The sequence below is a fragment of the Oryctolagus cuniculus genome, chromosome X, assembly GCF_964237555.1.
Source record: "Oryctolagus cuniculus chromosome X, mOryCun1.1, whole genome shotgun sequence".
NCBI classification, from domain to species: domain Eukaryota; kingdom Metazoa; phylum Chordata; class Mammalia; order Lagomorpha; family Leporidae; genus Oryctolagus; species Oryctolagus cuniculus.
The window spans coordinates 74,677,689-74,821,867 of NC_091453.1; the positions used below are offsets into that span (position 1 = coordinate 74,677,689).

The 144,179-nt window shown below is 39.5% G+C and overlaps 1 protein-coding gene, 1 non-coding gene and 1 pseudogene across 2 annotated transcripts; 1 reads left to right on the forward strand and 2 right to left on the reverse strand.

Moving 5' to 3' along the window:
• Positions 1-3,821: 3,821 nt before the first annotated feature.
• Positions 3,822-5,032, forward strand: LOC100351537 (methionine aminopeptidase 1 pseudogene; annotated as a pseudogene).
• Positions 5,033-12,454: 7,422 nt separating this feature from the next.
• WDR44 (WD repeat domain 44) lies at positions 12,455-110,284 on the reverse strand. The gene is made up of 20 exons (XM_002720254.5): positions 109,775-110,284; positions 77,927-77,960; positions 70,962-71,036; positions 65,063-65,693; positions 64,427-64,557; positions 63,289-63,384; positions 61,544-61,680; positions 60,042-60,125; positions 55,657-55,763; positions 54,425-54,576; positions 51,406-51,544; positions 50,088-50,152; positions 33,314-33,427; positions 26,133-26,255; positions 20,370-20,561; positions 20,079-20,180; positions 19,746-19,861; positions 17,846-17,973; positions 17,230-17,364; positions 12,455-13,524 (listed from the first exon to the last, which is right to left on the reverse strand). The coding sequence occupies exons 1-20, from the start codon at positions 109,849-109,851 to the stop codon at positions 13,430-13,432; spliced, it is 2,733 nt and encodes a 910-aa protein (XP_002720300.1). The 5' UTR covers positions 109,852-110,284; the 3' UTR covers positions 12,455-13,429.
• MIR1277 (microRNA mir-1277) lies at positions 71,572-71,629 on the reverse strand. The gene has a single exon (NR_162714.1). It is a non-coding gene; the product is annotated as a microRNA mir-1277 (primary transcript).
• Positions 110,285-144,179: the final 33,895 nt, after the last annotated feature.

The window sequence follows — 144,179 nt, forward strand, 5'->3', positions numbered from 1 at the left end:
AATGGGTGAATTTTCTGGTATATAATTCCTATCTCAAGATGTACACACACACACACACACACACAAATCCAAAGAGGAGAGTGTTTGTCTCACTGGTTAAGACACCAGTTAGGACTTTCACTTCCCAAATCAGAGTGCCAGGGTTAACTCCCAGTTCCTGCTGTTGATTTTAGCTTCCTGGCTCAAATAGATGGGTTCCTGCCATCCACATAGGAGACCTGAACTGAGTTCCCAGTTTCAGCCCAGGGCCCTTGTGGGCATTTGGGGAAGGACCTGTAGGTAACAGTGCGCTCTCTTTTCTTTTCAAATAAGTAAATTGCAAAGGTTTTATATAGTGCATGTGAAAGAATTAATTTCAACATTTATTTATATTTATTTGAAAGGCACAGAGAGAGACAGAGATATCCTCCATCCAGTGATTCACTGGTCACAACAGCCAGAACCACTCCACCTGGGTCTCTCATGTGGGTGGCAAGGACTCAAGTATTTAAGCCATCATCTGCTACTTCCTAGGGTGCAATTTAGCAGGAAGCTGGATCAGAAGCAGAAGTGGGACTGGATCCCAGGTGCTCAGATACAGGATGCGGGTATATATATATATATATTTTTTTTTTTGACAGGCAGAGTGGACAGTGAGAGAGAGAGAGAGACAGAGAGAAAGGTCTTCCTTTTGCCATTGGTTCACCCTCCAATGGCCACCGCGGCCGGCGCGCTGCGGCCGGCACACTGCGCTGATCCGAAGGCAGGAGCCAGGTGCTTCTCCTGGTCTTCCATGGGGTGCAGGGCCCAAGTACTTGGGCCATCCTCCACTGCACTCCCTGGCAACAGCAGAGAGCTGGCCTGGAAGAGGGGCAACTGGGACAGGATCCGGCGCCCCGACCGGGACTAGAACCCGGTGTGCTGGCGCCGCAAGGCGGAGGATTAGCCTAGTGAGCTGCAGCGCCGGCCAGGATGCGGGCATTTTAAGCAGTGGGATTAACCTGTTGTGCTACAGTGCCCACATCTGGATTTTGATTTTAGGCATTTATTTTAGTATTTGGGTATGTCCAAACTTAGATGCTTATCAGCTCCTCAATAAACCCTGACATCCTAAGTCGTTAGTCTGCTTCGTCCTTGAGCTTCTTTGTCTCATTTAGATGAATTTCATGTGCAACCCTAAACACTGGGCTTAAGAAACTGGCCATAGGGGCTGGTGTTATAGCATAGCAGGTAAAACCACTGCCTGTGACACCAGCATCCCATTTGGGGGTCAGTTCATGTTCCAGCTGCTCCACTTCTGATCCAGCTCTCTGCTAATGGCCTGGGAAAGCAGCAGAAGATGGTCCAAGTGTTTGGGCCCCTGTCACCCATGTGGAAGACCCAGGTGAGGCTCCTGGCATCTGGCTTCGGCCTGGCTCAGTGCTGGCTGTTGCAGCCATCCGAGGAATAAACCAGAGGATGGAAGCTCTCTCTCTGTCTTTTTAGCTCTCTGTAACTCTTTCAAAATAAATAAATAAACAAATCTTAAAAAAAAAAATCCTCCAGCCATAAGGTTATTAATTTTACTATTTCTTTGTTTCCCATTGACACAATAATATTATTACAAATTTTATTTTAGGGGCCGGCGCTGTAGCACAGCTGTTTAGGCTACTGCCTGTAATGCTGGCATTCCATATGGGTGCCGGTTTGAGTCCCGGCTGCTCCATTTCCAATCCAGCTCTCTGCGAATGTGCCTGGGAAAGCAGTGGAAGATGGCTCCAGTCCCTGGGCCCCTGCACCCACGTGAGAGACCTGGAAGAAGCTCCTGGCTCCTGGCTTTAGCCTGGCCCACCTGGGTCATTGCAGCCATTTGGGGAGTCAATCAGCAGATGGAAGATCTCTCTGTATCTCTCTGTCTCTGCTTGTCTCTCTCTCTGTAACTCTACCTTTCAAATAAATAAATAAATCTTTCAAAAATTTATTTTAAATGACATAACTGCTTGGGGACAGAGTGTTATGAATTGAATTGTGTTCCCTCAAAATTCTATGTTGAAACCCTGACTCTAGTACCTCAAAATGTGATTGTAACACAAGACATGCCTTTAAATGAGTAAGTTAAAATGAGTTTGTTAGGATGGCCCCTACTCCAATCTGACTGGTGATCTCATAATAAGGGGAGATTAGGACATAAAAAAAACTACCAGGGGCACATGTGCACAGCAGAATGACCAAGTAAAGAAGCAGCAAGAGGTGTAGCCATGTACAAGCCATGGAGAGAGATCTCAGAAGAACCCATACCTGCTGACGTCTCTTGATCCTGAGACTGCTACTAGAACTGAGAAAATTACTTTCTGTTGTTTAAGCCACATAAGTTGTGATATTTTGTTAGGCAGTCCTAGCCTCATACAGTGGACTCCAAGTATGGATCTGTCAGACTTCCTTCTATAAATGTCCACAGCTGAGGCAGACATTTGGCACAGCAGTTAAGCTGCATCTTGGGTTGCCCATGTTCCATATCAGAGTGCCCTGGTTCAAGTCTACACTCTGCTCCTGATCCCAGCTTCCTGCTAATGTGCACCATGTTAAGCAGTGGTCATAGCCCAAATACAAATAACAATAAATAAACCAGACAATTCAATGTTTACAAAAGCATATAAAATCTATTAATTCGCTATTAAAATAAAGAGGTTCACAGCATACCAATGACCATGTACTCAACTTTCAGAGTGTCCTATTTTCTAATTCTTGCATGATTAATTAGAAAATTGGGTTTCTTTTTTTTTTTAATAGACCATTAAGCAGTCATTTAGAGACTTTAGCATTTTTTTTAAGATTTATTTACGGCCGGCTGTGACATAGTGGATGAAGCCACTGCCTGCAGTGTTGGCATCCCATGTGGGCACCCAGTTTGAGTCCCAGCTGATCCACTTTTGATCCAGCTCTCTGCTGTGGCCTGGGGAAGCAGTGGAGGATGGCCCAGGTCCTTGGGCCCCTGCACCTATTAGGGAGACCTGGAGGAAGTTCCTGGCTTCTGGCTTCAGATCTGCCCAGCTCTGGCAGTTGTGGCCATTTGGGGAGTGAACCAAAACCTCTCTCTCTCTCTCTCTCTCTCTCTCTCTCTCTGCCTCTGCCTCTCTGTAACTCTGCCTTTCAAATAAATAAATCTTTTAAAAAATTAAAAAAAGATTTATTTACTTAATTGAAATTGAAAGGCACAGATACAGAGAGAGAGAGAAAAGAGAGAATCTTCCATTCACTGGTTCACTCCTCAAATGACTGCAAAGGCCAAGACTGGCCCAAGCCAAAGCTGGGATCCAGAAGTTTCTTTTGGGTCTCTCACGTGGGTGCAGAGGCCCAAGGACTTGGGCCATCTTCCATTGCTTTCCCTGGCACATTAGCGGAGAACTGGATTGGAAGTGAAGCAGCCAAGACTTGAACTGGTGCCCATATGGGATGCTAGCACTGCAAGCGGAGGCTTAACCTACTGTGCCACAATGCTGGCACCAAAAAACTAGGTTTCTATTTAACTAAAAGCAGAAAGTGCAAAGCCATGCCATTTACATCCTTTGAGAAGTTCACGGCTTCCTGCCTAATGCACACCTTGGAAAGTAGCTGATGGCTCAAGTGCTTAGGTCCTTGCCACATACATGGGAGAGTAGGTTTGACTTTCCAGCTTCTAGCTTTGCCCCCCCCCCCCAGTCCTGGCAATTCCAGGCATTTGGGAAATGAACCAGTTGATGGAAGATCCCTTTCTCTCTGTCTCTGCTTTTCAAGTATACAAAAATAAATGAATAGGCTGCTTCTCCAGCCTCTGAGGGTCTGGGGAGCTCTGGGAGCCTCGCTGCTCGGGACCCACACTGGGGTGGGGGCATAGTCTCTCTCGACCACATGGGGAGGCAGAAGTGGACTTGCCCCAGGCTGCCCCAGGCTGCCCTAGGCTGCCCCAGGGCCCCGAGTTAAGGACCAGTTCTCACCGCACATTCTCCACATGGGTGGAGGCTGCCAGGAATATTTTAAAGGAAGCTGGGCTACTCACAAGTTACTACATAAGAAAGAAAAGGATGAAAAGGCAAAGCAAGAAGTGTCTTCCCGGTCTGTAGAGGGTGATAGTAACATTGACCCATAGGCAAGTTATTGATATACTGTAAACTCAGACCACACTACCTGTTGATGCCAACAAGGCCAGAACCAAGTTATATTCAAAGGCCAGACTATGCTGATTATCCCCTAGGAATGTCTGAATCTGAACAGGCTCTTAAAGGTACTTCTCAAATAAAATGGCATGTATGTAGACTAGTATGTATGCTAGAGAAGTTTTGGACATTGCTGCAGGGATGATCAAACCAGGTGTAACTACTGAAGAAATGCTGTACATTTAGTATGCACTGTAAGAAGTTGCTATCCTTCTCTGAATTATTATAATTTCCCAAAGTCTTATTGTAGCTCAGTGAAGTCATCTGCCATGGAATTCTAGGCAGACGGCCCTTGCAAGAAGGTGCTATTGCTAATGTGGACATTGCTCTGTATCGTAATTGTTATCAATCACGGGGACCTGAATGAGACGTTTTTTGTTGGCGAAGTGGATGAGGGAGCACGGAAACTTGTTCAGATCACGTATGAGTGTCTCATGTAAGCTATCCATGCAGAGAAACCTGGTGTTCATTACAGAGAATTGGGAAACATTATTCAGAAACATGCCCATGCAAACAGGTTGTCAGTTGTTCGAAGCAATTGTGGGCATGGGCTCCATAAGCTTTTCCCACCCAGTTCCCAATGTCCCTCATAATGCCAAAAATAAAGCAGTTGGAGTAATGAAGTCAGAACATGTATTTACAATTGAGCCAGTGATTTGTGAAGGTGAGTGGCAGGATGAAACCTGGCCAGGTGGTTGGACCGTGGTGATGAGAGATGGAAAACGGTCTGCTCAGTTCGAGCACACGCTGCTGGTCACGGACACTGGCTTGTCATTTCCTGACCCAGCGGCTCGACAGTGCACACCTCACTTCATGTCCCAATTCTAGCTTTCTCCTGCGATGAGACGGCGTCTCTATAATTTCTTATCGTACTGTGTATTTTGTTGAGAATATGGAAGGAAGAGGAAATTTTTTTGATTAGTTTTGTTTTGATGGTAGATAAGACTACAGCATTCGATATGTGTCCTCAAGAACTTGTCTTGAGTCTGAACAGGCCGAGAAGAATAGAGAGAACCTTGCTCAACTCAATCCCTGTCCCCATCTCTGCACAGCTGTTTTCTCATTTGCCCTTTTAATACTTTTACTTAAACCTGCTTCTAGTTGCTTTTGTCACTGCTGCAAACCAGCCATCAAGAGCCAGTTGTTTTCCAGGTGAGTGCTGAAGATGAGAATCCTTGGAACTTTAGCAATCAATGTCTGTTTAGATTTTTTTGTATTTTATATATATGGATACATTTTGAATTCTATAAACATAATTATGGAACACTATGTGACCTGGGGTTTGTGCTGATTCTACTGACATGGTTACTTGCGGTCATCAATGGACCTGTTCTTAGCAGTGATCTAATTCCTACTTGGGAATTGCCCGCCCCTCTCTCATGCTAATTACTTATGCATAATTGTGCATTGGGAAGCACTCAGTGAGACCTTCTCACCAGTGTGTAATGTGTGTGTCAGTACAGGAATATGGGAAAAGTCATTTTGGAAGAAGGTTTATCAGGCTTTTTAGAGTCTAGTGCATGGCAGAAGTTAGCCATGTGGCTGCACAACATGAGGATTTTGTAATACACTGATATTTCTGACCTCTATTTCATCAGAAATGGGAGGGAAAAGGCCCTCTTTCCCTCTCCATTTTATTTCAGGGGTATGCCTTGGAGATATTGAGAAGAGGGTGGTGTTTGTACTGTGGAGGATGCTGAGGAGAGAGATCTGACATCTCTCCAGCTGTGAGCACAGTGAGTCAGCTGAGCTCTTCGATTCTAACCTTTAGTGAACCTGGTAGTGATGAGAAAGGAGCATCTCTGAGTACTGTAATGTTGCAGTAGGGATGCAGCAGTATTCGGTGTGCTAAAAACACACCTCACCTTTGCATAGATGAGAACTTCATTTAGAAAGAGCCCCAGCTGCCTAATATCTATGTTCCTTTCAACAGTTGTCCAAATAGGATTATATGTAGTGAACATACCAGATCATAAAGTCATTGTCATTACACTGTACTTTATTACTGGTCTCTGATGACTGTCTTGTAATATAATTTGACTGACACATTATACTTGTAAGAGAACATCTTTCCCAGAGTGCTTCAGACCTTATTGCTTTAAAGAATTATGATAATGTTTTCATTACTTTTATTATTTTAATGATTTAGTGAAGTGACAATCTGGTAGACTTTGGGGGTATGTGCGTGATATTTTTTATCAAACTGTACTATTTGTGAATGGACTGCCTTGCAATATGAATGTTAATGTAATATGTAAAGAGAGATTAAAGAGTTTGATTATCAAAAAAATAAATGAACAAAAGAAAGGAAAAGGTAATGCAGGTGGACGAAAATGGTGCATTACATGAGAAATGGCATAGCATGAAGAAGCAAGAAAATCAGAAGACCACTTTAATCACATAAACACACAATTTGGACAGTGTTTTTCCCCATTAGACTCCATCAAGGACTTGACACAGACTAAAATCTTGACATTTGCTGAAAGAGTGAAACTTCAGTGCAGCAACAAATAATGGCAAGTACCTGAAAGCAAGGCAGGAAGCTGTCTAGAGAAGAATTTAGTAAGTACTGCTTTTTTACTAAACAGTATGGCTGGGTAAATCACCAAGTCTCACTAGCTTTTGTTAGAGGGAAAGATAATTTAAAACAATCTAATATTAAACAGGTAATGTATGTGTGTGTGTGTGTGTGTGTGTGTGTGTGTGTGTGTGTTGGGGGGCTGAGGTGGGCACTTGGTACAGCCATTATAGTGCTTGGATTCCAGAGCCAGCTCTGTTTCTGATTCCAGCTTCATGCTAATGTGCATGAGGCAGCAGGTGATAGCTCAAGCACTTGGGTCCCTGCCACTCACATGGGCAACTCATATGGACATCAAGGATCCTGGTTTAAACACTACTCTGGCACTGGTGTTGTGGTGCATGAGGTTAACCTGCTGCTTGTGACTGTGGCATCCCACATCAGAGCACCATTTCCAGTCTACGCTGCTCAGCTTCTAGTCCAGTATCCTGCTAATGTGCCTGGGAAGGTAGCAGATGATGGCCCAAATATTTGGGGCCCTGCCACCCATGTGGGAGACCAAATGAAGCTCCTGGCTTCTGGCTTCAGCCTGGCCCAGCCCCAGCCGTTGGGGCCTTTATGGGAGTGAGTTAGCAGATGGAAGATCTCTCTCTCTCTCTGTCTCTCCCTTTCTCTGTTACTCTGCCTTTCAAATAAATAAATAAATCTTTTTAAGAAAACACACTATACTTTGGTTGGTAATGTTGTTTGTCATAGGATACAGGTTAGCAATTCTAAAACTGCTTAATTTGTTGTGCTGGAGTTGAACAAATATGCAAATACATGGTAAATGGTGGGAATCAGGTTTTTCACTACTGGAGAAGGAAGCTACAGATAATCAGAAAAAGGATACTACAGTACTCATCTGTTAAGTCACAGACATCAGTACAAATGCATATTTAACTTAATAGAGATCATTACATAGAAATATTTGTAGATATGTGAATATAAGATTAGTATATGCATGTTTCTTTGCTCTGTCAGCTTGGAGAGCCTAAGAAAAACAACACTTTAGTATCAACAAGCCCACCTACCATACAGTTTTTAGCTCCTAATGCCATTCTCTAATAAGAGTCAATTCACTCTTGATAAATCTCCTTGGACAGGAGTTAGCATTGTGGCACAGCAGGTTAAACTGCTGCTTGTCATGCTGGCATCCCATATTCCCACATGGAGTACAGGTTCAAGTCCTGGCTGCTCTGCTTCCAATCCGGTTCCCTGCTAATACACCTTGGAAGGCAGTGGAAGATGGATGACATGCTTGTGGCCCTACCACTTGCTTGCACCCCTACCACTTGAGGGAAACCTGGATGGAGTCCTGGTCTCCTGGTTTTGGTGTGGACCAGCCCCGGCCATTGGAGCCATTTAGAGAGCAAACCAGCAGATGGAAGCTAGATACTTGCCTCTCAAAGGGTGGGGTGGGAGTACAAGACTTTAATCTGAACTTGGGCCATGCTAAATGATTCACTTCCAAAGATTAGAATATGGAAAGAGAAAAAAGTTACTTTATAGTGGAGAAACCTGACAAATGCTACTTCAGCCAAGTGATATTATTACATTGAAGTGATGCAATTAAAAGAATAATTTCTGGGTCCAGTGCTGTGGCATAGTAGGCTAAACTTCTGCCTGCAGGGCTCGCATCCCATATGGATACTGGTTCGTGTCCCGGCTGTTCCACTACCAATCCAGCTCTCTGCTATGGCCTGGGAAAGCAGTAGAAGATAGCCCAAGTCCTTGGGCCCCTACACCTATGTGGGAGACCCAGAAGAAGCTCCTGGCTCCTGGCTTCGCTGATTCGTGCAACTCCAGCAGTTGTGGCCAATTTGGGAGTGAACCAGTGGATGGAAGACATCTCTCTTTCTCTTTCTCTCTGCCTCTCCTTCTCTCCCTGTGTAACTCTTTCAAGTAAAATAAATAAATCTTAAAAAAAAAGCATAATGTGTTTAAATGTAACGTGGTATCCTGAATTGGCTGCTGGAACAGAAAAAGGACCTTTTTAGTTTTTCTTTTTAAAAATATTTATTTATTTGAAAGTCAGAGTTAAGAGAGAAAGGGAGAGACAAAGATCTTTTGGTTTACTTCCCAAATGGCCACAAAAGCCAGGACTGGGCCAGGCCAAAGCCACAAACCAAGAGCTTCATCCAGGTCTCCCGTGTGGATGGCAGGGGCCCCAGAACTTGGGCCATCCTTTGCTGCTTTCCCAGGCACATTAGCAGGAAGCTGGGTTAGAAGTGGAGCAGCAGGGATCAAACTAGCACCCATATGGGATGCCAGCACTGTAGACAATGGCTTAACACACTGTGCCACAGTGCTGCTCCCACTAGCATTGATTTCTTAGCTGTGATGAATATAACATGGTAATGTACAATGCAATATTAGGGGTACAGTAGATGGGAACTCTATTTTCTTTGCAACTTTTTTGTATCTTTAAAGTTATTCCAAAGCAAAAAGTCTCTCTCTCTCTCTCTCTCTAGAATGTGATGCAAGGTAGCTTAATGTATGAGCAAAATCTATCTGCTTGGACCACCCTAGATTACCTACAGGATGACATTTGATTTATTTGGGACTACATGGTGGATTTCTGTTATCTTCATATGCATCTTCAATGCTGGCAATGTTGAGCCAACCTGAAAGTATTTCAGGTGCATGTATCTATGGCAGAAAAGTGGCTATGGGAAACAAGGGAAGCCTGGGTTCCTTAGGATACCAGATGAGCCAAATCTAGAGATGAAAAGAAAAATGGACAAACTTTAAAATGGAAGGGAATAAGAGAGCAGCTGGGGGAAACAGGGGTCTGTTAATCAAGTAGTTAGCTCAAAACAGACAAGATTTTTCAGGATGTAAGACAATGATTCTCAGCTGGGAGAGGGAGAAGCCCAGAGGCCAAGGACAATATAGACACGGTGGGTATTCCATTTGGTTTGTCATACCTATGGTTTGCTCATAAACTTTTACCCGTATTATCTTTGCTGATTGTAATATTAGATTGACAATTTAATATGGTCTGAGAAGCAAATGGCTGCCATGAGTTACCAGGAAGGATAGAACAGCTAGGGTCAGAAGGGTATATTTCTAGGGCCACAGTCACAAGACAGTTCCATGTCCCTTACTTGCTTCAGTGGCCATCTTCTCCACCATACTCTGAGCTCTTCTAGCATAGGCAGACTGCCTATTCTTTTCTAGGCCCAGCAGTGCTGTGTATAGAATAGGTGCTCAATACACAACAGCTTAATGAATAAGTAAGGCAGGAAACTAGAAGCCAGTGCAACTTATAAAGTTTTTCTTTTGAAAGCAAATAAAACATTCAATTCCAAACATTTCTTCCCCTTTAATACCCATAATAATTAAGGCAATTAAAAATTTTAGTAATTCAATTTTTCATTTTAGTGGGGACAGCTGACCTATATACTTGCAAAATGATACAACTAATATTGAAATTTTTTTTAAAAGTTTTTTTTTTTTATTTACAGAGAGAGGGAGAGACTGGGAGAAAGGTCTTCCAACTGCTAACGGTTCACTCCCCAAATGGTTGCAATGGCCGGAGCTGGGCTGACCTGAGGCCAGGAGTTTCTTCCCCATGTCCTATGTGGGTGCAGGGGCCCAAGCACTTGGGCCATCTTCTACTACTTTCCCAGGCCATAAGCAGAGAGCTGGATGGGAAGACGAACAGCCAGGACTAGAACCGGCGCCCATATGGGATGCCAGCACAGCAGGCGGAGGCTTAGCCTACTACACCACAGCGCCAGCCTGTGGTATTGAAATTTGAAGGCCGGCGCTGCAGCTCAATAGGCTAATCCTCCACCTAGCAGCGCCGGCACACCGGGTTCTAGTCCTGGTCGGGGCGCCGGATTCTGTCCCGGTTGCTCCTCTTCCAGGCCAGCTCTCTGCTGTGGTCAGGGAGTGCAGTGGAGGATGGCCCAAGTACTTGGGCCCTGCACTCCATGGGAGACCAGGAGAAGCACCTGGCTCCTGCCTTTGGATCAGCGCGGTGCGCCGGCTGCAGCGCACCAGCCGTGGCGGCCATTGGAGGGTGAACCAACGGCAAAAAGGAAGACCTTTCTGTCTCTCTCTCTCTATCCACTCTGCCTGTCAAAAAAAAAAATTTTTTTTGTAATCCATAAGCCATACTTTGGAAATTTATATTCATTAAATAAAAGTTTAAAAAAAGGAATTTGAGAGATGGACATAAGCAAACATTTCAAAAGGTGATGGAAAATGGATTTAAAAGACAGGTGCAAAAATATTGAAATCCATGCAAAGAAAAGATTAAATTTGTTCATCTAGCACAGTGGAAGGGAATATAATTACTTTTTTCAACAGCTAGGTTTACTCACATAATAGACTATTTGTTGCTCTAAGATTATAAGACTGTTCAACCTTTTTTTTAGTATTAAAATGTTCTTCCTTTTGTGAAGAGGGGATAGCAAATGATGACAGCTAAAAAAATTTCTTTAGTTGGTTAAAAAATAGTGTTGTATGTGAATCCCTAAAATGCTATGCATCCACAAAATCCCTATATGTATAAAGACTTTCTAATACTCATTTTAGGGAAGAAGAGCATTCAACATTTTTTTTGTATACATCTTGATGATACCTTTTCAAACTCTTTTTCTGACTTGTAATAGGATATTTACATAGTGATGCTAAGTCTCAGTATCATGCTCTGAAGCTTGCATCTGAACTATTTTTGGCTTTTTTTGTTCAACCTATCAGGAAATATTCATATGGCAACATTATCTTCAGTTGAAAGAACCATGCCCCAAGAGACTATAAGTGCTCAGTCAGAAGTCAGTAAAAGGGGTAGATGTTTGGTACAGTGGGTAAGGCACTGCTGGGGATGCCCACATCTTATACTGGAGTGCCTACATTTGGGTCCCATTCCAGCTTCCTACTAATGTGCACCCTGGGAAGCAACAGGTGATGGCTCTATTACATGGGCTACCACCATCCACGTGGAAGATCTGGATGGAGTTCTGGGCTCCTGGATTCAGCTTTTCCCAATCCCAGCTGTGTGGGCATTTGGGGAGTGAACCAGTGGATGGAAAATCTCTGTTTTTCTCTCTTTTAAATAATGTGAAAATAATGGGGAAAAAAACCCCAAGAAGTCAGCAAAAGCCAAGCTGCCTCAAAGAGTTGATATCCAGTTCAGAAAACAAACAATGGACCAGTCACACTGGCACCCAGACCTTAAGATGAAGAAACTGTGACTGGTTATAAAGCCAGTGGCTAACAACTCATTCTGTCAGGTAGAACATAGAAGAGTGAAAAAGTCAAAGTAAAGTGCAGGATTCGGCTGAGGGGAGAGGTATGTAGACGGATGTAGAGGGTTGGGGCAGAAGGGGAGAGAGGAAGGAAGGAAGAGTGGATGTAGAGAACACAGAACTGACAAGAAGAAAAAGATGATAGCATAGGAGTGAAGCAAGGCAAACGATGGGTAGGTAATTAACCAGAAAGCCCAGAATATTCCAAGACCATGATGGATTAACAAGGATATGACTATGGCTTCCCAGCTTCTTACTTACATGTTGAAAACAAATGCAGTAGAGAATGTATAAACACATATAGATGAACTCTCAGCAGTGTTCATTTTAGAACTCAAAAACATTTTAAAGGCATATGACTGGTGCATTATAATTTAGTGGTCTAAAATCTTGTTTTTTGTTTGCTATAAAATCAAATCATTTAACAAGAGTCTATTTTTTTGCATTCCTCGATTTACTGAAACCATACAAAAAATAAAGCCATATTTAACAAGTGTTGGTGACCAACTTTTAATAATACATATTTAATTTTCAGAAACATATGCTAACCATCAACAACATGATCAGGGTATCATTGCCCCAGATGTTATTTCATTGGTACATTATATTGATATTTACAAAGTTTTTCAAATTCAACAACACAAAACAAAACAGCTTAATTTTTAAAAACTACAATGCTTTAAAAAAATGTAAACAGTTTATTTTTACATTATTGTAAAAAAGAAGACTCACTCCTTAATGTGGCTTAATTTTAACTGAGCAAAGCCTGGTGCTCATGGATAAAGAAGGAAAAGAATTCTTTACATAGAAACATTGTGCTCCAGTGTGGCAAAGAAAAAAAAATTATATATACACATACAAAGAAAAGAATCTTAAGTCCACAATTTAGACCACAAAAAAATCTTGTCCCCAAATTGAGAAATTTATAAAAACCATTTACACATGGTTATTGACCTATTGAAAACCTATATAATATTTTTAAAACAATAACTCAGTCAAAAGATACCACTTTTCTTAAAAAATGAAATTTTGTGCAAAAGAAATTGTTTAAGCTAGAAATAAGACTATCCCCCTTAGTAAGAGGCCAAAAGAGCCACTGAAATAATTTAACTCTGTTAGACTTAGTGCATGTAACCAAAAGGCACACACATGTGATTAATATATTAATATCTTTTCATGCAGAAAACTGTGCATGTTTATAATTATATAATAAAAACACAAATATAACAAAACATAAAGCCTACTGTTTGGCAATGTTAATCTAGACACAATCCTTTCTAGTCTAGCAGTCCAGAGTCTCCTAGATCAGTAACACTGCCTCTCAAAAAAAATATATTATATTTGAACAATTTTCAATAAAAATTCAAAAAAGGATGTTAGTCTGAAACACTATATTATTTTTTCCTGGTTCTGATACATATAGAAACTTACTGATATGTTTATGTAAATCTCATTTCAAATTAAGATACATTTTTCCTTTTGTTAATAAACACTTTGATTGCTCCAGTGAAGTCAGCAGAGAGAAGAACTTCTGTGTTATCTGTCTTCATAGTACCTTAAAAACATTTACAAAAATAGATTTAATTAATTTTAAAGGAGTATGAAGCCTGCTGCCACAAATGCCAGATGCCCATGACCCTCTAGCTTGGGGAGGTAGATCATGTCACCATCTTTTCAGGTTCTTTTCCAGTTCACTCCCATAACCTTTTCATCCTGCAGGACCTCTCCTCTCTGAGCTCACTTTCACTTACCTTGAGTAAGCTGCTTTTTCCTTGCCTTGAGGGAACAACAGTCCCTTGGGGCCTGGATGTCTGGGTTGACGCTCAGGCAGCCTAGGTCTCTAAGTCATCTAATGCTTCATTTCATGGCAAGAGGCTAGCGTGTTATTCAGCCCCAGGACTGGAATGCTGGCAGAATGGGATCAGCTGGCTAAGTCCATTGCTAACAGGGTTCTCTAACGAGGTTGACAGCAAGGTTCATTGTACAGCAGACATACTGAAACTGCCATGAAATAAAGTTATACAGGTTTACTCTCTGAATGCTGACAGCACCTTTCTGGTCCATATTGAAGAGCTATCTATGTAGCTATGGTAAATGGCAAAAAATGCTCACTTCTTACATTCGCCAGTTATGTGAAAACATTTAACAAATTCAATGTTAAGCCGGCGCCGTGGCTCAATAGGCTAATCCTCCACCTTGCGGCGCCGGCACACCGGGTTCTAGTCCCGGTCGGGGCGCCGGATTCTGTCCCGGTTGCCCCTCTTCCAGGCCAGCTCTCTGCTATGGCCAGGGAGTGCAGTGGAGGATGGCCCAGGTGCTTGGGCCCTGCACCCCATGGGAGACCAGGAAAAAGCACCTGGATCCTGGCTCCTGCCATCGGATCAGCGCGGTGCGCCGGCTGCAGCGGCGGCCATTGGAGGGTGAACCAACGGCAAGGGAAGACCTTTCTCTCTCTGTCTCTCTCTCTCACTGTCCACTCTGCCTATCAAAAATAAAAAAAAATAAAATAAAAAAAAATTCAATGTTAATTAACTTTACTATACATAGGTAAAAGTGTAGATTTAAGGACTGATTAATATGGAAGAGATTAAGCTAAACCTCAGCTGGAAAGTTTTGTACAGAATGAGACAGGCAAAACAGTTTTACTTAGATGTGGTAAAAACATCTTCTAAGCCTTTGAATATTCCTCACCATCATTTATCTCAAAGTAGTGCTGTGTGGCAGTAATGGAAGCAAAGGACATCAAAATATGAGAAAGGCTTTATAACATACAATAAAGAATACGATAATGATGTCTACTACATGTCAGCCATTTTGCTAGACATTTTATACATGTTATCTTTAATTCTCAGTCCAACTCTGTAAATTGGGTTATCATTATTTTACACATGACAAAAATTGAGGCTTAAATTGTCAAATATGTCAGGAACAAAGAGAGAAGGCAATTGGTGATATTTTATGATCCCATACCCTGGATCTATAAGTTTATTCTTAGGTTACACCTACATAATGACAAAAATCTGAGCATAATCCATTAAAATATGTGCCTCTTAAAAAAGGACTCAGTGAATTAACTGAACCTTGTACTTTTTTGAGAAGCTAAAAACAACATGCATTGCACTTTTTACTTCTCAAATTATTTCAAAAGCTAGAATTTCCTTTGGAATATGTAGGATAAGTACATAGAGGATATAAAGGTATGACTAGTAAGAAGATAGAAATTCTAAGCTGGATTTGATTCTGAGAAGAAAAAGAAAGCAAAAACCAATATATCCAACTAGGTATTCAGTAAAATTTTTATGATTCTGACTTGGTTTATTTTTTAATATTTTTAAAAAAGATTTATTTATTTGAAAGGCAGAGTTACAGAGTCAGAGTGATCTTCCATCTGCTGGTTCACTCCCCATACAGCTGCAATGGCCAGAGCTGAGCCGATCCAAAGCCAGGGGCCAGGAGTTTCTTCTGGGTCTCCCATGTGGGTTGCAGGGGCCCAAGCACTTGGGCCATCTTCTACTGCTTTCCCAGGCCATAAGCAGAGAGCTGGGACAGAAGTGGAGCAGCTGGGTCTTGAACCAGTGCCCATATGGGATGCTGGCACTGCAGGTGGAGGCTTTACCTGCTGTGCCACAGCACCAGCCCCTACTTTATAATCTTGTAATTAAAAATGCTAGACTAGGGGCTGGTGCTGTGGCATAGTAGGTTAAGCATCCTCCTGTGGCACTGGCATCCCATATGGGATCTGGTTTGAGTCCTGCCTGCTCCACTTCCGATCCAGCTCCCTGCTGATGGCCTGGGAAAGCAGTGGAAAATGGCCCAAGTGCTTGGGCCCCTGCAACCCACATGGGAGACCCAGAAGAAGCTCCTGGCTTCAGGTTGGCCCAGCTCTGGCCATTCTGGCCATATGGGGAGTAAACCAGCAAATGGAAGACCTCTATGTTTCTCTCTCTCTGTTTGTTATTCTGCCTCTCAAGTTAATAAATACAACTTTAAAAAAAGTGCTAGGATGAAGTTCATCCTCATTATCAAAACTTTTCTTCACAGACAGAAGGAACAGTATATCCTGAGGAGGGGATATTATAAATACTACTGCAAGGGGAAATACCCGAGATTCAATTAAAGTACTTGAGAACTTGATTCAATTTTTTAAATTTGCACCCTTTGTACACTGTAGCTAGTGTGACTTTATGACCCCCTAAAAGGCCTGGTGGTGGTCTGCAGGGTTAGAACATATATTAAGTAAGCTATTCTGCAACTGATTTTTAATAATACAAACTTATTGTCACTGACAACTGGTTCAAATTTGTGTCTTGGGGCTGGCACTGTGGTATAGTAGGCTAAGCCACTGCCTGTAATTCCAGCATCCTTTATGAGTGCTGGTTCATGTCCTGACTAGTCTTCTTCTGATCCAGCTCTCTGCTATGGCCTGGGAAAGCAGTAGAAGATGGCCCAAGTGTTTGGGCCCCAGCACCCGTGAGGGAGACACGGAAGAAGCTCCTGGCTTCAGATGGGCCCAGCTCCAGCCACTGCAGCCATTTGGGGAATGAACCAGCAGATGGAAGACCTTTCTGTCTCTCCCTCTCTCTGTTACTCTACCTCTCAAATAAATAAATAAATAAATAAAACTTTAAAAAAATTGCATCTTACCACTTTCAAGGATTAAAAGGTACCATTTTTATGTTAATTGATTGGAAGTCAACACTACTCTTTTTCCAGTTTCTTTTCACTACTTAATATAAGCATTTTATGTAACTCAAATTACACTTCATTCTGAAAGCATATGCTACAAATGGCAAGAAGTCACAGAATCATAGTTAGCTATCTAGAGAAGTTATAAATCTGTGTCAAATAGAAAAAAACTCTGCTTTCAATTGGGTTTAATTCATTTAGTCACCAAATGATTAAGTAAACAAGCACTGTGCTAGGCACTGGCAATATAACAGGAAGTCCTCCTAGAGATTATAGTCTAGTAGGAGAAACAGATAAAGAAGTTTGTATTTGTATATCTTGTTTGCATTTCCTTAAAGAGAATGACTGCCCATGAAAAATTATGACCTTCCAAGTTCTAGGTGAATTTAAGAGAGGTAAAATTTGCAAAAACATATGTAACTGATTTGTTCAGAAATGGGTATCTGACAATCATTATGTTGCAAATAAATATTCTTTATACTCCCGTGGAAGCCTCAGCATACTCAATACCAGGTTAATGAGGCTACTAAGTAATGACTAGAAAAAGTGTAAGACAAATTAAATGAATACCTACCAGAGGATGTGGTATCCAAACCTTCAGAATCTTCACCTTTATTGTTTCCTTCTGATTTTTCAGATTGCACATCCAAAGATAACATCAGACTTGGGTTTGGAGCAAAGATGGCTGATGTCACAACTGCATTATGTGCTGGGAAAAAAAATTTACTTCAGGATAATTGAAAAATCTGATGCTGGGACTGGCGCAATGGGTTTAGCCGCTAACTGCATGGGTGCCAGTTTGTGTCCTGGCTGCTCCACTTCAGATCCAACTCCCTGTTAATTAATGTGCCTGGGAGAGCCAAGGAGGAGGGTACAAGTGTTTGGGCCCCTGCACACATGTGGGAGACCTGGAAGAAGCTCTGGGTTTCTGGCTTTGGCCTGGCCCAGCCCCAGCCATTGTGGCCATTTGGGAAGTGAACCACTGGATGGAAGGTCTCTATCTCTCCCTCACCCTCTCCCTCTCCTTCTGTAACTCTGCCTTTCAAATAAACAAAGCCAAATACAAAGCTAAAGTGGTTATAACTGCTAAACTACGTCTCTAAAATAATGCTAATGCATGTTTACTCTAGTACATCTCTACTTTAACTTTATTCACTTGTAAGACACAAAAAAACAAGGCATTTACTTACCTTTAATACCTTCCCAGAAATCATTTCGATCTCTTCTGACTGAAGTGAATTTGCTTAGGTCATGGTAAGTACTCCAGATATAAACATACTTATCTTCTGAACCGCTAACAAGGTAAGTGAAATCATGGCTAAATTTAAGGAAGAGATGAAATAAAAATGAAAACTTTTATTTTTTTCTTAGGTTTCTTGTTCTCAGTGCTTCCTACTTTAAAATACCTAAAACAACACCTGAGGGAACTTGTTGACATGTAGACTCCCAATCTCATTCTAGAGGTTCTGAATGTGGTAGGTTTGATGTGGGACCCAGGCATTCATAGTATTTTCATATGAACTGGAGGTAACTGTGATTGATGCAGGTCAATCCACACTTAAACAAACCAAGGCTTAAAGAATGAAAGAGAGAAGTGGAGTACTTTACCAATTGAATTACTAGTTAATTAAAGGATAATTCAAATTCAATCCCATCAAGGTGGCATGTACCAATGCCATCTCACTAGTCCCAGTGATCAATTTCTGTTCACAATTGATCATAATGATAGGACTAAGAACCAAAGGGATCACATAAACAAGACTAGTGTCTGCAAATACTAGCTGATAGAATAAAAAAGGGAGAGAACGATCCAACATGGCAAGTGAGATACACAGCAGACCCATAGAATGGCAGATGTCCTAAACAGCACTCTGGCCTCAGAATCAGCCCTTAAGGCATGCGGATCCGGCTGAAAAGCCCATGAGAGTATTTCAGGCATGGAAAGCCAAGACACTCTGGGGAAAAAAAAAAAAAACCTAAATGAAAGATCTCCACGAGTGAGATCCCAGTGGAAAGAACAGGTCATCAAAGAAGGAGGTACCTTTCTCTGAAGGGAGGAGAGAACTTCCACTTTGACCATGGCCTTGTCTAACAATTATCAGAGTCAGTGAACTCAGGGGGCTTCCATAGCCTTGGCAGCTCATGACAAGAGCCTCGGGTGATTACTGAGGCCATAAACAAGAGTGTCAATTTGTTAAGTCAGCAACAGGAGTCACTGTGCACTTACTCCTCATGTAGGATCTTTGTCCTTAGTGTGCTGTACATTGAGATTTAATGCTATAACTAGTACTCAAACAGTATTTTTCACTTTATGTTTCTGTGTGGGAGCAAACTGTTGAAATCTTTACTTAATGTATGCTAAACTGATCTTCTATATATAAAGAGAATTGAAAATGAATCCTCATGTGAATGGAAGGGGAGAGGGAGTGGGAAAGGGGAGGGTTGCGGGTGGGAGGGACGTTATGGGGGGGAAGCCATTGTAATCCATAAGCTGTACTTTGGAAATTTATATTCATTAAATAAAAGTTAAAAAAAAAACAAAAAGAATGGATAAGAAAAGAGCTAAAAGGACAAGGACTAGAAAAAAATGAAGACAGGCAGGTAACCCTATTTCAGGAAATCCTACGGACTCCAGATTTTAAAAGTTCAAGTAATAATGATATGTAAAGGTGTGAATACCATAGACTTTCCTTAGCATGTCAAAATATTTTCTTAGTTCAGATACCTAAAATGATCAAGACAATGTGTGGAGGGGTAGGTAAGCTTCCTCTCTTAAAAGTTGACAATAAATGTACAAAAGCAAAAATTATGGAGCTTAGAGTCTTTTAAACCTGGCTCTGTAACCATGATTTGTCAATCCCTTAATTGTTTCAGTCTTGGTTCTTCATCTACAGAACAGGGGTAATGCTAAATCTATTTCCTGTACAGGTGGGCAAGTTAAGTACTGCATGATGATGAGGTGAGATGCTGGTTATAACAGTACAAAGAAACTAAAACCTCATATAAATGTAAGTTATAGTTCAATGTAAAAACAGGAGTACAGGAGAAATGTTCCGATCTCTTTTTGGGACTTTCTCATGGCTAATTTACCTGAAACTTGCTTTGATCTGGCTGCTGCTGTTGACATAACCCTTGTACTTCATGGAAAGTGATAAATCTCTCAGATCATATAATCTGATTCTGGAGTCATTTGAGGTTACCAGTATCTAAAAATAAATAAAAGTTAAAAATACCTTTTAATCTAAATTAAGGTATAATCAAGAAAGGGTGTTACACACACACACACACACAAATCTACTTTAAAACTAGAAAACGCAATATTGCATAGGAAAGGGAATGCATTATTTGCCAAGATATTAAAACTTACTTTTCAGAGTCTACACATAATGTAGAGGAGAGAGATGGTTTTGAAAACTTTAGTACCTTATTTTCTCCAGGTAAAGGTTCAATGCCAGTAATTTTTCTTCCAACCTTGTTGCGCCCTCTAGTAGATCGAACATGTATTTGTGTATGGTATTTCAAATGCTAAAAAGAAACCATAAATCCAAGATATCAGAATCAGAAGAAACTTCAAATATCATCTAATCCAACACTGAGAGACATACCATTTGTCCCAATGTACAGATAAGGAGAGGGAATAAATGACTTATCTGAAACCACAAAAGTGTTTTTATTAAGGATTCAAGTACATACTTACATAAGACAATCATTTACCTCTGTATCATAGAAAATACATCTACCATCGTATGTCCCAATCACTGCATATTTGCCATTCTGACAGAAATTTGCAGCTGTGATCAATTTTGTCTGACCATCTACTTCATTCCACAAAGCCACTTTTTTGTCAGGTATGTTCCAAAGGCGGAGCTTTCCATCTAATGATCCACTGAGAAAATATCTATCATCCTAGAAAGGTGGCAAAAGAGAAAGTGCTCTTTTACCACATCAAGAAAAACTCATTTGCAAAGTAAAACATTAAATGTATTCAAAATAATGTTTTAAAATGTAGATTTCATCTTATAAACATTATACTTCAAGTAAGCCTTATTTTATGCACTAAAAACCAGTACAACAACTTGAAACCTCAAGCATATTTTGGGGGGGGGGGGGAGAAAAGGATGTTCTAGTCACTTTATCATATCCTTAAACTGGTTTTCCCAAGGAATGGATATTAACAGATAATGTGTTTCAGTGTACATGGCATGAAAAAATGACCTAAATGAAAGATCTCTATGAGTGAGATCCCAGTGGAAAGAAGGGGCCATCAAAGAAAGAGGTACCTTCCTCTGAAGGGAGGAGAGAACTTCCACTTTGATTATGGCCTTGTCTAAATAAGTGGGGTTTGTGAACTCAGGGGGCTTCCATAGCCTTGGCAGCTCATGACAAGAGCCTCGGGTGATTACTGACGTCATAAATAAGAGTGTCAATTGTTAAATCAACAACGGGAGTCACTGTGCACTTGCTCCCCATGTAGGACCTCTGTCCTTAATGAGTTGTACTATGAGAATTAACAGTAAAACTACTACTCAAACAGTACTTCATACTTTGTGCGTCTCTGTGGGTGCAAACTGTTGAAATCTTTACTTAGTATAGAGTTGATCTTCTGTATATAAAGATAATTAAAATGAATCTTTTTTTAAAGATTTATTTTTTATTTATTTGAAAGAGTTACAGAGAGAGGCAGAGACAGAGAGAGAGGTCTTCCATCCACTGGTTCACTCCCCAAATGGCCGCAATGGCTGGACCTGCACCAATCCAAAGCCAGGAGCCAGGAGCTTCTATAAGGTCTCCCACATGGGTGCAGGGGCCCAAGGACTTGGGCCATCTTCTACTGCTTTCCCAGGGCATAGCAGAGAGCTGGATCGGAAGAGGAGCAGCCAGGACTAGAACCAGTACCCATATGGTATGCCGGTGCTTCAGACCAGGCCTTTAACCCACTGCGCCACAGCGCCGGCCTCTAAAAATGAATCTCAATGAAGAATGGGATGGGAGAGGGAGTAGGAGATGGGATGGTTTGTGGGTGGGAGGGTGGTTATGGGAGTAAGAACTGCTATAATCCAAAAGTTGTACTTTTGGCCAGCGCCGCAGCTTACTAGGCTAATCCTCCACCTGTGGCGTGAGCACCCTGGGTTCTAGTCCCGGTTGGGGCGCCAGATTCTGTCCCGGTTGCCCCTCTTCCAGGCCAGCTCTCTGCTGTGGCCCGGGAAGGCAGTGGAGGATGGCCCAAGTGCTTGGGCCATGCACCCACATGGGAGACCAGGAGGAGGCACCTGGCTCCTGGCTTCGGATCAGTTCAGCGCGCCGTCTGTAGTGGCCATTTGGGGGGGTGAACCAACAGAAGGAAGATCTTTCTGTGTCTCTCTCTCTCTCTCACTGTCTAACTTTGCCTGTCAAAAAAAAAAGTTGTACTTTCAAAATTTTATATTTATTAAATAAAAGTCTTCTCTTAAAAAAAAAAAACAGTGTATATGGCATGGAAAAAGGTTCTGTGATCAAACAAGTTTGAGAAATTCTGGGTAACATAAAATGACACCGGATTCTCAGTTAACCTGCATGCTGAACCCACAAAAGGGGGGAAAATTAGGTAGTGTTTTCCAACTCATTTAACTACGAACTTTTTTGATACAAGATAGGTAAGGAGTCTGATAGGAACATCTTAACAAGGCTGACAACTTCAAGGAACATGCTCTGGGAAACACTCTGCTATATTTAACATACCTTCCTCTAGGATACATGTAACACTTGCATAAAAGAGTAACACCATTTAGTAGGCCTACAGAACAGTCATTTTTCTGAAACTCTAGCACCAGGTTAGCAAGGAATCCCCTCACTATTCAGTATCATTCAGAGATACTCAATCTTGTGCAACTTGGCCCCACAAGGGACATCTTGCAATGTTTGCTGATATTTTTGGCTGTCAGAACTGAGGACCGGATGGGATGCTGGCAGCATCTAGTGGGTAGAGGCCATGCATGCTGCTAAATGCCCTCTAAAGCCTAGCAGAGGCTTCACTCCCCCTAAAACAAAGTATGTAGTGTCCCAAAGTCTGCTTTAAACTAAACCAGTCCTACTATAAGCTAGTCTACATTTTGGCAACAAAAGAATTAAGGATGAAACAACTGGGACACAGAAACAAGAAAGAGATTTTCTTTGCTGCTCAATAGTGTTATTCCTAGTCTGAAGGCTGTTAAGGACAATCAATAAGTGAAGGGCCTTTTTAGGGCTATCACACTCTACTCAGTGTCTATGAGGGGACGTCCAAAAGTTTGCTGAAAATGCATGTTATGAAAAAAACTACATGGATTCTGAAATTTTTTGCAGAAAAACAAACATCTTTTATCTCATTTTCCCATGAAATTTTTGAAGTATTCTCATATCAGCAGAACAGCTGAACAAGTACAAAATAGTTTGTCTTAGTCTCCTAACTTGGAATTTTATTTATATGCATAGATACATTCCTCTCTCTCTCTCTGTGTGTATGTGTGTGTGTGTGTTCATGTCTACAAATGTATTTCCTTTGTTATTTCTTTTATATCTTTGCTACCACCCTTCCAGGTAACATAAGAAAGCCATGCTGCAATGAAAATATCAATACCACCCCATCTTTCCCTTGCCCCTCTCAAAAACTCTCCAGGACAGTAGAGCTTTTAGAAGTAGGGCTTTTCAGTATCCAAAATAAAATCAAATAAAAGTATAAAAACTAGTGATTGAAGAGAAACCTTAATAATAAAATACTACTTAGTTAACTATTATAACCAAGTATCTTCTATTGTGATACGTTATGGCTAGAATAGGTGTGGAGAGAGGGACTCTGTTCACAGCTGCTGACAGGAGTAAACCCACCCATTTGCTGCATCTATGGAGGACAGGATGGAGTTGTTATTCAGAAAGAAGTCTCTCACAGCTTTATGGTCAAAACTGTTAGGCATTAACACAGATCAACGATTTCTAATTTTCAAAAGTTCTTAATCAAGTCTTCTGCAAATTTAAGATTACTACTGCCTGCCTAGGGAGGGAAATTCTATTGAGGGGAAAAATTAGTCTTCTCTGTTAATTTTGGGGAAAAGAGGAACAGAGGAATAAATGTGAATATGAGTGAAAATGTTGCCTTAAAAAACAATGGGTGTTAAACATAGGGACGAGGATATAATAAGAAATGTTATCACACACTAATATAGGTTCAGTTTGAGTCTGGCTTATTTTAATATAACCAACATGTGCTTTCCCTTGTGTTTACAGTAGCAAAAAACTAAAATTAATTTAGCTTTAAGCACTTGCTAAAGCCAGAAGCCTGAAGCTTCTTCCAGGTCTCCCACGTGGATGCAGGGGCCCAAGGACTTGGGCCATCCTTCGCTGCTTTCCCAGGCCATAGCAGGGAGCTGGATTGGAAGAGGAGCAGCCGGGACTTGAACCAGCACCCATATGGAATGCTGGTACCGCAGGTGGTGGCTTTACCTGCTACACCATACTGCTGGCATCAGCTTTAAGCATTTGGTGGCTTTATCCTATAGAAGCACATGATAGGTCTCCCATTCCATAACAGTAGACTTTTCTCCTTTGGTTGAAATCATATGCAGGGGCTGGCGCTGTGGCATAGTGGGTTAAGCCACTACCTGCAGTACTGGCAGCCCATATGGGCACTGGTTTGAGACCCGGCTGCTCCACTTCCAATCCAGCTCTCTGCTATGGCCTGGGAAAGCAGCGGAGGATGGCCCAAGTCCTTGGGTCCCCAGAACCAGTGTGGGAGACCTGGAAGAACCTCCTGACTCGGGATTGGCACAGCTCTGGCCGTTGCGGCCACTTGGGGAGTGAACCAGCACTTGGAAAACCTCTCTCTCTGCCTCTCCTTCTCTCTAACTCTGACTTTCAAATAAATAAATAAAATATTTAAAAAAATCATATGGAATGCTTTCTGTCCAGGGAAAAGATATTAAAGAATTTTCTATACTAAAAATATATATAAGAGGAGATATCAATGCTTATTAACAATGTTTCCAGACATTAAGTTATAAATTTACTATTGGGGTGCTTCAAAAAGCTCATAGAAAATTTGAAGCTCCTTTGTGTATCTTATAATGAATTGCTTCTTTTTTTGAAAGTAAGTAGACTTTTTTGTGTAAGTAGACTTACACAGAGACAGACAGAGATTTGCTATGAACTAGTTCACTCTCCAAGTGGCAACAAAGGCTGGGCCAGGCCAAAGCCAGGAGGCTGGAATTCCATTGACATCTCCCAAATAGATGGCAGGGGCCCAACCACTTGAGCCATCTTCTGCTGCCTTCCCAGGCACATTAGCAGGGAGCTGGATTAGAAGTGGAGCAGCCAGTACTCAAACCAGCACTCATACAGCACTCATATGGGACGAGTGGTGGCTTAAGCCACTGTGCTACCACAACACTGGCCCTTCTTTTCCTCTTTTAATCTCTTCCTCCTTGTCTTTTCATTCCTCAACTCTCACACAAATCCTGGTATATGTTTCCCCTTTTTCATTTATCTACCTGCTGTTTGCTCCTCTTCCTCCTCCTCTAATATTTCATATTTTTAATGATTATTTCTTTATACTTTGCATGTCTTATTGAAGATTTGGGATGATTCTTTACTGTTTTATTTATTTATTTTAATTTTTTATTTATTTGACAGGTAGGGTTATAGACAGCGAGAGAAAGAGACAGAGAGAAAGGTTTTCCTTCCGTTGGTTCACTCCCCAAATGGCCGCTATGGCTGCTGTGCCGATCCAAAGCCAGGAGCCAGGTGCTTCCTCCTGGTCTCCCATGGGGTGCAGGGGCCCAAGCACTTGGGCCATCCTCCACTGCCCTCCTGGGCCACAGCAGAGAGCTGGACTGGAAGAGGAGCAACCGAGACTAGAACCCGGCGCCCATATGGAATGCCAGTGCTGCAAGGTAGAGGATTAACCAAGTGAGCCACGGCGCCAGCCCCTATTTATTTTAATTTGACAGGCAGAGTTAGACAGTGAGAGTGAGAGACAGAGAGAAAGGTCTTTCTTCCATTGGTTCACCCCCCCCCCCCCAAATGGCCGCTACGGCTGGTGCTGTGCCGATCCAAAGCCAGGAGCCAGGTGCTTCCTCCTGGTCTCCCATGCGGGTGCAGGGGCCCAAGCACTTGGGCCATCCTCCACTGTCTTCCCGGGCCACAGCAGAGAGTTGGACTGGAAGAGGAGCAACCGGGACTAGAACCCGGTGCCCATATGGGATGCTGGCACCGCAGGCAGAGGGTTAACCAAGTGAAACACAGAGCTGGCCCTTACTGTTATATTTAGAATATAACATTCCCAATTCTTCTAATGCAGATTAGCAAGATATTTATTTCATTTTTAAAGCAAAATGGAATACTAAATTAAGTTGCTTTTAACTGTGTGGCTATTAATAAATTTTTGCCTGTAGTCCAATGGTCCTCCAGAGAAAAAAAGGTAACCCCAAGCTTCCTTTTAGCATAACAAGAAAATGTATAGTTACTTACTCTGGGATGGAAAGCTATGGCAGTGACAAAATCTATGTGTTGGAAGCAGCAAAGGCATTCTCTTCTAGAAATGTGCCATAACCTGACTGTTTTATCCATTGAAGAGGAAAGCAGAAAGTAGTTCTGTGGATAAAATTACATTGGTTACTTTGTTACCATATGAACACAAAACTACTTACACAGCAAAAGTGAACTGAGTTTTGTGAACTTCAACAGTTTTGTTGTTACACGCAGCATCAAAAAGAACAAAAGATTATCCAATCACTTGGATGATCCCATTTTTTCCAAACAGTTAAATACCATCTTTCATTAATCCTAAGACCTTTCACATTACCTGTTTTGAAATTCAGATGAATCTTATGATCCTTGTCCAAATAAATCTGCCAGGGTTCAACAGAGGACTAAGGTGCACTTTAGTTATTGTAGCCTGTACATGTTGGAACTTAGTTATGAATAGGAAGCACCTATTCATTTGATTGTCATTTCAGTTCAGCTACTTTTCACATTGATAACACTGGTGAATATTAACTCACATAATCCTAATTGTTACTTAAAATGTCTTCAAAAAGATCACCATAAAATGCAGCATGGAAATGAAAATTATTGTGCACCTGTCACAACCATGGCAAGAAAATTATTAGAATAGAAACAGGCAAATCTCTCAGAACAAAGCATAGAATTTTCAAAGAGTGTAGTGTAATTGATTTAGGCATTGTGATTACCCCATTACCCAGGAACCAAACATTTATCTGTCAAAAGCTTCCAGCTGGCATAAGCTTATTAATTTCTTAACACAACCTAGTTAAGGGGGAGAACTATGAGTTAAACTGAATGAGGAAACTCAAATGGGACTGCAGTATTCTTTGGTATGTCTGAAGGTGCTAAAAAATCAAAATAATGATGGCATTTATTGAGTACTTCCAACATACTAAGCATTGTTCTTAACATTAGATAGAAATCCTATAAGGTAGGTATATTGCTATCCCCTTTGACCAATGTGCACAGTGAAGCACAGAGGTTAAATAACTTGCCTATGATTCTACAGCTCATTAGTGGCAGAGGTAGGATTCAAAGCCAGGCAGTTTGGCTTTAGCTCCAGACTCTAACCACTACACTGTTCTGTAGAATGCTTAAGTAGAACATATGCTATGAAAAGCAACAAGATGCTTTTTCTTTTGCTAAAAGTGACTAAAAACCTTTACTTTTTGATTATAAGAAGATTAAGCACAAAGACTGATCTGGGTATATAACTGTACTGATATATAGTACACATATGTGCTATTTTGGGTTATTCAAAAAAGTATACATTTTATGTAGTATACCTGTTTTAAAACAGTCTACTTTAAAAAGAATCTAATAAAAATGATTTTTATTTTCAAGATCCACTTAGTTCCAGAAAAGTTTTAAAGAATACATGTGGTTTGCTTCCATGTTAGTAACTATATAAAAATTAAACATATGGCCTACTGTTCATGAAAACTACCTTTCTTCAGTTCTTGCTTTAAGCATATGAAAGAGATATGAAGATATCCCTAAAACATTAAGTGAAGGTGCTGAAGACATATTAAGACTTTTCCTATTATGTCAAGCAGTTTCTGTTTAATAAGCACTTACTAAATAAATGAAATTAAATACCTTTCTTAAACTAAGCATTGATCTTGGAAGTTAAAAGAAATTAGATTCAAATCTAAGTTCTACTCATAATGAGTTTTGTGATTTTAGAAGGGACATAGAGCCCAGTCTCTTTATCAATACAATAAAAGATCATCTACCTCATGGGTCTGTTACTGTAATAATTACCAAAGTAATTCTTGTTACCTGGCACAAAATATGTTTTCACAAATAGAAAATCTGCCATAAACACTGATGGTGCTAGATGCTGAAGAGAAATAATAGTAAAATAATATATATTTGGTATATGTGAGGGGCTTAGAATCTTGCTGCATACAGGATCTAGAAATGTACATAGGTAAAGTCAAGTAAAAATGAAAACCTTAAAAAAGTATATAGATACATAGGTGATAAAGAATTTCAGTGAAACATCAATATATGCTTTAGTTGTCAGATATGACCTTATCAAGTTGATAGGATACTAGAAACACAAAAAAAGGAATACTTTTTGTTTAGGTATAGAAGAGAGTTGAAAGCACTCTACATGTGGGGCTGGAACACCTAAATGTTATTGCCTCCTTTTGGCTGGGGTGAGGTGTTGGGGATGTGAGGATAAGCCCTTAGGGACCATTCGTATTTAGGGCATAATCCCATTCAAATAACTCAATTAGACTGGTACTTTTCAAAACTACTTGTGGTGAACAATTGTTTTTGTTTTTAAGAATTTTCCAGTGAGTCATGGGCTGGAACTATTATAAAATATAGGAAACAATCATTAGAAAAAATGAGGTGAAAAATAAAAGGCATTTAAAGTAGCATCCTCATTTGTATTATTATATAAAACACAAGTCCAGGTTTTAAAAAGATTAGAAAAAAATAGGCATTTAATTACTCTGAAAAACTTCCATAAACATTTCTAAATGGTTTACTCCTGGTTTTTGTATTTATCTCTTCACAGACTGGTATTTATATGGTCAGAGTCTAGAAAGACCCAGTTTATAAACTGGCACTTATCCTTAAAAATGCCTATTACTCCCTTGAGACAATTATATAGCAGGATTGATACTAAATAATACTACTGTCTAAGAGGTCTGGAAAGAATGCCAGGAAGGCATGTATGTAAGAATTTTATGATTTCTTTTTATAAAAGATTTATTTATTTATCTGAAAGTCAGAGTTAGAGAGAGTTGGGGAGACAGACCTTCCATCTGCTGGTTTACTCCACAGATGTCCACAATGAAGACAGGAGCCAGGAGCTTCCTCTAGGACTCCCACATAGGTGGCAGGGGTGGAAGCACTTGGACCATCATCTGCTGCCCTTCCCAGGCCATTAGCAGGGAGCTGGATTGGAAGTGGAGCAGCTGGAATGTGAACCGGCACCCATATGGTGCAGGTGCAGGTGGTGGCTTTACCTGCTGTAGCTCCTGTGATCTCTCTCTCTCTCTAAAAGATTTATTAATTTACTTGAGAAGCAGAGTTACAGAGAGAGGGAGAGATGGAAAGAGAGGACTTCCACCTGCTGGTTCACTCCCCAAATGAGCCAAACTGAAGCCAGGAGTAGGAGCTTCTCCTGGGTTTCCTGTGTGGCTATAGGGGCCCAAGGACTTGCGCCTTCCTCTGCTGCTTTCCCAGGAGCATTAGCAGGGAGCTGGATCTGAAGTGGAGCAGCCGGGATACAAACCAGTGCCCATATGGGATGCTAGTGCCACAGGCAGATGCTTAACTTACTATGCCACAGCATCAGCCCCAATTTCTTTCTTTTTAAACAAATATACTTAATTTATTTTCATTTTATTTGAAAAGCATAGAGAAAAGACAGAAAGAGATCTTCCATCTGCTGGTACACTTCCTAACCTAGGGTTGTGCCAGGCTGAAGCCAGGAGCCTGGAATTCCATTTGGGTCTACCTTGTGGGTGGCAGGGATCCAAACACTTGAGCCATCACCTGCTGGCTTCCAGGGTGTGCATTAGCGGGAAGTAGGTCAGAAGCAGTGGCAGGACTCAAGCTTAGGCACTGATATGGTATGTAGGCATCCTAACTGGCATCTTACATACTGTGCCAAATGCCTGCCCCTAGAATTTTATAATTTCTTAAATCTTTGCAGTGGGTGCATTATTTTTGTAATTCTGCTTCCTTATAGTGATTAGCTGTTATGAAATAGGAATGAGTTAGAAGTAATGCTTCAAAGTCATGGGATTTGAATCTCAACTTCTTTACTGTATGACTTTAGGCATGTTCCTTGATAAGGAAACATTAATGATGTCATAATTTGAGGGTACAAATAAAGAAACACATACAGTACTTATTTTTTTTAAAGGGATAGAAATATTTTTTTACAGACAGGTGTTTTCTACAGTAAAATAAAATTTGGCATTAAGATTATTTTCCCCCCAGAATCCTCTTATTTCAGGTATATAAACTTCATACATTTCATAAATACAACTTTAGGAACATAGTGATTCTTCCTAGTACTTAAATTTTGATCATCATATTATCATAATAGGTAATGATAATTGAATATTGACTGTGTTCTAGGCAAGTGCTTTCTATTTGCTAGCTCAGCTAATCTCCTGTAACTCTAAAGGAAGCTGCTTTTATTATGCCTGTTTTGTAGATGAGACTTGGTGAGATCAAGTAACTTGCTCAAGATCAGACAACTACTAAGTGGCAGATTAGGCAGGATATGAACCTTGGGAGTCTGGTTCCACAACACATGTTCTTAACCAGGTGGTAAAGTTCTCAACGAATATGTTTTAAATGAATGAAAAGTACTTGGTATATAGCAGGTACACTTGCATAGGCTTTCAAAAAGTTATTTTTACCATTTATTCCATGAAAGAAATAAGGAAATAAGTCACTGAGACAGGAAGGGAATCATGAAAGTATTTTGGGGTTGGCACTGTGGCATAGCAGGTAGAGCCACTGCCTGCAGTGCCAGCATCCCATGTTCAAGTCCCACTGCTCCATTTCTGATCCAGCTCTCTGCCTTTCAAATAAATAAATAAATCTTTTTATAAAAAAGAAAGTATTTTAAGAAAGATCAACAGCATCAAATCAACAAATGCTCAAATGCTGGAGATAGGTTAAGGAGAATGAGTTCAAAAACAGGTATTAACTATGAGAAGTAGGGAGTTATGATGGGTAATTTCATGTGCTAAGTTGGCTAGGCTATTGTACCTAGTTATTTAACCAAACACCTAATTATTGATGTTAAAGTATTTCACAGATGTAGTAAACATCTACTACCAGTTGACTTTAAGAGATCACTCTTAATGGTGTGGGTGGATCTCATCCAATCAGTTGAAGGCCTTAAGAACAAAAACTGACCACGGCTCACTAGGCTAATGCTCCGCCTGTGGCGCCGGCACCCCGGGTTCTAGTCCCAGTCGAGGTGCCGGATTCTGTCCCGGTTGCTCCTCTTCCAGTCCAGCTCTCTGCTGTGGCCCGGGAGTGCAGTGGAGGATGGCCCAAGTCCTTGGGCCCTGCACCTGCATGGGAGACCAGGAGGAAGCACCTGGCTCCTGACTTCGGATCGGCGCAGCGTGCCGGCCACAACGCGCTGGCCGTAGCGGCCACTTTGGGGGTGAACCAACGGAAAAAAGGAAGACCTTTCTCTCTGTCTCTTTCTCTCTCACTAACTCTGCCTGTCAAAAAAAAAAAAAAAAAAAAAAACCAACTGAGTTTTCTCAAAGAAATTCTGCCTTAAGACTGCAGCATCAACTCTTGCTGAGTTTCCAGCCTGCTGGCCTGTCCTACAGACTTCAGAGTTGCCTGCCCCATAACTACAAGGGCCAGTTCCCTAAGAAAAATCTCTTTAGGGGCTGGCGTTGTGGTGTAGTAGGTTAAGTCTCTGCTTGCAGTACAGGCATCCCATTTGGGCACTGGTTCAAGTCCTGGCTGCTCCTCTTCTAACCCAGCTCTCTGCTAATGGCCTGGGAAAGCAGTGGAAGATGACTCAAGTCCTAGGGCCCCTGCAGTTGCATGGGAGATCCCGAAGAGTCTCCTGACTCCTGGCTTCAGATAAGCTCAGCTCTGGCTGTTGCAGTCATTTGAGGAGTGAACCAATGGATGGAAGACCTTTCTCTCTGTTTCCCCTTCTCTGTCTGTGACTATACCTCTCAAACAAATAAATATAAAAGAAATTAAAAAAAATCTCTTTAGGGTACAACAATAAATACGAGAGGCTAGAGAGAGTACAGGGCAGGAGGATAGCGGCTGGTTGGAAAATGGATACAGTTCAGAGGAATGTGATCTAGTGTTCTGTGGCATAGTAGGTGACTATAATTCACAATAATTTATTAAATTTATTATATGTTTTATAAAGAAAAGTGTTCAAAGGCTCCCAACACAAAGAAATGATAGTGTTTAAGGAGAAATGGTAATTACTATGATTTGATCATTACATATTATATATACTGAATTATCACACTGTACCTTGTAAATATGTACAGCCATGTGTCAATTAATTTTTAAAATTAAGAATAAAATTATTTATATACATAAATATGTTTCTCTGGAGAATCCTGAACTGATGAATGGTCAAGGAAGATTTAATCTCTTCCAGTTAGTGTTACATTTCAGAAAAAAAAAATTGGGTTTCTTTAAGAAAGTGTGAGGTTCTGACTTACTTGTTTTGTATTCTTATTCCAGATGAATATTATTATCAGATAAAGGATACTTCATATTTCAATCTCTGACAACTCAAGGGGCAAAGATGGGGAAGAAGTACAAAGACACAATTAGGATTCAGTTTAAAATCCAGACTATCAGGTTGGGCCAGTGTTGTGGCAAAGCGGGTAAAGCCACCGCCTACAGTGTCAGCATCCCATATGGGCACCAGTTCAAGTCCTGGCTGCTCCACTTCTGATCCAGCTCTCTGCTATGGCCTGAGAAAGCAGTAGAAGATCGCCCTAGTCCTTGGGCCCCTGTACCCACATGGGAGACTTGGAAGAAGCTCCTGGCTATGGGCTTCATAATGGCCCAGCTCCGGCCATTGTTGCAGCCATTTGGGGAGTGAACCAGCAGATGGAAGACCTCTCGTTCTGTCTCTGCCTCTCTGTAACTCTTTCAAATAAATAAATATTTAAAAAAAATCCAGACTATCAGGTGAGACCCAAATAGAGCTATTATGACAAATGGGTTATGAAAAACATCTAGAACATCTAAAAAGGCATAACAGGAGCAGTAATTCATAAATGGAGTGATTCAAAGCTCAGGGAAAGCCTGACTCACCAATACCAACACTATCTTTATGATATGTAAGGTTCTTCTGAAAGTTAAAATATATGGGCACCATTGGTCTCTCCAATATTATTTCATTAACTCAGTTCATTTTTCTGAGTGCTTCATGCTTGAAATACCTTATATAAAATTTAAAGTATTTCTTCAAATTTTCATAAAGCTGCCATGATATCTGATGCTTCTGGAATAATTTTGCTTAAGAAAAAAATTATAAAATGAACTGTTAAGACATATGAACATGCAAATACTTGACAGTGTGACAATCATACAAATAAAACATTTGTTATTATTACAAAGAATTAATGCACAATAAAGTAAGAAGTTCTTACTTTAGACCATGAAAGATCAAGGAGATCAGCAGTATGTCCTTTGTATTTGCAAAATGGTCGTTGCCTAAAGGGTGCATTTTTATCATCAGTGTCTTCCTCAGTTCCACTGCATACCTGTGTAGACATAAAGATCAACTTTAAAACTGAGATGCAAAACTAGTAAAACAAAAGCTTTATACTTTTACCATACCAACTATTCTTTAATCAGTTTGCATAATGCCTGACTGAAATCTTAAGCTACAAAAAGTAAACTCCCCTTTAGGCTGATGCTACTTAACACATCTTTTCATCTCTTTGTCCTAACAAACCAGAACCATACCTGAAGATACTGTGCCATTACAATCTTTTCTCTCTCTAACAGAGCCCCCACTTGTTCTCTTCTAAGTATCTGTTCCTTCAGGAGAGGTAGGGGCCAGAACTAGAGTGAATCATGATGGGTGTAAGCTAATTAAGATTAGCTCATTCGATATCCCAGTGATGACTGGTTCAGGCATGGGCATGTGCTACAATTTGTGTCAATTAGAGATGAGGGAAAGAAAAGTTCATGAGGGTGGAGAACATAAGAGAAGATTTCCAGAGAGATTTCCTCACTCTTAAAAAGGAGCCATCAGGGGACAGTGCTGTGGCTCAGTGGGTTAAAGCCCCGGCAGAGGGTGCCAGCATCCCATATGGGCACCAGTTAGAATCCCGGCTGCTCCACTTCCGATCCAGCTCCCAGCTGATAGCCTGGGACAGCAGTAGAAGATGGCCCAAGTCCTTGGGCCCCTGCACCCATGTGGGAGACCTTGTAGAAGCTCCTGGCTCCTGGCTTCGGATTGGTGCAGCTCCAGCCGTTGCAGCCATCTGGGGAGTGAACCAGCAGATGGAAGACTTTCTCTCTCTGCCTGCCTCTGCTTAATAAAATAAATAAATCCTTAATAAAAAAAAAAAGGAGCCAGTAGATGGAAGATCTCTCTGTCTTTCCCTCTCTGTCACTCTGCCTTTCAAGTCAATCTTTTAATCTTTTAAAATAAAGAAGGCTGGGGGCTGGCGTCATGGCTCACTTGGTTAATCCTCCGCCTATAGCGCCAGCATCCCATGTGGGTGCCGGTTTCTAGTCTCAGTTGCCCCTCTTTCAGTCCAGCTCTCTGCTGTGGCCCAGGGATGCAGTGGAGGATGGCCCAAGTGCTCGGGTCCCTGCACCCACATGGGAGACCAGGAGGAAGCACCTGGCTCCTGGCTTCGGATCGGCGCAGCTCCGGCCATAGCGGCCATTTGGGGGTGAACCAATGGAAGGAAGACCCTTCTCTCTGTCTCTCTCTCTCACTAACTAACTCTGCCTGTCAAATGAAAAAAAAAAAAAGAAAAAAAGAAGGCTGGGAGCTGGTGATGTGGCACAGAGGGTTAAGCCATGGCCTGAAGTACTGGCATCCCATATGGGCGCCAGTTTCAGTCCCAGCTGTTCCACTTCTGATCCAGCTTACTGCTAAGGCACCTAGAAAAGTAGCGGAGGATGTCCCAAGTCCTTGGGCCCCTGAACACACATAGGAGATCAGGAAGAAGCTCCTGGCTCCTGGTTTTGGCCTGGGCCATTCCTGGTCATTCTGTCCACTTGTGGAGTGAAGCAGCAGATGGAAGATCTCTCTGTCTCTCCTTCTCTCTGTAACTGACTTTCAAATAAATAAATAAATCCTTAAAAAAAAGAAGGCCACTAAAGGGAACAATTTTGTCTGAATATGACAACTAATACTATAGCATCCATCTTAGGATCATGAGGGGAACAGGCCCAAGAAAATAAACAACAGAGTACAAACCAGGAAGATTGTAGGATTCTGGGTCCCTGTTGACACTACTGAACCACTGAATTAACCAACCCTGCAACTGTCTTACCTCCAGACTTGCTTCCTCATTGTTAAAGCCATTTTTTAAAATTGTGTTTCTGCTATTTGAAGTCAAAAGCATCCCGAAGAGGTAGGTAGAAAATAATGTGTGCCATGCATTTAGTTACAACATGCTTAGCTGTTATCTGAATGAATTCTAAGAACTCTTTGTGGTAGGTATTAACATTATGAAGATGAAGAAATCATGATGCTTACAGAGGTTACATATTGAAGATGATATAGCTAATTGTTAAGTCCAGAGTTTATCCCTCAAATGTTTTAGAGGATGTACAATAAAAAAAATATGAACTGCCAGCTAAGACTTGCATATTTAGGGAAGGATACATAGGATGGTGAGGGTGAAGACAAAGAGATATACTAGGGGTTTAGGATAGAAATGAACTTTGAGATCATAATTAAACCTCAAATTTGTGGCTTAAAAATTCAGACAATTTAAGGCAATGGAGAGCCAACACATGTTTCCGAAAAGGAAAAAAGAAAATAACATAGTCTGACTAGTGCTTTAGAATGAGAACTCTGGATAAGAATGTGAAAATATTGTTTGGAGAGAGAGAATAGAGGCAGGAAGAATAGTCAGTAAGTTTAAGAAAGAATAATGAGGGCTATAACTAAGATGGTGGCCATGGGGATAAGATCAAAAAGTATCACTATAATTTGTCTATAATCTTCAGTTTATAAAAACATCTTTATGTCAACTGTGGAGGTAGACAAGCAATGCAGACACCCAGATGTTTTGCCAAGCACTCTTAATCCTAGATGACTGATTATACTTCTTTCCCTAATTTTGCTGCCAGACTAGTGAGCACTGCAGGGAGATATAAAACTAAATAGGTTTGTCTCACTACGTAAAAGTCAACTTTTATGTATAATAATTTATTTTTTATTAACTCCTCAGGGCATTTCCTCTGGCAGTGATTCCAGGCCTCCTTTCCTTTAAACATCCATTTTCTTCTTCTGTAATCTACCTTCTTTCAAAATATTTAAATAAATGATTTTTTAACATAAAGTAATATGTGATCTGTATAGAGAATTCAGAAAATATGTGAAAGTAAAAAACTAAAATCACTAATAATCTGCTAACATTTTGATCACTGATTTTTAATTTTTATTTTTTTTATTTTTTTATTTTTTTGACAGGCAGAGTGGACAGTGAGAGAGAGAGACAGAGAGAAAGGTCTTCCTTTGCCGTTGGTTCACGCTCCAATGGCCGCCGCGGCCGGCGTGCTGCGGCCGGCGCACCGCGCTGATCCGATGGCAGGAGCCAGGAGCCAGGTGCTTTTCCTGGTCTCCCATGGGGTGCAGGGCCCAAGCACCTGGGCCATCCTCCACTGCACTCCCTGGCCACAGCAGAGGGCTGGCCTGGAAGAGGGGCAACCGGGACAGAATCCGGCGCCCCGACCGGGACTAGAACCCCGTGTGCCGGCGCCGCTAGGCGGAGGATTAGCCTAGTGAGCCGCGGCGCCGGCCCGATTTTTAATTTTTAAAAAACATAACTGCAATCAAACTGTACACACAATTAACTATCTTCCTTTTTATTGCACCATGAATGTTTTCTGTATTTCACACTTTGACAGCATTTATTGGCTGCATAATATGGATGTACTATAATGGAATCATTCTCCACTTTTTGGTCACTTATACATTTCCGATTTTGTTGCTATAAGAAATAGCAATTCAGGGGCTGGCGCTGTGGTTTAGCGGGTAAAGCCGCCACCTGCAGTGCTGGCATCCCTTATGGGCACGGGGTTTGAATCTCAGATACTCCACTTCCGATCCCGCTCTCTGCTATGGCCTAGGAAAGCAGTGGAAGATGGCCCAAGTGCTTGGGCCCCTGCACTCATGTGGGAGACCCGGAAAAAGCTCCTGGCTCCTGGCTTTGGATCTGCGCAGCTCCAGCCATTGCGGACAACTGGGGACTGAACTAGCAGAAAGAAGACCTCTCTCTCTCTGTGCCTCTGCCTCTCTATTTTTCAAATAAATAAATAAATAAATAAATCTTTTTAAATAAAGAAATAGCAATTCAGTGAATATCCTAGAACATGGATCTTTACCCATATTTGACTATTTCTTTTTTTTTAAGATCTTAATTATTTATTTTAAAGGCAGAGTTAGAGAGAGAAATAAAGATAAAGCTAGATCTTCCATTCGATGGTTCACGCCTCAAATGACTGCAATGGCCAGGATTGGGCCAGGCCAAAGCCAGGAGCTTTTTTCGGGTCTCTCAAGTGCAGGCAGGGGACCAAGGACTTGGACCCTACTCTGCTGCTTTCATAGGCACATTAGCAGGGAGCTGGATTGGTGGTCGAGCAGCAGAGACTCAAATTGGCACCCATATGGGATGCCAGCACTGCAGATGGTGGCTTAAAACACTGCGCCACAATGCCAGCCCCTGGCTATTTCTTTATATAAGGTGTATTACTGGGTTAAAAGGTTTAAACCTAACACTTTAATAGTTTCTTCCATTTGTTTAATGAAAGTAGATAAATTCATTAAAGAAAATTTTAGAAATACCAAAAAATATACAGAATCAAATAAATGACTTAAAATCCTATTACCTATAGATGTTATTAATAATTAAGTTTATTTCCTTTAAGTCTTTTACCTATAACTATTTACAGATATTTTTAGAAGTTGATATAATATGGCATTCAATTTTCCATTCTGCTTTTTTAATTTTATATTTTATTGCAAACATTTTTTATATCATTAAACATTCTTTGAGAACAACTTAAGGACTGCATAGTATTCTACTGCATGAATTATTTCATAATTTTTATTTTCAAACTGTTAGAAATCTAAACTCTTCAAATTTTAGCTATTATGAGAACCATAAGATGAAAATCTTTTTTACTGATATCTTTGGATATACCTAATTATTTCCTTATAATTAAAAGCAGAATTACAAGTAAAATGTTATGTCTTTTCTTTCTCCAGCAGGGTTGGGGGGAGGATGATGGGAGATACAGAGGTGAAGAGATAGAGAGAGAGAAATTTTCAAGATTATCTGTAATATATATATTACTGACAGTTCAATATATGTAAAAGTAGATAGAGCAGTATTAATGACTCCCATATCATAATATAATGAACCTATGCAACTATTACCTGTCTTATGAAAGATCAACATTTCATTCATCAAGTTTGATCAATCCCATTGGTTTGTTTTTGTTGAACCACTTAAAGATCTAGAAATTAATGATTTTTACCTTTTTTTAAGATTTTATTTTTTTATTTGAGAGGTACAGTTACAGACAAAGAAAAGGAGAGACAGAAAGGTCTTCTTCACTCCCCAAATGGCCACAACAGCCGAAGCTAAGCCCATGTGAAGCCACAAGCCAGAGGCTTCTTCTGGGTCTCCCACGTGGGTGCAGGGGCCTAAGCACTTGGGCCATCTTCCACTGCTTTCCCAGGCCAGAAGCAGAGAGCTGGATGGGAAGAGGAGCAGCTAGGACACAAACCAGTGCCCATATGGGATGCTGGTGCCACAGAGGGGAGGCTTAGCCTACTATACTATAGAGCTGGCCCCATGATTTTATCTTTAAATACTTCTACATGTACCTCCAACTGAAAGTTCTTTTTAAAACATAACCAGCAAGTTATCACACTTAAAAATATGATTTGTATCATTTTAAATATCCAATCCATACTGAACATCCTAATTATCTTAAAATGGCATTTTTTAAAAAAGATTTATTTATTTGAAAGTCAGAGTTACACAGAGAGATGGAGAGGGAGAGGAAGAAGGAGAGAGAGGGAAAGAGAAAGAGATCTACCATCTGCTGGTTTATGCCTCAGATGGTTGCAATGGCTGGGAGTGGGCCAGGCCAAAGCCAGAAGCCAGGAGACTCTTCTGGATCTCCCACGTGGGTTCAGGGGCCCAAGCACTTGGGCCATCTTCTGCTGATTTTCCCAGGTCATTAGGAGAGAGCTGGATCTGAAGTGGAGCAGTTGGGAAGTGAATGGAGCCCATGTGAGATGCCAGCATTGCAGGTGGTGGCTTTACCTGCTATACCACAACACTGGTCCCATTAAAACAACATTTTAAAGGTGGATTGCTATGAAAAACCCTAAGGCTTCTGATATTTATTAGCTCTTAACTATAAACCAGGTACTGTGTTGGTTATTTGAGATATCAAAATGAATGACATATTATTCTCCTATAGTCTATTCTCAGTATAGAAGCCAGAATGAACCTTTTAAGATGTCAATATTGTGTCATTCTCTGAAAACCCTCCACTGGCTTCCATCTTTATCAGAGAAAAAAATCAGTCTTTGCACTGGCCAACACATTCTGATCCCCTTCTCCCCCTTTCATGCCTCTGACTTCATTTTCTGCTCTCTGTTTTGCTCACTGGCTCCATCTACCCAGATCTTGCTGCTGGTTCTTGAACATACCAGAACTCCTTTCTTAGAGCAGTTTCTCTTGCCATTTCCTTCTACCTGGAATGTTCTCTTTCAGATATCCACATGATTACTTCACATTTCCTTCAGATTTTGCTCATATGACCACCTCTCAGAGAAGCTTTACATATTCCCCTTACTTACCTCCTGCCACACTACATCACACCATCTGCTTTCCTTTTATTTTTCTTTTAAAGATTTATTTTACTTATTTGAAAGGCAGAGAGAGAGAGAGAGAGAGAGAGAGAGAGAGAGAGAGAAACAGAACTTCCATCTGCTTATTCACTCTGCAAATGGCCACAATGGCTGGGGCTGGGTCAGGCCAAAGCCAGGAGCTCCATTTGAGTCTCGTGTGGATGGTAGGGACTCAAGCATTTGGGCCATCTTCCATTGCTTTCCCAGGCACGTTAGCAGAGAGTTGGATCAGAAATGGAGCAACTGGGGCTCAAACTGGCACTGTGATATGGGATGCCAGCATCGTGAGTGGCAGTTTAACCCACTGTGCCACAATGTTGGCTCCTCTGGTTTTTTTTTTCTCCATGAAACTTATTACCTTTGGATATCCACATGTAAAAAATAAAACAGGACATACACACAAACCAACTAAAATGGATTAAAAATTTAAGTGTAAATCCTGTAGCATAAAACTCCTTGGGGAAAAAGCTTGACAATGATTTCTTTGATTTGAAGCCAAAAACACAGGCAGCAAAAGCAAAAATATACAAGTGGTATTTCATCAAACTAAAACATTTCTGCATAACAAAGGAAATAACCAACAAAACGAAAAGGCAGCCTATGGAATAAGAGAAAATAAAATAATTGTAAACCCAATATTTGATAAAGGACTAATATCTGAAATTTATAAAGAACTGCAACAAACAAAAACAAAAATAAACTAAATAACACAATTTAAAAATGGGCAAAGGAACTAAACAGACATTTCTCAAAAGAAAACACACAGATGACCAACAGGTATTTGTAATGGTCCTTTTAACATCACTAATCATCCATGTGATTTGATTTTCATCAATGGCAATCAAAACCACATCATATATATCACATCACACCTGTCAGGATGACTATTATAAAAAAATCTGCAATGAAAGATAACAACTGTTGGTATGGATGTGGAGAAAAGGGAACCCTTGTACATTGTGAATGGGAATGTAAACTGGTACAGACACTATGTAAAGCAGTATGGTGGTTCCTCAAAAAATAAAAATTTGAAGTACCATATGACCCAGCAATCTCACATCTTAGTATGTATCCAAATGAAATGAAATCAGGGTCTCAAAAGAGATATCTGAACTCTCATAGTCACTGCAGCATTAGTCACGACAGCCAAAAACATGTAAGTAATCTAAATATTCATTAATGGATTAAAAATAGAGAGAAAATGTTAGCTCCAGAGTTACCATGATTTGACTTACAATATGTCAACTTTAAGACAGTACAGGCCGGCGCCATTGTTCACTAGGCTAATCCTCCACCTTGTGGCGCCAGCACACCAGGTTCTAGTCCCAGTTGGGGCGCCGGATCCTGTCCCGGTTGCCCCTCTTCCAGGTCAGCTCTCTGCTGTGGCCCGGGAGTGCAGTGGAGGATGGCCCAAGTGCTTGGGCCCTGCACCCCATGGGAGACCAGGAGAAGTACCTGGCTCCTGGCTTTGGATCAGCGCGGTGCGCTGGCCGCAGCGCACCGGCTGCGGCGGCCATTGGAGGGTGAACCAACGGCAAAAAGGAAGACCTTTCTCTCTGTCTCTCTCTCTCACTGTCCACTCTGCCTGTCCAAAAAAAAAAAAAGACAGTACAAAAATGTCTTTTATATTTCAGCAGAAATCATAGTTTGAATATAGATCTTCAGCTTGCCTAGTAACATGTGATGCTAGGCAGCAGGAGCAAGCCACAGCTCCCAGTTAGCCATAGCTCATGAGGGGCAAACAACTACTGCTGTACCCTACTGTTCACTGAATTCAGTAAATGACATGATGGGCATTTGGCCTAGTGGATAAAACGCTAGTTAAGATGCTTGCATCTCACATTGGAGTGCCTGGGTTTAACTCCTGGCTTTGGCTCCTGATTCCAGCTTTCTGCAAAGGCAGACCCTGGGAGGCAGCACTGATGACTCCAGCAGTTAGTTTTCTGCCACTTACCTAGGAGACCTGCATTATGTTTGTAGTTCCCTCCTTCAGCCCCTGGCCATTGTGCGCATTTGGGGCAGTAAACCAGAGAATGGGAGCTCTGGCTCTCAAATAAATTGAAAATTAAAACAAAATTATGTGAGATATTCAACATTTTATCATAAAACAGGCTTTGTGTTAGATTATTTTGCCCACCTGTGGACTAATGTAAGTGTTCTGAGTAGATTTAAGTAGGATAGGCTAAACTACCATGCTCGGTAGGTTAGATACATTAAATGCACTTTTGACATAGGATATTTTCATCAGGTTATAACTCCATTGTAATTTAAGCAGCATTTGTATATACAGTGGAATGTTATTTAGCCTTAAAAAAGGAAATTCAGTAATTTATGATAATATGAACAAACCTGGATATGAAATGAGATAGACATAGGACAAACACTATGTGGTATCATATATATTATGAATCTATTTTAAAACAGTACAACTCATAGAAGCAAAGAGTAGAATGGTGGTTGCCAGGGGTTAGAGTAGGGGCCAATGAGGCAGTGTTAGTCAAAATGTACAAAGTGTCAGTTGCACAAAATGAGTAAGTCCTACAGTTCTACTATGTTCTACGAAGATAGTACCTGAAATTATTAATACTGTATTATATAATTAAAATTTGCTAAGAGAGCTGATTTTATTGAGTGTTCTTATCACCAAAAATAACAAATAAGAGGGTAGGAAAAAATTTTGGAGGTGACAGGTTTATGGGGTTGATAGGTTTATGGCAAGATTATGGTGACAGTTTTCTGGTTGTATACTTATCTCCAAACTCATCAAGTTGTGTACATTAAATATGTATTACTTTTTGTCTGTCAATCATATATCAATAAAGTGCTTTAAAATGTCAACTTCTAATATATTACAAAATGTACTTATTTTATTTCTGTCTTCCTCCACCAGAATGTAAGCTCCATAGCAACAGATATCTTTGTTCACTCTCTATATCTCTAGTTCCCATGGCAGTGTTTAATATATATAGAGGGCACTCATTAAATATTTGTAGACTGAATAAAGCCATAACCCCAAACCTCAAGATGTCAAAAACTAGTGGAGCATAATGATTAACAGCACAAGCTCTAGAGACAAACTAGGGCTGATTTCTAATTCTGATGTTATAGTTTCTGATGTTATATCTACCAATGTGACAACACCTAACATCTCTAAGCCTTCTTTTCTTCATCTGTAAAATGCAGTTACTGATGCACCATTTGATACAATGTTACATAACTACATTTCATAAAAATTATCTATTACTACTTCACAATTAACTTCTGGGGCTAGTGGTGTGGTGTAGTGGATAAAGCTGCTGCCTGCAGTGCCGGCATCCCATATAGGCGCCAGTTCGAGTCCCGGCTGCTCCACTTCCAATCTAGCTCTCTGCTATGGCCTGGGAAAGCAGTGGAAGATGGCCCAAGTCCTTGAGCCCCTGAACCCAAGTAGGAGACCTGGAGAATCTCCTGGCTCCTGCCTTCGGATCAGCATGGCTCCAGCCACTGTGGTCAATTGGGGTGTGAACCAACAGATGGAGGACCTCTCTCCCTCAGCCTCTCCTCTCTCTGTGTAACTCTGATTTTCAAATAAATAAATAAATCAAGAGAGGGAGGAGATATATAGGTTGGCACATGCTCACTCGGACTTACCTCCAATGGTGGAACTAGAAATGTGCCAGGGGATTTCAGCTCAATTTTACCAAGGAGGCAGGTACCAATGCCAGTGCACTTGGTAAAGTGTTAAGTATAAATACACAACCGATCAAAAAGATAGGGTATGTGTCGATGAGATTTAACAAATAAGACCAGTGTAAGCAAATAATGAAGGACAGAATTAAAAGGGAGAGAATGATCCTGTGGGGGAAACAGGACACACAGCAGACTCATAGAATGGCAGCACTCCTGCCTCAGAATCAACCCTTGGGACATTCGGATCTGGTTAAAAGGTCCATGAGAGTCTCACAGGCATGGAAAGCCATGACACGGTGGCAGAAAACAATCTAAGTGAAAGATCCTGGTGAACAAGACCCCAGCAGAAGGATCAGGCCATCAAGGAGAGAGGCGCCTTTCTCTGAAGGGAGGAAGGAACCTCCACTGTGATACGGCCTTGACTAAACAAGTTCAGAGTCAGTGAACTCAAGGGCTTCCATAGCCTAGACAGCTCATACCAAGAATCTAGGGTGATTGCTGACATCATAAATAAGAGTGCCAATTGTTAAATCAACAACGGGAGTCATTGGGTACATGCTCCCCACGTAGGATCTCTGTCCTTAATGTGTTCTACTATGAAACTTAAAAACAACACTACTAGTCGAACAATACCCTATACCTTGTGCGGTTGTGTGAGTGCAGCCTGTTGAAATCCTTGCTTAGTACATACTAAGTTGATCTTCAGTATATGAAAGTAATTGAAAATGAAACTTGATGAAGGGAGGGATGGGAGAGGGAGTGGGAGAGGGGAAGACCACAGGAGGGAGGGAGGTTGGGGGGGGGGAGCCACAACAATACAAAAGTTGCACTTTGTAAATTCACATTTATTAAATAAAAAATAACTATATAACAAACAAACAACAACAACAACAAAACAACTTCCTTCTCTCAAGTTCTACATTCTAAAAATCTGCTCTCGAATTTTTTTTTTCTTTTTTGACAGGCAGAGTGGACAGTGAGAGAGCGAGAGAGACAGAGAGAAAGGTCTTCCTTTTGCCGTTGGTTCACCCTCCAATGGCTGCCGCGGCCGGTGCGCTGCAGCCGGCGCAGCGCGCTGATCTAAAGCCAGGAGCCAGGTGCTTCTCCTGGTCTCCCATGCGGGTGCAGGGCCCAAGGACTTGGGCTATCCTCCACTGCACTCCCGGGCCATAGCAGAGAGCTGGCCTGGAAAAGGGGCAACCGGGACAGAATCTGGCGCCCCGACCAGGACTAGAACCCAGTGTGCCGGTGCCGCAAGGCAGAGGATTAGCCTATTGAGCCACGGCGCCGGCCTCAAATTTTTTAAGTAGTCCACTAATCAACCATGCTAAACATAAATGTACCCAAGAAGATAATTAATTTCTTTTTTATTTGTATGTATCTCATAAATATAACATTAGGAACATAGTAATTCTTCCCACCATACGTGCCCTCCCCCCACTCTACCCCACTTTCTCCTCCCTCTCCTGTTCAGTCTAAGAAGAAAAAAGAAATAGAAAGAAAGAAAAAAAAGATTGCAATAAAAAAAACTAAGAGAACTGTTTTTCAACAGTCTAGACAAGGGCTGTTCTATGTTATTGCTTCTTGAAGGTGATTTCTTTTTCCCCTCTTTCCTCTCTCCCCTTCTTTCCTTTTATAAACTTAATTATTTTTAAAGAAGAACCCAAGGGTGATACATCTTTTGTGACCTTTTAGACATAACTATAACTTATGAGATATAATAATATCCTCCATTTAATACACTAAAAGGAAGTGATTCTTGAGAACAAGTTTTACTATTAAGTTGCATGATACAACTCTTTGGGAACAGAGGTCCTGCATGGGAAGTTAGTGCACAGTGACTCTTGTTGTTTAACAAATAATACTGTTACATATGACATCAGTGATCACCCAAGGCTCTTGACATGAGCTGCCTTGGCTATGAAAGCCTTTTGGATCCACTAGCTTGACAAGGCCATAAGCAAAGTGGGAATTCTCTCCCCCCTTCAGAGAAAAGTACATTCTTCTTTGGTAGCTGCTTCTTTCCACTGGGGTCTCACCCACAGGGATCCTTTATGAAGGACATTTTTTTTCCAGAGTGTCTTGGCTTTCCATGCCTGAAGTGCCAACCCCCTGCCCCCCCCGCCCCAGGCTTTTCAGCCAGACTGGAATGCAATGCCTTAAAGGCTGATTCTAGGTTGGAGTGTTAAAGTGATTGTCATTCTATGAGTCTGCTGTATGGACTGCTTCCCATGTTGGAGACTTCACTCCTTTTTAATTCTATTATTGTTTCCAAACACTTAGTCCTATATATATAATCACTTTTACACTGGATCCTATCTATATGGTCATTTTACCACTTATTCCTATCCATTTAATCTTTAAAACACAAGCTGCTATTTTTATCAGGTAGCTTAAGGGATTTTGGGGTTCTATGTTAGTTGTTAAGCTGTACCCTTAGAAGTAAGTCCACAGGAATGTATGTAGGACTATACTGCTTTGCAGTTGCGAACTTCATTTCACAGTTACAACTTTAGGATCTTGGTTATTCTTCCCACTGTTCCCATACTCCCACCCGCACTCCCACCACCTTTCCTCCTCCTTTTCTTATTCTTACTCTTATTCTTTACTAAGATCTATTTTCAATTAACTTTATACATATGTGATTAACTCTATGTTAAGTATAGCATTCAATGAATCATATGAAAGAGAAAAAGATAAGGAAAATATTATGAAGGAAAATATAAACAAAAATATAGAATAAAAAACTGTTCCTCAACAATCAAGAGAAGGGCTGTTCAAAATCATTGCTTCTCAAAGTGTCAATTTCATTTCTACATGCTGTTTTTTAGGTGCTCTATTAGTTATCACAGGTCATGGAGATCATATAAAATTTGTCTCTTTGCGACTGGGAAAAGCATTAATTTCTAGGTAAAAAGTATACTCACCACTTCTAATGTCAAAAAATTTACGCTTATTAAAATAGAGAATATTCACATTTGCAATTTGACCCAATCACAGATTCTTAGAAACAATGGGTCTAATAGTTTATGCTAAGGCCAAATGTAAAAAAAAATCCCCATCTTAAAAGTCTTCAGCATAATGGAGCAAACTAAGCATGTACCTACCTATTCTGTTCTTTCTTACATTTATTGAGCTATTCTTGGACAGAAACAGCATAATACCCAGAATTTTAGGTGTGGCATTACCAATGTGTAGGTGAGTGATCCTGGGTGTATACCAGGGTAGTTAAAAAAAAAATTCAAGGAAATGTTAGTATTAATATCCCTGTTTTCAATAAAAAATAGTATATATGGATATGTATATAATACCTACATATGAAGTAAATAAGGCAAATGGTTAAAAATTGCTAAATCTTAAAACAAAAAACCTATAAAATTCAAAAAAAGTGGAATTAAAAGACATTGATGGTTTCCAAGAACTTTTTTTTTTTTTGACAGGCAGAGTAGACAGTGAGAGAGAGAGAGAGACAGAGAGAAAGGTCTTCCTTTGCCATTGGTTCACCCTCCAGTGGCTGCCGCGGCCGGTGCGCTGCAGCCGGCGCAGCACGCTGATCCGATGGCAGGAGCCAGGTACTTCTCCTGGTCTCCCATGGGGTGCAGGGCCCAAGGACTTTGGGTCATCCTCCACTTCACTCCTGGGCCACAGCAGAGAGCTGGCCTGGAAGAGGGGCAACCGGGACAGAATCTGGCGCCCCGACCGGGACTAGAACCCCGTGTGCCGGCGCTGCAAGGCGGAGGATTAGCCTAGTGAGCCACGGCGCCGGCTGTTTCCAAGAACTTTTTGAAGATCCCGCGTATCACCTGTACGCTCAACTGTGTGGTCAGTGCTTTACATGGATGCTAAGATGACAATCTCTCTCTCTCTCTAACTCTGTAACTCTGCCTTTCAAATAAATAATTCTTTTAAAAAAAACGTGGGTAGGGTGGTGTTGTGGCTCAGTGGGTTAAGCCGCCACCTGTAATGCCCACATTCCATATGATCACCCAGTTCTACCTGAGTTCTGGCTGTTACAGTTCCCATTTAGTTGCCTGTAAATGTACCTGGAAAAACAGTAAATTATGGCTGAAGTCTTTGGGCCCTTGCACCCTTTTGTGAGACCAGCAGGGATTTCTAGGCTCCTAGCTTCAGCCTGATACAGCCCCTGCCATTGTGGCCATTTGGGGAGGGAATCAGTAGATGGACAATCTCTTTCCCTTTTGCCCTCTTGCACTGTCTCTCCCTCTGTGTAACTCTGCCCTTTCAACACAAAAGGGTGAGAAAATAACTTAAAAGAAATTAAAGAGATAACACTATCACAAGGGAAAAAAGAACATGCACAGCAGGAAAATGAACTCCATTGTGTTTATTGTACCTCACTGCTCTAGGGCTAGGTTAAAAGATAACTGAATGGATTGGCATTGTAGTCTAGAGGGTAAGTTGCCATCTGCGATTCTGGCATCCATATGGGTACCAATTTGAGTCCGGGCTGCTCCATTTCCAAACCAGATCCCTGCTAAAGGCCTGGGAAAAGCAGAGGAAGATGGCTCAAGTGCTTGGGCCCCTGCTACCCACATGGGAGACCTGGAAGAAACTCTTGGCTCCTGGCTTCAGCCTGGCCCAGCCCTGGCTGTTGTGGCTTTCTGAGGAGTGAACCAGTACAAGAAGATCTTTCTCTGTCTCTCCTCTCTCTCTCTCTCTCTCTCTGTAACTCTGACTTTCAAATAAAAAATCTTTTAAAAAAAGATAACTGCAGACATCAAATTCCAATGGCATATGAAATATAGGCTATTATAAACTGTCCCCAAATAGATGGACAGAAGTAAAAGAAATGCTAAATTTTTATTTCCTGAAAACATATAGAAATATTATTAAATTACTTAAAAATTTTTGTGTCAAAGAACTATTTCTACTCATTGTCTAAAAGGCCTTGATTTCAAGTAAGATTGAGAGTTACTTAAGTTTTTTTTGTTGTTGTTGCAGGGGGAAGGAAGGTGGTAAATGGAATTAGTTAAGAAGTTATAAGTAATGGCCGGCGCCGCGGCTCACTAGGCTAATCCTCCGCCTGCGGCGCCGGCACACCAGGTTCTAGTCCCGGTTGGGGCGCCGGATTCTGTCCCGGTTGCCCCTCTTCCAGGCCAGCTCTCTGCTGTGGCCAGGGAGTGCAGTGGAGGATGGCCCAAGTGCTTGGGCCCTGCACCCCATGGGAGACCAGGAGAAGTACCTGGCTCCTGCCATCGGATCAGCGTGGTGCGCCGGCCGCAGCGCGCCAGCCATGGTGGCCATTGGAGGGTGAACCAACGGCAAAGGAAGACCTTTCTCTCTGTCTCTCTCTCTCACTATCCACTCTGCCTGTCCAAAAAAAAAAAAAAGTTATAAGTAGGACTGTTGAAATGAGGATAATACAAGATAATACAGAGAGTCCAGTGCTTAGAAACTTTATGGTAAATTAACTAATAAAAGCAAGTTATTTTCCTTTAAGCCTTTAATTAAAGCAGTTAAAATTTCCACCACTGCATTAGTCAGAGAAAGCTTTATGGAGGAAGTGGGTCATGAAGATTGAGCAAGCTTTGAACAGAAAGAAGCGAGGTTAAAGGCATCCAGATAAGGGAACAATATGAGTGAAGGCACAGAGGCAGGTATTCAACATTAATTGCAGCAATACTACAGTTAGGCAGGAGGTTATATTCCAGGAACAAACTGACAGAGAAAACATGACACATTAATGTTAATATGAAAGTACTTAGAATGCACTATCAGAATATAAATGAGGAATAATTGTGCCTGTTGGAACCATAAAAGAAGGTAAGATAGTTGAACTGAAGGATAATGGGGTTTTGCTCTGTGAAGAAATAAGAGAGAGTATTTCTGCCAAAGCAAACAGCACTGACAAAGAACATGCAAGTAGAAGAGTGTTAAGGGTACGATTTATATCCAGCATGGCAAGTAAGATGAACAGGTACTAGGGGATTAGAACTGAGTTTAAAAAGTAAGACAAGGGGCTGATGCTGTGGCATAATGGGTAAAAGCTGTCACCTGCAGTGCTGGCATCCCATGTGGGTGCTGGTTCAAGACTTGGCTACTCTACTTCTGATCTGGCTCTCTGCTATGGCCTGAGAAAGCAGTAGAAGATGGCCCAAGTGCTTGGGCCCCTGCACCCAGGTGGAAGACCCAGAAGAAGCTCCTGGCTCCTGGCTTTGGATCAGCACAGCTCTGGCCGTTGTGGCCATCTGGGGAGTGAACCAGCGGATGGAAGACCTCTCTCTCTCTGCCTCAGCCTCTCTGTAATTCTGCCTTTCAATAAATAAATAAATCTTTAAAAAATAAATAAATACAAAATAAGACAATACAATATTGGGAAGGACCTTATTTTAGAGGTGATAAGGTACCAGCAGAAAATTTTAAACCACAAAATGGTATCATTCATTATTTTTAAAATATCTAACATGGAATTTTAAAATTTTTTATGTTACAACATTTCTCATTTTTTACCAATTCTGACAAAAGAAACTCATGCTTTCTAATGCTACATCTAATTTTAATAAAGTGGCTTCATACAATTCTAATTTCTGATAAACAAAAAGGTACTTCATGGTAAACAGATCAAATCATAGCATTTCATATTAGTAACCATAAAACAATAAACATACCCCTGTGTCTGTATCAGATTTTGATGAATTTAGGCTTTCCTGAGAAGGTGATGGGGACACACGCCCTAAAAAAATCAAAATTGTCAAAAGGAATGCATGTATATATATAACACCCACTCAAAATAACAACATTCAAAAACAACAGAGTAAACCCAGTTAATAGATAATGTAATATTCTGGAAAATACATTTTCCATACAAGTCAAATGAAACTATAAGCAAGAAAGTATTTTTTCATCATTTTTATATAAATGGGTTAATTATTCCTCCAATTTAGTAACAAAAATACTGTTAAATCCTCAACATTCACAGTGAATAAATTCTTGTTTATCACAATAAACAGCAAGAAGCACAATTAAGGGGCAGAGGTTGAGTCTCCATGTTCACTGAAAAACAGTATTCCTGCTCTGGACAGGGCAAATGAAAGAAATTACAAACAGCTAGGATGACAAAAACTCACTGTATAGTAAACATACTTCTGTTTTTTTTTTTTATCAAGTCATCATTATCTTCGATTATGTATTACAACTTAATGTAAACAATACCCAAGAATTTACTAAAGTACATAGGGCCTAACTTGCCAATTTGATGAATCTCCCTAGAATTCTATGTTCCTCAAATTGGTGTTTCAATTATAAAGCCAATGCTCTTATCCATGGCCACCTATATTCTCCTTTCTCCCATTTATTAACCTTCTGTTTTTAGCTTTAGGAGATGGGAGAGAGGACAGTGGAAACATTTACAACACAGTTTAATAATTATAAGAAATCTCATATACTTAAAGCTCCTATTTACATCAATTCTATATACTTTCCCAATAATTTGCTATGATACATAAGTATTTTTAAAAAATGTACAGTCAGTACGAACAGACATAATGTTCTCAGGATTCTTTTCTCCACTCAGCATTTTACTATGCCCCACTGATATATTGACAATTCCCATTTATTTTCCATGACCATTTCCTTAATCATTCTTTACTTATTGGGTGCAAATATGAGTGCTATCCTCTTTTTCTAGTTTACAGAGACATTTCATTTCAACCTAGGATAGAATGGAAAGTTGTTGGGGAAACCAAATAACTTTGTTCTCAGTAGTTGAAGAAATTAACTATGCACTACATCTCAAGAGGAATAAATCAAAAGCTTTGTGGTAGCTCTTTTCATGGGCTTTTTGCTGTTAACGTCTGTTTAACTTGTACGTTTTTTGCTATTATGGTAAGTAGTGGTTGCTGCAAATGACTGCTAGATAAGAAGATTATTATATCCAAAATGTAAAAACTCCAGATTTTTCTAGATATTCCAACAAATGAAAAATACCTTCAGTATTGTATTTCATTCGCATATTGTTGAAATAATCAAAAGCATTTTTTAAAGCCCATATTCTCACTACATTGTCTTGTCCAGCTGAGGCAAGTAATCGGCCACAGTGAGAAAACTTCATAGTCCAAACAGCTCCCTATGAAAACAAAAGAAGTCCAAAAGTTATTACTTTAAAAGTTTAGAGACGTTACTTTTAAGCCAAAGTTGAAAATTATGCCAACCTATACATACCAAAATAATGTTCACCAGTTAAGGCCAAAAGTCCAATAGTGCTGTAATACAGATTGAGCATCCCTAATCCAAAAATCCTAAACATGAAATACTTCAAAATCCAAAGCTATTAGAACATCATGTTGAAGGGCTGGCTCTGTGGCGCAGTGGATTAAAGCCCTGGTCTGAAGCGCCAGCATCCCATATGGGTGCTGGTTCTAGTCCTGGCTGCTCCTCTTCCAATCCAGCTTTTTGCTGTGGCCTGGGAAAGCAGTAGAAGATGGCCCAAGTGCTTGGGCCCCTGCACCCACGTGGGAAACCTGGAAGAAGCTCCTGGCTTTGGATTGGTGCAGCTCTGGCCATTGCGGCCATCTGGGGAGTGAACCAGTGGATGGAAGACCTCTCTCTCTTTGTCTCTACCTCTCTCTGTAACTCTTTCAAATAAAATAAATCTTTAAAAAAATTATGTTGGAGCTCAAAAAGTTTCGGATTTTGAATCATATTAGATTCCAGTATTTTTGATTAAGGATGCTCAACTGCTAAATTCTATACAAATATTCCTAAATCAAAAACTCTAAATTGTGAAGCACTTTTGGCTGCAAGCATTTCAGATATGGGTACTCAATTTTTACCACAAATGGAGACTTTTAGAAAAAGGCAAGACAAGATCAATGTAGTCTGCCACAATTTAAACTACTTCAAGACCCTCAACCACATCTATATTCATGGAAATGGGACCTTCACAATGGCCAGGAAATGTAATTGGAAAAGCTCTAATCCTAGTTTTGAATATTACTCCCCTAGAAGATCATAAAGGTGGGGGTGGGGAGCAGAACCCTCAGCATAGCACCAATAACTCTTGATCAAGACTGAGGAAAAATAAGTGACCATGACCCAGTTCAGCCATGACCCTGAAAGCAGTAGGCACTTGGAAAAATACTAGAATGGTGTGATCTTACCTTGCTTTCTCTCTCTACAAACAAGGCTTTGCATTATACAACTAGAATCTCTACATACTGAAAACAGTGGAGGAAGTGTGTCTGTGTGTGTGGTGTTAAAAACATAAACCCTTAAATTAGAAATGTCAAACCCTATTGCAACAAATACTATTATAACACACATCTAGGCATATTGAAAAGATTATCCAAGTTAGAAGCAACAGATGATTTTCTGGAATAACATTTACTTCAACAAATCGGAGTATATTAAAAAGTTTATCAGGGCCAGTGTTGTGGTGTAGCAGGTAAAGCTGCTGTCTGCAGCGTTGGCATCCCATATGGGTACCAGTTTGAGTCTCAGCTGCTCCACTTCTGATCCAGTTCCCTGCTAATGTGCCTGGAAAAGCAGTGGAAAATGGCCCAACTTCTTGGGCCCCTGAACCCACGTGGGAGATCCAGAAGAAGCTCCTGGCTTCAGGTCAGGCAGCTCTGGCCGTTGTGGCCATTTGGGTAGTAAACTAGTGGACGGAAGCCCTCTCTCTCTTGTAACTCTGCCTTTTTGATAAATAAAACTTTATTTTAAAAAAAGGTTTTTCATGAGATTTTACTTAAAACAGAACATTTATCCAGTTCTGAGTTTTATTACTGTTTTTCCTGTGTTTCTATAATTTTGAGTAACTGAAATACAAGAGTGCACTTTCATCCATGTTGGGACACCTGAAGTTTAATGGAGAACTTGAATCTACCTCTGCCTCTCTCCTTGTTTTAGCTGAGTATCTCACTTTACAATACATACATATTGTACTTCTAAAATAGTTGTGTCAATTATTTAATATATAGGGGGGAACATTTTAAACAGTTTTCAAAGTGACAGGCTACCCTCTAATTTAATTGCTTTCAAGTGTGGTTCCTTTGCACAGCTTTCTTAATGATATATGCCTGGAGTTTAGTTACTCAATGATTAATTTCTTCAGTAATAATTTAGAGGGGCCAGTGTTGTGGAGCAGCAGGTAAGCCACTGCTTGTAACACCAGCATCCCATTTCGGAGTACTGGTTCAAGTCCCAGCTTCCAATCCAGTTTCCTGCTAATATACCTGGGAAGGCAGTGGAAGATGGCTCAAGTACTTGGGTTCCTGCCACCCACGTGAGAGACTTTGATGGAGTTCCTAGGTCCTAGCTTCAGCTTGGACCAGCCCTGGACATTGTGGACACTTGGGGAGTGAACCAGCAGATGGAAGATCTCTCTCTCTGCCTCTCCCTCCCTCTCTTCCCCCTGTACTCTCTCTATTGTTCTTTTAAAATAAATAAATAAATAAGTAAATAAACTTTTTAAAAAGATTTATTTATTTATTTGAAAGGAAGAGTTACAGTGAGGCAGAGGCAGATAGAGAGAGAGAGAGAGAGAGAGAGAGACAGAGAGAGGTCTTCCATCTGCTGGTTCACTCCCCAGATGGCTGCAATAGCTGAAGTTGTGACAATCCGAAGTCAGGAGCCAGAAGCTTCTTCCAGGTCTCCCATGTGGGTGCAGGGGCCCAAGGACTTGGGCCATCTTCTACTGCTTTTCTAGGCCATAGCAGAGAGCTGGATTGGAAGTGGAGCAGCCAGGACTTGGACTGGCACCTGTATGGGATGCTGGCAATGCAGACGAACGGCTTTAACCCACTACACCACAGCGTCGGCTTCATAAATAAATATTCTTAAAAACTAACAATTCAGAGACAGAATCTGTATCACCTATTAATTAAATCATATCAATATAATTTACCCTTCTTGGTCAGGCTAACACAATTACATATGTAAGAAGAGATCAGTTTTATTGAAGCCAACAAAAACTGTATTAATCCTGAAAAATGTAAAGGTTGCTTACCATATGCTCACCACTAAGATCTTGTACCACTTTGATCTGATCAAAATCATATGGTCCTTTGAAACCATGTGCTGCTTTGAATTTAACTGGTCTTGTATATGGCATTCCTTCATCATCACTTGATGAAGGATCATCTTGATCAGTATGAAACACTGAACAGAAAAGTAACACAAATCATTACTAGCTAATAGATACAGCTACTCTCACCTTTTCCTATCTACAGTTTACCAAGAAAATTCATTTAATAGAAAAGCAAAATTTGCCTATTATTATATAACATATTGGTTAACAGCATGGAGTCTGATGCCAGAGTGCCTGGGCTCAAATCTACCTCTGTCATTTATTACTGCCATGACCACACGCAAGTTAGTCAACATTTTTATTATGCCTCTTAGTTTTTTCATCTACAAAATGAAGATAATTATTGTATTTACATCATGGAGTTTTTATGGGATTAAATAAGTTACTACAGGTAAAAGTGCTTAAAACATTGTCTGGCATGTAAGTGTTTACTGAATAAAACAAATGAGTCCAATGACAAAGGCATACAAGATTAAGATTTGTGAAAATTTAGAAAATTTACCTGATATTGAAAATATTTATGAAAGCTAAATAACCTTGTAAAAGTAATTTAGAGCTGATTATTGAATACTTAAACCTTCCAGGTTGTGCTGTCAAATCATAAAATATGTACAAATTTGAGGAGGCCAGTGCTGTGGCATAGCAGGTTAAGCCTCTGCCTGCAGCACCTGCATCCCATAAGGGTACCGGTTTCAGTTTTGCTGCTCCATTTCTGATCTAGCCCCTGCTAATGTGCCTGGGATAGCAGTGGATGATGGCCCAAGCACTTGGGCCCCTGCCACCCACGTGGGAGACCTGGATGAAGTTCCTGGCTTTGGCCTCGCACAGTCCTGGCTGTTGCAGCCATTTGGGGAATGAACTAGCAAGATAGAAGACCTCTCTGTTTCTTTCTCTCTCTTTCTCTCTTTAACTTTGCCTTTCAAATAAATAAAATAAATCTTTTAAAAAATGTACAAATTCATGTTTAAGATACATAAATTCATTTTTCACACTTATAAAATTAAGAGATTAAGTTGTGATTTACTGAAATTCTAAAATGTTAGCTATAAAGGTTTATTACTTTCAATAGAGTGCTCTATGAACTAAAAGGCTAAATTTAGATGATTACAAATTAACTGAGTACTCAGTTGAAATGTTCTTTTTTAACTTACCTTCATCTCTAACACTTTTAACTTTATTTATAGCACGTTCACCATACTCCTCAGCAAGGTGCTTTGCTCTCTTTACTGATTTTCCAAGGAACTTCTTCAGTTGAGTCCTTAACAAAAATACAAAAAAAATATGTTAATTCAACAAATCATAAAAGTTCAACAATTCACAAAGTTATTAGTACACTATTTTGAAATAAACTTCTTTTCTTTGTACATAAATGGATGTATGAATTCCTAAATTCTTTCTATGAAATAAGCACATGCATATTTAAGTCAGTATGGCTATAAAGGAAATACAGGTACTTTCTCCAATTTACAATATCATATATTCTAAGGCATTAGTTTTCAATGGTGACTAATAATTGATAGGCAGGGTAGGATGGTTAACACATAAACAAGACTAGTGTCTGCAAATACTAACTGATAGAATAAAAAAGGGAGAGAACGATCCATCATGGGAAGCGGGATACACAGCAGACTCATAGAATGGCAGATGTCCTAAACAGCACTCTGGCCTCAGAATCAGCCCTTAAGGCATTTGGATATGGCTGAAGAGCCCATGAGAGTATTTTAGGCATGGAAAGCCAAGACACCCTGGGGGGAAAAAAAAAAGAAGACCTAAATGAAAGATCTCTGCGAGTCCGTGAGTGAGATCCCAGTGGAAAGAATGGGGCCATCAAAGAAGGAGGTACCTTTCTCTGAGAAGGGAGGAGAGAACTTCCACTTTGACTATGACCCTGTCAGAATAAGATCGAAGTCGGCGAACTCAAAAGGCTTCCGTAGCCTTGGCAACTCATGACTAGAGCCTAGGGAGATTACTGACGCCATAAACAAGAGTGTCAAATTGTTAAGTCAACTTCTCATGTGGGGTCTGTCCTTAATGTGTTGTCCAATGTGAAGTAATGTTATAACTAGTACTGAAACAGTATTTTACACTTTGTGTTTCTGTGTGGGTGCAAACTGATGAAATCTTTACTTAATATATACTAAATCGATCTTCTGTATATAAAGATAATTGAAAATGAATCTTGATGTGAATGGAATGGGAGAGGGAGCTGGAGATGGGAGGGGTGCGAGTGGGAGGGAAGTTATGGGGGGGGAGCCATTGTAATCCATGAACTGTACTTTGGAAATTTATATTTACTAAATATAAGTTTAAAAAATAAAATAAAATGGAAATACCTGGGCCCTAACCCCAGATAATCTGATTTAGAGGGTCTAGGGCAAGGCCATGAATCTGCAGTGAGAATCACTTTGAGAAAACTGCTACAGATAGTTATCTTAAAAACACATTTTACCAATAAAAAGAAAGGTAGAAGTATTAATTCACAAAAATTCAATGTTTTGGTAGCCAAAGATGGTCTCTTGTCTTTTTTTTGTTTCCAGGGCTGGTATCTGAATGTAATAAAATTAGCCTGAGCTTTCCTAGTAGATACTCCCAAATACACTGTAATACAAACATGCATGCATCTCAAGCTTCCATAAATAGAACTTATTTATTGCTTTTTCAATTATCTAAGCTTCAAACTTAATACAGTTGGATTATTTAAAAAACAAAGCACAACATGTAACATTTAAAATTAAAAAAATTTACAAATCAGGGGTACATTTTTACCACTTCAAAGAAGCTCAAATTAGGGACAGTATTTGGCTAATTCCTACTTACTTTTTAGGTCTCAGATCATACAGCTTTCTCTCAAAAAGTCGTCTCTTGACTTTAAATCAGGGTTTCCTGTTATATACTCCCATGGCACTCCATACTTTTCTTTTACAGCAAACACTTAGATTTATTTATGTAATTACATGTGTAGTGTGTTGTCTATTTCTCCCATTTAACTGGAAGCTCTATGAGGGCAGAAACTATGATTGTCTTCCTAACTGTTGTATACTCAGCACCTAACTCCCAAGTCTGGCTAACACAAAGGTAGCAATATATTTACTATTGGTACTGTTATGAAGATATACCCTTAACACATTAGATTTTCCAAAAAATGTAGGTTGAGAAACTTTTGGTAGAGTGTAATTCCACCTTTATGAGAAAAAGAAATTCTATGAAGAATACATCAAACTATTAACAGTGATTATTTCTGGATGTGAAATTATGGGAAATTTTCAATTTTTTTTTACACATTTGTGTTATTGCTTGTGATAACCAGAAAACAGAGATTGCAAAGAAATAATCTTTGAAAGCACTATAAGGTCTTTATTATCTATAAATCTGACATTTTCTAGAGAGCTATGCACTTATTACTCCTTTAAAAAGCAAGAAAACAAACATCTCAATCGTTTTGGATCAGTATGTCTAAAATACATAATTTTATGCCTTCTTAAATGGCACTTAATGTGCTACCATCTTTATTTTCCTTTTTTATAAAGATTTATCTTTTTATTTATTTGAGAGGTAGAGTTACACACACACACACACACAGAGAGAGAGAGAGAGAGAGAGAGATCTTCCATCTGCTAGTTCACTCCCCAGATGGCCACAATGGCCGGGGCTGGGCCAGGCTGAAGCCAGAATCTAGTAGCTTCTTTCAGGTCTCCCACATGGGTGCAGGAGCCTAAGCACTTGGGACATCCTTCACTGCTTTCCTAGGTACATTAGCAGAGAGCTGGATTGGAAGTAGAGCAGCCAGGACTTGAATCAGTGCCCATATGGGATGCCGGTGCTGCAAGCGGCAGCTTAACCCGCCATGCCACAGTGTAGGCACCTTTACTATTCTGTAACACATTCAGGGCCTATCAAATGGACTGTAGGTGGCCCATGATACTGGTTCTGCCCTCAGACTTCAAGACAATGAGGTAGGGCCCAGGGAAGCTGGTACCCTGGGTTAATCTCTTCAGGCCAACAGCTACCTCAATGGTTTACCCCAGCATTCAGTGCAAATATTACCATGTTTTATGGGTGTCCTGATGTGAGAAACGTTGAAAAGTGCCATGATCCAGATAGTTGTGCTATGTATGAGTCCCTTTCCTATTTTTCTAATTTTCTTACAACCACAGTACTACCTGCCATTCTTACTTGTCAACTTACATGTTGTCACAGTTTGCTGCAAGCTTGAATACTTCAATATAGGAAGTATTTATAATAGCTCTGAATAAAATTAAAGAAGTTTTCTTTTAGAAAAAATGATGAGCTATGTGGCATATCTCCTGGATGCTTATTTTTCTCTTGAATAATTCTTACTTGTCGGGTTCCTGACAGTTGCAATTGCTGGACAGATGAGTTCTAAAAATCTGAGGTGTTATCATATACCTGCCTTTTGGGTATAACTTTTTGAGAAAGTTCTCAATGTTTCCTTTCACATACACTAGGAAAAAAATCAGACTCAAGTAGAGAATTCATTTTGGACCCCAGTTTTAACTGTTGCCATTTAGTGACTTGTGTATGATTAAGCCAAATCCATATGTCTACGACTGTGCTAGATAGATATTTTTAGGAAAAACAGAAGAATGGCATGATCACAATCTTTTTCCAATGTATGATTTAGTTGTTTAACATGTAATGTCTTGTTTTTAAAATGAGAACACAGTTTAAGATAATATATGATAAAGGAAAAAAGTAAGTTGCATAGAATATAGGTTTCACTGAAATCTAGAAAAGGAAGAAATTTGGTATAAATGCTAGAAGTCATGAAAAACCTCATATAGTTGGGTTTACAAAGGCAAATAGTATTTTTCTAGCTAGAGATGAAGAGAAAAAGGAAAAGACACCTGCAAGGACAATCATATTCTAACACTTTTGGTATCTATTATCAGAAAATAACTCAGGGACAATGAAAAACTTATTGGTCATTTACTATATGCCATTTAAAATTGACCAACACATCTCAAGGAATCATAATCCATCAGCTGGGAACACTGGGTAGCAGTTGTACATGGACATATAAACTGGTTAAAGCATAGATTTAAAATAGCATGGTAGTTCTAATATTTTTGTTTTTAAAAAAGATTTATTTAATTTACTTGAAAGGTAGAATGACACAGAGAGAGAGGCAGAAAGGGAGAGAGAGAGAACAATGGAGAGGGAGGGAGGGAGTGAGGGAGGAAGTGGGAGAGATAACTTCTATTTACTGGTTCATACCCTAAATGGCCACAATAGCTGAGGCGGGGCTAGGCTCAGGCCAAGAGCCAGGACCTTCACCCAAATCTCCCACATGAGTGGCAGGGGCCCAAGTACTTTTTGCCATCAACTGCTGCCTTCCCAGGCAAATTAGCAGGGAGCTGGATTGGAAGCAGAGCAACTGGGACTCAAACTCAAACCGGCACTCTCAGATGAGATGCCAGTGTTGCAAGTAGCTGCTTAACCTATTGTACTACGGGGACCCTGGTAGTTGTAATATTTTAAATAAAAGCTTGAAATGAAGAGGTGTACAGTAACTCACGTCTTCTGTTTTAACCTTCCACCATCAGTATCTGTTGGTTGAGACTGTAATTTCTCTTCATCATCTGACTGTGCTGCATCATTACTGTAAGAGGAAAAGTCATTTTAAAAGAAACCATTTTCCTATACTTCTCAAAAATCTCTATTTATAGTTATCAGCTAATCAGAACATGAAAATAATGTATGAATCAGCTTTATATAATTTTCATTTGAATTATGATACTGAGAACTTGAAGACTTTAGAGACTGAAGTAAAGCATCTTGTTTAAAACAAGGTGCAATATACAAAATACAAGTGAATGCAGTTTAGAAACTTATGAAAACATCTAATACAAAAAAGGCTTTTTACTAGGCAAAATTTACCACACAAAATTGATAAAATACCTGTAGATAACTTCTGGCCCTTTCATCATGTACATCATGCTTTATGTTTAATTTAAAAGCTCTTGCTTTTATAGAATGTTTTACCTATTTCTCATAATAAAGTTAATTGCCTCACTCTAAAGCAATTTCTGACCCTACAGAAACAGTACAAATTGTTATCAAACTTATGATCATTACAGCCAAGTATCAGGAGGCTGAATGTTCACCTTACATGGCTTTTTAGCCTCAAAATGTTTTTGTTATTTCAAATCATAGATTTAATCTGGTATTTACATTCAGAAAATAAAGAGAACACAAACAACTGAATAATAAAAGACAATTGAAATAATTAAAAATGTCAAAAAGATTTAAAACATTACCCTAAAGACATACAAATGATCATTTAAAATATTAAAGTCATAGACAGAAAGATGTTTAATATCAGTCATTAGGGAAATTAAAATGATAACCATAATGAGATATCACTTTATATACAGTAGGTGGCTACCATCAAAGAGATAATGAAACGTTGGTGATGATACAGTGAAACTGGATTCCTGTACATACAGATTATGAGAATGCAGAATGGTGTAACTGCTTTGGAAAATGTTTTAGATTTTTAAAATTACATATATAGTTTAAAATTACATATATACGTGTGTGTGTGTGTGTATGTGTGTGTATCTCCAAGATAGTTGAAAATATGTTCACAGCATCATTATTCATGATAGCTAAAAGGTAGAAATTCAATGATATCAAATGATGTAGAGAAACAAAATATAACAGAGTCAAACACTAGAATAATGTTCAGCTATAAAAAGGAATGGGAGACCTTTGCAAACACTATGCTAAGTACGAGAGGTTTAAAATGTTTTTATACTGTCTCTAGTATAATATTAATCATTTAAAAGTAGAGAAACTAAATGCTGTGGCGTTAAGATTTGTTCTATTTCCCCTAAGTAACTGTATATTCATAAGAGAGAACATAGTTAAAGAATATATATATTAGCTAACTGTATTTTAATTCCAGATTTAAAAAAGAATACTGAATGAAACCAAATTAGGGATTGTCCTAGTTTATAAACAGAAAGCTTCACCATTCTGAAATACTACAAAGATAAATAACAATACTTGACATACCTTACATACTCTTTTGTTCTTCTCATGATGTGTAGAGTGAGAGGATTAATACCTGTTGGCAGTTTCTCTTCTGCAAGACTCAGAGGTATTTCTTCTCCAGTATCCAGGTTTTTTATCATTACACTGGCTAAAATTTCCTAAGGTTAAAAAAATAACACCAAAATGACCTATAATTTAATCATCTTTGGGGTCTACGATGTAAGCTAATGCCCTTCTAGATATATTCAATATCATGCACAATCATTTTTAACATTTTTATGGTGATACAATTCATATACCACAAAATGTACTCATTTAAAGCATATAATTCACTGGTCTTTAATCAGAGTTGTATAATCATCACCACTCTCTAAGTTAGAATATTTTCATCACCCCAGAAGAAAATCCCGTACCCATTAGCACTCACACATTATTTCCATTTTTTCCTAGCCTCTGGCAACTACTCATCTGCCTTCTATCTCTATGGATTTGCCTGTTCTGGATATTTCATGTATGTTAAATCACACATGTGGCCTATTGTGTCTGGATTCTTTCCCCTAGTATTAAGTTATCTATTATTGTAGCATGGATCAGTATTTCCTTCTGTTTAGTTGCTGAAAGTCATATCACTATTACTATAATAAAACATCACATTTTATTGATCAATATTAATCAGTAGTGGACATTTAAGTTGTTTCTACCTTTTGGCTACTATGAATGCTTCTATGAATATTTATGTACTGTTTTGCAATGACATATGTTTTCATTTTGCCTTGGTATATTATATAGGAATATATGGGCCATATATGGGTAATAACAATGTTTAATATTTTGAGAAACTGTTAAAACTGTTTTCCAAAGTTAATGATTTTTAAAAATGTATTGCTTTAAAGAAATAAAAACCAGGATTTTGTTTCAAAACTTCATTATGAATTGGCCAATAGATGCATATTAAATGTTAATGGTGAGAAACCAGTAAAACAGTAAAATCCATTTTATTTTTTCTAAAATATGCACCATTATATATTTATAAATTATAGACCTTGTTTTCTTTTTTTTAAATTTTTTAAAATTTTTTTATTTTTTGACAGGCAGAGTGGACAGTGAGAGAGAGAGACAGAGAGAAAGATCTTCCTTTGCCGTTGGTTCACCCTCCAATGGCCGCCGCGGCCGGCGCACCGCGCTGATCCGATGGCAGGAGCCAGGAGCCAGGTGCTTTTCCTGGTCTCCCATGGGGTGCAGGGCCCAAGCACCTGGGCCATCCTCTACTGCACTCCCTGGCCACAGCAGAGAGCTGGCCTGGAAGAGGGGCAACCGGGACAGAATCCGGCGCCCCAACCGGGACTAGAACCCGGTGTGCCGGTGCCGCTAGGCGGAGGATTAGCCTAGTGAGCCGCGGCGCCAGCCTAGACCTTGTTTTCAATCTATTTACTCTACCATATAATTATGTGAAAGCAAGAAGTCAAATATAAAAGATCCAGCATATCTAAAAAACAAAAACCAAGAATCTTTAATTTAAATTTTTCTTCTACATGATTCATTTTGCCCATCAGCAATAAACTTTATAATTTTTTTTAAATTGTGATAAACTACACATAACATAAAATTCACCCTTTAAAATATTTCTAAGTATATAGTTCACGACTATAAGGTACATTTATATTGCTGAGCAACCATATTACCATCCATATCTAGAACTTTTTCACCTTCCCATTATGACCTTTATACTTTATGTTTTTAAGAACAAAAAATAAATATAATTCTACCTCATCAGTAAGCTCTCTCCCAGAGTTGGATCTAGGTCTTTGAGGGCCCATCACTTCACCTGCTATTGTCTGCCCATCTGGTGCTTTTCCATTTTCCTGAAATTATAATTTTATAACAGAAAATAGACTGAGTCAACTTCTATAAAATTTCAATTATTCATCACCATACACAGTTCTAAAGAATTCCATAATTCAGGTAATGGAGCTTACTGAAAATTTAAATGGAACACTCCATTTCAGTCCTTTATAATTCCCAGCACGCTGAAAATCATTAGGTACCAAAACTACTGCTGCCCATGAAATAATGTCTTGGTAGATTTGAAAACAAATAAATGTTCTATCTGAAGATGGCAAAAAAGCAGTTCTCTACTAAGACTGCCACCAATCCAGGCCATAAGTAGATATTTTGAAGGCAGGGATCAGAAGGCATTTTTCTGTAAAGACTCAGACAATAAATATTTTAGGCCTTTTTGTTCACATATAGTCTCTGTTGCATATTCTTTTTCTTCTTTGTAGACAACCCTTTAAAAAGTAAAGATTATTCTTAGCTTGGGAACCTATGAACAGTCCACTGCCAATCCTTGCTCTAAGGCTTAGATTAAGAATACAGTGTCATTTCTCCCAGTCTTCCAGGCTGCCCCACCACAGCTATCACCCAAGTAACCTTGAGTCCCAGATTTGGCTGTGGTAAAATCCATGTTATCAAGTCTTGTATAGCCCACTGCCTAAGCACATGAAGCTTTTATGATTAGGAAAAGAAAACTATAAAAATGTCAGGTAAAAGAAGACTACAATGAGTATGTATTAATATCAGCAATATTAAAATAGCAGCAATTATCATTTTTTGAATACCTACTATCTGCCAAACTTGGCCTACTTTGTCTTACTTCATCCTTGCAAGAAACCTTTAAGAAAGGTTCTTTTCCCATTTTATCAACGGAGCATCTGAGATTCAGATGCTAAATTGCTTGTTTGCTAAGCTCACCCAGGCTAGTTAGTAGTGGAGCTGGACAAAGGAAGGTAGGAAGCCAGTTTTGGGGGACAAGGAAATATTTGGCCTAAAGAAGGAAGAAGATTCAACAATCAACAAACCAGCCAGTGATAAAACCTATATCAAATATAACACTAATTCACCAACCTGGGCAGTAACTATTTTATCTCCACTGGTAGCACTTGCCAAATCAAGAGAAGGCTGAGAATCCCTGACTGTACTCTCTGAAGCCATGTTTGTAGTTAGGAGAGAATCAGACGTAATATTCTCTTTGGGTACTGCAACGATAATAATAATAACAACAACAACTAGTATTTAAATAGGTCCTTATATAACTTAAAAAGTGCTTTACCTTTTATTTTTTTTGGTTCTTAAAACAACCCTGTCATACAACTGGTTTTATTACTCTCATTTTCTATATGGGGAAATCATGGTTTAAATTATTTATTTAACTTCCTCAAGACTATGCAACTCATAAGAGCCGCCAGACTTGAATTCAGACCTTCAGTCTCCAAATCCCATGTTCTTTTCACCATATTACATTCTCTCTCAGAGAGTAATAGATTTGAAAGTTCAAAGTTCAATGAAATGTTCAATTATAGTATTGTAACTTATCACCAACTTAAATTTTTTTCATTTTTTGTCTATTACTGAGGAAATAATTTTTATAATGTGGTCATCAGTATGGTTTTATATAGCATAAACTGAAACAAAAGCAGATAGTTAAACAGTTTCAACTCTAAAATCTCCCAACAAAACAGTTATTTCTCAAGTAATACTTGCCGTCTAGATCAGGCGTTTTAAGAGCCTCAAACTCCAATTCACTTTTCTTTTTTCTTGGTGGTGGTGCGGGCCGAGATGGGGGTGGGGGTCTAGGAGGTGGAAAATTAGTTGGAGGGGGTGGGCGTGCTGGAACAGGCTTCTTTGTACTGGCCACTATATCAGGTTCTGGAGTAAGATGTCTTGGGGGTTTGGCAGGAGCCACTTCTTCCACAGCAAGAAAATGAGTAGATAAGGTGTTTGAGGATGTAGGTTCTAGAGCATCACTTCGTTTGCCTTCTGTTGCTTCCTTGTCCAATATTTCTGTTTCCATTTCAGGCACATTAAGCTGCTCAGCTGAACTTACTTCAGTTAACTTAGCAGTTTCATCTACTGGCTTCTCACAGGTATTATCAGTAGGAAAATATTTCTTTGATTCTAATTCAGTTTCTTCAAATACATTCTGACTTTCTGCCTTTTTGGAATCTTCCTGTAGTCCTTGGTCTATGGCTAACAGTCCAGGTATATTGCTGAAATCTGTTCCAGCCCCAAGAGGACGGGAACCCTGATCAGAGAGTTCTTTTCCTTTGGAATCCAAAGAGTCATCTTCAATCTGTAGTACTTTCTGACTCTCCTCAATAATACTTTCAATAATCTGATGAAAGTTTAAAAAGCAGTTTTAAAAAATGAAGCTATTTACAAGGACATAATAATAGCTTTTCATTATACAGTACTTAGCATGTGCCAGACAATGTTCTTAACCCTTAAGATACTGTAATCTTTGTACCATCTTAGGAGATTGTGCTTCTATTGTCATCTTTCTACCAATGGGGGAACTAAGGTATAGAGAGATCAAGTGATTTGTCCAAAGTCAAAAAGCTAGTAAGGATGAAGGCAGTACAAACCCAGGAGTTTGATTCCAGAATCTACACTTTTAACAATTATGACAGGGAGACTGTGTTAGGACCTGGTCACAAAAGTTCAATCAACTATATAAAATAAAGTTCATCCCTAAACCTACACTGAGATTTATAATATCATAGTTCAATTACATATTTTTGCCAAATTACTTGCAATAACTGCCTGCTGGGTTGAGTCTAATTAATAAAACCATGAGAATAAAATCTACTTAGGATAAGAATCCCACAGATACTGGCCTAAAATGCCAGTATCCCATATTGTAGTACCTGGGTTTCAGTCTTGGCTCCATTTCAAATTCCAGCTTCCTGCTAATACACTCTGGGAGGCAGCAGGTGACAGTTCAAATAGTTGGGTCCCCATGACCCAGGAGGGAGACCTTGATTGACTTCCTGACTTCCCACTTCAACCCTGGCCAAGTCCCAGCCTTTGTGGATATTTATGGAGTGAACCAGTGGATAGGAGTTCTCTCTCTTTGTCATGTCTCATAAATAAATAAAACCTTTACAAAATAATTCAACTTGTTTATCTCTGAACTCAAGCATATGATGGAAAAAAACTGGCAGATGTGGGGAGACTGACATTGTTAAACAGATTACACCTAATTCTACACTGATGGCAGGATCATGAAAATTCACTCAGCCCATGTGTCTTTTCTCTCCTTTTATTTCTACAAGCTATAAAAATATATACAGGTTTTCTATGTATTCGACCAATATTTAGAAAAAACTAATTTCCTATCAGTCTTGTAGTTACTAACACATTAAGTCTCTCAGCCCATTTATACTTCCACCATGCCCAATCACTGATGATTTCTGATTTCTCAATTCCTTGGCTCCTGGAAGTCAATGGAATGTTTCACAGAACCATCCAGATCTGGCTGACCACAACTTAATACTAACTTGTATAAAACTGCTGTTCAATAGAATTTACTCTTGATTTCTCAGTATATTTCATTTATTAGTTTTTCTTAGTTTTGCTTTTTTAAAAAAACTTTTATTTATTTTTTAAAGATTTATTTATTTATTTGAAAGGCAGAGTTTCAGAAAGGCAGAGACAGAAAGGGAGGGAGGGAAGGAGGGAGGGAGGGAGGAAGGGAGGAGAGAGGGGGAGAGAGGGGGAGAGAGGGGGAGAGAGGGAGAGAGAGGGGGAGAGAGGGAGAGAGGGAGAGAGGGGGAGAGAGGGGGAGAGAGGGAGAGAGGGAGAGAGAGGGAGAGAGAATCTTCCATCCACTAGTTCACTTCCCAAATGGCTGCAATGGCCAGATCTGGGCAGATCTGAAGCCAGGAGCCAGGCGCTTCTTCCGGGTCTCCCACACAGGTACAGGGGCCTAAGAACTTGGGCTATCTTCTACTGCTTTCCCAGGCCATAGCAGAGAGCTGGATAGGAAGTGGAGCAGCTGACTGGAAGTGGTGACTTCGCACAGTACTAGCCCCAGTCTTCAAATTCTTAATCCTAGAAATCACCTCACTTTTACCAGAGGAATATTAAACAGTTCACCTAATTTGTCAGCTAGTTGTTATCAAGCACTGAGGATCTGAAGTGATAACAGAAGTCAGTTTACAATGGGTTTAAAGATGAATAAGAGGTGAAGACAAAGAGAGTGTGTTTTCCAAAAGTTTAGCTATAAATAGATGAGGCTGCAAGAAAGCGATCCAATGTTTATATAAGCTGAAGAGAAGGAACCACTGGAAAGGAAGATAGCAACAAAGTTCTGAAGAAGAAAGGAAAGAAGGTCTTAGTGTGTATTAATAGACCCATCATATATAATAACATTTAATCATCATACAGACCTTGTTAGGTGGCTGGGTTATCTTTCTCCCCAAAGCAGGAATTTGAGTTAATGCATTAAGAATTTTGTCCAATGCCCAACAGCTAATAAGTTACAAAGCCAAAATTTGAAATTCAAATCTTTGTTAAAAATCCATTCTTTGTATTATACCATGCTACTTCAGACAGGGAATAAATTTAGGTTGAGCAACCTTAATTGAAAATTCAAAATCTGAAATTCTCCAAAACTCAAAATTTTTTGAGCACTAATAAGATACTATAAGTGGAAAATTCCACATCCAATCTCCATAAGATGGGTTCATAGGCAAAATGAGGGCACATTAAAAATATTGTATCGAATTACCTTCAGGCTATGTGTATAAGGTGAAACATAAATGAATTCTGCATTTAGTTGTGGGCCCTATTCCCAAGATATCTCATTATATATATGCAAATATCCCCAATTAAGAAAAAATTTGAAATCTGAAGTACTTCTTGCTCCAAATATTTTCGATAAAGGATACTCAATTCTGTACTAAATTCTCAGCAATGAATAACATGAAAAAGAGGGAAGTGATGAAAACAAGTTTGTAGATAAGGAGATATAGACAGTATGGAAAGGAATGGATTTAGGCTTCTTGGCCTCTAATGTTTACTTGCAGCTGAAAAGATTATCTGCTGAAGTGAGGGGGATGTGAGTGAGCATAATGTACGTGGGGTAAACAAAAAGGCTTAAAATAATGATTTTGCATAACGAAGTGGCCTATGCCAGAAGAGAGGTCAAAATGAAGTTGAAAATCATGTCTTCCCTAATCTCTTACATCAGAACAATCTCTCCTGCCTCTGAACAACCGTCACTCCTATTGTTCATTAAAGGATGCACACTAATATAAATCCAAGAAAGTACACGGGCTAGTTCTGCATACTTATTCTCTCTACACTAGATAATTAATTCCTAGAGAGCAAGACCCATATTTTCTGATTCTTGATATGCTCCTATAATACCTAGTAATTGTGTCTAGCTTTGTCATTGTTTTCTGAATTTTAGGAGGTAACCAAAATGGAAAGACAGCGAGAATCAAGACCGGCATAGAAATGATCACATTAAAGCACTGTTTGCTTCAAAACGTTCACTCCTTTCCTAGTGACTACAAAATCAAAACCAAAGTGTTCCACAATCTGGCCCTAACTTTGATTTTTATTCATTCTCAAACATTCTGCACACTTCCCAGCTCCATGCCTTTGGCAATACATTTTCCCCTCTATCTCTGCCTGCCCAAATTTTATCCAGTCACAAAGAACTAGCTCAGGTGCTACTTCCCCATTAAGCCTTCCCCATTCCTACTCCCAGGCAGGAAGTAAGGTCTCCCCTTGTGTTATTACACCCGTTTGTAAGTTTATTTGGGCCCTTATTACATTTAGTTTTGTGTCTATACAATTTCCTCTGGTAAAATGTAATCTACTTGAAAGCATGGATTATATCCTGGTCCAGGGTATATCTCCCACAGTTTTTATCATTAATGCTTCATATCTAATTCAACTGAAAATGCTAGAACTTAACAAGTGATACCTAGAATGTTAGACCATACTCTACTGTCCCACAGTGTTTTCTCATTATTTTTTACAACCCAATCTCTCCTTAAAATCAGTTTTTGTTATTAACTATAGAGAGAATAAATTACAAATGGGTAAATAAGAAAGAATGTTTTAAAATGGAAATAAAAAAGTAGAAAAAATTAAAAAAGTTTTCAAATTTCAACAGTAAATTGGTTAGATACATTGTAATACATTTTCTTGATGTAAAGTGACATAACAAATGAAAGCTGAGTATTGATCTGTAGAAATATAAGGAAAATCTAAAGACAGTAAAAGGCAAAATATAAAAATGTCTATACTATACTTGGGCAAAAAGAAAGTATGCAAATAGGTGACAATGAGAAAAGAATGCGGCAAAATTAAGCCAGCTGTTTGTCACATGTAGAATTGTAATTTCTTATTTTAAAGAAAAAAATGGTTTTATTGCTGTCATATATGCTAATATATAATACCACCACTTCTCCTAAAGGGGAGTCTTCCTTTTGAAAGAAAAAATATGACCAACATTAAAGTATATAGTCCATTAAATTTCTAAATTGCCTAAAGGTAGAAAAATGGTTTCTACTGGAGGCAACTTTGTTCTACACTCCTCAGACATTAGGTGACATCTGGCACCTAGTGCTGCTACTTATCCTACAATTCATAAACAGCTCCCCCACCCTCCACAACAGGGATATGTCCAGGTCAAAACATCAAGATTGGGGCTGATGCTGTGGCATAGAGGGTAAAGCTGCTGTCCGCAGTGCTGGCATCCCATATGGGTGCCAGTTTGAGTCCCAGCTGCTCCTCTTCTGATCCAGCTCCCTGCTATGGCCTGGGAAAGCAGTGAAAGATAGCTCAAGTTTTTGGGTCCCTACATCCACATGGAAGAACAGGAGGAAGCTCCTAGCTCCTGGCTTCATATCAGCCCAGCTCTAGCCATTGCAGCCATTTGGGGAACGAATCAGCGGATGGAAGACCTATATCTTTCTCTCATCCTCTGTCTTTCAAATAAATAAATACATCTTTTTAAAAAAAAAATCAAGATTGTAGCTGTTGGAGAAACTGCGGGATAGAGAATGTGTCATTTTCACAATTGGCCTCTGGAATCCAATTGGCTAGAACAATCGTTAGGGCACAAAACTTGTATAAATGATTGAAAACACACTAAACTTTCTCTCTGAATTTTATACAGATACAGCAAATTGTCTATTTTCAAAATTTTTATCTTGTGCTCAATCTTAGAGTAAACCAACTTCTGAAGCTACATAGCATCAATTATTTAAAAGGTATCAAATATCACAGCAAGGCCATCTTGTAACCTCTGACTCTTAAAAACATCTGAATTTGCTGCAGTGTTTTTCAACGCCTATAATTCTTGGCAATAACTTCAATAATAGCTAGGGCTTATTATAATAAAATACAAGGATAAAAACAAAAACATTTTACAAAATAGTTTCAATGATACATTAATAGTTAGAATATGAAAATGACTTCTAAAAAGCCTGATGTGTCTTCAATAACAAATCTGACAGATTCAATAAATACTTACTAAACATCCACCATGTACAGAGTACTACACTAGTAGAGAACATTTTGTTTCACATATACCATATAAAATGGATATATGCTACCAACTAATATTGAATATCTTTCCAACCTTTTTAGATACATCTTGTTTCAACTCTTGTACAGAGGACTCATTTCCAACGTTGTGGGCAGTGTTCTCTGTTTCCTGTTTTAAAAAGAAAAGAAATAGAGACCAAATGATAAATTCTTTCTGTGAATATCTGCTTAAGATGGGTACAAATGAGAAAATACAACAGTAATAAATTGAAGGAACTTAAAGAGTTTAGATATCTGTATACTGATAGATGCCCACAGATTTTATATCAATGGAGACAATGTGATTTACCTAAGAAAGTCACCAACAGCAACTTTTCCTACTGTAGTAAGATATTTACCTTTAACTATGAAAAAATTTTTCAACTTTTAACATAAAAAAGGTTGCAATGGAAGATGAGAACTTCTAAGTACCTCTGTAGCTGAAAAGGATTAAAGATTTAAACAAAGAGTTGAATCAGATTTCTTATTTTTCCTAAATTATTGCTCCATAAATGTACATAAATACAAAAGTACATAACAGAAAATCACATTCAGAGAACAGTTTTCTTACAATTCTGTATGCTTTGGATAAAATGAATAAAGACAACCCGAAGTTAAATGAAGCCTTCAAAACAGTATCAGTTGAAAAAAAATTAAACCCACCAAAAATACATATATATCTACGTATACATTTATATATACATACGTACATATATATATATAATTGGGAGGTTAGAGAGAGTAGAAATGGGTATTGCATTTTTGCTGGAAAAAAATTAGAGTACAATAAAACAATCATATATTTACAATTTCTAACACAATACTGAGGAATCAAATGGGTACTAGGTAGTCAGGGTGGTCCCCTGGTAGAAATTTAGAACAGAGAGGTGCCTGCTCCCCTCAAAAGGTTATCTTTAGCAGATCAAAGCGTCCTGCTTCCTTAGGAATCTCCCTGTTATCTTTAGCAGAACAGTGTCCTGCTTCCTTAGGAATCTCCAAATTGTCAAATTTGCCATGAGAATAGCAAGGGAGTAGTGATTTCTCCCCCACCCTTCTGGATGATTTTTTTAATCATAAGGGAGCCAGAGATGGAGAATTGTAAATCAGGTCTTTTGTTGAGTTTATCTCCACCTTGTTGATCGACAGTTTAGTCCCCAAGATTGTACTTAAAAACCTGAATGCTACAGGGCCTTTTGGGTTCTTTCCTCTCTTGGAAGCCCACCTTCCACGCTGCTCTGGCTGGAGGTCTTTGACTCTAATAAATACTTTTACATCTCTCTGCTGTCCGCTTGGAAATGTTTCTCCCATGTGAGACAAAGAACTAATAATTTCTCTGCTACAGTTTTCCTGTAACAATATTATTTTCTATCTTAAGCTGTTTTTAATACCAATAGAAAAAATGCTTAATTCTCAGTATACATCAGAGAGCTTATTACAAGGTCAGTATAACCATTTTTGACAGCTATGTGACCCAAAGCACATAAGGATGTAGGTAAGTAATCAGGTGGTACTGGAGCAGACATTTGGCACAGCTGTTAAAATTGCAACTTGGGGGGCTGGCACTGTGGCGCAGTGGGTTACCGCCCTGGCCTGAAGCGCTGGCATCCCATATGGGCACCGGTTGGAGACCCGGCTGCTCCACTTCCTATCCAGCTCTCTGCTGTGGCCTGGTATAGCAGCAGAAGATGGCCCAAGTCCTTGGGCCCCTGCACCCACGTGGGAGACCTGGAAGAAGCTCCTGGCTCCTGGCTTTGAATTGGCACAGTTCCAGTCATTGCGGCCAATTGGGGAGTGAACCATCAGATGGAAGACCTCTCTCTCTCTCTGCTTCTCCTCTCTCTTTGTAACTCTTTCAAAAAAATAAATAAATCTTTAAAAGAAAAAACTTCCACTCCTTTAAAAAAAAATTGCTACTTGGGACACTAGCATCCCATATTGAGTGCCTGGTCTGAGTCTTGGTTATTCCACTTCTGATCCAGTTTCCTGCTAATAAAGTATACCATGGGAGGCAACAGACGATGGCTCAAGTACTGAGTCCCTGCCACCCACATGTTAATCCTGGATTGACTTCTGGGTACCTGGCTTTGGCCTGACTGAGCCCTGGCCATTGTGGGCATTTGGAGAGTGAAGCAGCAGAAGGAAGATCTCCATCTTCCCCTCCTTTCCTCTCTTTCAAATAAAATGAAAATGAGTAAATAAAGATATTTTAAAATACAGTAAGTTGGAAAAGCACAAAAAATTAGTTATAAAAGGTAGCACTTACACAAGTATCAGAATATGTTCATGATGGGCTATGTGACAAAATTACTCCAGAGATTACTATAATGCTAAAAATTCAGTGTGTTAATGCAATTTCTACAAGACTTGCAATACAATTGATCTGGAAAGTTGTTTCACTAAATTCCTCCACAGCATTTAGGGAATATTACCAATCCTACACAGATCCTTCTAGAGGAAAATTGTTCCACGGCATCTTAAGTTTTTAGGTAAAATTCAAATTCTACTGTGGCCCATGAGAGCTTAATATGATATGGCCCCTGCTTGCATCTTTGACATCTGTACTTCTCCATCTCTCCCACCAATCCTAATTAGACTCTGGCCTAGGAGATGGTTCCTTGCCATTAGGATCGCAGGTTAAGTGCTATTTCACTCGAAAAGCCTTTCCTGACCATCTTAAAATAGCCTAATCTCCTCCTGGCTTTTTATCACAATGTCCTATTTTCTTTTTCTTTGTTACACTTATCACCATTTGAAATGACCTTATCTACTTGTTTATTTTTTTGTCTGGCCTGCCCCACTAGAATACAAGCTCCAGGAGAGCAGGGATCTTGTTTGTTCTGTTCACCATCATTTGCCCAAGTACCTAAAATAGTACCTGGCATTAAGTAATCATTTGCTAATGAATACTGCTAAAGAGGCATACTCTGGTTTTTTTCCAGTTAATAAACAAACATTTAAAAATATATATATTTGTTTTGAAAGGCAGAGTAACAGAGAGACAGAGAGACAGAGAGGCAGAGAGAGACAGAGACAGAGAGAATCTTCCATCTGCTGGTTCATTCCCAAATGGCCACAACAGTCCGGAGTTAGGCTGGGTGGAAACCAGAGGCCTGGAATGCCATCCAGTTCTCCCATGTGGGTGGCAGGGGCCCAAGTACTTGTGTTATCTTCTGCTCATTTTCTAGGCTGGCTCAGAAGTGGAGTAACCTAGGACTTTAACTGGTGCCCTGATATGGGATGCCAGCATTGCAGGCAGTGGCTTAACCTGCAGTGCCACAATGGAGGCCTATATATATATACATATATATATATGTATATATTAGGCTGGCGCCGCGGCTCACTAGGCTAATCCTCCACCTTGTGGTGCCGGCACACCGGGTTCTAGTCCCGGTTGGGGCGCCGGATTCTGTCCCGGTTGCCCCTCTTCCAGGCCAGCTCTCTGCTGTGGCCAGGGAGTGAAGTGGAGGATGGCCCAAGTGCTTGGGCCCTGCACCCCATGGGAGACCAGGAGAAGCACCTGGCTCCTGCTTTCGGATCAGCACGGTGCGCCGGCAGCAGCACGTCGGCCGCGGCAGCCATTGGAGGGTGAACCAACGGCAAAGGAAGATCTTTCTCTCTATCTCTCTCTCACTGTCCACTCTGCCTGTCAAAAAAAAAGATAAATATATATCTTATATATATGATATATAAGGTATATATATGATATACAAGATATATAAGATATATATATATACAAGGTATATATATAAGATATATATATCTATATCTTAAGTTTATATATCCTTTAATCAAATTCTGGTTTTAAACTAGAGAACGTCTAATCTAAATAAATAGTAAAATAACCTTGACAAGATGAGGCAAAAAGGATATGTGACAACTAACATTAAAAACAGTTAATGTATATCAGAGAAACACTTTTCAACTATCCTACCAGTTAAGTGTTTTTATCCAATTATTCTTCAATAACTCCTAATTAGTAAGAACATCAGAAGCACTATACAACATAATTCCCTGGATATTTTCCCTAAATTAAGCTAAGCAAAAATACACCTTGGTAATTCCTAGACCTCAAGTTAAGTACTTAACAACTATCACAGATTAATATTCTTACACTGACCCAAACTGTCAACCAGTGACTGGACTCTATTTTGTTCAACTTTAACAAAACTCTCTTGGGTTTTGGGCTTTTGAAATATAGAAACTTAGGGGCTGGCGCTGTGGTGCAGCGGGTTAACACCCTAGCTTGAAGCGCTAGCATCCCATATGGGCGCAGGTTCTAGTTCTGGCTGCTCCTCTTCCAATCCAGCTCTCTGCTATGGCCTAGGAAAGCAGTAGAAGATGGCCCAAGTCCTTGGGCCCCTGCACCCACATGGGAGACCCAGAAGGAGCTCCTGGCTCCTGGCTTCAGATCGGCGCAGCTCTGGCTGTTGTGGCCATCTGGGGAGTCAACCAGTGGACGGAAGACCTCTCTCTCTCTCTCTCTCTCTGCCTCTCTTCTCTCTGTGTAACTCTGACTTTCAAATAAATAAATAAATCTTAAAAAAAAAAGAAATATAGAAACTTCTATAAGGTAAACTGCCATTAAGTCACAAGTTTAAAGAAGTGATATGGAACCTAACAGAGGACTTATCTCCAGAGAAGTTCATCAGAAGATTTCTTAGTAAATACAACCTTAGTTAACTGTGATCCTCTCAGTGATATATAAGGTGCAGTCCTTTTTGTAAAACCTCACCCAGGCTCTGGCGATACCAAGCAGGCACCTGCAGACAACCAACACCAACCTTGCTATCGTTGAGATAATCTTCATCATCACCTTCTGGAGACAGGCTATCCCATTACTATTACACAGTATTTGCCAAATCCCATCCCTCCCCCCAACCAAAAAGGCCATTTCTGTAATCCCTGACTATCATAGTATCAGTAACACACTTCATTAAAAGGTATAGATTACTTCATATACAGAAATTCATACCAATTAAGCTCCATCGACACTGGATTTTAGACAGCTGCTTATACCCTCCTTATGGTATTTGGTTATAAGATTTGAGCTTTATAATTTTAACAAGCATACCCCAAAAAAGTTTTTGAAAATTCATTTCACAAAATAGTTGTATTAAAGTGATGCACACTCACAGAAATCTTCGTTTCTATCTACTAAACATCATTAAACTAAAAGCATTAATTACAAAAAAATTCAGATCACTTCTACCATTTACTAGTGTGGGAGGTGAAGCTATTAACAATGACTAAAGTGAAATAAAAAAAAAATAGAAGTGTGACTTCCACTCTTTTTTTTTTTTTGCTGAGAAAATAAAAAAGAAAGCTACTCCCAACTGGCTATCATATCTACCCATCAATTCCTTTTAACACTATTCCCTTTGTTGGTATTTCATGTCTTGGCATTTTAACTGCCTCTTAATAGCTTTCTCTGCACTCAAGTATCTCTCTTTTTGAAGAACTCTCTTCCACCCTTCCACCAGTTTTCTTAATTCCCCAGCAAAATTTCCCCACCAAAGTTCTAGGTAGCTCAGCTTTAAGACATATAAAAATTGACTTTTAAGTTTCCTGCTTTAAAATTTTCAAGGCCAGAGTTCTTAACCAACATTCAAGGCTCATTACAAACTGTCTCCAATTTATTTTTCCAACATTCTACTGCTGAAATTTTTACACCAGTTACACTGCTCTTTTAATGCCACCAGCAAATCCCATGCCTTTGCATGTTAATTAGTTTATACTATCTGCTAACACACAATGCTTTCCAAATTTCCCCTTCCTACCCATGCAAACCTCTCTCAATTTTCAAAGCACAGTGCTCTCATGTCTATCCTCCCCTTCCTCCTCCAAACTCCCTGTAGTACTTAACTTCTATTAATATCGAGATCTCATACTTGTATATCAGCCCTTGGAATACATGTTTCTTCAGTGAAACTATAAAACATCAAAAACTCACGCATCAAACTTTTCTTTGTATTGCTTAAGATATCCGTGGATATATTGTTACACACAGCATGCACTTATTATTTATTTGTGTGTAAATATAAAATACCTTTTATAGCACAGAAGGAATAAAAATTATGATAACTGTTCTTATGTGCTCAGTTAAATAACTTCCATTAGCTGTTGAATCTCTTGCATTTAAATCTCTCCCTCTCACAAATGACTGATATCCGACATTTTGAGTTTATTATTCCCTTGCTATTATTTAATTTTACCATTCTTGTATCTCTGAATGACCTACCTTTAAACAATCTCTAAATATATTTCTTTAACTTGGCATGCTTTTGAACTTAATATAAATGGAATCATACTGCAGATATTTTTCTATGGTTTATTTATCCTCAATACTCTAATACTGAAATTTATCCATGTTATTGTGTATAATTAATTCATTTATTTCCAGTGTTGTGGAATATTTTATACACACACACACACGCGCGCACACATACACACACACCACAGTTTGTGTCAAAGTGAACGGTTTCCAATGTGTATAAATAGTAGATGGGTATACTTGAACTGAAAAAATAGAGCATGCTTAAGATTGTACAGAGATATGGACACAAACATACATATACAATATATACACCATTTGATATAAATAGTTCAGGTTTGTAATATTCTTGTATTTAAAATGGTTCTCAGTAGCATAATGTCTCAATATCAAACTCCTTTGCTTAGCTATAAGACCGTGAATAAGTTTTATGTATAGTGATGTTATCAATATATGTACCCACAAGTATACAAGTGCTTTGGTTACTACACCGTTTTGTCGTGCAAGTATTAATTTTTAATTAACACACACAAAGATATTGTATAGTGCTCTTTTGTTCTAAAAATTATAAACCAAATAAAAATTAGTGGAAATCTAGAATTGTATTCCCTTGCATAATATTTAGTTAGCTATTTCAAGAGTACCCAACTATACCCAGTAGGTTATATGACAATGCTATTGAACAAAAAATAAATAAAAGAAAGTATACATAATCTCTAAAAACATAACTTTGAAAAAGCACAACTTACTTTGAATGTTGAAAGCCCGACTTTTTCTGGAGACCTGTTCAGAAAATAAAAGCAAGGAGGTATTGAATATAGGAGGTAAGAGGAGAACCACTTTCATGCACTTACTAAAGACAAATCTACGTGTTAAAAACGTGTATAAAGTTTATGACTGGAAAGTCTTGTTGCAGACAATGTGGAAATCAGATAAAATCAGAGGAGAAAATTAAAGTGATTCACACATAATCTTATCACCTAGACTAGAGATTCAAATATAATAAATAATATATAAGCATCCTTATGAATAAAAAACATATGTATCCTTCATGACAAATTTCCCCCAAAATAAATTTTTAAAAAATATTTTATATATTTGTTTGAGAAGTACAGGTACAGACAGTGAGAGGGAGACAGAGAGAAGAGAGGTCTTCCATCCACTGGTTCACTCCCCAAATGTATGCAATGACCAGAGCTGAGCCCATCTGAAGCCAGGAGCCAGGAACATCTTCCAGGTTTCCCACACGTGTGCAGGGGCCCAAGCACTTGGGTCATCTTCTACTGCTTTCCCAGGCCTTAGCAGAGAGCTGGATCAGAAGAGGAGCAGCCAGGACTAGAATTTGCGCCCATATGGGATGTCAGCACCACAGGCAGAGGATTAACCTACTGCGCCACATCACTGTCCCCCAAAATAAATTTTTATAGAAGTAGAGTTACAGGTCAAAAGTATACTAACTTCTCACTTTTGAGAAACTTCCAAATTGCCATCCAGAACAGTTGCACCAGTTTATATTCCCACTGCTCTATGAATATCTGTTTTTGATATCCCTGCCATAAATGAGTACTATTTTATATTTTTACCAATTTGACAAGCAAAAGTATATTTCATTATTGCTGTAACTTGTACTTCTTTAATTTCTATGTGTATTAAAATGATCATACGTATTAGATATTTACATTGTTTTTGAAGAGACTAATTTTTTTTTCTCAGCTAAATTTTCTACTGGATCAAAAGTCTATTATTAAATAGACTACTTTAGATGCATAATAATTTTAAAAAGTAACTTTTTACCAATTATTTTTACCCCATCCTTCAAATATTTTTTTTCCAAATAGGAACAGTGTGATAACTGCTTCAAAGCATAAGAGAGAAACACCTATAGACACTTATTTTATTTCAAGTTTAGATAGTAAAGAAACAGTTTTGGGGCCGGTGCTGTGGTGCAGCGGCGCAGTGGGTTAAAGCCCTGGCTTGCAGCACCAGGATCCCAATGGGTGCCGGTTGTAGTCCCAGATGCTCCACTTCCGATCCAGCTCTCTGCTATGGCTTGGGAACTCAGCAGAAGATGGCCCACATGCGTGGGTCCCTGCATCCACGTGGGAGACGTGCAAGAAGCTCCTGGCTCCTGGCTCCAGATCAGCACAGCTCTGGACAATGCAGCCATTTGGGGAGTGAATCAGCGGATGGAAGACCTCTCTCTCTCTGGGTCTACGTCTCTCTCTCTATTTCAAATAAATAAAATAAATCTTAGAAACAGTTTTAATTAATAGTCTATCCCTAAATTTATTTTTGTAAAATGAAATGATGATATATTACACAACTTCAGGTTGAAAGGCACCTTCAAGACCATCTAATCACATAGCAACTTCCTTTTACAGATTAAAAAAAACAGATCTCAAGAGATTAGTGACTTTTTCTCAGAGTCTTATTTAGAAGCAGAACCATGACAAGCCTCAAGCACTACTACCATATTCTTTGTATTCCAAATTGGTTAATGACATTGGTATAGAAATCCTTGATCTTTAATCAAAAAGCAGTTGGATAAAAAGACTACTTTTGTTTAACAGAAAACCAATCCCTTTATTCAATAAAGATTTAGGGAATACCTACTATGTATCAGAACTAGGGATAATTGGGGGATTTTTAAGCTTGTTTAAAAAGCAAAAAAAAAAAAGTAGCTATCCCCCCTTTTAATTGCAGTGTCTGGTCAATGGAAACTTTTATATCACCAATTATCTGGCTCTTCTGACACACTTATACAGAGAGATGATTAGGACCAAGGTTATTCAAATTTCAAAAAAAAAAAAAAAGATTCTACAGAAATAGATGCCTAAACAATACAAGTACAACAAAAACTTTTTATAAACACAGAAAAACCTTGAAGGAGCTCAAAATCCCATGTGGCATAAATTCTGAATGCCAGTCAGGAAACACTCCCCCACACCAGCAACACAACTGTAAAGATAAGAGAAGATAAGGTTTTGAAAAAACTCCCAAATGAGGCAGAGAAGGAAAGAAAAGAAAAGGGGCTGATATCGTGGCGTAGCATAAGCCTTTGCTTGCTGACACTGGTACATCACATCACAGAGCTGGTGTGCTAGTCGTGCTAGTCCTTTCTCCAATCCAGCTTCCTGTTAATGTGCCTGGAAAGGAAAGGCAGGGAAAGATTGCCCAACTGCTTGGGCCCCTGTCACCCATGTGGAAGACCCAGATGGAGTTTCTGGCTCCTGGCTTCAGCCTGGCGCAGCCCTGGCTTTTGTGGACATTTGGGGAGTGAATCAGTGGATGAAAGATCTCTCTCTCGCTGTTGCTTTGCTTTTCAAATAAATAAATAAATATTTTTAAAGAGATAGAGTAGGAAAGAAAATTTGACTTTCCTATGACCCTCACATCCACGTTTTTTATCTGCCTCTCAGAGAAAAGAAAGAAAAAGAATAGGATTCCACATTTATCTCTTATATGTAACTGGTTTCAAAAACAGCGCTTTCTGGTTATTGATTCATAGCACTAAATTATTGACGAATGTTTGACACACATGGAGATATTCCTGGTTCTGGTGGGGCTTTACATTAACTGTGTACATTCTATACAGAGATACAGGGTAATTTATTACTTCCTTTTGAGACAAGGAGCATACTAAAAACAGACTTTCAAGCAGATGAAGCTTGCTTGACTATTGTTTCTGCTATTTACCCTATGTGTGATCAAAACACTTAATCATTCAATTTTTCCAAGCCTCAGCCTCCTCCTTTTTTTTTTTTTGACAGGCAGAGTGGACAGTGAGAGAGAGAGAGAGAGAGACAGAGAGAAAGGTCTTCCTTTGCCATTGGTTCACCCTCCAATGGCCGCCGCGGCCGGCGCACCGCGCTGATCCGATGGCAGGAGCCAGGAGCCAGGTGCTTTTCCTGGTCTCCCATGGGGTGCAGGGCCCAAGCACCTGGGCCATCCTCCACTGCACTCCCTGGCCACAGCAGAGGGCTGGCCTGGAAGAGGGGCAACCAGGACAGAATCCGGCGCCCCGACCGGGACTAGAACCTGGTGGGCCGGCGCCGCTAGGCGGAGGATTAGCCTAGTGAGCCTCGGCGCCGGCCAGCCTCCTCCTTTACAAAAGGGGTAAGACCATCTAATTTTTAGGGCTGCTATGAGGACTAAATGTCAGAGTACGTGGGGTACACATGATACATGGCAGCTTCTTCAGCAGCTCTCAATTTCTCCAATTTTCTCAAAGGCACACTGGCTGCCTATGAGTAGTGGAGAGCCTGAGACAAATTTCTGGAATACAAGAAAGGTACCTTTCAGCTGTCAAGCTTCATTCCATTTAACAAGAGGGGGGAAAAAAAGCCAGATTATACTGAGCTAGTGATTAAAATGGGATTCTGCCTGTAACTGGCAATTTCATTAAACAAAAAACTGCTAACATCCTGTTTGAAACCTATTTTAAGTGTTACAAAGTTAAGATCCTGGTAGATAGCAAAATATTCCAAACTATTACTATAGCTTCTTCCAATCTATTAAGACTATAAAATAGGTCAGTCTCTAAGACCAGAATTCTTGTGATAATTTTCAATTTTTATTATTTATTTGAAAAGTAGGGAGACAGAGGGAGGGGGAGGGGGGAAGAGAGAGACAGAGAGGGAGAGAGAATATGAATATTTGCTATCTACTGTTTCACAAATGCCTTCCACAGCCAGGGCCAAGCCAGGCCAAAGCTGGGAATCCAGAACTCAATCCAGGCCTCTCAGGTGAGTGGCAGGGACACAAGTACTTGATCCACCACCTGCTGCCTCCCAGGGTGACAGCAGGAAGCTGGAATCAGGAGTGGAGCCAGGACTCAAACCTAGGCACTCTGATATGGGAGGTGGGTATCCCAACCAGTGGTTTAAGTACTAGGCTAAATTCTTGCCTTTTGAGATACAGTTTTGAACTCATTTATAGATCATAAGCACCTAGTAAAAAGTGAAACCATATTTATAATATGCAAAGTTGGCTAAAATGATTTGTGAAGATAAGAAAAGAAATTCTTTTCACCATAAGAAGCAGTAAATCATTATTTAGTATCTCCTATATGAAGCTATCCTAATAGGGACCTTGTAAATAATAATAAAACAACGGCCATCATTTATTAAACATGTCCAAAACTATGCTAACATTTGACATCTTTCAGCTTCTTTGTTTCTCACAACTCTCCTACTAGGAAGTTATAGCACTTTATTTTACAGAACAAAAAACTAAGACTTGGGCCTAAGTAGGTCATTTAAGTTGTACAGCTAGTAAACAGAAGGGCCCAAACTTGAGCTTGTACAGTCTGACTCCAGCGCTACTCTCACACTGCAACACTGTCTCCTTTCTGGGTAAGGTTTTAAAAGAGGATGGTTATGAAAATATCGTAACTGGTGCTGTGTATGAGCCCCGAAGCAAAGGCGATTAGCACTGCTTCTAGAGTTGGACTAAACTGATTTAAGTGAAAGGCTTTGAATCCTGACCTGCCTTTAACAACTACAATTAACACCTAATTGACTTGGCACTGCAAGGGAATAGAATAATGTAATGTTCCATATGTAAAATTTCCAGAGATGAAGCTTTTCTTTGAGTGCCAAAATGCTGAAGTACTTTAGTACTATTTTTGAATTTAAAATTTCCAAAGCAGCTTATAAGTAAGGACATGAATAGGCTAAGCCTTGCAGTTTCAGTAATCTTTCCCTTGAAAATATACAATTTTCCCTTTCTTTCTTAATTAGCACATTCAAATACTGCACTATATTTTAATGCAGTAATGCCTAATGCCCTCCAGGGATCCTAAAGTGCAGGGGATTTATTTGCCTTCACACTGAGGGACCCTTGGCTACAATGCTTGGAATGTCTGTGCTCTATAGTTTTCTGCTTCCTTTCTCATTTTAAGTAGTCACTTCTTAAAGTTGGCCATGTGCCTACCTTTAAAAGCTTTCTTCCCATTCCCTCTCTAGTTTTTGGTTCTAACATGCATTGGACTAGGAAACCAGATTTTTTTTTTTTTTGGTTATGCCAGGCACCTTTTTAATCTGGAAATTTAAAAAATATATACAAAAGTAAAGACAGAATATAATGAATTCCATGTACTTCTCATCTAGATTCAACACTTTTTTTCTTCTTTCGAAAACAAACTATTTATTTATTTATTTTTACCTAGATACGTTTTATTTAAGGCATATAAATTTCATGCATTTCAAAACAAACTGTATGGTAAAGGAAGAATCTAGTAATTCTGGGTATCTCCCCGGGAGACTTTATTATGTGGCTTTTTTTTTTTTTTGATTGTTCAGAGGCTTCTAAGTGTTTATTTCTTGTTTTCAGCTGTATCTGACAATGGTTATTACCAAAGAAGCAGCCAGCAGATAAGTGAGAGCTCCTAATCTTCAGGATCCTTAGACAATTTAACACTTCTCTTTAATTCAGTATCTAATTTCAAAGTAGAGATAAAATTATCTTAACAATTTTTTCAGAGTGTTTAACATGTCTAAGGAAAACAAGTATTCACTTTCAAGTTGGGGGAAGGGAGGGAGAAATGAAGGACTAGACGTCAAGAAAATTAAGTTCTACTCTTGGCTCTCCCATCAACTAGCTGCAAGATCTTAAGCAAGGGTTTTTAAGAGTTCCTATAATTTTAGAAAGTGTTATTTTGACCCTTAATTAGTTGGGGAGTGAAGATCTCTTTTATACAAGGATTATCTAAATTTTATACCCTCTAATTTCTCATAAATTTGAGATGTAGTATATGAAATATGTACATAATCACACACACACACACACACACACACACACACACACAAACCCAGAAATGTCTAGGAATACTTTGCTACATCCAGTTAACTAAAGTTTCTTTAAAATATTCTGTAGATACGAAATAGGGCAAATTAGACGTCTCCTTTTTATATGTTAGGGTCGATAATCTTCCTTGGAAAGAGGCCAAATGCCCACATAAAATAACTTTTAGTACATTCCATACAAGTGGAAAATCTTCCAGAAAACCCTGAAATTATAGGTATTTATATATCTTGATGCTATAGCCTATTTTAAAGAAAATCTAACAAACCAAAATCAAAGCTTCAAAAGTTAACATTTAATTTCAGTTTTATCACAATTCAAATAGTATGCTGATTAACAAAGCTTAAATCATAAATGTTCTTTTTGCAAAGTTAAAGAAAAACATAAGAGTAAACTTCTTGCTCACCTAGTAGCAAACCTAAACTAAAGCAAAAAAATTCCAACTTATTAATACTAATCACAACCACAGTGTCTTTAAATTTTTTAAACTTTTAATTCAACAAATAAAAATTCTCTATATTTATGGGGAACAATGAGATTTTTATATGTACCTTATATGATGATTAAATCAAACTAATTAATATGTCTGTTACCTCACATACTAGTACTCATTTTTTTGTGGTGAGAATATTTTAAATTTATTCTTTTAGCACTTTTAAATATGTAATACATTATCTGTAGAATACATCTCAAACATTTATTTCTCCTATCTTAGGGAAACTTTATAGGTTTGACCAACATCTCCCCATATCTTTTTTTTTAAGATTTATTTTATTTATTTGAAAGAGTTACAGAGAGAGGTAGAGAGAAAGAGAGAGGTAGAGAGAGGTAGAGAGAGGTCTTCCATTCACCATTCACTGGTTCACTCCCTAGATGGCCGCAGCGGCTGGAGCTGGGCAGATCCAAAGCCAGGAGCCAGGAGCTTTCTCTGGGTCTCCTATGTGGGTGCAGGGGCCCAAAGACTTGGGCCATCCTCCACTGCTTTCCCAGGCCATAGCAGAGAGCTGGATTGGAAGTGGAGTGGCGTCTGGAACCGGCGCCCATATGGGATGTTGGCGCTTCAGGCCAGGGCATTAGCCCACTGTGCCACAGTGCCAGTCCCTCCCCATACCTCTTTACTCCTCAGCCCCTGGTAACTATTAACTATCATTTTACTTCCTACTTTTACGAGTTTGACTTTTTAGATTCCACATATAAATGAGATTATTCAGTCTTTGACTTTCTGTGGCTGACTTATTTCACTAAGCACACTGTCCTCCAGGTTCATTCATGTTGTTACAAATGATAAGATAGCCTTCATTTTAATGCTGACTAGAATTTGTGTATGGAGGTGCTTCAAAAAGTTTATGGTAAATAGAATGAAAATGTTTATTTTGGTGCAAAAATTTTTGAAATTCATGCAGGTTTTTCATAATATGCATTTCCATGAATTTTTTAAAGATCTACCTTATTTGCATGGATTTCAAAATATTTTGCACCAAAATAAATTCTCTTTTCATTCCATTTTCTATGAACTTTTTAAAGTCCCCTCACATATACCATGTTTTATCCATTCATTTGTTAATGAATATTTAAGTTGATTCCATATCTTGGATATTGTGAACAATGCAGCAATAAAAATGGGTGTTCAGATATCTCTTGGACATACTGATTTCATTTCCTTTGTCTTATATAATCCGAAGTGGAAATGTAAGATCATATGGCAGTTTTATTCTTAGTTTTTTTCACAGTGGCTATACTAAGTTACATTCCCACCAACAATGTACAGGGGTTCCCTTTTCTTACATGGCCAACAACACTTATATTTTGTCTTTTTGATAGCAACCATGTGAAAAGGTGTGAGGTGCTAGTTTAGCTTCATTTGAATTTCCCTGATAATCAGTGATGTTAAGCAATTTTTCATACACCTGTTGACCATCCTGTGTATCTTCTTTAGTTCACTGAATATTTTAAAATCAGGTTATCTGTTTTGTTGCTATAAGTTGCTTGAGCTCCTTATATATCATGAATATTAACCCTGTATGTGTGTGTGTGTGTATGTGTGTGTGTATGAGATATATGGTTTTCAAATACATCCCCCACTCCACAAACTGCCTCATTTTTATTTGGTATGACTCCATTAGAATTTCCTTTTGTTGCCTGTGCTTTTGTGGCAATAAAAACATGACAAGCAATTTCTGAAACAGCTTCAAAATAAAGTCTTCTTTAAATAAATACTGGTATTCTACTTAAATAACCACATGGCTTACAGATCAAATACTAAAGTATTTGCGTGACTTCCATTTAGGTTTTGAATATAAAGACAATTTTCAGATTAGTACTTTAGCAACTTCAATATACATAGAATATTTTAATTCACTATATTCTGTATTCTATGAAAGTTATTTTCACACACACACTAATGTTCAGTTTATACTAACAAAGCTTGTGTTTGAATATAAAATAATGTGCGACAGATGCTTTCTCTAGTCTCTATCCATTTATCATTTTAATTATAGGAGTTTTCCTTTTGCAGCTAGGATATTAGTGTTCAGTAGCAACGTATTTCTTTTTTATTTTATTTTTGTAGATTTAAAAGCAAGATTTATTAGAGTCAAAGACCTCCAGCTAGAGCAGCATGGGGTGGGGGGCTCCAAGAGAGGCAAAACCTGAAGGGGCTGGTGGTAGTGGGGTTTTTAAGCACAATTTTGGGGAAGAAAAAAAACTTATCAGCTTGACATTCAGTTACAAGGCGGGGACAAAACCCATCAAAAGACCTTATTTACAATCCTTTTTCTTGTCTGGCTTGTTCATGAAGCAATGTATTTCAATATCTACACAACAGCCAATATTTTCAAAAATTTACATGGTTCTAAAACATTACTCTGGTAAATTTGTAAGGACAGGTTAGACATTACCTTTCCTTTATAAATTCCAATCTGATGCAGTGGTAACCTTTTACCTGAAGCAAAATTTCATTAGAATAATAAGGTCATTACTCCCAAGCATAGGTACCTGGTCACTGGGATTTGGATCTGATGACAAAAACTAAAAATTACTCCAAAGTTACCCACTTTCATGGGAAACAAAATGTCAAATCTTTTATAAACTGACAGAACAGTACTGAATTCAATACAATTGCAGTGAAAAGTATAAAAATACAAGCAAAGCAACCTTTTTGCTTGACCCTTTTAAATGGCTGCACTTTGAAATTTGCTGGGGCCAGTGCTGTGGCCTAGCAGGTAAAGCTGGCACCTGCAGTGCCGGCATCCCATATGGGCGCCAGTTCAAGACCTGGCTACTCCATTTCTGATACAGCTCTCTGCTATGGCCTGGGAAAGCAGTACAAGATGGCCCCGAGTGCTTGGGCCCTTGCACCCACGTTGGAGACAAGGAAGAAGCTCCTGGCTCCTGGCGTTGGATCGGCGCCGCTCTGGCCAATTGGGGAGTGAACTAGTGGATGGAAGACTCTCTGCCGCTCCTTCTCTCTGTGTAACTATGACTTTCAAATAAATAAAATAAATCTTTTAAAAAAAGAAATTTGCTAAAACCTGACTCTCTAATCTATTAAGAATACTATTCATTTATTTTATAGAAGCCAAATATTAATCCAACATAAAATATATATCAATAGGCTATTTTTCTGAGATGCAATATAACATCTATAGTTTTTCTATCCCAGTTGTTAAAAGTGAGCATATTACCTACTGATGTTACCTAATGTTAAAGAAATTTATAGTAATTCTTTCAAAATCTGAAAGGGAATTTAAAAAATCAATCAGAAGGCAAGAATAAATCTTTTTAGTCTTTGAAGAAAACTTAAGAAAACTTAGACCAACTATTTTATTTTACATTTGAGTGAAATGAGGCCAAAGAAGGTTAAATTCATTTAACTAATTTTTTTTTTTTTTTTTTTTTTTTTTTTTTTTTTGACAGGCAGAGTGGACAGTGAGAGAGAGAGACAGAGAGAGAAAGGTCTTCCTTTTGCCGTTGGTTCACCCTCCAATGGCCGCCGCTGCAGCCGGCGCACCGCGCTGATCCTGGCAGGAGCCAGGAGCCAGGTGCTTTTCCTGGTCTCCCATGGGGTGCAGGGCCCAAGCACCTGGGCCATCCTCCACTGCACTCCCTGGCCATAGCAGAGAGCTGGCCTGGAAGAGGGGCAACCGGGACAGAATCCGGCGCCCCGACCGGGACTAGAACCCGGTGTGCCGGCGCCGCAAGGTGGAGGATTAGCCTATTGAGCCACGGCGCCGGCTTTAACTAATTTTTAAAGATTTATTTACTTATTTTAAAAGTCAGATTTAGAGAGAAAGAGGGAGAGACAGAGATCTTCCACACTGGTTCACTCCCCAGATGGCTGCAACAGCCTAGAATGGGCCAGGTCAAAGCCAGGAACCAGAAGCTTCATCCAGATCTCACATGTGGTGCAGGGGCCCAAGAACTTGAGCCTTCTTCCATTGCTTTCCTGGGCCATTAGCAGGGAGCTGGATAGGATGTGGAGCAGCTAGGACTTGAACCAGTGCCGAAATGGGATGTTGGCATCACAGGTGGCAGCACCACCCATTACACCACAAAGTCGATTCCTCATTTAACTACTGCTTACCATCTACCACACATACGGTGCCAGGCACTGAGTATAAAGTAATAAACGAAACAAAGATGGTCCCTTCCATCCTAGAATTTATGCTAAGTTCAACAGGCCTAGTTAAGAGTGGGACCCAAGTTTATTTGCCGATTTTAATGATACACACAGTTCTCTTTTTTTTTAAGATTTATTTATTTATTTGAAAGGTAGAGAGAGAGAGAGAATGAATGAATATGAATCTTCCATCCACTGGTTTATTCCCTAAATGGTCACAATAGCCAGGTCAGGGCAGAGCCAGGAACCTAGAACTCCATCCAGGTTTCCCACGTGGGTGGCATCAGGGGCGCAAGTACTTAAGTCATCTTCCACTGCCTTCCCAGGCACATTAGAAGGCAGCTGCATCAGAAACAAAACAGTTGGCCATTTATTAAAGCCTTGATTTACCTAGAAGTACCACTATAAATTTATCAGGGAAAGCTTTTGGTTCCCAGAGCTTGAAAGGACAGTATGACATCAATCTGTAAAATAAAAGCGTTGTAATTTTGGCTAAAGAATGGAAGAACATGAGCCAGAATCAGAAGACCTGAGTTTTAGTACAGAATTCACCAGTAATAATCTATGTGACAATAAAAATATTTTGGGGGACTTTTTCCAACTTTTAATTATGGATATTTCAAGCTTACACTAAATTGGGAGAACATTATGAACCATGTGTACATCAAAAATGATCAGTATCATTCTCTCCCTTTTTTATTCTATCAGATAGTATTTGCAGACACTATTCTTGTTTATGTGATCCCTTTGACTCTTAGTCCTGTCATTATGATCAATTGTGAACAGAAATTGATCACTGGGACTAGTGAGATGGCATTGGTACATGCCACCTTGATGGGGTTGAATTGGAATCCCCTGGTATGTTTCTAACTCTACCGTTTGAGGTAAGTCAGCTTGAGCATGTCTCGAATTGCACATCTCTTCCCTCTCTTATTCCCACTCTTATATTTAACAGTGATCACTTTTCAGTTAAGTTTCAGCACTTAAGAAGAATTGTGTATTGATTACAGTATTCAACCAAAAGTATTAAGTAGAACAAACAAAAAAAATACTAAGAGGGATAACATATCAAGTTGCTCATCAACAGTCAGGGTGAGGGCTGATCAACATGGGAAGTGAGATACACAGCAGACCCATAGAATGGCAGATGTCCTAAACAGCACTCTGGCCTCAGAATCAGCCCTTAAGGCATGCGGATCTGGCTGAAAAGCCCATGAGAGTATCTCAGGCATGGAGAGCCAAGACACTCTGGAAAAAAAAAAAAAACTAAATGAAAGATCTCTGTGAGTGAGATCCCAGTGGAAAGAACAGGTCATCAAAGAAGGAGGTACCTTTCTCTGAAGGGAGGAGAGAACTTCCACTTTGACCATGGCCTTGTCTAACAATTATCAGAGTCAGTGAACTCAGGGGGCTTCCATAGCCTTGGCAGCTCATGACAAGAGCCTCGGGTGATTACTGATGCCATAAACAAGAGTGTCAATTTGTGAAGTCAACAACAGGAGTCACTGTGCACTTACTCCTCATGTAGGATCTTTGTCCTTAGTGTGCTGTACATTGAGATTTAATGCCATAACTAGTACTCAAACAGTATTTTTCACTTTATGTTTCTGTGTGGGTGCAAACTGTTGAAATCTTTACTTAATATATGCTAAACTGATCTTCTGTATATAAAGAGAAAAGAAAATGAATCTTGATGTGAATGGAAGGGGAGAGGGAGTGGGAAAGGGGAGGGTTGCGGGTGGGAGGGACGTTATGGGGGGGAAGCCACTGTAATCCATAAGCTGTACTTTGGAAATTTATATTCATTAAATAAAAGTTAAAAAAAATGATCAGTATCAACAACCTTCCTTTCACCACCTGCAAATCCCAGAAATGATTTCATTTTAACAATTTAGTATGCATCTGAAAAAGATAAAGATTTCTCTTTAAAATGCAACACCATTTTAAAATTTAACAATTCTTTATTTTATAGACAACATTTATATTTCCAAGATTGTATCAATTTTGTTTTACAGACAGTTCAATTCAATAAGGTAAGGCCATATGTTGCAATCAGTTGCTATATCTCCTTCCATCAATCAGTAAGTGCCCCTTCAGTTTCTCTTACATTTTATGTGTTCAAAAAACTAGGTTGTTCATTCTGTAGAATTGCTTATGGTATGAAATTTTGTTGATTACATATCCATGTTGACATGTCTTAAATATTTTTAAGGAAAGTAAGCAGGAGAGATTGGAGCAATCAAATGAGCACATATCCAAGGAAAACTGCAAAAACCTGTAAGAAAAATATGAGAAAGACTGGTGCTCAGAAGGCACTGGGATTTCAAAGAATACCAAAGACTTTCCTTTGTTAAAAGATTTGTTTAATTCATTTATTTGAAAGGCAGAGTGATTAGAGAAAGAGAAAGAGAGAGACAGAGAGAGAGAGAATATCTTTCATCTGCTGGTTCACTCCCCAAATGGCCACAACAGCTAGAGCTAGGCTAGGCTGAAGCCAGGAGCAAGGGACTCTATCCTGGCATCTCATATGGATAGCAGTGGCCTAAGTACCTGGCCCATCTTCCACTGCCTTCTCAGGCACATTAGCAGAGAGCTGGATCCAAAGCAGAGCAGCTGGGACTCAAAGCAGCACTTCCATATGGGATGCCAGTGTCACAAGTGGAGGTTTAACTCTCTGCCATAATGCTAGTCCAAACAAGATTTTTCTTTAATTTACACTTAGAACAACAAAAGGAAAGTGCAGGTCTGCTTATATGTGGATAAGTGGACATTATTATAATGTAAATAAAAGTATTTATTATAAATGAGTTCAGTTCTTCTACTGTCCAATACAAATTATACCTCAGTATATTTTGAGAATCTACAGAGCTCAATCTCTATATAAAATCTTTGAAGAATCAGGGATAATAGGAGATGCTATAAGGAAAACACTTGAAGGGTCAACACTGGAAAGCAAATAGAGATGCCTGTCAGAAATTGTAAACAGAGTCACTGGATATCAATCCCCAATGAATCTCTCTGCTTTTTAAAAAAGATTTATTTATTTATTTATTTGAAAGGTGGAGTTACAGAGAGGGAGAGGCAGAGGCAGAGGCAGAGGCAGAGGCAGAGGCAGAGGCAGAGGCAGAGGCAGAGGCAGAGGCAGAGGCAGAGAGAGAAGTCTTCCATCCTGCTGGTTTACTTCCCAGATGGCCACAATGGCTAGGGCTGGGCCAACAGAAGGCAGGAGCCAGGAGCTTCATTCAGGCCTCCCACATGGGTGCAGGGGCCAAGCACTTGGGCCATCTTATGCTGCTTTCCTAGGCACATTAACAGGGAGCTGGATCGAAGTAGAGCAGCCTGGACTCCAACAGGTGCCCATATGGGATGCCAGCACTGCAAGTGGTGGCGTAACCCTCTATGCCACTGGGGGTGGGGGACGACGGGGGACACAAATTTCTCAAACACATTGTTAAGTGGTTTAAGGGCTTTAGGCAAGGGAAAGATACTCATTAAGAGTCCACAAGCATTCACAGGAGCCAATCATGCAAGATTAACCTAATTTCCTTTTCTGATAGAGTTACTGACCTAGAATATAAAAGGAATACTGTACACACACAAAGTCTGTATTTAACCACTAAATCTACCAAATTTTCTATCCTATTTGATGCTCCTGCCATTCTTATTAACGTCTTGGATAAGTATAGTGATGGCATTTCTACCAAATTTGGAGATGACACAAAGTTGTAAGGGGTTGGTAATATACTGACAGGATCCAAAAATATTCCAATGAACTAGAACAATTAAATCTCAACAGAATGAAATACATAGGGAGAAATGGAAAATGCATGATGGAGGAAATACAGCTTTAACAGCAAATCGTGAGAAAACATTTAGGTACCATTGTTAATTGCTCAGACAGAACCAAAGGCTGTGACATGGCTGCCAAAGAGCTACTGGGATATTAGGGTGAATGAACAGAACTATTATGTCCAGAGCAAGAAAAGTGGCTAATTCTATTCAATTTCTCACTGATAACAGCACACTTAATAACACTAGGTACTATTGGGGGTATAACATTTTTAAAGGGTGATGTAGAAGATATTCCAAAGAGAGAAACCATTTTGGTGAAAGTTTTAAAAACTGCATGGAATGACATAAAGAACTGAGTGGCTGACTTACAGAACATAAGAAAAGTAGCTGTTATCAAATGTCTGAGTTAACATACAGAGTAACATAAGAGTAGAAACTGCTTAACCTAATGAACTTAAATACAACTGGAGTTTACAAACAAGAATCAGCTACTTCCCTGATAAAGTATTCAAATAGAAACTGCATGATACCTTACAGGGATATTACTGTTGGTTGGAACAAATCACCTCTATGGAACTTTGTTTCTATTTCTAAAATCACAATCTCTCTAAACCACAGTTTCTATGACTACAAAATGAAGGAATTGGATTATGTTAAGTCCTTAAATTATTTTTTAGATTTAATTATTTATTTGAAAGTTGAAAGGCAGAGTTACAGAGAGGCAGAGGCAGAGGCAGAGAGAGAGAGAGAGAAAGAGAAAGATTTTCCATTGGTTGGTTCACTCCCTAAATGGCCATAATGGACAAAGTTGGGCTGATCTGAAGCCAGAAGCCAGGAGCTTCTTCTGGGTCTCCCATGTGGGTACAGGTGCCTAAGGACTTGGGTCATCTTCCACTGCTTTCCCAGGCTATTGCAGGGAGCTGGAATGGAAGTGGAGCAGCCAGGACTTGAACTGACACCCATATCAGATGCCAGCACTGCTGGCAGTGGCTTTACCTGCTATGCCACAGCACCGGTCCCCCTAAATTCTTTCAGTCAACAAACCTTATTTTCCACCATGTGTTAGGCACTGAGAAAAAAAAACTAGGAATACCCAAACTTTGTCTACAGAGAGGTCATGGTAGGATGAATGAGGCAAATATATGAATAGATAATTTCAATAAAGTGTAGCAATTACAATGAGAAATACAAGCTCAAGATAAAATCCTGGAAGAATTGGGGGAGGGGAGTAGGGAGGCATCTAAATATACATAACAGGGAGAAGGGGGTATATTTGGAAAGGCTTCCTGAAATAGCCTTCTAGCTATTTCTACAACAGAACTAGAACTACTTTAAAACATGAAATAAATGCACATAAACACTTCACCTTAATGCTCTAAACTGGCAGTTGCTAGAGATTAATTTTTCTGTCTATTGATAGTTACTGTAGACTGTTCAAATACAGTCATCTGTCTCTTAACAATGAGGATGCATTTTGAGAAACATCATTAGTTAACTTCATTGTATGAACATCATAGAGTATACTTACACAAAGTAAGACAGTTATGAAGTTATGAGGCAAGATACAATCTCATAGGACCACAGTCTAGATATGTGGTCTATTGTTGACTAAAACATCCCTATATAGCATATGATTATAGTTCTTGCATGAGAGGAGTTTGAAATCTCATTTTAAAAAACTAATCAAGAACAGAAGAGCTCTGTGATTCTTGTTTCGCCCTAGAAATCCTAAAACTTATATGTAGGTTATTTTGATCAAATCTCATTTTAAGATTTCTGTTTTTATTTTTTTTAAGATTTATTTATTTACTTGAAAGGCAGAATTACATAGGGGTAGGGGTAGGGGTGGGGAAAGGGGTAGGGATAGGGGTACAGGTAGAGAGAGGTCTTCCATCCGCTGGCTCACTCCCCAAACGGCTGCAATGGCTGGAGCTGAGCCAATCCGGAGCCCAGAGCCAGGAGCCTCTTCTGGGTCTCTCACATGGCTACAGGGGTCCAAGGATCTGGGCCATCTTCCACTGCTTTTTCAGGCCATAGCAGAGAACTGGATTGGAAGTGGAGCGGCCAGCACTCAAACCGGTGCCTATATGGGATGCCAGCACTGCAGGCCGTGGCTTTACCTGCTACACCACAGTGTCAGCCCTTTATTTCTATATCAATAAAAAAAACTGATAAGCCTTCTACAATATGAAGTAGAATTTACTTCTTAATTCTGTCAACTCATGATCTCAATATCCTTCCATAACCTGAAGCACAAACTGCTCCTAGATTTAAACTACAATTGTTAAAATTGTGTGCATTAAGAACCCATAAAGTAGGCTGGCATTGTGGTATAGTGAGTTAAGCTGCCACCTGCAATGCTGGCATTGCTTACTGGAGTCCTGGTTGTTCTGCTTCTGACCCAGCTTCCTCTAACGTGCCTGGGAAAGCAGCAGAATATGGCCCAAGTGTTTGGGCCCCTGCCACCTACATGAGACTTAGATGGAGTTCAAGGCTCCTGGCTTCAGCCTGCCCCAGCCCCAGCCACTGTGGCCATTTGGAGAGCAAACAAGCAGATAGACAATCTCTGTCTCTCCTTCTTTCTCTGTCACACTGTTTAAAAAAGAAAGAACCTATATAGATTAGATCCCCCCAAATAGAAGCTAATCGCACTGCTTGGCCTGGCTTACTGCAAAACCCACATTTTGAAATTAGGTACTGACATGGCTGACTACAGTAGGAATCTAACTTGGTCTTTCAGCGTTTTGGTATATTGTTTGGTATATGGTATCATTAGTGTGCTATTACCTTAGGGAAATAAGGCCTTAAAATCATGGTGCAAGCGCTTAAGTCTACTTTTTAAAAAATAACATTGAATTTCTGTGGTTTCTGAGGACCAGAGCCCATAAGCCATTCTACCTCTAGTTTCTCATCCATTAGCTATAGAGAGTCTTCTGCCTTTTGGGCTTGGTGTTTTCTCTACCCTTACCTGAGGGTTATTTGAAAACAAACAAAATCTGTAAGCTTTCTGTAAATGGGAAGGAATCAGTGTGCAGACTAAACCTACATTTGTCACCTGCTTCATATTCAACTAAACAACTGGCAGCTCAAAGAACCAACTCCTACAGTTCAAAAATAAAACATAAGAGCAGACTTGCACTTAGTAAACTATTTCAAGACTTCTCGTTACAGTCAATGAAAAAAATATTCCTGGATATTCAGTAGGTAAAGCTGCACACTGCAGTGCTGACATCCCATATGGGCACCAGTTAGAGTCCCAGCTGTTCTACTTCCGATTCAGCTCCCTTCTGGTGTGCCTGTGAAAGCAATGGAGGGTGGCCCTAGGTGCTTCTGTCCCTGCACCCACATGGGAGACCTGGATTAAGCTCCTGACTCCTGGCTTTGGCCCAGCCCAGCTCTGGCTGTTACAGCCATTTCGGGGAGCAAACCAGAGGATGGAAGATTTCTCTCTCTCTCTGCCTCTCCCTCTCTTTGTGACTCTGCCTTTCGGATAAGTCAATACCTTTTAAAAAAATAAATAAATAAAAGAATATCCCAAAATAATTGAGCAGGTCCACTTTTTTGGTGATTCACTTATTTTTTAGGCTCTAAGAAAAAAGGTAGCTGGCTTTGAGGAAGCTTTTTGTTGTAAAATTTCTGACAGACTCCTAAGGAAGAAAAAAGAAGCAATAATATGGAATGAGGGAGTAAAGAGTAAGTCAGCTGGAAAAAGCTGGTCATTTGGCAAACATTTTTCCTACAGGAAGGTGACTACAAAGAGTTTAACAGGGTTTAATCCTACAGCTTATTTTGTTTTCATTGCACTCTTCATTCTCCCTTCGCCATAAGAAAAATATAAAACTAGGATAAGCTTAAGCAATGCAACAAGCAACTAAATTATACAAAGAATAGCTTGCCTGTACAAAGAAAGTGCTGTGACTTTAAGGTCCTTGAGGTGAACAGAATATGAAGAGATAAGACCTTAGCCAAGTCATTAAAGTAAGTAGCTAATCAAATAGTTTTGATTTCTAAAACCCAGCAAGCTGAAACAGTAAGATCTGATAGCAAACTAAGACCTACGCTAAAGTGCTAAGTCCAAATAGAAAATCAGAAGGTTTCTGGTACTCAGAAAACACTGACATGAGATTTTTTTTTCTGGGGCCTGTGCTGTGGCACAGCTGGTTAGGCTGCCATTTGTGACACCAGCATCCGATATCAGAGTGCTGGTTCAGTTCTGGCTACTCTGCTTCCGATAGTCCAGCCCTAATAAAGATCCTGGGAAAGCAAAGGAAGATAGTTCAAGTACCTGCGCCCCTACTACCCAAGTGGGAGACCCAAATGGAATTCTGGGCTCCTAGAAATAGTCCGGCCCAGTCATGGCTGTTGTGGACATTAGGGGAGTTAACCAGCAGATGGAATGTCTCTTTTTCTTTGTCACTCCTTCTCCATTCCTGTCACTCTGCCTATAAAATGAATAAATAAATAAATAATTTTTCCCCACCTAAGCCAGCCAGACAAGCAAAACAAAACAAAAATGAAGCAAAAACCAAAATTAAACACCAACCAACCCCAGGTTGAACAAAATATTGAAAACACTTTAAATGTAAAGAACAATATATCGCTTTAAAATATTTCTTTAAGTGCATAGTTTAAAAAATATGGTATAGCAGTATTATAATTGAAATTCAAATGTATATACTGACTGTATTAGTTATATTCTTGTGGGAGGTTTTAATAGATTCTATATTAAGCATGAAAATCCCCCACTGAAGGCTGAAAAGTCAAGAAGCACCTTCAACCTAACAGTAAAATGACATCTAGGAGGAAATCATCTGCTGGCTTTTCAAATCCAAATCATTTGTGAAGTACCATGTCCATTCTCACAATCCTATTTTAAAGTGGGTATCCCCTACTGAACCTGTAAAAACTAGGAATAGCACCAAACATAACTGCTATGAAATCACATACTAGTCTTATTTTCCCAATACATTCTAAAATGTCATGTTTTAAATAGGTTGTAGAAAACAGGAATCACTCAAATTTCTCTGGACAAGAGGTAATACTGGTTTATTAAAAAGAATAACAATAAACTAATAAAATCAATAAAATAAACCACCTAACAGAAAATTAACTGAATCTTCAAGACATGAACTACTACTTTTATTATCCTTTGAAAGGCCATTTTGGGTCGGTGCCATGGCTCACTTGGTTAATCCTCTGCCTGTGGCACCGACATCCCATGTGGGCACCAGGTTCTAGTCCCAGTTGCTCCTCTTCTAGTCCAACTCTCTGCTGTGGCCCGGGAAGGCAGTGGAGCACTTGAGTTTTCATCGGCTGCCTCAGAGGATGCATTAGCAGGAATCTGGATCAGAAGCAGATTCTAGGACTCAAATCAGCACTATGATATGAGACACAGGCATCCCAAGCTTTAGCAGACCCGCTGTACTACTACTACAATGGTTACCCCAATTCCATTGTTTCTCCCCCTCCCTTTTTTAAAAGATTGATTCATTCATTTGAAAGTCAGAGTTATATATATAGAGAGAGACAGAGACAGAGCTTCCATCCGCTGGTTCACTCCTCAGATGGCCACAACAGCTAGGACTGAGCCAGCCCAAAGCTAGGGGCTTTATTCTAGTCTCTCACATGGATGGAAGGGGCCCAAACACCTGGGCCATCTTCTGCTGCTTTTCCTAGGCACATCCTAGGCACATCAGCAAGGAGCTGGATTGGAAGTGGAGCAGCCAGGACACGTACTGGGATACTGGCATCACAAGTGGAGACTTTACCCACTACACCACAAACCCAGCCCCTGCTTCCATTTCTTGACTGCTGTGAATAGTGCTACAATAAACATGGGAGTGCAGATGTTTATTTGACAGAATGGTTTTATGTTCTTTGTATATATATCCAGTAGTGGGACTGCTGGATCATATGGTAGTTCTATTTTTAATTTTTTAAGGAACTTTCATACTGTTTTCTGATGTAACTTATTTTTTCCAAAGTAAACATACAGGATGTTGGGCTACAGGCCAAATTACAAAAGCATTATCAAATTAATGTGTTAATATGATTTTGTAAATCACTAAAATATCCAATGGAGTACTAATCTTACAAAGTAAATGCCAGTAACTTTTAAATAAAAACGAGTACTCTGAAAAACCTGTCACCACCTCCTCCTTTTAAAAAATTTAAACTAATTCTATTATCAATAAACTGATTATTCATATTTTGAGATTCTGCTTTCCTGAGTTCACTGCATCATCAAAGATGGACAGTGGAACAAATTCAGAAAAAACTATTTTGTTTTTCTATTTAAAGAAAATCTGTTTTCTTTGATAAAAGGTTTGAGAAGAGAGGATGTTGTAAACTAATGTCTGAACTGTGATTTTAGTGTAACTGGTACCTTTTAATTATTCATGCTCTCCCTTACTATCATGAATAATATAAAAACAAACATTTCGGTAAGATTTAATATTAAGTACTTTATAAATTCAATTTCTGTGCTTTATGTTATTGAGTTTCTAGTTTTATATTTTCTGTATTCTTTTATAAAATATGTATTGAGGACTTGATAAATATTCCAGAAAAATCTAAGTTACCTGGAATGCTTACCTACATAAAACATTGTGCAGGGTGAATTAAAACCCTTTATTAGTCATTATAAAGATTATTCAATCTTATTTGCATCTTAAATAATAATTACTGACCACGTCATAGTTCTAATTACCTAGGTGTCAGGAAAACATTGTCCTTATTACATGATGACCAACTGAGGTTTGATTAAGCGGAAAATGTTCATAACTATCACATATACTCATTGTGAGTGCTAGAAAACACACAGAAAAGGGGAAAAAATAAGAAACATTGTGTTTCCAATTAGTGGCTTATGGCCAAAAATATGAATCAGAGTTATAAAAAAAATCTCCAACAACAACACAGTACTATGGCCTAATTAAACAACTGACAACAATCTACAAGACAATTATAGAAAAAAAAATCTGGGAATGAGACAATTTGACGAGGTACTGAAGCCCAAATCAGTAGTGGCTCATACCCTGTGGGAGTTTCCCTTATGAACAAAGAACATACACTTTGAAATGTCTTGAACAGTATCTGAGTTTCCAGCTCTTTTAGTAGCAAGATCATTTTCTGACCTGGATGCCATACCATAATCAACTATGTCGAAGCTTAAAACAAGGGCATAAAAATACTATGATTGTTTTAAATAGTAAATTATACATACTCAAATAGGAGAGTTAGCCTTGTCATTCTAATAATTCACACTTAAAATATAACACAGCAAAATGTTAAAAATTTAGAAAAGTAAAGTAGAGAGGAACTTAATGTGTTAAGTTAGTAAAGTTCTACCTCTTCATGGCTATGTAACAAGTTGCTTGAGCTGTCAATATTTATCCTACCTATCACAAAAATTGTCCTATGTCACATAACTGCAAGATAATCAGGAATGATCACATGAACAAAAGAAATTTAAAACAAATTCCCAAAACTGGCTGGCATTATGGCATTACATTCTTTGCCTGTAACAATCTATAGGATGATAATGTTATTTTCTCATTTTTTAACACATTCATCCCTGAAAAAAAAGTTGGTAACAAGGAATTTATATGTGTGCAGGATATAACCTGCAATACTTCCAAGACTTCATGTTAATGTCTAGTAACCACAGAGTTTCCTCTTTACGTATGTACTTCAAAACGATTGTGGAAAATGGAATTAGAAGATGTTTATTTTGGTACAAAAATGTGTAATATGTGCATATTTTTTTCATAATATACATTTTCCATGAACTTTTTGAAGACCCCTTCATAGTGGGGGAGGTCAACAAGGGATTGGGTGATTTGAGAGACCTGAAAAATTAAAAAGTAGAAAAAACTGTGAAAAGAAGTGAAACATCACAGTACATGCCTACTCATACCCACCTAAACCTGTGCTGCTCTACTCAACTGTGGACATCTCCTTATTCTGGGATATGAAGCAACCGCTAAGCTAAAAGTCAATAGGCAAGGCCTATGACCTGAGACATAACAGGGCAAGTAAAGTTCACATGAAGAAAGCAGGATTGGGGTTGGTGTTGTAGTACATTGGGTTAAGCTGCCACTAGGAATGCCGACATCCTGGAACTGGGCCTGGGATCGAGTTCCAGCTATTGTACTTCTGATCCAGCTTTGTGCTTATGTGCCTAGGAGGCAGCAGTTGATGGCCCAAGTACTGGGTTCCTGCCACTCAAGTGGGAGACCCAGGAGGAGGTATCCTTGCTGTTGTGGCCATTTGAGGAGTGAACCAGCAGATATTAGATCTCTCTCCCTTTCTCTCTGTAACTCTTTTAAATAAATAAATAAATCTCTTTTTTTTAAAGCCACTCAAATTGTTAACTACTGCTAATAACCAGAAAAATGATTCATGATTCTCTCAGTCTCTCAATTTAAATAAAAATTTTCAGTACAGACTTAAAAGAGGTCCATATATATAAGTTCATCCACAGCTCATCTTCCCAGGTCAAGAGCAATGCCCGAAAGAATACTCCTACCAATTCTCTTAAGTTTGCTTGGTAAGCATGTTGCCTGAGTCTAAGAAAGTTGAGGTTGAATATAGCACTATACGCTATTTATTTGTTCTCTAGAAACCATGATCTGTGGTTCATAAGAATGGCCAGGGCTCAGTGAGTTTTGTATCAGAGTAACTGATTACAATTAGTGGCAGTCAAGCAGGTTTTTCATAGGTATGGCTTGTTCTGTACAGGCTTCCTACTGGAAAAAAACCCTGAAAGTTTCTATCAGAAGTTTCCAAAAATCTTATGCTTTACCTCCAGATTTAAAAAAAAAAGTGTTTATTTTAATGTGAAAGGCAGAGAGATAGAGATCTTCCATCCCCCAGATTTTTCTAATTGACCCTCCTCCTTTTAAAATTTTAAGGATCAGTGCCCTCTGGGGAAAGTAAAACTTTCTACTCTGAAGTCTATTTGCATGATTAAAGTTCTCCTTGGGATATTATCAGAATTTAACTACAGTTTTGGGTTGATTATACTAGTTGTAAAATGAAACGATTCAAATCATGATTTAAACAAAAATTCAAGCCAAGAAGACTTCATTATTTCACTATCAAAAGTATAAACTTACAAACTTATTACAATAATCTTCTAATGTAGAAAGATCATAGTTTATGAAAAGTACAAATATTTTAAAATACTACTTTGATTTTTAAAAAAATGACTTATCTATGGAAATAGATACTAATATTGGTTAAATTATTGACAGCTTAAACACCTCCAATTTAGTTAACCCAAGAAATCAATTGTGCATATTTAGAAGTTATTACATAACACAATATTAACAAGCATGAGCATGAAAAGCAAACATTAACAAACAAATTATGTTTTCTAAATACAGCTTCAATATCCTTATTTTTGGTAAGCCAAATAAACATTTTTAATCTTAAACTATTTTAGTTATATGAATTGTAAGGTTTTAAGAGATAAAAATATGAAAGTCTTAAATACATATAATTATTCAGTCTTTACATTTCTTTTCCTGTTTATTAAAAGGTGAAAAAGAAAGGTAACATTTCCTATTAAATTTATAAACAGTTTTCTAAAATTAGAGTGAATTGACCCAAAGGCCATCTCTCTACAACTTTCAGAAATCATTTTTGTTCAAAGTCAGATTATTTATTTGGTAGGTTCCAAGAATCAAGATGCTTTTAAATCATTTCAGCTAATTCATGATGATACTGATTCTAAAAATTGCATTTGCAAGTATATTTCCCCAATAGTCACCCTTAATCTTGAAATTTGTTCCAAGTGATATTACAAAGGGATAACCAGCGAGGCAATGCATTCAATCTTCAAGACAATGGCTAACACTGGAACTGAGAAAATTAGTATGAGAAAATTGCTGCCTAAACATGTTTTTATTAAATTCTGTGTGTTTAAAAATGTTTGGAGACAAAAAGGTTTTGTGTATTTGAAAGCAACTGACCCTGACGGAATGCCAAATTGTAAACTGCCAGACAGCTGCAGCTGCTAATAAAATGCTAAGACTTGAAGGCTTTAGCAGAACATGATTATATGGTAATCCTAGTATCTGAGAGAGAAGGCAAAAGAGAATAACTGATAGACTGGTTGCTATAGTAACCAAGATAAATTTGTATACCGACTGGGGAAGAACATTGGGGTTGCCATCAGGTATGAGGCTTACATTATGTCTTAGGTGCTTTTTGCTCAATTTTGAATCATGAGATGACTGACCAACACAAAGACCGCTTAGTTTGAAATAAGAGAATAGAGTTCCACTTTGAAGAATCAGGAAAGCACCCAATTAAAGGGTTAGCTGGTAAGTGAAATAGCGTCTGAAATGGGAGGGGAAAGCCCTTGTGAAAAGTGTTTAGAAATTAGCTTAGCTCTGGATAGAAAATAGAAACAATGGTTAATTATCAATTCAATTAAATATCAGAACATCATAAAGTACCTACAGTTTTATTACTTAAATTTTGTTTATAATATTTCTTACAGGTTATTAATTTCTTACAGAAAGGGATATTTAATTCACTTTTTTGTGTTTGTGCATATCTAAAACAATACTAAATGATGAGATTTGTGTTATTTCCTGTTGTCCATACCCAAGGATGAGGACAAGGACACAGTCTTAAAATCTGGTCACTATACCTGCTATTGGGGCTACCTTCACCTCCTGCACCTCCACCACAACCTCCATCATCTTTCATAATCCCTCCCTGTACCTTCAGTATCACTACCACCACAACCCCTACCCTATCCCCACTGGGAAGTTACTACCAAAATTGCAAGCAGAGTATGAGGAGGAAATAACCTATTCAAGGAGTTTGCTTGGCAAATTTATCTGACTTTGTCCTAATAATGAATCAAAGAGAACACATGGAGTACTGTGTAAAGGTTATACATGTGTCAAATACCAAAACTTAGCAATTATTTTTTCTATAAGACGACTACAGAACTGCACGTTCTAAAACTACCTAGTTTTTAAATGTTTTACAAATCAAATATTATCTACCCTATTTTATGAAATACATTCTCATAAAAACAGAATAAAGTTTTCAACTTACAGTTTTCAGATTCAAATTGAGTCTCCAAATTGCTACACTCATACTGACTGTTCTGCCTGCCTCCATGAGTCACCAGCTGACAATTGTTTTTCCCCACTTCAACATGTTATATGAATGTGATAAAAACATCAATTATAAATATATTTCTATTAATCCACAAAGCCAACCACAGTCAAATGTAAATGATCAAATATAATCTATGATTAAATGCCAACTCTGGAACAAAGTGTCTCTTAAGGAAATTTTCCTAAAGTAATTCACATCACAAAAATATATTTAAAGATGTATTTATTTATTTGAGAGGCAGAGTTACAGACACAGAGAGGGAAAGAAAGAGAGAAAGGTCTTCCATTTGCTGGTTCACTCCTCGAATGGCTGCACCAGCTGGGGCTGAGCCAATCTGAAGCCAGGAGCCAGGAGCCAGGAGCTTCTTCTGGGTCTTCTAAGCACTTGGGCCCTGTTCCACTGTTTTCCCAGGCCATCAGCAGGGAACTGGATCAGAAGAGGAGCAGCTGGGACACAAACTGGAGTCCATATGGGATGCTGGCACTGCAGGCAGAGACTTAACATACTCCACCATAGCGCTGGCCCCCACAAAAATATTTTTTAAATTATAATTCATATCAATTTTCAGTTCAGAGAGAAATGCTTCTGCTTAAGTAAAGTGAGAAGCTGAGGCCAGCTCTGTGGCTTAGTGGCTTAAGCCACTGGTTGTCATGCCAGCATCTCGTATCAGAGCAATGGTTCAAGTCCTTGCTACTTGACTTCTGATCCAGCTCAATGCTAATGGGCCTGGGAAATCAGCAAATGATGGCCAAGGGCTTGGTTCCCTGGCATCCATGTTGGAGACTCAGCTGTAGTTCCTGGCTTCTGGCTTCAGCCTGGCTGCTACAGCCATTTCTTTTTTCTTTTTCTTTTTTAATTATTACATTTACATAAACTTTCTCTTTTTAAAAGCTTTTATTTAATGAATACAATTTTTTTTTTGACAGGCAGAGTGGACAGTGAGAGAGAGAGACAGAGAGAAAGGTCTTCCTTTGCCGTTGGTTCACCCTCCAATGGCCGCCATGGCTGGCGCGCTGCGGCCGGCGCACCGCGCTGATCCGATGGCAGGAGCCAGGAGCCAGGTGCTTTTCCTGGTCTCCCATGGGGTACAGGGCCCAAGCACCTGGGCCATCCTCCACTGCACTCCCTGGCCACAGCAGAGAGCTGGCCTGGAAGAGGGGCAACCGGGACAGAATCCGGCGCCCCAACCGGGACTAGAACCCGGTGTGCCGGCGCCACTAGGCGGAGGATTAGCCTAGTGAGCCGCGGCGCCGGCCTAATGAATACAATTTTCATAGGTACTTTAGGAATAGAATGGTTTTCTCCCCCATACCCACCCTCCCTCCCCCATGCCTGTCCCACCTTCTACTCCCTCTCCCATCCCATTCTTCTTTAAGATTCATTTTTAATTAACTTTATACACAGAAGACCAACTCTATACTAAGTAAGGATTTCAACAGTTTGCACACATACACACACACACAATGTAAAAACTGCTTGAGAACAAGTTTTGCAGTTCATTCTCATAGTACAACTAATTAAGGACAGAGGTCCTACATGGGGAGTAAGTGCACAGTGACTTCTGTTGTTAATTTAACAATTAACACTCTTATTTATGACCTCAGTGATCACCGGAGGCTCTTGTCATGAACTGCCAAGGCTATGGAAGCCTTTTGTGACCACAAACTCTGTCAGTATTTAGATAAGGCCATAAACAAAGTGGAAGTTCTCTCCTCCCTTCAGAGAAAAGTACATCCTTCTTTCCACTGGGGTCTCATTCACACAGAACCTTCATATAGGATATTTTTGCCACAGTATCTTGGCTTTCCATGCCTACATTTCTCTCAAGGGCTTTTCAGCCACATCTGAATTGTTGCATCCATTTCTGTCTCTCCCCCTCTCTCTGACACACTGTCTTTCAAATCACTAAATCATTTTTTAAAAGAAGCAAGAAGCTAAGTTTTCAACAAAGGCAGCTATGCAACTTTTTAGGTTTTAGACCTACGAAATCTTAGGGACAATTTGATCTCGGTTCCCATGACTTAAGATTTTGCCATTTCTCCAATCTAAACATGGTAGACTGCGGTGAACATTAGATTCCTAAAAGTAAATTAAATAACACAAGTAACAACCACTGTTCTTAAATAAGCTACCCTGCCACTGTTTTTCATCTTGACTTGAAGAAAATTATTGAGCAAATGTTAGGATCCTAGAATAGTCAACGTTCTCTGAAGGGCAAAATATAAAGAAACAGTCTCCTTAGAGAGCTACAGAGCATCTTAAGAGCTAACAGGGTAAGTGCTAGAAACCCACAGCAACAATACCCAGAAATACTTTCCCTCCTTCCACAGATGTGGCAACATGGGATAAATGAGGAATTAAGAGATTTGGGTTCTAGTTCCAAATCTGCCACTAATCAGCAATGTGACACTTCTCTTTGAGCCTGGGTTTCACTTTCATTTACATGGGAGGCTGGGCTAAATCATCTCTAGTCCCTTCCTACTCTAAAAATGTTATGATTCTATCCTTTTTCCAAGGCCTCAAAAATATTTTGGCTTCCGTTAAAAAAAATAGAGTGCTGAAAATGTTACTTTATTACATGGTCTCAGTGTCAGCCTTTAGTGTATGTAGGTATAATCCCCATGAGTTAGTAGGCGCATTCATCACAAATACAATTTACCCAGTAAATACTTCATTTCAAATCTATGGTCTTGAACCATATACCAAAGGCATTAAGTCTGTTAAACTAAAAGGTTAAAAAAAAATGGAAAGATTTCCCAAGAACCAAAGTTTATCAATAAAAGCATAGTAATAAACCTCAATACAATAACATATATTTAGAGTTGGAAGGGTTCTCAAGAATGTAATCTCTTGAATTTGAAGATGAGGAAGTGAAATGATTTACAGTCCAGGGCTCTATTCTACTATACCACAGTTCTTCCCCCCCCCACCCCCGTATCCCCCACATCAAAAGACAGAACATTAGTGGAGATTACTCAAGACTAAAGAAACTGATTTGGGTTCTAGTCCTAGTTGTGTCATTACCCTGCTATGGCACTTTGGACAAGCCACTTTCCTTCTCTGGGCTTCAATTTTCATAACACCTTATATGAAGGGGTTTAACTAGATGCCCCAACTACCTGTTAAAAGGCTTATAAAATTCCTATCTGACAAAACAAAAACACATATTTCTGAAAGACAAAACAGGAATTCCTAACCAAGAGAACTGAAAAGTTTGGGCTATTGGTTTCATAAAGACGTATCAGTTCAATTCAGCCAGTTGGTAAAGCATTTTACAACAGAATCTGAGGGGAGGAGTTCCCCCCGCGTGTTACTCTCTTTCCCCTCCACACACAGTGTGGGTCAGCTGCAATGTACTACAAAAAATTCCTAGACTAGGAGTCTAAAGAGCTGGTATCAAATCCCAGCTCTGCCACTTAAAAACTGTGTTTCCTAGGATAATTCTCTTAATCTCTCTGAGACTAAGGCTCCTCATATGTAATTAAGAAGGGAACCTGACCTAAAATATCATTAAAATAAAACATTATAAATGTGGTAGACATTGCAAAAAGCTGGGCAAGTAGAGATGATCTTCCACTGTGAAAAATAGCTACACTGGATTCAAAGGTCTTTCTCAGAAAGGAAGGAAGGAGGGAGCGAGGGCAGGAAGTATCATCATGTGCTTAAAATTGTATATATGAAATCCACGAAATCTGTTTTCTTTATATAAATAAAAAAAGAAAAAAGTCTTTCTCAAAAGTCTTTCTATTAAAAAAACTGGTCTAAATCTTAACTTATTAAATTTGCTCTCAAAGAGTAGATCAACAAAACTGAAGACACTGTTGTTTTAGAAATGCAAGACATTCATAATACATTCTAGGAAATGGACTGTGCATTCGGATTCTGCCGATCAATAAAACATACAAGATAAATCTCAACTGCCGCCTCAGTTTATACAATTTGGTGAAATGAAATGTATACTCCCAAAACACACAATTGCAAGAAACATTTCTTCAAGTACCCCAATTTAGTCCATTAACCTCTTATTAGTTTACTTGGTATGCCACACCAGTTCACATCCAGGGACAGAAGATATTTCTGATAACCAAACATTGAGTGATGCCATCTGTTTCCATAACTCAAGATTTCTCACTGCATTTCTAAATTGTCAGTTGCCTGGCCAAGTCTCCCCACAGTACTTTATGCAAATGACAAAACGTGCCACAAGGGAAAGAAGAAAATGTAAATGCTGCCTATCTTTTTCTGTCCTCTCCACTCTGCTAGCTCTTTTCAGATGCAATTCTCAAGAAGAGTCCATTCTCTTCTAAATCCTCTAATACTGCATGGAGCTGTGAAATCCACAAACTAACCTCGGAGTTTTATCCACAGAACTCAGTATTTGGGCAGGTTAGAGTTGAAATTAGAACGCTAGGTCCCAAAGGACTTTTTAACTTTTCACCTAGTATCAAAGTGCTTGAGAAGCTGTATTATCCCATAGGGGAAGAAGTGACTCTATCAACTATATCAACATGACTCATTCGGTTTAGATAAGTAAAATAGTTCCAAGTTCTGTATACTTCCTCCCAAAGTAAGCACTGTGTAAAGTTAACAAATTTGCTAATGCCAAGAAAGGAAGAAGGATTTGAACAGTTGAATGTTTTCTGTGCCAGGTACTAGGCATTTACACAGGTCCTGATAAAACTTAACTGTCCTTTGAAATTTAACTTATTTTAATCATTGAAAAGGAATGACTGCCTCATAGCTCTAAATCGAAAGAATCATGAAAAAGGACTGTTACTTCCCCTCCTGACCCGAAACACACCACAAATACTGAAAGATTTGGCCTCTCATTTAACCAGAGTTAACAGTTCATTACTTTGAAGGGAAAACCACACAGAAACACACACAATTAATTTCGAAGGACTCTAATGTATTTGCAAATCCAAATGTATTTCCTATCCTCTACAGCTATTAACTTGTTTCAGATATTGAACCTGAAGGAGATTCAGTGCCATCTCGAGATTTGCCACTGCCACCCAAAAGTGGTGACATGAAGGTTGATGGAACCACATACATCTGCAATCTACTAATGTACATTTCTTTCTTTCTTGCTGTAACTACTGTGGTATATACTGTGTATAATATACATTAGGTTTCAGAATAATTTCTGTAATGTATGGATAACTTAATTTGCATCAAACAGGGTATTTCTTCCACAGGGTAACCACATGAATTGAAGCCAGTTGAACTCACAGAACTATATTAGTGATTTACACTAACATACAAATTTTACCAATTCTTAAGTTCTTACAGTGGGAAAAGAACTGCGTCTACTTGCACGCACGTCCCTGAGTTCGGTAACGACGCTTTCAACACTGTTCCAACTTTGAAAAGTGGAAGAGTGGTTAAGTACGTTAAGCAGAAGTCCTGGTCAAGCAAAGCATTCCAACTCTGCACTTCCTACTCAGAATCACCCATATTAATCACCACTAAAACATCTTGCAGAATTGGATAAAGGGCACGAAGTTGGGACTCTCCCTCCAAACAACAGATTACTCAGCACTTGTTTGTACCTCCGTAGTCGGCTGTGTATATTTATGTCCGGCTACGCTTTCAGACCGCATTCTCCCTAATGGTAAGGATCTTGTCTTCGATTTCCTTTGCCTCCTGGCATAATGGTATTTCAATAAAAACACCGTACATCAGCTAGAGGACTTTCTTAATACCCAATCTTTACCGCCCCCCGCCCCCGCTCCTTTTCGTTCTGGGTTAAGGAAAAGAGGGCGGCAAATAGAGGAGAGTCGGCAGCCACCTCTGTAACGAACAGCTAAGTTAGCGAGAAAAGGAAGAAAAAACCTGGGAAGTGCAATTTCTACTGTCACTGCTCCTTTAATCTATGGTCCCCGAGGCTAAAACAGATGTTTGAAAGGTAAGAGCTCGGAACCGCACAAATACAAATCTCCGGCTCCAGGGAAGTAATCCGTCCCACCGCACAGAAGGCTGGACAGGACGAGAAAAGAGCTCCGACAGAGCCTCGGAGGGCTGTTCACCACAGAAAGGGGATGGGGGTGCCCACGGTGGGCGAGTCCCCTTCGTTCGACACACGCAGCCCCATGTCGGGGTTCTGAAGTGCTCAACTGAGACTGAGAGAACAGCGGTGGCGGACACAGCGGGACCCGGGAGGGGTGGAGGGGGAGGGCTCCGGAGAAGCCAGGGGACTGCGATGCCCGGCTTCTGGGCCGTAACTGCAGTTACTTACCCTACAGGGTAGCTGCCGCCTAGGTGCACATCTTCAGGGGCATCATAGAATTCCTCGGTGTCGCTTTCCGACGCCATTTATAGGACACACCCGCGAGTGAGGGGGCCGGCGCCGCCTGGAGGAAGGGTGACTCTCGTCTCCTCCTCGTTGTCCTCCACCCCGGCGAGACTGTGGGGAGTTGGGTCCCGGGTGAGGCTGAGGACAGAGTAGATGATCTAGAGTGAGAGGCCGGTTCCGGACAGGGGGCCGCCCTCAGTTGCTGGACTGCGGGAATGACCGGTAGAGCTTCGCCTGAGGCGGCGGCAGTGGGTCCAGGGACTACTGCTGTTGCCGCTCCCAAAGATAGGTGCACCAAGAGCCAGAGAGAAGAGGCGGTGGCTTTTCTCAGTGGGGGAGGGCGGGCGTGCCGGCGACAGCAGCTCCGATTTCTCCCGCAGCAGCAATTACAGCTGCTGGGAGAGAGCTAGTTGCCCGCAAAATACCGACGCGTTCTTTCTCTCGCGAGACTTCGGGAGGGTGGGGGGGGGGAGACGGTAGAGCGTGGGCGGGGCGAAGAGGTGGCGGGGGCGGTTCCAGAGAGGCAGCGCTCAGATTACTTATGCCCGAGAAGCCTATCAAAACGGCGCAAGCGCGTTGAAGGCGTGGTGGTGGGGGCGGAAGTAAACGAAAAGTGAGAGGGTGAGCCTCCTGAAGGGAGGAGTCTACGACCTGCGTAGAAGCCGCGTGGTGCCGCCAGTGTGAGGTCGCTTGCTCGACGTAGGTGGGCTGCAGCTAGGCGTGTTACCTACTAACCTCTACTAATTTTTAAGTTCCAAAGAGAGATTTTCAGAGGGGTTATTTTGAGTCTTTTTTTTTCTTTTCTTGTGGTTGTGAGGAAAAGCTGTCGGGAAACATTGGTGTGGGAACTTTGCTTTGTATTTGCATTATTATCCAAGCCCTAAGGCGTCGGCGGGCCCACGACTGGTAGCGTTACAGGAGTAACCCTCCCTACTCACTACAAGGTCTCTAATTGAGGTCCCTAAATACAATCCTGCTGGCCAGAGGGTGGGTGGGGTCCGTGAGAGATACGCGGGGAGTGTCCTAGTTCTGTAGAGTAATGATGGATTTATTGCTGGAGCGGAGCCAGTGTAAGGCCTCCGGTTACTTTTTCTCCACATTTATCTGTCGCTGCTCACACTTAATGTGAGAAAAATTCTTGCATACTGCCTAAGATGTGCATCAGCCAAATGGTAAATACTGATCGAGCAGATATCGTTGCAAAGCTGATCGCTGGTAACAACTCTGATCCTCAACAGCCGAATATCCAGCCATGAAAATAGGTGCTTTTTAAACGCCTGAGAAGTCGTTTCTTAACAAATCCTTGGCCATCAATGTGATAACACTGACTTTCAGTAGGATCACGAAACACATTTATTTTGTCTCACTGACGTCATGATAGGCATGGTCTTTGAGCTGTTTGTGCTGCCTTAACTGTTAAGATGGCAGCAGAAAAGACCACATTGGACCAGGGGTATGTCTTAAGAACAGCTAGAGTGAGGCTCTAGGCTTCAGCTTGTAAAACAACCAGACAAGGTCTGGTGTAGTTGGTAGACGTGTAAAAACAAATATTGTATATGTATATTCTCTAACTCCACAGGGAGTTTAGGGTAAACACTGCAGAATCAAACATTAATTTCACAACAGAATTTATGATTTTAATAGGTGGTAAATTAATACCAGTGAATAGCCTCATTCAGTTCAGTTCAGATACTGTTGCCTAATAAAATTTAGGATAGGCCAATTTGTTAAATAAGTTCTTTAAACAAAAACCTCTTAGTTTCCAGAGCCTTTCGGATTTCAGAATTGCAAGAGATTTCATCCTTGTTGAGGGTATGCCTTTTGTCAAAAAGCTAATAATGATTAGGCTTTATGAGTTTTTAAACAAGATAATTAAAATATTTTTAACATCTTCACAAAAAAATGTTGGTGAGGTGTGGATATGTTAATTAGCTTGACTAAATATTTCTCCAAGGTATACATCAATGGTAAACATCACATTGTATTCCCTGAATATGAGGGTACTTAAAAAGTTTGTGGAAAATGAAATTGAAGGCTAAGTTTATTTTGGTGCAAAATTTTTGAAGTCCGTCTGTTTTTTCATGTACTTTTTGAAGACTCCTTGTATATACAATCATAATTTGTTAATTAAAAATAAATTAAAGGTAGGTGTTGTGGCATAGCAGGTTAAGCTAGGGTTCGTGACACCCACATATCATATTGGAGTGTCAATTTGAGGCCAGGATACTCCACTTCCAATACAGCTTTCTGCTTACTATATCCTGGGAGATAGGAGCTGATGGGACAAGTGCTTGGACTCCTGCTACTTACGTGGGAGACCTAGATGAAATTCTTCAGCCTGGCTCAGTCCTTGCTGTTGTGGGCATTTAGAGAGTGAACCAATGAATGAAAGATCTCTCTCTCTCTCTCTCTCTCTCTCTCTGCCTTTCAAGTAGACAAAAAATAAGCATTTTGAAATAATCAAGAGTTTATTTCCTAAGTGTAAAAAAAGGAATCTCAAAGTATTAATGTTTTAAATGTCTATTCAGTAAGGAGGATAGAAAAATTCTTTATGGATTGTGGAAAAATACAATTCTATATGAAAAGATATAACCACCTGAATATATTATCTTCCTAGTTTTCTAGTAGTGAATTTATGTGTTCCTGTAAAATAGTCTTCTTTATTGGGTAGAAATATTAACCACTTTTCATATTAAACAAAATATTTTTAATAATACCATGTATGGAAACCAGTCACTCAATTCAGTAAACGTACCATTTGGTGTCATGCACTGTTCTAGGTAAAGAAGATAATCTGAAAATGAAGAAGACAGCTTTCCAGTAATAGGGCCAAAATGGTGTCCTAGCTTAGAGCTCTTTTTCAATATACCATACCACCTCTCTTGGACATTTTAAGGTACGTTAAACATTATATTCAGAAGCAATCAAAATGGACTAGGAATGGTAAACTGACAACATTTTTAATTTGTTAAAATTAAAAATTTAATTGCTTTTGTCAATTGTAACATTAAGTGAATTGCTGAGGCTGTCAAAAAATAGCAAACCACCCATAATCATTTAGGATCCAGCTCCCTGCTAATGTGCCTGGGAAGTCAGTGGAGGATGGCCCAAGTGCTTGGGCTCCTGAACTCCCTGAAGAGGCTGCTGGCTCCTGGATTCAGCCTGGCCCAGCCCTGGCCAGTGTGACCATTTGGGGAATGAACCAGCAGATGGAAGACTGCGTTCTCTCACTGTCTCTCCACCTTTCTCTATAACTCTGCCTTTCAATAATGATTTAAAAAAAAAAGCAGTGGATTTTAGGTTTAGTCGAATCAGTAGTTTTGAATATATTCTGCATGTTAGAAAGGGATTTATTTAATCAAACTTAATTTCATGCAAAAATCCATCTATTTTAAAAAATAAAATCTGCTGTATTTGTAGCAGGGGAGTTCAGGTTCCTGCTTGTATGACCTTCCCTAAGTCTCCAGAGACTGCTATAAGATTCTGTTAAAAGAAAACTATTTGTTCAAAGCAGAGGTTAGTAAATTGAACCACTGGACAAATCTATCCTCTGTCTGTTCTTATAAATAGTTTTATTAGAACACAGCCAGGCCTATTTTTTTTATGTGTTGTATCTGGCTGTTTTCACGGCAGAGTTGAATAGTTCAGATAGAGACTGCATGACCCACAAAGCCTAAGATATTTACTATCAGGCCTTTTACAGAAAAGTCATGCTGACCTATTTCCTAGGTTACCCCAGAACTGAAAGTACCCTCAAATTAACTGATTACTTGAATTAGAATTATATGGTGCCAAAAATCATACAGATAAAAATAAGGATAAAACCTTTTCTCACTTGGCTCATTCCCAATGACTATAAGAATTACACAAGTCCAAGGCTAACATTGGTTTAAGGAAAATTTTTATGCTTGACTAGCTTCCTTATCTGTGTTGCAAAAACTATTCTCTAAAGGCTGGAGGTCACAGCCATAGTATGGAACAACTTGTTTGTGGGATGCTTGCTCTCTCCTCTTGGCAAGAAAATTCTGAACTAGCTGTATCCTCCAAACGATTTTGTCCCAACCCCAAGGGTAATCACTCAGAACATCAGTGTCCCTGGTTCATAGTAATGCATGTAACCTTTTGCTACAAACAAGAGCTAAAGTGAAAATTGTCTTATGTATAGGGTTTGGTGATGTGAGATACAATATTGACTTGAAAAGAATTAATATTGCAATTTCTGTGAGAGTTTCTGTGAATTTTGAAGAATTACAGTCCATAAAAAATCATTCTGAAACTGACCCAGTTAGGGCCAAAATAAAATTTTGTGATCATCAACTTTCAATGATCTATTTGAAAGATCAGTTGTGTTATAGATTATAACAGTAAATATTCAAATAATCATTTCTATTTGACTTTGGAAGTTTGATAATCATCTTTAGATTTAACCAGTATACTTTCTTAATGATGGGTAATTTATGTTAATATTAACATGAGTTTCCAATCTCTAGGCACTTAAAAGCTGTAAGTAGAGAAAGATAGTCTAGAAATATATTAAGAGATGCAAAAAAGCCAGCCTGGGATCTAAAATGTGGTATTATTAGGTAATAGAATATTACGTAGCCATTACTGTTCAGGACTCTGGTAGAAAGCTAACTGGAATTATCTTAAACAATAAAGGAAATTTATTAGATTATGTAATCAAATAAGACTTCTATTACACTTGCTTATTCCATTATGATTTATATATTGGAAAACAATATAAGCATAAGGTGAATTTTCTCCATTTGCTGCTATGAGATTTCATCAGCCAGAAACACTAGGTGAAAGCAGAAATGTACATTCAGCTGAATCAAGCCACATAGGAATACATAAAACTTGCACACATACCTCACATTTACCAGCTACTTTATTTCATTTCGTGTGTTTTAAGTCCCACCCATCACATTTGGTGTTATAACTTTTGATTTGATTTTAGATAATTCTCTTTCCACCAGTTCATAATAACTCATAAGCTACATGCTACTCTTCTGATAAGTTCCACAAGCAAACTTCAGGTCTTTAAAAAATGAACATTTATTATAGAATGTATAGATTTTCTACCCATTTAACATAATTAAGATTTTACCATTTCTATTAAGTTCATATATTTCTGTATATATATTATAAATTAAATGTTTTAAAAAGATTTATTCATTTATGTGAAAGAATTATACAGAGAGAAGGGGGCAGAGAGAGAGAGAGATAGAGAGAGAGAGATATCTTCTGTCTGCTGGTTCACTCCCCCAATGGCTGCAATAGCCAAGACTGGGCCAGGCTGAAGCCAGGAACTTCTTCCACATCTCCCATATGGCTGGCAGGGGCCCAAACACTTGGGCCATCTTTTGTTGCTTTTCCCAAGCTATAAGCAGGGAGCTGCATCAGAAGTGGACCAGCTGGGATGTGAATTGGTGCCCATGTGGGATGCTAGTATCACAATTGGAGACTTAACCTACTACACAATGATGTTGGCTCCCAGATTGAATTTTTGAATGCTGTGCCCCCTAGCCCCATTTTCACTATAAAGCCTATGGTTTTTCTTAAACAATTTTGTATAGCAGAATGATTTTTAGGTATGCATGTGGATCGCCTTATGCTAGAACTGATGGTAGTCATATGAGGTGACTTTCAAGTATGGGTAAATCAAGGCCTCAGATAAATCAGTGCTTTGTTTCTAACTCTCATCTTTGCTCATCTCTTATCTCTGTTTATTGTTATATGCTGGCTTCAATTTTTGTATTGCACACAACTTCCTTCTTAGAGAAAATGGCAACAAACAACTTCAGCTTATTATGTCTTAATAACTCTCAATCCCCAAGGAAGCAAGACTTTTTTCCAGTGTTTATACAGGCATACCTCATTTTATTTCATTTCACTTTATTGCAACTTACAAATGTTGTACATTTTAGAAACTGAAGGTTTGTGACAACCCTGTGTCAAGGTAGTCTGTTGGCACCATTTGTCCAATGGCATGTGCTTACTTCATGTTTCAGTGTCACATTTTGGTAATTCTCACAATATTTCAATCTTTTTCATTATTATTACATCTGTTATGGAGATCTGTGATCAGTGATCTCTGATGTTACTCTTATAGTTATTTTGGGGGACCACAAACTGCATCCACATAACACAGTGAATTTAATAGATAAATGTTGTTACTCTCTCCCTCTCCTTGGGCTTCCCTATTTTCTGGGACACAACAGTATTGAAATTGGGCCAATTAAACCTACAAAGGCTTCTAAGTATTCATGGGAAAGGAATATTTGCAAGTCTTTCCCTTTAAATCAAAAGCCAGAAATTATTCTTAGTGAGGAAGGCATGTTGAAAGCCAAGCTGGGCCAAAAATTAAACTTGCCCCAAAGTAGTTAGCCAAGTTATAAATGCAGGGATAAATTTCTTAAAGAAAATTAAAAAGTGCTACTCCAGTAAACACATGAATGATAAGAAGCAACCCTATTGCTGATATGGAGAAGTTCTTAGTGGTCTAGATAAAAGATCAAACCAGCCACAACATTCTCTTAAACCAAAACCCAACCCCAAGCAAAGCCCTAACTCTTGAATTCCATGAAGGTTGAAATATATAAGGAAGTTGCAGAAGTTTGAGCTAGCAGAGATTGACTCCTGAGGTTTAAGAAAAGAATCCATCTCCATAACAAAAGTACAAGGTGAAGTAGCAAGTGCTGATGTATAAACTGCAGCAAGCTATCCAGAAGACCTAGCCAAGATAATTGAAGTGGCTACACTAAACAACAGATTTTCAACATAAATAAAACAGCCTTATATTGAAAGAAGATGCCATCTACGACTTTCATAACTAGAGAAAGTTAATACCTGGCTTCAAAGTTTTCAAGGATAGGCTGATTTTCTTGTTAGGGTCTAGTGCAGCTATTGTCTTTAGGTTGACGCCAATGTTCATTTACCTTTATGAAAGTTCTAGGGCCCTTGATAATTATGTTGTCTACTCTGCCTGTGCTATATCAATAGAACAAAACCTGGATGACATATCTGTTTATAATGTTTTTTTCTTTTTCTTTTTTAACAGGCAGAGTGGACAGTGAGAGAGAGAGACAGAGAGAAAGGTCTTCCTTTTTCCATTGGTTCACCCCCCAGTGGCTGCTGCTGCAGGTGTGCTGCGGCCAGCGCACCGTGCTGATCCGAAGCCAGAAGCCAGGTGCTTCTCCTGGTCTCCCATGTGGGTGCAGGGCCCAAGCACTTGGGCCATCTTCCACTGCACTCCTGGGCCACAGCAGAGAGCTGGACTGGAAGAGGGACAATGGGGACAGAATCCGGTGCCCCAAGCGGGACTAGAACCCGGGGTGCCGGCGCCGCAGGCAGAGGACTAGCCTATTGAGCCACGGCGCTGGCCTATAATGTGTTTTAACAAATATCTTAAGCCCCCTTTTAAAACCATACTGCTCAGACAAAAAGATTCCTTTCAAACTATTACTGCCCATTGGCAATACTCCTGATTATCCAAAAGCTCTGATGGAGATGTGCAAAAAGGCTGTTGTTTTATTCCAGGCCTACTCAAATAACATCAACTTTGCAGTCCATGGATCAAGTTGTAATTTCAACTTTCAAATCTTATTATTTAAGAAATACATTCTATAAGGCTATAGCTGCCATAGTTAGTGGTTCTGAGGGATCTGAGCAAAGTAAATTGAAACACTTTTAGAAAGAATTAACTGTTCTGGATGCCATTAAGAACATCTGTGACCTATGGGAGGAGGTCAAAATATCAGTATTAACTGGAGTTTGGAAGAAGTTGGTTCTAACCCTCATGGATGACTGAGAGATTCGGGACTTCAGTGGAAGAAGTAACTGCAGATGTGGTGGAAACAGCAAGAGAACTGGAAGTGGAGCTTGAAGATGTGATTGAATTGCTGCAATTTCATGATAAAACATTAATGCATAATTAGTTGCTTTTTATGAATGAGCAAGGGAAGTGGTTTCTTTGTTTAAAATGATTTATTAATTTAAAGAGTTATTGAGAGGGAGAGAGAGCGAGAGAGCTCGTCTATCCTCTGGTTCACTCCCCCAAATGGCCACAATAGCCAGGGCTGGACCAGGTCAAAGCCAGGAACTAGGAGCTTCATGTGGGTCTCCCACATATGTGGCAGGGTCCCAAGCACTTGGGCCATCTTCCACTGCTTTTACCAGGCCATTAGCAGGGAGCTGGATTGGAAGTGAAGCAGCTGGAACACGAACTGGTGCCCATATGGGATGCCGAAATCACAGACAGCAGTTTTACCCACTATGCCCCATCGCTGGCCCCAGAAAGTGGTTTCTTGAGCTAAAATATACTTCTGGTGAACATTGTTGAAATGACAACACAAGATTTAGTGTATTAGACAAGCTTAGTTTTTTTTTAAAGATTTATTTATTATTTATTTGAAAGTCAGAGTTACACACAGAGAGAAGGAGAGGCAGAAAGAGAGAGAGAGAGAGAGGTCTTCCATCTGCTGGTTTACTCCCCAATTGTCTGCAATGACCAGAGCTGTGACGATCCGAAGCCAGGAGCCAGGAGCCTCTTCCGGGTCTCCCATGTGGATACAGGGGCCCAAGGACTTGGGCCATCTTCTACAACTTTCCCAGGCCATAGCAGAGAGCTGTATCGGAAGTGGAGCAGAAGGGACTTTAATTGGTGCCTATATGCACCAATGCAGGTGGTGGCTTTACCTGCTATGCCACAGCACTGTCCCCATAGATAAGCTTACTTGATAAAGCAGTGGTAGGTTTGAAAGGATTGACTCCCAATTTTGAAAAAAGTCCTGTTGTGAGTAAAATACTGTCAAACACTGTTGCATGCTGAAGAGAAATATTTAAAGAGAGGAGGAGTCGATCTATAAGGCAAACTTCATTGTTGTCTGATTTTAAGAAATTGCCATGAACATGCAACCTTCAATAACCACCACCTGACAGTCAGCAGCCATCAAGATTGAAGGAAAGCCCTCCATTGGCAAAAAGATTACAAGTTGCTGAAGGCTTAGATGATCATTAGCATTTTTAGCAATAAAATGTTTTAAAGTTAAGGTATATACATTATTGTTTTAGATATAATGCTATTGTATACTTCATAGACTACAATACAGTGTAAACATAACTTTTATATGCAGTTGGAAATTAAAAGAATTAGTGTGAGTGCTTTAATACAATATTCATTTTATTGTGGTTTGGTTCCTGCAATACTTGTATCTCTGAGGTTTGCATGTATACTAAATCTCAGGAATATTGGTTGGTTTTAGGAAGGCTGTCTAGCTAGGGCTGTAGAGAACTCTTATTTGTCAAGACTATGTCAGCTCCTTCCCTGCCACACACCAAGTTGAGAGAGGTTATTGTGATTATTTTTGTCACTAGGACAACATGGAGTATATAATGGGTGGTTTTTCTAAGAAAAGGATACTAGCAGGCAGGAACAGCATGCTTACCATGTTATTAAGGGATAAGTCTCTATATTCATTGACATGACAAGAGCTCATGAGATGTTAAATGAAAACAGATGTTACAGAATTCTGCATTTGGACTAATCCCATTCATGTACATAATTTATGTATCTATATATGTATAGCTATGAGTACAGAGAATTCTGGAAGAATATTCCCAAGGGATGTTGCTGAGTGTCTCTGGTTGTGAATTAAAACAAAAATAAAGGACTTGTGCCTTATTTGTACCTTTGGGTAACAATTGCATTTATTTTGGTAAATATTTATTACTTTGTAAACAAGGGGAAACTATTAAAATATATAATGTATCACATATGAGGTAGACTTATCCATAAAATTATAAGTTGGGCTTCATTTCCAACATAGTGTATAACTGTTAAGTCCTGAGCCCATTGTAGATACCTTTGTTAGTTTTTGTTACAGGTCATCAAGTACCACCAAGAAACTGAATGTGGAACAAATACTCACAAAGCAAATCTTGAGATTTAATTAGTCTGCTACTAAAAAGTCATTTTATGCTCTTCAGGCCTGACAAAGAGAATGAATAATGGTAATTTCAAAAGTACCTGTGAAATGATGGACTAATATGGAATTTCTCAGTCAAGGTACATTATAATTTAAATAACATGGATTAAGCATAATTTTGTTCTTCAAAGCAATAACAGAATATATGGCCTGATCAAAAGAGAGATAAGCAAAGATGTGAACTTTATGTTTCAAAATATTTCTCTGAGTCATAAACTGTAGAAGACGTCCTTTGTAGTTCCTCCCATGACATATTTGGTTTTTTTAATTGCTGAAAATTAATCTAATGGCAAACATTTACATAAAATATCAATCAGCAGGTTGACACACACTGAATAGTACAATTTCATAGTGCTATAGTAGTATATGTGTACCTGCACAATTGATACATTGAAACCTCATCTCCAATGTGATAGTATTTGGAAGTAGGAAGGGCCTTTAAAGGGTACTAGTCCAAGTCTTATATCTAATGTAAGAATTCCCTCCACAAACTTTTTGATAAATGATCATTCAAGGACATGGATCTTTCTGTTTACCAATCAAGTTTTTGATAACCTCTGTTTTAACAAATTTCTTTATTTTATTTAGCCTAAATCTACACTTCTGTTATTTCCATCCACTGGTTATATTTTTGGTTACTGAGATCATATAAAACCTTTCATCTACTTAAAAAATTAGTGACTTAGTCCATTTTATGCTGCTGTAATAAAATGCCTGAAACAGGTTAATTTATAAAGAACAGAGGTTTATTTCTTGAGGTTCTAAAGACTGGGAAGTCTAAGATCAAGGGGCCTACATCTGGTGAGGGCCTTTGAGCTGTCTCATTCCATGGCAGAAAGAGAGTAAAAAAAGGAAACTGAAGTCACTTTTATAACATGCTGACTCTCACAAAAACTAACCCATTCCCATAACGGCATTAATCCATTCATGAGGGTGGAGCTCTCATGATCCAATTACCTCTTATTAGGCCCCACTTCCCAAAAATATTGCACTGAAGATTATGTTTCCAGCACACGAACTTTGGAGGACACATAGCAATGATCAGTTCTCTTTATGTTTTATCTTGGAAATAGACATTGATATGCTTACACGGAAAGTGACAGAGAAGGAGATAAATGGTAATTTCAACTGCAAAATTAAGACAATACTTTAGTAACTATATAATATGTACACATACTACACAAAAACATGTCTAACATATGTATGATGTACCTGTTTAATAGTATGTAATTTATGTATACCTAGTGATAATATGTTACATTAGAATACTCCTTTATATTTTGTGAAATATTATATCATTTAATGATAAAATAATAATTGCTATAATTAAGTTAGTGCTTATTAGGTGGTAGGTTCTGTATTAACTACTTTACATATATTATTTAACTTGATCCACACACTATAGGAGGAAGATGCTACTATTATCCCCCATTTTATAGGTAGAGAAGTTGATGTTTAAAAGAGTTAAGTAACTTGAACAAAGTTTCACAGTTAATCCTTAGTGATCAGGAGTTGGGTCCCAGTTAATCTAAATCCAGATCCTTAAGTCTTAAGCACTTTAGGGTAAGAAAGATTGAAAGATCATCTTCACTTTATGTGTTACTACTGAGATGCTAAGAGTTTCAATATGTCTAAGGCCACATTTTGAATCTATTACTTTATTTTTTCGTTATCTCCCCAGAGTTTTCTCTAGTTTTCCTAGCTTGTAGAATGAGCTATGTAAATGAGCAAAATATCTGAAATAATATTATAAGTAAACATTAAAGCAATTGGTTGATATTTCTTTTTTCATTTTAATGATATGCTTTATGTAAATGGTTACACTCAGCATTGGTGATTGTGATAGGCACAATTCTAAGATGGGCCCCAAGATTCCAAGTTCCTGGTGCTTTCTTCCAGCTATTCATCTGAACTCTAATATAGATGCCACTATGAAGGGATGTGGCAGATGTAATTAAAGTCTTAATCAGTTGAGTTTAAGATCATGGAGATTATACAAGTGAATCCCATCTAATTCCGTTAGTTTTTTTCCCCAAAGAAACCTTTAATTTAATGAGTACAAATTTCATAAGTACAATTTTAGGAATATAGTGATTCTTCCCACCATATCCGCCCTCCCACTACTACTCCTACCCCACCTCCTCCTCCCTTTCCCATTCCCAGTCCCATTCTCCATTAAGAAAAAAAAAAACTTGTTCCTTGACAGTCAAGACAAGCACTGTTCAAGTCATTGCTTCTCAAAGTGTCAATTTTATTTCTACAGATTACCTTTTAGGTGCTCTATTTGTTATCACAGATAAGGAGAACATATGGTATTTGTCCCTTTGGGACTGGCTTATTTCACTTCCAGATTCATCCATTTTGTTGCAAATGACTGGATTTCATTTATTTTTACTGCTGTGTAGTATTCCATAGAGTACATATCCCATAATTTCTTTATCCAATCTTCAGTTGATGGGCATTTTGGTTGATTACATGTCTTAGCTATTGTGAACTGAGCTGCAATAACCATGGGGATGCAGATAACTCTTTTCTTTGCTGATTTAATTTCCCTTGGGTAAATTCCCAGGAGTGGGATGGCTGGGTCATATGCTAGATCTATATTCAGATTTCTGAAGTATCTCCAAACTGACTTCAATAGTGGCTTTACCAGTTTACATTTCCACCAACAGTGGATTAAGGTACCTTTTTCCCTCACATCCTCACCAACATTTGTTGTTTATTGATTTCTGTATGAAAGCCATTCTAACTGGGGTGAGATGAAACCTCATTGTGGTTTTGATTTACATTTTCCTGATGGCTAGTGATCCTGAACATTTTTTCATGTGTCTGTTGGCCATTTGGATTTCTTCTTTTGGAAAATGTCTGTTTAAGACCTTTGCCAGTTTCTTCACTGGGTTGTTTGTTTTCTTGTCGTGGAGTTTCTTGAACTCTTTATATGTTCTGGTTATTAATGCATTATCAGTTGTATTCTTTGCAAGTAATTTCTCCCATTCTGTTGGTTGCCCCTTCAGTTTCCTGAATGTTTCTTTTGCAGTGCAGAAGATTCTAAATGTGATGTAATTCTATTTGTTAATTTTGGCTTTGATTGCATGTGCCTCTGGAGTCTTTTCCAAGAACTCTTTACCTGTGCCAATGTGTTTCAGGGTTTCTCCAATGTTTTCTAATGATTTGATGGTATCAGGTCATAGATTTAGGTCTTTAATCCATTTTGAGTGCATTTTTGTATAAGGTGTAAGGTAGAGGCTGTGTTTCATACTTTTACATGTGGAAATCCAGTTTTCCCAGCATCATTTGTTGAAGAGACTGTCATTGCTCAAGGGATTGTTTTTAGCTCCTTGCTCAAATATAAGTTGGTTGGAGATCCTTGGTCTTATTTCTGGCATTTCTATTCTGTTCCACTGATCTATCCATCTGTTTTGTACCAGTACCAAGGTGTTTTGTATGTTTCAAAATCTGGTATTGTGATGCCTCTGGAATTGTTTTTGTTGTATAAGATTGCTTTATCTATTCAAGATCTCTTATGTTTCCGTATTAATTTCAGCATGATTATTTCTAGATCTGAGAAGAATGTCTTTGGTATTTAGATTGGTAGCACATTGAATCTGTAAATTGGTTTTGAAAGAATGGACATTTTGATGATATTGATTCTTCCAATCCATGAACATGGAAGATTTTTCCATTTTTTAAAAAATTTATTTGACAGAGATATAGACAGTGAGAGAGAGAGACAGAGAGAAAGGTCTTCCTTCTGTTGGTTCACTCTCCAAATGGCCACAACAGGTGGAGCTGTGCTGATTTGAAGCCAGGGGCCAGGTGCTTCTTCCTGGTCTCCCATGCAGGTGCAGGGGCCCAAGTACTTGGGCCATCTTCCACTGCCTTCCCGTGCCACAGCAGAGAGCTGGACTGGAAGAGGAGCAACCAGGACTAGAATCCAGTGCCCATATGGGATGCCGGTGCCGCAGGTGAAGGATTAACCAAGTGAGCCACGGTGCTGGCCCCAGATTTTTCCATTTTTTGATATCTTCTTCTATTTCTTTCTTTAATGTTTTGTAATTATCATTGTAGTTACATCTTCCTATTGAATTGATCCCTTAATCATTACATAGTGTCAGTCTTTGTCTCCTTTAACAGTTTTTATGTTAAAGTCTATTTTGTCTGATATTAGGATGGCTACACCAGCTTGTTTTCGTTTCTGTTATCATGGAATATTTTTTTCTGTCCTTTCACTTTCAGTCTGCGTGCATCTTTGTTGGTGAGATGTGTTTCTTGTAGGAAACAAATACATTGGTTTTGTTTTTTAATCCATTAAGTCATTCTGTGTCTTTTTTATTTTTTATTTATTTTTTAATTTAGATTATTTATTTATTTATTTGACAGGTAGAGTTACAGACAGAGAGAGAGACAGAGAGAAAGGTCTTCCTTCTGTTGGTTCATTCTCCAAATGGCCACAACAGGCGGAGCTGTGCCGATTTGAAGCCAGGTGCCAGGTGCTTCTTCCTGGTCTCCCATGCAGGTGCAGGGGCCCAAGTACTTGGGCCATCTTCCACTGCCTTCCCGTGCCACAGCAGAGAGCTGGACTGGAAGAGCAACAACCAGGAATAGAACCAGCACCCATATGGGATGGTGGCGCCGAAGGTGGAGGATTAATCTGGTGGGCCATGGCACCGGCCCCCATTCTGTGTTTTTTAACTGGAGAATTAAGGCCATTTACATTCAAGGTGACTATTTATGAGTAACAACTTTGCCCTACCATTTTTCCATAAATATTCCTTTTTTTTTTTACTTTGGATTTCCTTTGTACTTTTCTTGTGAGATTTCCTTCCTTTACTTTCTTCCCTAATGATGACCTGTGTGCAGCACATCCTTAAGCATCTTCTGCGCGGCTCAATGGGTGGTGACAAATTCTTTGTTTCTGTTTGTCATTGAGGGTCTTTTTTCTCCTTCATTCATAAATGAGAGCTTTGCAGGGTATAGTATTCTGGGTTGACAGAATACTTAAGTATTCTCTTAAGTCTTGGACTATATCTCATTGTTCTCTCTTAGCTTGCAGGGTTTCTGATGAGAAGTCCTTTGTGAGTCTAATTGGAAATCCTCTGAAAGTAATCTGGCTTTTTTCTTCAGCACATTTTACTATCTTTTCTTTATGTTTTACTGTGGTGAGTTTGATTACAATGTTTTGTGGTGAAGATCTTTTCTGGTCATGTCTTTGAGGAGTTCTATATGCTTCCTGTACTTGGATGTCCCTTTCTTTCTCCATATTAGGGAAATTTTCTGTTATTATTTCACTAAAAAGTCCTTCTAATCCTTTCTCTCTTTCTATGCCTTCAGGAACTCCTAGAACCTGTATGTTGGATCCTGTAGATTCCCAACAATATTTTTTAGTTTTCTAATTTCTTCTTCTTGTGTTTGTCTGACTATATAATTTCCTGTGCTTTGTCTTCTAAGTCGAATATTCGTTCTTATGCTCCACTGATTCTGTTTTAAGGCTTTCCACTTTTTAAATTTGTTCTATTGAATTCTTCATTTCATTTTGATTTATCTTTAAGATATCATTTTCATGGGAGAAATTTTCTTTCATGTCATGTACAGATTTCATTAGTTCATGCATTTGCTTCTGATTACTTCTAAGTAATCCTAAAATCAACTTTTTAAATTCCATTTCTGGGATTTCTTCAGTCTCATCATCTTCACAATCTAGTATTGAAGTGTTGTGTTCTTTTGGGGTCATCATGTTGTCTTCATTTTTCTTGTTTCTTGAATTGATGCATTTGTTATTTGGCATTTGTGGAGATACTCATTGGTTTCTTTTTTCTTTTTTTTTTTTCCTGTGGCTGCTTTTATCTTTGAACTATGTCTGAGTGGATTAGTGGAGTGTCTGCTTTCAGTGAATACCTGGTGATGTGTGGTGGGTGTGGCCAGGGAGCTCCGTTCAGTGCTCCTGGATGAAGGGCATGTCTGAGGTGACACACCCAGGTTTGGTGTGGTAAATCTCCTTCTTCTTCTTCTTCTTCTTCTTCCTTTTTCCTTCTTCCTTCTTCCTTCTTTCTTCTTTTTTTTTTTTTTTTTACCAGAGGAAAGATTTGTTCTTATCTGTTGGCATAGACTCAGCTGAACTCTCCTTGAAGGAGCCCCAGTGAGTATATTATTTGTCCACTCTGCCACAAGGACCACACAAAGGATCTATGAAGTCCTCAGTGTGACCTCAGATTCCCCAACAGTGTCCTTTGCCAGGTAACTGGGGATTGGATCCTTGATTGTGTGGAGCTTCCCATGGTGACTGTCTAATGTCCCAGCCATACCCTGAGTCTTCCCACGCAGCCTCAGTGTTTTCATAGTCCCGGCACACAAGCATCCCATAGTTAGGAGCACCCAGCCCTGTCTGTTCTGGGCACAGACATGAGCTGGCACAGCTGTTACATATGTTCAAAATGGTGATTGCTCTTCATTAGATTGTCAAAGAATGCCATTGCCGGGTGATCATGGAGAGAGAAAACTTGCCCTCCCTTTTTGTTCTTCTCTAGTTTGGTGGGTACACTATCCCCCTTGGGGCTCCAAGCTGGATATCCTCTAGGCTCTTCCTGCAGCTTTTTGGCCAGTGGCTTGGGCTGCTGCAGTCTGGTCTCACCTCACTTTCCAATGCTGGTATGGAGGCTCTGGGCTGCTGGGGTCCTAAGCTATGCACATCCTTGCCTTTCACTTTCATCCTCTGTGCTCCTCCAATTTGCGTAGAGTTTCCTTTGCTGTTTTCTCTTTAACTCTTCACTGAGACTGCACTCTTTTCACTTTTTAAAACTGTCTTCTCCTAGACTTGAGCAGCAAGCTCCCTCCCCACTCCACTATCTTAATCTACTATCCCCATGAGCTCTTTAAAAGCAAAATTTTCTGTGGCTGGTGAGGAAGAGGAAGTCTGAGAAATGTGCACTGACTGGTCTAGAATAAAACAAACACCTATGTTGTGAATTGCCTTTGGAGGCCATGTGGTGGGAAATATGAGTGGCCTATAGGAGCTGAGGTAGCCACTGAAAGATAGTCAGGAAGCAGATAGGGGTCTCAGTCCTATTTCTGGTAGGAACTAAATTCTGCCAGTGACTTGAAGGAGCTTGAAAGATGACCCCAAGCTCCAGATGAGAATTCAGCCTGGCTGATAGCTTGATTTCAGCAGTCTGATATGCTGAGCAGAGGGCCCAGCCACACTGAACCAATTTCTGACTTACAGAACTGTTAGCTAATTAATTGGTTTTGTTTTAAGGCACTGGCTTTGATGTAATTTGTTATGAAAAATAGAAAACTACTTGAAGAGTGAATATTCCTGCTCTCCCTCTGTGGGTTAAGAACCACAGATCTAGGTAGGTCATGATAAAAACAAACATAATTCATCAACAGAGGCTGTTTGCTTTCTGAAATCCCTGATTGCACTTGGGAATAGGAGTAACACTGGAGTAAGCATTAAGGTATGATATTAACAGAAGACAAAAGTGTGAATTCAGAAAAAATAACCTAATGCACATTTAAAATAAAAAGAAATGCCTAGCTTCACATACGTTCATACACACACTGTACCCAGAATTCAACAGTATTTGCAAAACAGTCTCAAGAACCTAGGAAACCTGCTATTCACAAGATGTTAGGAATTGTCTGATTCTCTGCTTTGATATCCTTTTCTATTGGGATGAACCTGCTTGCCTTTAGAACTTGAGCTTAATTTCAATGTTAATTTTTTTATTCCAAATATCTATAATTTATTGTATTAAATATGATTGACAAATAAAATATGGTATTTAGTATGTGATGTTTACATGTTATACATTGTTTACAGTGTTATACAATATTATAATGCTATACAATGTTATATTGTTTACATGTTTACAAAGTTATACATTGTAAAATTATTAAAGAAATCTGATTAACATCTATCACCTCACTACCTTTTTGTGGTGAGAACTTTTAAGATGTATTTTCTTTTCTTTTTTTTTTTTATTTTTTGACAGGCAGAGTGGACAGTGAGAGAGAGAGACAGAGAGAAAGGTCTTCCTTTTGCCGTTGGTTCACCCTCCAATGGCCGCCACGGCCGGTGCGCTGCGGCCGGTGCACCGCGCTGATCCGAAGGCAGGAGCCAGGTGTTTCTCCCGGTCTCCCATGGGGTGCAGGGCCCAAGCACTTGGGCCATCCTCCACTGCACTCCCGGGCCATAGCAGAGAGCTGGCCTGGAAGAGGGGCAACTGGGACAGAATCCGGCGCCCCGACCGGGACTAGAACCCGGTGTGCCGGCGCCACAGGTGGAGGATTAGCCTAGTGAGCCGCAGCGCCGGCAAGATGTATTTTCATAATAAATTTCAAGTTTACACTACATTATTCTCATGAGCAATTGTTGAAAAGTCTATGGGTAATGTGTATTATGAAAAACCTGTGCATGAGTTTCAAAAATTTTTTGCACCAAAATAAATATATTTTAATTGCAATTTCCACAAGCTCTTTTGAAGTACTGTCATAGTCACCATGCTGTGAAGTAGATTACCAGAACTGTTCCTACTATGTACCTACTATGTACCTACTAGATACTATGTACCTACTATGTTCCTACTTTGTACCCTTTGACCAACATCTCCACAATTCCTGGTTTCCTGATACCCCACCCCCAGCCCTTGACGTTTACCATTCTACCCTCTACTTCTATGAGTATGATATTTCTAGATTACACATATAAGTTAAGATCATGAGGTATTTTTCTTTCTGTGCCTGATTTATTTCACTTAGAATAATACCCTCCGAATTCATCTGTGTTGTCACAAATTATAGGATATTTTTCTTTTTTAAGGCTGAATAATATTTCTCAGTGGTAATCTTACTACTGCCCTTCTAGTATCACTATCTGGTTTTACCTTGGTAATTCATCCTTTCTTCTTGTTTTATTTTTTTAATATTTATTTATGTATTTGAAAGGCACAGTTACAGAGAGAAAAGGAGGGACAGAGATCTTCCATTCATTGGTTCACTCCCGAAATGGCCACAATGGTCAGGGCTGGGTGAGGCTGAAGCCAGGAGCCAGGAGCTTCATTCAGGTATCCCACCTGAGTGCAGGGGCTAAGGACTTGGGCCAGCTTCTGCTGCTTTCCCAGGCACATTAACAGGGAGCTAGATTAGAAGTGGAGCAGCCAGGACATGAACCAGCACCCATTTGGGATGCTGATGATGCAGGTGGCAGCTTAACCCACTATGCCACAATGCCGGTCCCCATTCATCCCTTCTTCAACATAATTAACAACAGATTAGGGGCTCACTGTTTTCCAGGTTTTGGACTACCTATTGGGTTAATAATGTATGGCTCAGTCCTTTGTATATGGGTTTTTCATCCCCATGATCTAAGCTCTTGATTTCAGCTTATTCATAGTTCTAGCACCCTGTGTCTGGACTCTGACACACGTGACCTAGATCATCTGTGGGTAGAGCTCCTATTACTCATTTTCCAGTCCCTGAAAAATGAAACCTCTAAATTTTCATTTATGGTTTTTTTCCTGTGTTACTTATCTTTGAAACCTGATATTCTGGATATTGGCCTTCTACAGCCTGCCTTGACCAATCTTCATATGTTTCCTGTCTAGTACCTAAGTTCTGAACTTGCCCTGCTGGATTCTTTTGCCTGCTTCAGTTGTTCTGTCTGAATTTACTGCCTTGCAGTCACTGAGTCACACTGAATGCTATTGGGAATACCTATCCCTTAGATCTGGATCACCCATATACATCTTGAAATTTGGAAATAGACATAATTTTGTTTTTCAATTTTTCTGACATAGTTTTATGCCAAAAAAACCATTTTTGAGGGTATATGACTTGTTTAAAAACTAATCATGTAGGTATTTGAGGAGACAGTTTATCCTGAGTCAAACCTTGTGCAATGTATGCATGTCATGACATAGTACTCCTTAAATACATAGTTTTTATGTATCACTTTTTACAAACTAATCATGGACATGGCCTCAGTTCTGGACAAGTCTCAATGTCATGACCTAAAAAGAGAGGTGGGGCAGAGTAGGGAGGGAGCTTACTGCTATGGTCTAGGAGAAGATAGTTTAAAAAAAAAGTGATTCTGAACTTACACTGAGGACTGCACAGATCCTTTGTGTGGTCCTTGGAGGCAGAGCAGATGAATATTATACCCACTGGCACTAGCACTCAGACACCAGTCTCCTTTGAGGAGAGAAGCTTAGCTGAGCAGAATAAACTTCCCTCTGATAAAAAAAAAAAAGAGGTGATTTACCATGCCAAACCTGGGTGTGTCACCTTAGACACACCCTTCATCCTGCAGACCTGAACAGAGCTCACTGGCTACACCCACCACATGCCTTTATTGTATTCACTGAAAGCAGACACTTCACTAGTCTACAGAGGCATAGTACAAAGATAAAAGCTGCCACAGCAAGAAAACAAAGAAACCAATGAGTATCTCCACAATTGCTGAATAGCAAATGTACCAATTCAAGAAACAAGAATAAGGAAGGCAACATGGTGCCGCAAAAAGATCACAATACTTCAATACCAGATTACGAAGATGATGAGATTGAAGAAAATGGAATTTAAAAAATTGATCATAAGATTACACAGAGGCCGGCGCTTCGGCTCACTAGGCTAATCCTTGGCCTGCGATGCCAGCACCCCAGGTTCCAGTCCCGGTTGGGGCGCCAGATTCTGTCCCGGTTGCTCCTCTTCCAGTCTAGCTCTCTACTGTGGCCCGGGAGTGCAGTGGAGGATGGCCCAGGTCCTTGGGCCCTGCACCAGCATGGGAGACCAGGAGGAAGCACCTGGCTCCTGGTTTTGGATTGGGGCAGTGTGCCAGCTGCAGCACGCTGGCCGTAGCAGCCACCTGGGTGGTGAACCAACGGAAAAAGGAAGACCTTTCTCTCTGTCTGTCTCTCTCTCACTGTCTAACTCTACCTGTCAAAAAAAAAAAAAAAGATTACATAGAAGTAATCAGAAGCAAATGCACGAACTAATGGAATCCATACAGGACATGAAAGAAAATTTCTTCCACAAAATTGAGATCTTAAAGGGAAATAAAAATGAAATCTTGGAAATGAAGAATTAAATGGAACAAATAAGAAATGCAGTGGAAATCCTTAACAACAGAATTGGTGAAGCAGAAAAAGAATATTTGATATAAAAGACAAAGCACAGGAAATTATACAGTCAGACCAAAAACAAGAAAAAGAAATTAGAAAACTAAAATACACTGTTGGGAATCTACAGAATACTATCAAACGACCCAACATACAGGTTCTAGGAGTTCCTGAAGGCATAGAAAGAGAGAAAGGATTAGAAGGCCTTTTTAGTGAAATAATACTATTTGTTGAACTCTTTACTTAACATAGAGTTAATCATACACACACACACACACACACACACACATATAAAGTCAATTGAAAACAGATCTCAGTAAAAAGAGTGGGAATAAGAGAGGGAGGAAGAAGTTTGTAACTGTAAAGCTGTATAGTTCTGCATACATTCCTATAGACTTCCTTCTAAGGATACATTTTAAAAACTTGCCATGGGACCTCAAATCCCATTAAGCTTGTTGGTAAAAATGCCCTCTTAAGTGTAAAAGTGATCATATTAAGTGTTAAAGATAGATAGGATTAAGTGTTAAAGTGATCATATAGCTAGGATCAAGTGTCAGGAAATAATAATAGAAATAAAAAGGAGAGAATGTTCCAACATGGGAAGCAGTCCACACAGCAGACTCATAGAATGACAATTGCTTTAGGTAGCACTCTGTCCTCAGAATCAGCCCTTAAGTCATCCTTGTCTGGCTGAAAAGCCCATGAGAGCATTTCAGGCATGGAAATCCAAGACATTGTGGCATAAAATGTTCTACATGAAGGATCTTTGTGAGTTAGATTCCAGCAGAAAGAAGTGGCCATCAAAGAATGATGTACTTTTCTCTGAAGGAAGGAGAGAACTTCCACTTTGCTTATGGCCTTGTTTTAAAACTGACAGTTTGTGGATTCAAAAGGCTTCCATAGCCTAGGCAGCTCATTTCAAGAGCCTTGGGTTGGCCAGCGCCGCGGCTCAACAGGCTAATCCTCCGCCTAGCAGCGCCGGCACACCGGGTTCTAGTCCCGGTCGGGGCGCCGGATTCTGTCCCAGTTGCCCGTCTTCCAGGCCAGCTCTCTGCTGTGGCCCGGGAGTGCAGTGGAGGATGGCCCAAGTGCTTGGGCCCTGCACCCCATGGGAGACCGGGAGAAGCACCTGGCTCCTGCCTTCGGATCAGTGCAGTGCGCCGGCCACAGCGTACCTGCCGCAGTGGCCATTGGAGGGTGAACCAACGGCAAAGGAAGACCTTTCTCTCTGTCTCTCTCTCTCTCTCACTGTCCACTCTGCCTGTCAAAAAAAAAAAAAAAGCCTCAGGTGGTCACTGATGACATGCATAGAAGAATGTTAATTGTTAAATTAACAATAGGAGTCACTGTGCACTAACTTCCCATACAGGACCTCTGTCTTCAATGAGTTGTATTATGAGATTATGAGAATTAACTGTAATACTTATTCTCAGTTGTTGTTTTTTTTTTGGTGTGTGCAAATAGTTGAAATCTTAGTGTAGTGTTGATCTTCTGTGTATAAAGTTAATTGAAAATGAATCTTAATGGAGAATATGAGTGGAAAAGGAAGAGAGAGGAGGAGAAAGGGTGGGAGTTTGGGTGGGAGGGTAGGTATGGTGGGAAGAGTCCCTATATTCCTAAAGTTATACTTATGAAATTGTACGCCTTAAATAAAATGTTCCTTTGGGAAAAAAAAGAGAGGTGGGAGTGGGGTGGGGTAAAAAGGTAATAATTTATTATATACCCATGATCTGGCTGGTATTTTGCAGGATATCTCATTCCTTAATTCACAAACCTCCCCCACTAATTTTTTATTTTCATTTTCATTTTATTAAGTGGGACTGAAGTACAGAGGCAGGGTAAGAATTTGAACTTGAGCCTAACCCTTAAGTGTATGCTTTTCCCTTTATACCATGGTAAATGCCTACCTTTATCTCTGTTTTTCCTTTTACAGGTTGCAGAATGACCAAGCTACAAGTTACAATGAACAGAGTTCACCTGGCAGATACAAATTCAGCCTCTGAAGGTAAGATCTACATTGACCAAACATAATATCAGTTCTATTATTCAGAATCTTCCCATGAAACTTAATCAAGCAAGCATTGTCTCTTGCTCTTTCTGAAGATGACATCATAACTGGGTACCTTTGAAGTGTCAAGGCTTTTTTTCCTGATTTTTCCCCTCTTACCCATAGCCAAAACCATGACTCTACCATTTGCCTCTGGGTGGCAGTTTTTTTCTCCTTATTCATCTGTTATATTTGGAGGTTCTGATGTGAAATAGAAGAACGGGGGTGGTGTGTGCCTGATGCAATTTCTAACCTTATTTAGACCCCAGGATATGTTTCAGTTGCCCTTTTGTGGCCCATTAAAACTATTCTCTACACTTAATAGGAATCAGTAGCTATCCCAATGTAAATTCCAGCTTCATAGCTTCCTTTTCCTTCTGGATTAATGCTGACCTATCCTTACTAGCTCTTACTCCTACCACCTCAACTGTCAGCTGTGAATTTAAAAAGATATATTCTATCTGTCCCATCTCCCTGTCTACTTACCTATGTGTCATATATCATTTATCAATATTTTAAGATATGTTATACTGGGGACATTTATTTGGTCATATTATCTTTTTTTCAAGATTTATTTATTTATTTGAAAGGCAGAGTTTCAGAAAGGCAGAGGCAGAGAAATGGAGGGAGAGAGTGAGAGAGAGAGAGAGAGAGAAAGGTCTTCCATCCACTGGTTCACTCCCCAAATGGCTGCAATAGCCAGAGCTGGGCTGATCTGAGCTGGGCTGATCTGAAGCCAGGAGCCAGCAGCTTTATCTGGGTCTCCTATACAGGTGCAGGGGCCCAAGCACTTGTGCCATCTTCCACTGCTTTCTCAACCATAGCAGAGAGCTAGATGGGAAGTAGAACAACTGGGACATGAACCAGCACCCATATGGGATGCTGTTGCTACAGGCAGTGACTTTACCTGCTATGCCACAGCACCAGCCCCTTGGTCATCTTATCTTGCCATATAACCTCAATTTTGTTCTATTCCACAGAAAGACAGAGATTTGGATAGGTGGATTAGGTTCTGATGAAGTTGTCATGGATGTAATCCATTATGCAAAAGCTAAAACTCTAACAAGTTCTGTCTTTGGAGCTACATTGACTAGGCCATTGCATTATTGTGGTAATGGATATACTATACTATCTGAAAATAAGCGTTTTGAGGTCCTGAATCAGGTAGTGTGCCAAAGCTTATTCTGCTTGCATGAGGCCCTGAAGAGGCTGGTTACCTTTTGGGCTGGAGAACTACAGAATGTGGAAAAAATACTGTTTGAGTAGAAAGTTAGAGTCTATTTTTTCCCAGGAGAGTGTGAAGATATCTAGTTTGCCTTTGGAAATGTGGAACTTCAGTCCATTTGAAACTTGGCTACTTTATAACTGAGGAGCCATAACCTTTGTCTGAGAAGAGGTTCTCAATTTCTTTGATTGGAGTCTAAGTGTTCCTCCTTTGGGTCTTCATTTGTGGATGGACAGCTATTCAACATCCGTCATTTAGGTTGGGAGATAGAAGTCAATGAGGCTAGTAACACAAACAAGTTTCTTCTTGCCATATATCATATGTAGGAGACTCAGAATCTAAGCCATGACTCTTATCAGCCCTGAGAATGACTCTGGACCCTGTTAATATCTGAGGATGACCACTATAAGTCTAAAAGTCATCCTGTAGACCAAGATATAGAAGGCAAGAAGTAATTACCTAGTAATATCCTGAGATGATGCTGCCCCAGGAATAATGTTCAGATGATAGTGGAGGATGTTTTTGGTATTATAGAGGAAATGCTGTTTTATGGAATTGTTTGGTTTGAAAAGTGGGAGAATTTTTTTTAACTTTTATTTAATGAATATAAATTTCCAAAGTACAGCTTATGGATTACAATGGCTTTCCCCCTATAACTTCCCTCCCACCCGCAACCCTCCCCTTTCCCGCTCCCTCTCCCCTTCCATTCACATCAAGATTCATTTTCAATTCTCTTTATATACAGAAGATCAGTTTAGCATATATTAAGTAAAGGTTTCAACAGTTTGCACCCACATAGAAACACAAAGTGAAAAATACTGTTTGAGTACTAGTTATAGCATTAAATCACAATGTACAGCACATTGAGGACAGAGATCCTACATGAGGAGTAAGTGCACAGTGACTCCTGTTGTTGACTTAACAAATTGACACTCTTGTTTATGGCCTCAGTAATCACCCTGGGCTCTTGTCAAGAGTTGCCAAGGCTATGGAAGCCTTTTGAGTTCACCGACTCTGATCATCTTTAGACAAGGTCATAGACTACGACCTTGAAAGTGGGAGAATTTGTTTTTGGCTTAGACTCCAAATCATGAATTGCTTTTCAGAACAAAAGATATTTAAAATGAGCCTCCCACTGTCTTACCTTGAAGAATGGTGTTTTAAGTATAAATACACAACCGATCAAAAAGATAGGATATGTGTCGATGAGATTTCACAAATAAGACCAGTGTAAGCAAATAATGAAGGATAGAATTAAAAGGGAGAGAATGATCCTGCGGGGGAAACAGGACACACAGCAGACTCATAGAATGGCAGCACTCCTGCCTCAAAATCAACCCTTGGGATATTCGGATCTGGCTAAAAGGTCCATGAGAGTCTCACAGGCATGGAAAGCCATGACACGGTGGCAAAAAACAATCTAAATGAAAGATCCTGGTGAACAAGACCCCAGCAGAAGGAACAGGCCATCAAGGAGAGAGGCACCTTTCTCTGAAGGGAGGAAGGAACCTCCACTGTGATACGGCCTTGACTAAACAAGTTCAGAGTCAGTGAACTCAAGGGGCTTCCATAGCCTAGACAGCTCACAGCAAGAGTCTTGGGTGATTGCTGACATCATAAATAAGAGTGCCAATTGTTAAATCAACAATGGGAGTCACTGGGTACATGCTCCCCACGTAGGATCTCTGTCCTTAATGTGTTCTACTATGAAACTTAAAAACAACACTACTAGTCGAACAATACCCTATACCTTGTGCAGTTGTGTGAGTGCAGCCTGTTGAAATCCTTGCTTAGTATATACTAAGTTGATCTTCAGTATATGAAGGTAATTGAAAATGAAACTCGATGAGGGGTGGGATGGGAGAGGGAGTGGGAGAGGGGAGGGCCACGGGAGGGAGGGAGGTTGGCGGGGGGATGCCACAACAATACAAAAGCTGCGCTTTGTAAATTCACATTTATTAAATAAAAAAAAACTACATAACATACAAACAAACAAAAAAAGAAACAGAAAAAAAAAGAACTTAATACTTTACCCTTTTAGTATTTTTTATGTTCTACTTAAAACTATTGGTTGAACTCTGTAATTAATACACAATTACTCTTAGGTATTTAATTAATGCTATAACTAGTACTCAAATAGTATTTTACACTTTTGTTTCTGTGTGGGTGCAAACTGTTGAAATCTTTACTTAATATATGCTAAACTGATCTTCTGTATATAAAGAGAATTGAAAATGAATCTTGATGTGAATGGAAGGGGAGAGAGAGTGGGAGAGGGGAGTGTTGTGGGTGGGAGGGAAGTTATGGGGAGGGGGAAGCTATTGTAATCCATAAGCTGTACTTTGGAAATTTATGTTCATTAAATAAAATAAAATAAAATATATAAAAAAAGAAACAATTCAACAGTTAAGGAGAACACAGATGCAGAATTCTGGTTGTACTAGTGATTCTCAACCCAAATTCCCTACCCCATTGATAGACTTGTCTTTTGCCAAAATCTCAGGTATACTAAGCAGAGGGTACGTGCCAATTGAAAAAGATCTTCAGGTGTTTTTCTTGTTTCTGTCTCCCCCAGCAAGCTCCCTTTTTAGAATTATCAGTTTAGATATTAACTGAAAGTATTTCTTTTTTAAAAAAAGATTTGTTTATTCATTTGAATGGCAGAGTAATGGAGAGGGAGAGGGAGAGAGAGAGGAAAGGAGGGTGGAAGGAAGGGAAAGAAAGACAGAGATAAATAGATTGATTGATCTTCTGCTGGTTTACTCTCCAAATGTGCACAGCAGCCAGGGTTGCGCCAGGCTGAAGCCAGGGGCCAGGAACTCCATCCTAGTCTCCCACATGAGTGGCAGGGACCCAAGTAATTAAGCCATCTTCTGCTGTTCTCCCAGGCATATTAAGCAGGAAGTTGTATCAGAAATGGAGCAGGCAGGATTCAAACCAGCTGCTCAAGTGTGAGATGCTAGTGTTACAAGCAGCAGCTTGACCCACTGTGCCACAAAGCTGTCCCCAACTGAAAATATTTCTATTTTCTATTAACTCATATAGCAGGTTGCCAGCTGTTTGCAGAACATATTTGCAAAAGATGAACAAAAATAAACAAATTCTTAGTACTTACAGAAAGTTCATGGGATTCCTAATAAGCACCCTGAAGAAAAAAATTGAATCTACCAAGTTAGTCAACATGGATTTATGATAACTTGGGAGACATAGATAATGATCCTCAGAACCAGGGAAGAAAATGTTCATGGGGCCAGTTACTTAGAAGGAGGATCTGGGGTTAAGATGCCTCATGGTTAAGATGCCAGCATCCCGTATAGGAGTACCTGGGTTCTGGTCCTTGCTTTGCTCCCAAATCCAGCTTTCTGCTAATATGCACCCTGAGAGGACAGGTTATGGAGCAAATAGTTGGGTTCCTACAACCCACATGGAAGACCTGGATTGAGTTCTTGGATCCTGGCTTTGGCCTGACCTAACCTAGGCTGTTGTAAGCATTTGGATAGTGATCTAGCAGGGGGGAGCATGCTTTCTGTCTGAGTCTGTCTCTCTCCTCGTGTGTGTGTGTGTGTGTGTGTGTGTGTATGTCTTAAATAAAAGGAGGATCTGAGGACACATAACAAAACCTACCATATACCCTTATGTTTTTTTTTAATGTATGCAGTAAGTTAGCAAATTGTGTGTGTGTGTGTGTGTGTGTGTGTGTGTGTGTAGTTCTTGTTATTAGAGTTCAGGTTCACTTATTCTCTTTCTCTTTTTTAAAAAATTTATTTATTTGGCTGGCGCCACGGCTCGCCAGGCTAATCCTCTGCCTGCGGCGCCGGCACACCGGGTTCTAGTCCCGGTCAGGGTGCCGGATTCTGTCCTGGTTGCCCCTCTTCCAGGCCAGCTCTCTGCTGTGGCCAGGGAGTGCAGTGGAGGATGGCCCAAGTACTTGGGCCCTGCACCTGCATGGGAGACCAGGAGAAGCTCCTGGCTTCAGGTCAGTGCAGCGCGCTGGCCGCAGTGGCCATTGGAGGGTGAACCAACGGAAAAGGAAGACCTTTCTCCTTGTCTCTGTCTCTCACTGTCCACTCTGCCTGTCAAAAAAAAAATTATTTGAAAGGCAGAGTTACAAAGAGGCAGAGGTGTATACATATGTATATATGTATATGTGTGTGTATATATATATATATATATTTATAGAGAGAGAGAGAGAGAGAGAGAGAGAGAGAGGTCTTCCATCTGCTGGTTCACTCCCCGGATGGCTACAATGGCTGGAGCTGGGCTGATCTGAAGCCAGGAGCCAGGAGCTTCTTCCAGGTCTCCCACATGGGTGCAGGGGCCCAAGGACTTGGGCCATCTTCCACTGTTTTCCCATAACAGAGAGTGGGATCAGAAATGGAGCAGCCAGGACTTGAACTGGCGCACATATCAAATGCTGGCACCACAGGCGGAAGTTTAGCCTACTACGCCACAGCACTGGCCCCCATTTATTCTCAAAATATATTTTTGCTGACTTTATAAAGCCCTGTTAAAAAAAAAGTCTCCTTATATAGTTACAGATTCATTGCTTGGTGACCATGGTCAATATCCTGACATGGAAAGTGAATAAAGTTACCTGAGCAGCATCTCTTATGGCAATGGTTTTCAAACTATATACTTTCCTGGAGAACCTGTTAAGATATACATGTATTCTGGGACTTGAACCTAGTTTTATTAAATTCTGATATCTAGAAGAACCCTGAAATCAGCATTTTAGGAAGCTTTCCCAAAATGACTGTGAAGCAGGTAGTCCTTAGAAAACACTTTAAACAAAGTTTAAGGGTTTTTACATTATTTTTTCATATTGTAAGGGTTTGCCATCAGACTGAGGATTCAAGCCTTAAGAACTCAGAGACTTCTATTAGATAAATTGTCTTCATGCCTCCAAATGACTGTGGGATTGAGGAGGGGAAGTCTAAAAGTGGGAATATTAAAATGTAAGTGTATGGGGTTGGTGCTTTGGTGCAGTAGGTTAATCCTCCAGCTGCAGCACCGGCATCCCATGTAGGAACCAGTTCTGGTCCTGGCTGCCCCTATGGCCTGGAAAGCGGTAGAAGACAGCCCAAGTGCTTGGACCCCTGAACCCACGTGGGAGACCCAGAAGAAGCTCCTGGCTCCTACCTTCATATCAGCTCTGCTCTGATCATTGCAGCCATTTGGGGAGTGAACCAGAGGAAGGAAGACCTTTCTCTCTGTCTGTCCCTCTCACTGTCTGTAACTCTACCTCTCAAACGAATAAATAAAATCTTAAAAAAATGTAAGTGTAAGAATCTGAAGTGTCAGTAAATGCTTAATAATTATTAGTGGTGGTAGGAGAACTTTTGAAGATGTTTATTGCTAAATCCTCGATGAGGGGAAACTGGAAGGAGGTAAGGAATACAGCCAAACTGGCAGGTAAATTATACAAAAGGTTAGACTTGTAAAATCTAAGAAAATCCAAAATTTAAAATTTAAAACTGGGATTTTTTTTAAAAAAATAGAAGAGACAGCAAATATGTGAGATGACTAACATCAAAGTCTAAGAAGTTTATAATAGCTGGATACAGAATATACAAGGATACTTAAAAAAATTTATGGAGGGGTGGACATTGTGGTACAGCATGTTAAGCTGCCACTTGGGGCACCACATCCCATGTCAGAGTGTCTGGGGTCAAGTCTTCCCTCTATTTCCAATTATCCAGCTTCCTACTAATGTGCATTCTGGATGGCAGCAGATGATGACTCAAGTGCTCAGTTCTCTGCCACTCACCTATGAGATCTGGTTGGAGTTCTAGGCTCCTGGCTTTGGCCTGACCCAGACTCGGCTATGCGGGCATTTCGAGGGAGTAAAACAGCAGATGGCAAATCTCTCTCTCTCTCTCTCTCTCTCTCTCTCTCTCTCTACTCTCTCTCTATCTGCATCACTCTGCCTTTCAAATAAATAAATAATAAGTAATACTTTTTAAAAGTTTATGGGAAAATGGGGCCGGTGCCGCGGCTGAATAAGCTAATCCTCCACCTAGCGGCGCTGGCACACTGGGTTCTAGTCCCGGTCGGGGCGCCGGATTCTTTCCCGGTTGCCCCTCTTCCAGGCCAGCTCTCTGCTGTGGCCCGGGAGTGCAGTGGAGGATGGCCCAAGTGCTTGGGCCCTGCACCCCATGGGAGACCGGGAGAAGCACCTGGCTCCTGGCTTCGGATCAGTGCGGTGCGCCGGCTGCAGCGCGCCAGCCGTGGTGGTCATTGGAGGGTGAACCAATGGCAAAGGAAGACCTTTCTCTTTGTCTCTCTCTCTCTCACTATCCACTCTGCCTGTCCAAAAAAAAAAAAAAAGTTTATGGGAAAATGGAATTGAGATATTTTGTTGCAAAAAATTTTGAAATCCGTACAGTTTTGTCATAACTTTTTTTTGAACTTTTTGAAGACCTTTATGTGTATATAAATTTAAAAAATATTTGTTCCAAAATAAACTTACCTTTTAATTCATTTTTATGTGAACTATTTGAAGTGTTCTTGTGTAATAGGCAACTACAAAGTGCAGAAACCAGGGAGAGAGCCTGGAGAATCAAAAGAAACTGCAGCCTATTGTGAATGTTACAGTCCTGGGGGCAGGGACCAGGAACTGTGTGGGAGCAGGGCCTCTATCACAAGCAGGGAGGAGGAGATAGGGAGAAACAGGACATCCTAGGAGCAGCCAGAGGGAAACTAGCCAAGTGGGTGATGAGAGGTAGTCAGGAAGTTAGTACTGATGCCAAAAAGAAAGTTAAAGCCTATATTGTAATCTGGGACTAGAAAGTGGAAGTAGGGAAGATGATTTTGAAAATGTAGAACTTCAAGTTGAGAGTCTAGTGACTATTGTCATTCCTCTGTACTAAACAGAGTATTAACAGTAAATACTGCCAAGGCCCTAGTTAGTGATTTCTGCTGCACAGATATGAGTGCTGCTTTGCCATCGCTGTAATATAAATAGCTTTTTCTCAAGTTTTCCTCTCAGTGCTTTCAGTTTAGTTGTATTCTCAAATACACTGCGGGGGCCAGTTAGTAGAGAAAAACAAGGAAGGAGCCAACCAAAGCATTCCATATCCATTTCAGTGTATCTGCAACCACAATAGAGCCTTTAGTTAGAGAACAAGGTGCTCAACCATTACATCTCGGGAATAGGAAGAATGTTTGCCATTTTTAATCCCCAAATACTCCTCCTCAGACTAGGACTAAGGCAACATCTAGCCATCTGGTATCTGTAGCTTTACACTTTGTTTCTCCATAAGAATTTGATGATATGCATTCCAACCACTTTTGAGCCCATGCACCGAGATATTTTTCTTGCTGACAGCTCATAGCTCTTTCAAATGTTCAGATCCCTATTCTTTTGAGAGGGGTGGTAGTCTTGGCCCATAAATGCCTTGTGTATGTTTAGGTCAAGGAGATAAAAGGAGTTGAGAGGGCCCTTAAACAGGGCACTCCTGCCAAAGCAGAGTGCAGGTTAGGAGAATTTTTGTCCCAGGCCAGTCTCAGGTGTTTACATTTCTCAATGGTCAGAAACTCCAATCTGTGGTTACCAGTCATAATTAGGATAAAGGCTCAAGTTTTCTGCTGTCTTCTTTGTTTTGAAATGACAATGACAGGTGTCCTCTGTTTCCATGGTCTCACAACTATCTCACTTGTAATTCCAGAAATATCTTCAAGTGTTTTGAGCTGGGCTGGCTGAGCTTCCTCAGGACTTTTTAGGTAAGCAGCTGTTAATAAGAATGTGATGATGTAAGGAAGCCATTTAGGGAAGCTGCTCTGGGGATAAATTGTCCTTGATCTCAGGATTGAGTTTCTATCCAAAAGGAAAATTTTAGGTGCCTCCGTTGTACTCTGAGTCTACTACCAGGCCCCGGAATGTTATTACATGCCAATAGTAAGTTTATCTCCAGGAAACAGGACTTGCCAAAATTATAGATATCTTCTCAAGAGATGTGTTAATTCACTTTACTATGGTTTTACAATAAATTATTAAATGAAGCTAGAGTTATTATGGCTATATCCCAGAACAGATTGAGGTTGATGTCAGTGAGGGCAACCATGTTCTTTTATACTCTTGGTGACAGTATTTTGTCTAAATAAGCAAGGCAATTCTCATAAGGTAATATTATATCTTTTTTTTTTACAAAACTGTGTATGGGTATGATATGGCAAAAGTATTAATGCAAATTTGTGTTTTTATGTTACTGCGAGGGTTTATTCACTGATTAATTCATTTATTTTTGAAAGATACAAGAATTGCAAAATTGAATAAGACATAGTTTACTACTTTGAAGATCTTAGAGTCTAGAAGGATGGGCAGATACACTAAAAGCTGGTTGAAATACATTGTAGTGTTAAATATATAGCATTGTTTTGCAATTTTAGATACACTTCAAGTTACTTGGAGAGCTTTACAAATGCTGATATCGACATGGTACTTTAGTGGCTACTTTTGCCTGGAAAGAGAAGGGCAGTCTTTACCTGAATCTTGAATACTGAATAGCTCAACCATATTAAAAAAAGAGGAAAAAGGGCATTGTAGGCAGAGGAAATAGCAATTGCAAAGGCACAGATGGGAGAACTGAAAGTTCAGAAACATCAGCTCTTAGTGAACAAGAGAAGGGTCTGTAAAAAATGGCTTTGAAGAAGTAGGCAAGAACAGCTCTTAAAGGTCCCTGAAGAGATACTTGTATTTTATGTATTTTTTATGAAGCCACTGAAGGGTTTTAAGCAGTGGACTGCCATGATTATGATCAGAATTTTGTTTTAAAAACTCAGTGTGGTAGCAATGGTTAAAGAAAGAGTGGATGACCTCAAACTGGGTCAGAGAGATCCGTTTAGAAGACTATTACAGTAATCCAGGTGAGAAGTCCTGTGGGTCTGGACTTAGGCCATGGAAACAGGCATAAAGGAAAAGAGGTAGATGTGAGAAATTCTTGGCAAGTAAAATCAGCTTGAAATGTGGAGGGAGGGTACACAACAGAAAAAGCGATGGGACTGTGGAGTTTCCCATTTGGGAGACTAGAAAAATAAAAACATCATGAACAAAACAGCACTCAGAAAGGGAATATAGCTTGAGGAAGCATGTGTTTGATTTTAGTGTTTGGTTAAATGTAAAGTCATAGATAATCAAGAAAAAATTCTGCAGATGCACTTGAATACACAGGGCTGGAGATTTCAAAAGTAAGCAGTGCTGGAGATAGAAAATTTGGATTTGTACTCATCAAAGTGGTAGTAACTCAGGGAATAGATGGATTCTCTGAAAGTTTGAAAATTTTCTCCCTTTCTTCCTCTTTGATTTGCCTTATCTGATGGCCCTCTGGTGACAACAAACACATAATACAGTTTAAAATATGACTGAACTTAGTTAATATGATAATGAAATATATATTAAAGATCTTGGATTTGATAAAAATATTATTAATATTTCAGTATTAGTGGGTAATGGCACGTCTATACACCAAGGATCCCAGCTTGAGGCTAAAGTTGTTGTTTATCATAATTCAGGGAGAACTGAAAGGGCTTGAAATTTTTTTTTTTTAAGATTCAAAATTTTTTTTTAACTTTTATTTAATGAATATAAATTTCCAAAGTACAGCTTATGGATTACAATGGCTTCCCCCTATAACTTCCCTCCCACCCGCAACCCTCCCCTTTCCCACTCCCTCTCCCCTTCCATTCACATCAAGATTCATTTTCTTTTCTCTTTATATACAGGAGATCAGTTTAGCATACATTAAGTAAAGATTTTAACAATTTGCTCCCACACAGAAACATAAAGTGAAAAATACTGTTTGAGTACTAGTTATAGCATTAAATCTCAATGTACAGCACACTAAGGACAAAGATCCTACATGAGGAGTAAGTGCACAGTGACTCCTGTTGTTGACTTCACAAATTGACACTCTTGTTTATGGCCTCAGTAATCACCCTAGGCTCTTGTCAAGAGTTGCCAAGGCCGTGGAAGACTTTT

What these genes read in the sequence shown, in the direction of transcription:
- WDR44 (XM_002720254.5), bottom strand. Translation starts at nt 109,851, where the DNA reads ATGGCGTCGGAAAGCGACACCGAGGAATTCTATGATGCCCCTGAAGAT. An exon ending in CCATAGCTTTCCATCCCAGA is followed by an intron (nt 20,562 to 26,132) that starts GTAAGTAACTAT and finishes CCACCTTTCTAG; the next exon opens with GATGATAGATATTTTCTCAG. An exon ending in GTATTTTCTATGATACAGAG is followed by an intron (nt 20,181 to 20,369) that starts GTAAATGATTGT and finishes GTTTCTTTTTAG; the next exon opens with CATTTGAAATACCATACACA.